Genomic DNA, 144,179 nt, shown 5'->3' on the forward strand with positions numbered 1-144,179 from the left:
GAACACAGCCCAGTCGCTAGCCCTATAGGTAGCGCAACGTCTGGTCGGGCTACGTATTACTATTATCATATCTTATCACATCACACTCACTCCGTACTCCCGTTCACAGCTCATCAGCATTCTATCCAGCTAGGTACCCTCACAAATTCACTGCACGATTCATTCATTACTTCACCGAGTCCATCAAAGTTTTATCACTATCGATGAAAATCGCAGTGCTCTGTATCATTTATTTTATCACCAGATAGGCCGGCCGGCCTAGTCAAGACTTCGACTTAGCCGATGCCCGCGCATTGCGTGGTATCTAGTATCAGCGATCCACGTACGCCGAATGTTTCGCGAGGTTTTTTTTTTAAATTATTTTCGCGAACCTGGTGTTTTTTGCGAATTTAAAAACACGAGAAAATATTAACTCTCTTTCCGTATATATTTCCTCCTTCCGTAGTGTACTCCCAGTACTCCACAACCACGAATTTAAGCACTCGCGAAATTATTGGCAAGTCCCGATTCGCGAAAAAAAAGACTCGCTAAATATATGGCGTACACAGCTGTAGTACTACAGAGGAACTGCTGATATAGTACATTGTACGTACCAAAGAGGTACGAAGCCCAGACTTCTCCGCTCTTTGATACACGGAGACTACTGCACTGCGACATAGGCCTACGCGGCCGGTGATGGGCGCATGCATGTGACTGATCGACTACGAAGCACCACTACAGGCACTAGGCCTGACAACTTCTGTATTCGTAGCCTAAATAACACGTAACAGACTCTATTTAAACGAAGAAATGTGTGATTTCACAGGAGACTTTCGCAGAAAACAATTTTATTTCATTTTTTATGACATTCTGATAAAAAAATGTCTTGGGATTTCGGGGTACGAGCCTCGACATCTCGCTCTCATCGAGAGCATACATAGGTAAGCTTAGGCTGTTGTGTGATACTTCCGGGTTTGCCCTTCAACCCATGACGTCATGGACGCGCCCCCAAAATAACCACGGATCTTCCAATTGACCATGATTCAGGGAACAATTTTTTCTAATCAGCCGTTCTCCAAAACGCAATCCTATTTTCTAAATGGATGAATTAAAGGCCGCTGTGTTTAACATGCTCTTGTAAGCTTGAATGGGGGAATAATCCAACAAAATATGCGTTTCCTTTAGGATTCTGCTTTAAGCAATGGTGATTCATTACAACCGAGATTTACACATTACAGACGCATCATACACACATGCACACAAAGTATAAACATGCACACATGCACACACAAGCTCATGCACAAACACGCATACTATAATGGTCATTATGTTCATACACGTACATTACGCACTACATAGCGTTCTGTTGAGAAATGAGAAATGAATTAAATTGAATTGAAAAAAAGTATTATAATATCTCAGTTCGGTGAATGTGTTTATATGCATAATGGCATTTACACATAATTGTATATACATTTATACATTTACACATTATGCACATATATTTATACATTTTCTCATCTATGTAACCTAATCTTTTGTTTGATCTTCTCCTATGCATCTTTTCCCCTGAAAAGGTATAGGAATATACATTAAGTTAGCACATGACAAGTTTTCATGGTAAATTGCCTATTTCTGCGAATGCTTTTCGTTGATTTATTTTTGCTGAGGCTGTCATCACTATCAAGCTCCTGTTTAAGATGGCAGACTCTTGCATTTTTTTTTCTTTCTCAAATTGGAATTTATTATTGACTTCTCTTTCATTCCAAGTATTTGTTCAAATACTTTAAAGGTCATCGTGATCATTACATTGTGAATTTATTGTGTAGATTTTTGCTCAAATAATATAAATACCATTAATTCGTGTGTGAGTTTCATGAAAAAAATGCAGAAATAAAATCGGACTACTTATCAGACATCTATGTGCCTACTTGACATCCCCTTTCTCCCTCTTTTGCTAAGATAATAACATAAGGTCACTTTTGTTTTTTATTCTCTCTCTCTCTTCATTTCTTCTCTCTTCCTTTTTCAATTTATTCTATTTCCTTTCTCACCCTCGCTTTTCTAGATTCCTCCAGCGGCACCATTCCCTCGTGTTTAAACACTCAATGGCGGCGTATAGAGGTATGCCCTGACGAGTAATAATAACGCCATGTTTTCGCAAAGATGAGCCGGGTCTAAACAATGTCAGTTTGCGGCGAATATTATTTTCTTTCAGTGCCAATTGATTTGCCTCCATCAACACCACTAATCTCTCACACCCCCCCCCCTTCCTCTCTCCCTCCATCTCCTCTCTTTGTGTGCCCAAGCAATCCCCCCCCCCCTCTCTCTCTAGTTCTTTACCCTCCTCCTCTCTCGATGGACTGCCGAATTTTTAGGAGATTTTAATGATTGATTCGTCGTGCGTCTCAGAATACCTGGCTCGAGCACACTCATCACGTAGAGTCAATATTAAATGATGTTGTTGTTTTCATTTCTGTAGAATGTCAGCCCCGGTTCTCTCAATCTAGTCATCTTTGAAGTGTGAGGTGCGCAGATGCATTTATACGAAGCAGTGCCGCCGCCTTAACGAGTACTATGACATCTTTGTCAAAGATAACTTAAATGGAAAGAGTAGAGCGGGTCGATTTTGCAGACCGCCGGCGGTTTATTCTTTTTTGCTTTTATGTTTCTCGTTGTGTTTGTCTCTGTTATACGATGAAATAATTCCACAACATTACCATCTTATATATCACCTTTCGGCATGCTGGACATGTGAGGTTACCATGAGATTTTGATGTCAGCTCTTCCCGATAGCACTTTGGGCATAAAGTTGGGTTGGGGAGTGGAACGTTAATTTGTTACAGCACCTAAGCTAGTGGGACATACTGTTAACAGAAAACTATTTTGCTGGATCGTAAAGGTTTTTTTTTTTTTTTTTAAATCAAACTTGTTCTCTTTGGAAGGGATACGATGTGGTATAACCTTTTTGGGCTTCTGTTCAGGGTTTGACAATTCTGCATATTATAGTCCATCAATGTACACACACACACACACACACACACACACACATATATATATATATATATATATATATATATATATATATACATATATATATATATATATGTGTGTGTGTGTGTGTGTGTGTGTGTGTGTGATCTAGAACAAGACTCTTTCACGCAAACATCCAACATAGCTTATGTCTTTAGACATAACTTATAGGTTAGAGCACTGATGGGTCCGTTGATAAGTCTTTTCAGTTTGAGTTGTATAAAAAGCAATGACCTTCATTGCTGAGACCTAAATTTCTTCACTAAGTCTTGCTGCCAAAAAAAGAAATGAATATAGACACTTAACCAATGATGTGTGTATACAGCCTGAGATTACTATATTGTAAACATATGGATGGATACGCACATCAAGAAAGGTAGAGAGGGAAGGAGACACACACACACACACACACACACACACACACACACACACACGTGCACACAGGCTAATGATTTCACATCTTCAGATGACAGGGCCTCCCGCTGCGATACTTCATTTGTCCTTGGCATCAAACTGTATCATAGGCTTCGCCATAATATGTATTATGACAATCATGTACCACGTGCAGCGTTCATCTCAATACTTAATAAGGCGACAACACTATACTAGACGGCAGTTGATCGATTGTACTTGCAATGGGGAATTTTGAAATAGAAACCTGAAATTCTCCAGTGTTGGTTTGACACTTCATAAAAAGTCATCAGTAACCTCCTCCCCCCCCCCCCCCCACATCTATGAATTTTTAAAAGTCGCTTAGAGCATTGCACCTGGTCGGTATGCTTATGATGAAGAGACATCGTCGAAACATGATGAATGTCTCTAGCAATATGACAGGAACACCGAATATCGAATGCACAGCGGCAACTTATGAGAACAGCTTAAATCAATTTGGCTGCGTCTATATCAAACTCTTTGTTGGACTTAATATCTGCCAAAACGAAATAAAGTACATGTACTTCTCATATTCCAAGAATATTTTCTAATAACCTCAAGGTATAGCCGACGACAATATTCTTAATCAAGTTATATGAGATGAATCTGTTGTACATTACGTGTATGATTTAATGGGAGGGGTGCGGGTCAAAGAAAGGGAGGCTGGCTTATGGACCGAGTATATATTTTTTCGTCCCCGCCACACACTGTGTTGATCGCAGGTACCCCTGCACTTTATCCTGTCTATTCAAGTCACGTGTCTCAAATTTCTGCCTGCGCCCGGAGTTGAAGAGATCCGGGGTATGCCTAATGTGAAGCTTATAAGATTACCCACCTTATATCACTTCTCATCTTCCGCGAAAAAAGAGGTTAATGTGGATTAAAACATCGCTTTGGGATCGCGCTCCTCAATGGGAAATCTATCTTAGACATCCACGTCGAGAGCATGGTATTGTAAGATGACCCTCTGTTGTGACCACCAATACGTTATCATCTTACACTTACCACAATATCTTACCAACCGGAAACACAAAATTTTGTCATAGAAATCCATCCATTAGAATTACACAAATCAGAAAATCGAAAAAAAAAACGGATGTAAAAAGATAAATAAAAAGACGTCTTTAATGTCCAACGATTCCTTAACAGCAGTTTTATTTCTCTATACCAGGAAATGAAATGTAGATTTGAATAAAACGCTCTTTGACATAAATATGTTATATATGTAAATATGTGTATCTTTCACTGTCCCTCTCTATCTACCTATACTGTATAATCTTCTCCCCCCCCCCCTCTCTCTCTCTATGTATGTATATATATCACAGGGCGTATAAAAAAAAGTTACATTTTTGAAAAAATTGTCTAAATTACATTTCAAAATATTTGGAAGATTTTTTCATATGCTTCAGAATAGTTCTAAAATGTGAGTTAGGGATAGAAACAACCAAAATAAACGTTTGAAACTGTATAATCGATGTTAAGTATTGTTAAATATACAAAATGTGAACAATAGTTATAATAAAAATGTTTCCAGACTAAACCGTCTACAGTTACGGTTTAATGAGAAAAATGGTGATATCTCCTTATATTTTAGGCTTTATTGCAACAAAAAAAAAAATATGGTAGGATGTCTTGTGATACAACTTACCCACACATATGCATCAAAAGTGATATCTTGAACATTTTTTTAATCACTGCTCCCGAAGGTAAACAGGACTTTTAAACTTCGAGCTATCAAACAGAAATCTTTTAACCCTCTTAATGACTAACGTATGCTGTGAAGCTGTAATAACTTTTTTGTTTGCAGAAGAAAGTGGACACCGACATACACACAGACACATGCACACACACGCACGCACACACATACACGCACACTTATCATATTTATATACAAAAACAGGAAAATAATTACATACCATGCTATATACGATTTCGATATAACAAAGTAATCACTCACAATGCAGAGACAAACCAATAAACTTATACATAAGGAATAAAGCTTTCCAGAAGACATCTTCAAATGAAGGAAAAATTTAACGTGAACTTGTTAGTGTATACCTGTGTGTGTTTACGAGTGATCTACTCCACTATCCTATCTGAAAGAACTAGATTTCCTTGTATACGTTGCTTTTCGAAGAAAGTATCAAAAGAGAGTATCCTTTCCTGCAAAATTAAAAAAAAAAGTCAACCTGAAACCTCCCGCGATACTGTCACAAACCAAATATGAATAAAGACTCTATTTGAAGATCGATTTCAAAATCGCTCGAAGCAACTTTCGCGAAATCTTTAGATTAAAGATAAAAAATGAAAACGTCTTTATAAGCAATTTCAAGTGACGCCAACCGGGATGAAACTTGAACGTGTTAGAAGAGTATACGTATCAGTACAATGAGCTGATCAGCGACGAGAAACGAAAAGAGAAATGGGAAAAGTCAAAATTAGAAAGTTGTATCAATGCAATCGTCACAAATATGCGTTCGAAATGTTTGCGCTTCATGCTGTATACGCTGAATGCTGATGGATTTGCAAAGAAATCGAGCTCGAAGGCAAGCATCTTCCCGGAAATTAAAGGCAACGTGATATCGATGTATGAGGATCGCGAGTCCAGTCTGAAGAAGTGGGTTGCATTATAAAAGCATCCGAGTAGCGTCCCATGCAAGGGATGAGAGATACTTGAATTTGAAAAAAAAAAAAAAAAAGATCACGCAAAGCATGAAAACATCTTTCTTTCTCTCGATATGAAACTTTTTTCACTGATCATGATGACTCCCTGTACTTTGTCATCAAGAAGATTTCTTATTCAATTCCTTGAATTTTTTTAATGCTTTAATCATTATATTGAACCCAAAAGGCACTGAATGTTACTCTTTCTCATAATAGCATTCCTGGTTAACATGGATAAAAAAAGAAACAACAATGATTGGACTTCGCCGCAGCTGTTATCTCCCCTGTCATCCGAGTTTCTCGTCTGTGGATAAAACAAGGAGATGACATGTTGACGTAATGGCTCCGTGCTCCCACTGTGCTTCGGTTTTTAGCTCTCCATAGCGCGCTAATGCACGAGAAGTAATCGTCAGTCCCATCATGCCTAACTGCATCGCACATCTTACGGACCGTTTGAGCAGAAACCCCAGCGTGTAATTGAATACCTGGGACTGTTACGCCCAGGGTGAACGCGAGAAGAACTAATGAAGACCTCCTACTCCAGGGTTCTTGGGCGCCTTTGAGTCTCCGCGGAGAGATTGGAAAGATTTTGGCAGACAATGTAGCAGTGTGTAAGATCTTCCGATTGCATCCTCTTCTGTTGTCGATGCACCCTTATGAATATCCATATTAAAGACCTTTTCACTCGATGGGTTAAACGCATTCATGGTACTTTGAAAAGATGAAATGCATTCTATTTTGCTTGTTATATCAACAATCTGAGGGCATGATATAAATTGTCTAGGTTATGGTAATATCATCACTCAGTACGATTACTTCATATCAGCCCAAGATGTCTATACACAAACTATATACATTAGAAACCTTCCTTCCGATATGGGATTGTGGTGGTGCGTTGGTTTTTCATTTTCAAGTATCCCTTCACATACTCAATACCAACACTAACTTGTACACTCGTGCCTTCAACCGTACAAATTGTTTTGATTCTTTCTCATAAGAAGATGGACATGGTGATGATTTGAATTTAAAAAAAGCAATAACTTCTTTTTCCTCTATTACAGTTCTTTAAAAAACAACAACAGACAAAGAAAAGAACTCCTACCAAAGCAGTCATCTTGATATAGTCAATGTTACTGATAGTTAATTGATTGTAAATGATATGTTAAAATGTCCTCATAATATTACATAAGTATATCCAATGGAAGAAAAAGTCGTAGAATTCTGACATAATGCCATGACCCCGAGTCACTATTTGTTTCGAGGCCGCCACCCTGATGAAGTTTTGCTTAAAATGGCGGTCTCCTCTATTTCTCTTTCCTCTGCTTTCATTTTGGCAAGATATAATAATTCTGTCATGGTGTTGTATAAAATACAAAGTGTATCTTACCTTTACGTCAATGAAGCTACATCTGTAAAGCGTAATTTCAGATATTCATTGTTTTTTGATTGTGTTTATAAGCATCTGTTTGTATTTTTTCATCGTTATACATGATTGGGTTAGAGTTTTTTCGAGGCAAAATGCAGAAGTACCGAAAGAAAGCAAGCAAGCAAACACACAAGCAAACAAACAGTCAATAGGTTGATTTATTTTATATGATATCATTAATGTAGCAATCAAGCAATTAAACAGAATGAAGTTCCATCGGCGGGGTCGCATATCTCAGTTGGAAATCGTAGTAGAAATATTTCATCAAGTCACCTGGAATTTTAATGATCTTTATTTCTGGCTTATAACGCTACATCATTCGTGCGTATACTGACAAGAAATTTCGTTTGACATTTACGCTACGATACTTCAGAAATGACTGAATAGATGTGATGATTTGTCATTTTTTTCCTTCTTTTATTTTTCCCTCCTTCTCATCATTTATCTCATTCTTCTTCCCATCATCCAGCTATAGCTCTTGACGGTATGGAGAAGGCGTTAATGCCCTCACACAAGAAGATGTATGACCTGTCAACCAGCCTGCCTTGTTACCCCGTTGGGGTACTCCATCTGTATCATCCTATGACAGGACATGAGCTAGAAATAAAAGTCAAGGCAGAATGCGATATAGTGCGATGCGGAAACCATCAGTAAATGGAAGGTGGTTTTTGCATTTCTCTTTTCTTCTCGTCTTTTTTCACCCTCCATCTTCATTTTTTGTTCTTCTCTCTTGCCCCCCCCCCCCCTCCTTAACCGGACGTGTGTGCCACTTGAGAATGTACTGTCAGAGCTGGGGGTAAACACTATGCAGTATACTGATGTCTTTAGGCATAGCTGTGGCATGCTTTTTCTCCTTCTTTTTTCTCCTTCTTTTTTTTTTCTTCTTCTTCTTAGAAGCATGTTCTCTTGTGGCGCCAAAGGTATAGAATAGGACGAAGCAAAGTTTGAGTTTTGCGAGCGATGGAAGTCCGCTTGATCGCTTACAGTCGTATATCAATGTTTTTGTGAGAATAAAATTGATTATGCTTGTATGTAAGGATAAACACATATTGTAATTGATTTTCTTTCCTCTAAAATTAGAAACCGAATCGCTCATCCATAGCAAGAAATCTGATGCACGCGTCTTTTTTTAGGTTCTTTATAATGCTGAAGGAACAGACTTTCTCAATACCAACGAATACTGTTGTAATGCAATCAAATCGTCACGAAATACATTGTCAGCATGCAAGGTTGGCGGCATTACGAGTTACGATTTGCATTGTTTTGGAGTATTAGGTGAAGCGGATTTGATAATACTCTCTTTAAGGATTGAACATTAAAACGACAACACCAACAATCACGAGCTACCCCAGGCATACAAAAGCTTACAATGACGTGCTGCATGCAATGGCAACTGAATTCCACGAAAATTAAAAAATATCCACAAAGCATTTGAACGTGCATGTCGATAGATGTCAGCGTTGTCAATGAAGTTTCAAATTTCTCTAAGATTTATATTTCAACCTGACGTTGTAGGTTCTTTTTCCATCTTATTTTTTTTTTCCACAGACAACGGATGGATGCAACCTGCTTTTGTTTGCTTTTCCCCCGCCAATCTTGTGAAATCTTTTCTCTGTCGCCCTGGGAACCACGAGTTTCGAGTTACCAACGTCCACTGTCCTATATTGCCGCTACCAAGATTCGGGGTACGTCACACGATCTATTTGCACATGGCATCTCCTCCCTTCATACCAAGTGTCGTGGGACAGAGATTCACACAAGGCTGCTGATTTGCCCTTTTCGATCATGTTGTGTACATACATTTACACAAGCATTAAAATAACATACATATATTGTGTATGCACATTACCGCGGTAGAGAGGAAAGGGTGTATGGAAACATGCATGGTCGAAAAGAGATCGACATTTTCTAAGTCTAAGCTTTGCGGTCCTCCAAGCGCTGGATGAGCCGATAAGTTAAAGGTCCAGTTTACCTTTGGGAGCAGTGATTAAAAAAAAATAAAGATATCACATTTGATGCATATGTGTAGGTATGTTGTATCACAAAACATCCTACCATATAAAATTTTCACAGTAAAGTCTAGAATATAAGGAAATATCAGTATTTTTCTTAATGAACCATAACTGTAGACGGTTTAGTCTGGAATTTTTTTTTATTATAACTATAGTTCACATTTTGTGTATTTAACAATACTTAACATCGATAATACGGATTCAAATTTTTACAGTGGTTGTTTCTATCCGTAACTCACATTTTAGAACTATTTTATAGCACTAATGCTCGATTTTTGTTTCATCTGCAAATGGTAAATTATGCCTTTAAGAAACATATCAGATGCAAACGATAGAATGAGAAGGGCGAGTGCCTCGAAGACTGTGGCTTTAACTTAACGCCCTTATCATTCTCAGCCGACTGTATGAGAAAAACACTTAACCTATACAGAAAGAACACAGCCTTTGAAATTCATAATTCATAATTTGGGGGTTTATGTGTTAGATAACTAGATCACGTAATATAAGGGCGCATAACACACACACTAACACACACACACACACAAGGTGGGGGGGGGGGGGGGAGAGAAGAGACGGCGAGCGAGCTGATATTAATGACCTCAGGAGGGGCCAGGTGGCCCGCTGTCTATCTGCACGCAACGCCGAACCCAGTACCACCTGTCAAAGTGAACATTCTCGCTTCACGTGATGTCTTCTCGGACCCCTCTCTTCCTTCGAATTCTCACGTCACTGCAGATCACTCACTGCCATCAAATTATGAGCAAATTGTAGAGGACATTATCATAATATATCCCCCATCAATCCATCAATGCGACATAAGAGAAAAAAAATATTTCGGTAACGAATTCGTCAACGCCAAAATTAGGCTGTTATGACTGCTCTAATTGTCACGACACCCATCTAAATCGATATACCAGTCTCAGGCGCCATTTTCTAGACAGTATCTCCACAAGGAATTCTTACACTTCATCGCGCTAAGCAGTATCAAATCGACAGAATATTGGCTTCTTTGCTTTGCGTTCATAACCCAACTCTGCCATCTCATCCTCCGCTTGCCGCTAGAACATCATCGATTGAGTTTTATTCCTTGGTGATTTTGCCCCAGTTTCGCACCATGAAGGGGGGGGGGGATGCGGTTTGTTTTAGTGTGAGAAGTGTTTTGGTGGGTAGAATACTGCTTAAGTTTGGTGGGTGTTTCAGTGCTCTATTTTTGAAAGATTAAAACATATTTTTGTGTCGCATATCTACATAATCCTGTAAAATTTCATGAGAGTATTGAGGATGTTGTCATACATGCTCTTTTTCTTTTTCGGAAATGTGAAGAAAAGAAAAAATCTAGCCTTGAATAACCCCTCGGAAGGAAACATTGGCGTGTCCAAGCCATCGCGCTTTTCACTGATGGTCTGGTGCATCTTCGTGGCGTCCGAAAAATCAATTTCCTGCGAATTACCCACGCTCTGGTTGATGCTGAGATATACTTCGAGGAGGTGCGAACGAGTTAGATTGAGGAGAAAATAAATCAAGGCATTGAAGCATAATCATTTTGATAAATCCTGCTTTTTAGCGTCTTGGTCATGCAGTAGTCATCCTCTTTCAAAAAAAAAAATCGATATCAAGTTTTTTTATTTTTTATTATTGTCTTCTGTAGGTAATGCACACGTATCTGAATGATGTGTATCAAACTTTTGAAAGAAACCGCTCCTTAGTTGAGCAACGCACAATCATGGAGCTACAACATCGTGGCTCCATGGTAAACTTTCATCAAAGACTTTTGTTTTAACCAAACTCTTCAGGCGTCCGAAAAAGACTCCATAAGGTAAAGTTCTAGTGGTCATACTGATGGACTGGGAACAGGTCAGGACTATTTCAGCATGGAGAAACTGTTCTCCTACAAACGTTTACAGGAATATCTGTATTCCTTATGTCATGAAGCTTACAGGTTATATAGAAGTGTAGACAAAAAAAGAGTAAGTGAAAGAAAAAAGCAGTAGGCCCCTACATAGTAGTAGACTTTCAAACAGAAGTGTTATAGGTTAACGTCTCGTGTATACAGAAAGGAAGCGAATGAAGCTGATTAAAGACAAGCTAGAAACTATTTACCGGTTAGAAAGGAATCCACTGTGACCAAATTCTATGGTTTGACGAAAAGAATCTAGTACACTTAGCAGGGGCGGATCCAGGGAGAACCGCAACCGGCGCACGCCCCCCTTTTATTTTTTTTGTCGAAACAAAAGAAATAAAAAGAAAAAAATGGGGGGGGGGGAGGGGTGCGTGCACCCCCCCTTTAATTTTGTAAACGCGCCCCCTTTTTACGGAATTCCTGGATCCGCCCCTGCTTACATTCTCTGATTGAGGTCATACATATCAGGGCAAGGAGAACAGATTTTCATATGAAAAAGGCATATGTATTATTGTTTTCATCATTTATATTATTTCATCAGTGTATTCAAATCTGGCTCGGTAACCACGAGCGACAATGGCCAGAGAATACATTAAAGTAAATGCTTCTCTTTCCGCGTGTTACTGATCGAAACAAGGCATCCTTACACTGCTTACACTTCCATCACACGCTTTTCAGTTGGAAAATCACTTTAAATAGTCTGACGCGTTTCTACAGCAACTGCCGTTTGTGCGTGAGTGCTTCCTCCTAACTTCATTGAATTTCTCTCAGCAATGCTTGGATGGTAAAGGATTTTTAGCTATACTGCTACAATACATGTTAAGACAGTTGCAGTCCCGCCTACGTCAAGCTCTGGATGCACATTCACGAAAGGTATAATCACCACGAGTCCTTTTAGGGTGATATCATAATCGCCCCTCTTTCCTTCTCCCTCTACCATCTTTGCAGGTGACTCCATTATTCTTTTTTTTTTCTTCTTTACTTCGTTATGTAACTTCTCATACACTCTCCTCTCGTATAACTCACTTCGACTCTAATACTGCTGTCTATGTGTGTGGTGTGTCTTTCATTGCGTTATCAACCAGCAAATCCACATCAATCTAAACAAAATATCTCAATAGCATTTCTAGAGCTCTTGTGCAGTCTTCGTCACTTGGCGCCTCCCCTCCCCTTCCCCTCCCCCACCCCCACCCCACTTTATACTGTCGCATCAGGCTTCTCTCGTGACATTTCCACGTCCTAATCTCCCAATAATACTCCTGCAGGCCCAGACTGCAGAAGGGCCGGTCCGTCTGCTCATACCACGCCGAATGCACTGGCGGAGATGAAGACATGATGATAGTTGGTGCGTTCATTCCTGTCATTCGCGACTCGCGGGTCTCGAGTCGAAAAAAAAAATCAAAATGTAAACAGTGAACCACAGCTTGTTGTGTACGTCATACACGCAGCATTCTGTCTTCCGTCTTCATGAGAAATAAGCGTTTTTCACTTAGATCTTGCGGTAATCTGACTCGATGATAACAGGATGCTGTTACGACTGCAAACATAAACCATGTACTTCCTAAACAGTGTTTAATAATATCTCACAAAATCGCTCTCCTAATTTTATTTCAGAATCTCGGATCAATGAGGGCAATTTTTATTCAATGCAGCGCAGAGAGATGATATTATGAGTAAACAGAGTAATAAGGTTCATCTTCTAAGAAGAAGTAGACATCGGTACTTGAATAACCAGAACATAATCGTGTATTCGAAACATGATCAGAATGATAGTTGCAAAGATGTACGGTATACCCCAAACTCATCGGTTATTATGCGAGCAACCAATACATCGTACAGTGCTTTTCTTTTTCCCCCTCTCTCTTTACCCCTCTCTTTCCATCTCTCTTTCTCTTTCTCTCTGTCTTTTCATTTGAAACTTTATTTGAGACAGAGACAGGACCAGAGAATGAAACAGCTGAAATAGTAACATGCCAGCAACTTTGGTGTCTGTACGTATGAATTTCTACTTAAGTATCACATTAATGCGGATTTGTCTGAGATTGGTGATGCGGACTCAATATCAAAGGTAGAATAGAAAAGGGGTGGAACCTAAAAAGGGATCTCATTTCAGCAAGAATGAATAGTCATTATTGGAGAGAGAATGTGTTGTATAAAGGTACAAAAATATGCTTCTCTGTATAGATAAATCCGAAAGATATCGAACGTTAACAAGACACCAATAAGGCATTTAGTTCAGTTCAGTTCCGTTTATTTCTGCATTCCGTTTTCACTGCAATGTATACGAAAAATGACGATATGTTATAAATCATATGAATTGTTCCCACTCATTAATTCGGATCGTGGGGTATGATTGTATAAAAAAAAAGTATTGGAATTCATGCAACAATGTCAAATTGAATGTAAATTGTACGATAAGGAACAGTTCAAATTGGGTGTAAAGAATGTAGGCCCTATATACGTGCAGTTGGAAATGCAGGCTACCATCTTCATAAGGAGAGCTTGACTAGGAAGATGACCCCAGATAAAATAAATGAAACTATCTTAAAATACAATTCTATATCGCAGTTCACGATATAGTGAATAGTAGTGCAGAAGGTGCATAGTGTTGTGAGGTGTGCGTTGCGCTGTGATGATGTTGGTCTGTAAAAATAATATGTTCTGTACTCTACACAATACTGTATAATATAGCTCATATGATGTGTAAGACATTATGATATTACCACCTTAAACCCGTTATTTAAAATGAATAAAAACAAAACTTATGACATGAATTTATGGAAATTTAGGGAGAACATTGACATATAAGGATATCTCTTAATTCTCTTTTGAAATATTCAGTCATAAACACTGTTTTAAATCTAGAGGCAGCACATTCCACATATCTATAGTCCATGATGTTTTAATGATTTTTGTATAAATCAAAGTAAGAGAGTAACATTGTGAAATAGGAGAAGTGAGGCAGTGTATAACTTAAACGTACTTGTGCACACATAAACATGATATAAAAATAATCATTGGCTTTGTTTAACTTTTGGATAAAAAAAAAGATGCTGAAATGAATTCCTTTTTGTATAATCTATATTTTTTTCTCACTTTATAAACAGAAATGTAAACCATTTGACATAACAACTACGTGAATAATATAATTGCAAGTTGCCCATGCTTGAAGAGGAAGAAGAAGAACAAAATTGAAGAACTGTTTTATAGGATGATTAGACAGACAAATCGCAATGTGTATTTATCCATTTCAATCATATATTCTTGTCTCGGTCTTCTCCATTTTAACCAAGTTTAAATTTCTCCCAAGACGCATCATCCATAAACGGGCCGATTTTTGCTGCGACCTCTCAACCATTCCTTGCGGATGATGATTATAGCTATACTTCGAGTACCCCTCACGCACAAACAGAAGGTGGTAGGTAGCCATGGTAACTGGAACGTGCTGTACATTTTCTCTTCAAGGATGACCACCGCTATCTTGTTACAACCATCAATTACTTGGCTGCATAGTTCTTAGTATCATTATTTGTAGAACGTAGACCTCGATCGCATGGGTCATGAATTTCGTCAGATTAGAAGCTTTTGAAAATCAAACATCTCTCTTCTTACTGGCAGTAACGACCAATTAGATATTTTACCTAGGAAAATTAGGAATTATATTATTGATATCAAGTATTGACTCATGTAACTAAACCCATCAATTTTTCTATAGCTTAAGCGCCTTCTCTATATCTTAAGGGACATTTTTGACCAGAAATAATGAAAGAAAGAAAAAAAATAAGAGCACAAGAATGAGACTATTGATAAAATCGTTTTGAAAGTAAAGAAGTTATGAAATGTTAAAGATTAGTTAGTTTTTGCAAAAGAGTTCTCGAACAGATGATATGAATACGCAAATGAATGAGCTCAGTTGATGATGTCATCGCCTCACAAGTTTCCATTGATGGTGTGTAAAAAGTTGACGAAAATTCTATTCTGCTGAAGTGTAAAAAAGTGTAATGTCATTCATATCAGGATTTGAGCCTGTGCATGACTGCGTTCAACCTAGAGCCCCCCCCCCCTACACACACAGACAAAACAACATAAAAACAAACAAACAAACAAACAAAAGCAAACAAAAACTGGAATTTTCAAGATTTTGTATTTAAACTAAATGGTTAGGTTTTGAGGCGATGACATCATGAACTCACTGATTTGCACGTCCATTATGACTATTGAGGAGTTGTTTCGTACAAAGTAAGCTACACGTTCTTTACAATATCATGTAACTTCTCTTACTTTTGTCCGATTTTCATCAAATTCTCACTGTTTTGTATTTAAAAAACTTAACTCTTCCTTTTCCAGACTGATCGAGTTTTAACTGTCCCGGAGTTGTCCTTTAATGCAAGTAAATTAGTGCCATAAGTACCCAGTGCTTAAGGAGCCATTAAGTTCCCTACTAAGTGTCTCTTCAAAGTTAGGGCAAAAACATCAGGACACTCATCCTATCATGCGCGCCTCCTCCACCCCGGCACCCCCCCCCCTTCTTCTCTCTCTCTCTCTTCCCATCACAGCTCCAGTAACCCATGACTCCGTTATTAATTTGGCCATGGCCATCCACTCCGAGGGCTTATTAGCGGCATCTAACCGCCAATTAACTGTCATTAATATGGCAATGTTGCTACAGAGGAAATCCATCATGCACATGCGGTTGTAGACAAACAAGTGAGATATGGGTTACCCATTGGGCACTTACATTGCGTGTAAAGTGTGTGTGTGTGTGTGTGTGTGTGTGTGTGTGTGTGTGCGCGCGCGAATAAGTTCAAATCCAGGGCAACTTGCATGACTGATCTGATATCGAGCTACTCTTGAATCATCTTCGATGCAAAAACTACGAGTCATAATTATTATACTGCAACATCATCTATATATGAATGTCAATAACAACATCGCGCACGGAGTCCACGCATGCATCTCGAAGTAAGTGTGATACTCTACTGTACATACAATATTAATGACACGTAATCATCATCTGTAATAATGTGCGGTGTGAGCACATGAGAGTTAAAACACACATGCTCTTAAAGTCATATCCCACACACATTACTTATGGGTGCCAAAGTCAGATATTGGGTCTAACCTTGTTATACCGTCCTCCCAATGTTTTCGGATGGTGTTATCCTATTATGAAGGTGCTAAATCCGAATCTGGATGATGCAACTCTTGCATCCTTAAGGGTTTTGAGATATTCAAGATGGCCGCCTGTACGGCAGCCACTTAAATTCCTTTGTGGTACTGTTTCCGTACAAAAGGTGAAAAGTTGAAGAAAAAGAAATGTTTAAGACCTATTCCGAGGATGCTAAATTTGAATCTGGATGATGCAACTCTTGACTCCTTGAGAATTTTTAAATATCAAAGATCGCCTCTAAAAAAAGAAAAGAAAAATAGTGAAGTTCCAATATAAGTATATCCTTATCTATATATGGTGAAAATATGAAGATAAATTGATACTCTTATCCTATTTCATAGGTGCTGAATCTAGATTCGGTTGGTGCAACTCATTCAGGCTACCATCGTAAATATTTCAAACCCTCAAAGATGTAAGAGTTGCATCATCCAGATTTAGATTTTGCACCCTCGAAATCAGGTGAGTCCTTACTTTGTTTTCAATTTTTTCTATTTAAAAGGAGACTATATAGTAATTTCCTAATTGGCGGCCATTTTGGCGGCCATCTTGAATATCTCAAAACACTCAAGGATGCAAGAGTTGCATCATCCATTTGGATTCGGCACCGTCGAAATAGTTACTACTCTCCCCAAAAGTACACCTTTTATGACATGTCGTATGATTATCATAATTATTCTTAGCTGAGAAAAAAAAATGTGCTAAAATGTTGACTTGTATAATAAAAAGATATAGCGCAGGAAATTTGTATACAATCTTGCAGCTAATACGCTCACGCTTACGAAAAAAGATATTGCAGCGGTATTCTTCCATGAGGCCGGGGCAAGGGGATAGTAAAGAAATTTAAATAAATAACCTATTAATGCTTTAGGTGCATTGAATTTCAGTGCAATTTTAGTTCAGGTCATCATAACCGATCTTCCGGTAAACGGAAAAATCTCAAACAAACGGATCAAAAACAAATCTGTCATAACTATGCCGCTACGAAGAGAAGTTGTTGACAAATTATTGTGCTTTGGTATGCGGGGTGCGAAGATTCAGGGATGACGCTTGTTTACATGTTAAGGACCATTGTGCCCTTATTTCGGAGAGCAAAGCAAATGCATGAAACACAGTGCATGCCAGCGTGTACTAGTATAATGTGTTGACTAGCCGCGATCGCTATACATTGAACGTAGCTCATATACCCTTGGAAAAAAAGAAGAAGATTTTTTAGGAGTTTCAAAAAGGCGGCACTCACGATGTAACAAAGAATGAAACTCGGTGTTTCCTCCAAAAGCGAGTGTCAAACCCTTCAAAGAAAGTACAGGGATGTGAATGGGGAAGGGCATACCATCATGAAAAGCAGACAGATAACAGGGAGAAGGAAGAAAAGGTAGGAGAGAGAGAAGGAAGGAAAGTTGCAGAGGACAAAGCGGATGGAGAGGCCAGAGAATGTAGTAGCAAATCATCGATAATGGCCTATTCTTTTCTCTCTTTTTTTTTTTCATTTCACTCCTTGAACTTCATTTCCAACGATTGCAATAGACATTTGAATGCACGGAATTACACAAAACTTTACAACATTGTAATTGCGGAAAGTTTTCATTGTTCCATTCTATTACTTACTTTCATTTCGTGTGTGTGTAATGATTTTTGTAATTCATGATTCGTTCTTTCTCATTGCGCCTTGAGCACATGAGTCATGTGGAATTAGCGCATTTAGCGTGGAATTATACCCTGTATAATCATTAAAACATTTTTATAAATAAAATGCAGTGAACTGAAATACAATAAATATTGGGACTTTTATGATAAACACCGAGTGAAAATTGTTGAAAATGGAGGGGACTAGGCTAAGAAGCAGGACTTATAGTTTGCAGTATCCTCAAAAACAATGGCAAACTGCTGAATGAACAGAAGTAGGCAGTTTGCCTATGAAATAAAATAAAAGAAAGACAAAAAGACACATAAACACAAACACAAACACAATCACAAACACAAGGCAGCTCTCTTGCAAAAAAAAAGGATAAACAATAAAGGAATAACAGGAAAAGAGTGAAGACGACAAGGAGAAAGGGGCTAAGAAGATTGTAATATACTGTACTTTAAATTTTTGTTTAAAATCTCATTTTTTTTCTTTGATTCATGAACAATGATCGTCCTTGAGCGCCTAAGAACATGAGTAGAATAGAATCTGAGCACTCTCTTCCTTTCCACATAGAATGATTTAAAAAACGGAAGCATTCATGTCTAATCATGAAAGGCGTCATATTTTAGGAAGAAAAGTATTTGTGAGAAAATCATAGTGACTGAATGTCAGAAAGAATTACCTCGTTTTATCAACTTCCGGCCAGTAAATGGTGAACGCTGAAATTAATGACGGACCATAATGTATAATGTATTCGATTGTAACACAAACTTTTACCTATTTTAGACTTACCCAATGATGTTTTTTTTTTTTACAGCCGCGACAATAACAAAAATAATTAGAAGTCGCTGAAAACAAAATGCAATCATAGAAATCACTTCACACTATGCTGCCAAATCTTTCTACATTAATTGAGTTTGAAGGTTCCTAAACAACAGAATACGAAACGAAATGGCATATCGAGATTTTTTGTTCAGAGTCTCTATCAGAAGAAATTTTAAAATACAACTTGTAGTTTAAAGGGGCATTCCGGACGATTTTCATAATTTCACATCACGTAGTACATAAATCGACAACTCCATGTACAGATTTGTGGATATTGTGGTTCTTGAGCAGATAAGCAGTACTTTTAAAAACCTTAAACAAATCACACTGAACAAGGATGATGACATAGGAGGCTCACATATTTCAAAAATGTAGCAGTGTACATTACAATACCGCTTGCTTGCGAGCTCACCTGGGTACAATCTATGCATGCCTTCTTCTTTTGTTCTGCTGCCTTGAGCCCCAACTCATGCATTCTTATGGTGACTCTGCCATGTCATCATCCTTGTTCATTGCAATTTGTTCTAAATTTTGAAAATATTCTTATTCTTCATCCCAATTATCATAAATTCTGAAACTCTGTCTTCAGTATCACTAATTTATCATTGTTCAAATGTAAAAATCTGAAAATCATCCGGAGGTCTCCTTTAACTCATATTACACGTTCAAAGGTTTTACCGTCGCAGCTATAGCAGATAGACACTCCCCCACACCCCCCCCCCCCCAAAAAAAAAGTGCAATCCAATTGAGCATAACATGTACACCATTGTACGCCAGTTCGGTATTTTGTGATGTGTACTTTGCACTGTGTAGGCGATATGTCTGCAACGGACTTGTATCTTTGAACTATACGTTGAGTGTGTGTGCGTGTGTGTATATATATATGTGTGTGTGTGTGTGTGTGTGTGTAGGTGTGATTTTCACGCACTTGATCGAGTAAATCGTTTTTCAGAGCAAAGATTTCATTTCAATCCGAGCATAAAATCCAGGCTTTGACAAAGAAGCTTATGAATGATACACACAAGTAGAATCTATTATTAATGTTCATCTAGTTTAGACATCTCGGATTTCCCATCAAATTTTTAGGCACAGATGCTACGTCCTTGTCATAGACTAATTTGCAAAAAGAGAGAAAGAATCAAGTTCAGCATCCTAACACACATGGGTGCCCTTTACATGAAAGTACTTGCCTTCGGAGTTGGTATTTTAGGAAGTAAAAATGTGACTGCACTCAGCTGCAATCAGTCATTGTCATAAGCCAAAATTAATGAAGACGTGACGTTGCCTTTTCCCTTTTTCGTATACTACCAGGAACGACCTCCTCGTTCCTTTTGAATACGTTCCCGCCTCTCATCAGCGCGGGACGATATCCGTACAATTCGGCCGGCATATCCTTCCTCGCGGATTATTACCGTGTGAGAAGGCGTCGGGTCTCAAACCATGCATGCATTCCTCACTGTCATTAACACACGCTTGACATTGGATAAGACAGTGCACCGGCAGTCACGCATGCTCACTTCCGCACTGCCTAAAAGACACACACACACACACACCCACACACACACACACACACACACACACGCACACACGCACACACACACACAACCGAAGGAAAGAAAATAAAGCTTGAATAACATCTGGCTAACGCCATCGTGACAAACATGTATCATGTTGGAGACATTTCCTCAGAACAAGGATGTCGGATCTCATATTTTCTTACATCACATTATAGTCCTGGAAAAACGTGGTTGGAGAGTTTCGTTACGCATTCAGATTTCATGCACATCCTAAGAACAGAACATGTATTATCACTGGACAACCAGAAAACTTGTCCAGCCCTTTTTCTACGTATCAACAACTAATGATTGCAAATTATTTCAAAATTTTCATACAAGCTGCAAAGTTGTTAAAGGAATTACACAAATTACTCAGATCAATTGAAAGAAACACAAGTTTCTTAATAGCTGAGAAGCCAATCGAAATAACAATCCTCAGAAATTCTAGCATAAAGATGAAGTGATATTTCAAATAAACACATACAAAACACACCCTCATACGCACACACTTTTATATCAGAAATATTTCCTACCTGTATCTGATCACAGCAACCTCATTTTCATAAAAGTCCATAGAATTTCAAATGAAGATGGATTGTGTTCATTCAAGTTCTGTTAAATTTAACCTGAATTTTGCATTATAATGAAAAAGTACAGTGGTTTGAAAGCTCACAAAGTGTCGGCAATATGCAAAATTCACCTACATTATTATAGCGCATAAATATTATGAGAAAACGTTGAAAGCTAAGATATAAGACAATGTTATGTTGAATATACATTAAAAAGTGGTCCCAATAAAAGTTAAAACCTGAATCCCCATCTCAACTGAAACTATACCATTCCTTTAACTAGTAACCACAGAAGTCAATCCCTAAAAATTCACAATCAGTTTACATGGTTCGTGTCCCATTAGTACAGAAATATTTTGTTTTCATCCTTCGCATAACGTGGTATAGTGCTAATCATCATGAAGGGAGAATACAATAAAGACTATTTAACGCTGGCAAGATAAAGGTCTTAAAGGCATAATTCACCATTTGCAGATGAAGCAAAAACCCAGCATTAGTGCTTTAAAATAGTTTTTAAATATGAGTTAGGAATAGAAACAACCACTGTACAAATTTGAATCGTTAAAATCGATGTTAAGTATTGTTAAATATACAAAATGTGAACGATAGTTATAATAAAAATGCTTCCAGACTAAATCGTCTACAGTTACGGTTTATTGAGGAAAATACAGAATCTCCTTGTATTTTACGCTTTATCGCGAACAGACCTACACATATGCATTAAATATCATATCTTGAATTTTTTTAAATCACTGCTCCCAATGGTAAACAGAACTTCTAAGCTGTTTTTGTAAAAACGGCAAAAAAAGAAAAACAACATGAGAAGATGCGTTACACTATCATCATTTTTGTCAATAAATAAATTTGCAGCTCGAAGGCGCAAAGGATATTGGAGACAGCGAGTGCAAAAGAAGTATATACTCTCGATTCGAATAATGATGCACAGTTTTTCACATCAGATTGTGTTTGCCGTAACCCTAACCGCATTACCCTCCATAACGAGGAAAGTGATATTACTACAGCTATCACAAAAAGGAGACTGCCTTTTATATCCAAATAGCAGTGAGGGTAACAGTGCATGAGACTTTATAGTATTGATATGTTGGTATACTGTGAGTTAATGTGAAATATATATATATGTATATATATATATATATATATATATATACACATGTATATATATATATATATATATATATATATATATATATATATATATATTTGTGTGTGTGTGTGTGTGTGTGTGTGTGTGTGTGTGTGCATACATATCTATTCATGTTTTTGTTCCTTTCTATATCATATCTTCCAATTACGGAATAACACATGCTGGTCAAATTTTGGCAACCTGCCTCCCATTTAAGTTTCGTTTTAGACCGTCTGAAAAGGAAAAGAAAATAAATAAAGAAAAGCTAGGACATTTTCAGGAAAAAAAATATCTGCGTGTGAAATTCTTAGGCCATAAGATGACGATGCTTTAGTCCGCACTAGGAAATGCCACACATACACACACGCACACACACACACATACAGAGATGGACAGGCAGACATACTCATACCAACGCTGAAGAAGAAACCTCCATCCTCCCTGGATGCGAAAACATAAATTGAACGCAAAAAGGGTTGAGTGCCATCTTTTTCTGTTTTATAATACTATACGATATAATGTAATATAATATAATATAATATATTTTAATATAACATAATATAATATAGTATAATATAATATAGTATAATATAATATAATATAGTATAATGTGATATGATATAATATGATATGATATAATATAATACGATATAATATAACATAATATAATATAATATAATATAATATAATATAATGTAATATAACATAATATGATATAACATAATATATTATCAATAAATATGCAGATATAAATTCCTTTTTCCTTTCTCTCCTTTCTTTCCATTTTTCTGATGTGCCTTATTCCTTTCAATGGTATACCCTTCAGTCAAGTTATGTCATGTTGTTGTGTTTTTCCTGTCTTGTTCTGTCCTGTCTTGTTCCATCCTGTCTTTGTAAACAAATAGTTTCATAAGAATCCTTTGAGTGGTCCACAGTATACAAGCATGCTTTTCAGTGGACCTCTCAATTCCTTTTGTCTCTCTCACTTTGTATTTTACTGAATGCACGTATAATTTTATTTGTTAACCATTATCTATCATGTAAAGTTGAATACATGCCCATGTTATAATTCCTGATTTATTCTGTGTTATATGTTTTGCTGGAAAAAATGAATAATAAATGGATTGAATTGAATTGAATTGAATAAGTCTATCATCAGATATAGAGCAAAATAACACCTTTTTAAAGATAGGTTGCTAACAATGATTATTCACACAGTTATGATTTAACATGTACGAAATGTTCTTAATATTTTTTTTGTTTCTAGCAGGTTTAATCGTAAGTATCTCAAATTGAAAAAAATGGAGTTAATTCGTTCTGCGATTAAACTCTTCATGCCGTATGAGTATTGTTATTTCACGAAAGAAAATTGTGTCCAAAGATGTAAAAATGTATCGATACTGCCTTGTTATCATGAGGGTCATGTCGGGAGAAGTTTCACAAACGTACACTGATCTGCCCTGCTGTGTGATTCCAGTTCAACTTTAATCCCGGCCCCACCCCACTCCACCCCCCCCCCCCCCCCCAAAAAAAAAAAGCACCCGACAACAACACGAACTACAACATACAACTTTCTTCGTATTCATTATAGCATTTTACAACCCGAGGAGCCAATGTCAAACCCACCCCAACTCGTCGGTGGTGGCGTTCTATTTTCCGCCCTCAGTATTATCGCAAGGCAAAATAGAGAGCAGCGTCGCCCATCTCAACGCCGCTCATATTTAATTTCACACACTGCCTGTTCTGTACCATACTCGCTACAACTAGCTGAACTTCCCGCGCTGTTTGAGCGCGTGCTCCGTGTACGAAGTCATCTCATCCGCCATAATACTGGTTGCTCTGCTGAAGTTCGATTCGTTACATCTCAACCGGATTTTTGTCTTGGAAGGGACCCTCTTGTACATCAACTTCATAATATCTGGTCTCTGCAGCTGCATTTGCCAAGGTAAGTTCATAGATGCCGTTTACAACCACACAACCGAACCGCGGCCTTCGTTCTATTCACTGCGTTGGCCGGGTGCACAGGGAACAACGCATGTTTTCATCGCTAGACACCGGAGAATAGAACAATCTGGCGGGAGGTTGAAATATTATCTTGACTCGATCGCGATCATAACCACGTGTGTTTACCACAGCCGTTCCGCGCAGAGGTTATGCGATTATTATACCATGTTATATCGATACCACATGCAACATTGTTGGAATCGGCTGATGGTTAATGATCATGATGGGATACTGAAGATGAGAGAGGGAGGGTGAGAGAGAGAAACAAAATGCTCCCTTGGTGTACGCTCCGAGTAATGTCCTCCCGGTCCCAGCGTACGTACGTGAAGCGCTATGAATATTATGCCCAACATGTTGAGCGCGTTGGTAAGGAAATAGGGCCTACTTTAAACGTGCCATATTATAATGTAGGGAGAGTCTAGTGTTTGTAGGATTTTGCTCTTATAAATGCTTGGTGACAATCAAGATCCGAATGTAGCAGGAGTTATTTCTAGGAGTTCACTTGCCACGAGATCATATCGGTCAGGCGGGCGGGTTGTAGAAGGCATGGCTTTTAAAAATGGACCCCGGTTCCTTGACTTTTGTCGCTAGTGAACGCAATCATAATTCAGAGTGATGAAGCCCTGGTGGTATCCGGTATTGTAGCATCTTGACTGAATGTCACATCTTCGCCGGAAATATTCCACGCAGCTGTACAATGTTAACTTGTGCGTTATGGTGTTTATGTAATGTGTTGATGCTGATGACATGATGATTGATAATGTTTGACCTCTTATATTATTTTGTAGAGCTTTTTCTTTTTCCGCCACCGAGATAATTATGAATTCTTACAAAGGAAACGGTGGCAAAAGAGGCGCCTTCTAAGATGTATTGGTATAATATTGGGAACTCATTTATCACGGGTTCGAAAGAAATGCAATTCTTATACAATTAGCGATGGTGAGAAACAACATAGTAATGATCATGATTAGACGTAGGCCTTAAACAAAGCAGATGTGCTTGTGCCTATTGCAGCTGAAAAAAAAAAATGGTTTTGATTTTTCAGATTCTTGTAATGATCAAAATATTATGCGCATTTTGGTGCCATATCGCGGCTCATCTCACACTATAAAGAAGACGCTCCGATACGCTGGACTGGGTCCGCCGGAAAGAGTTCTGCTTTCCTGTGTACTCATGGATCACTCGTTGGCAAATGGCATAGACATTGACACCCCGCGTGGCGCGAAAAAAACAATCTTTCCAGCAGATGCTATTCCCGTTAAAGCCTTTTTTGTGGGGAGGTGGGGGGGGGGGGTCTCGAGAACATCACCACTGTCTGACAGAAGAGAGAGAGAGGGAGAGAGAGAGAGAGGGGGGGGGGGGGGACAGAGAAAGAGGAAGAGAAAGAAATGAAAGCTATCGACTCGTAACAACGGTTCACGAATAAGAACAAGGTAAAAATGCTGTATGTAGCTGTTTGGAGAGGAGAATCAAGGCTCTGACAATGAAGTGCAGTGTGACAAATCCGCCGCTGAATAGCCGTCGCTACGGGCCGTTGCGAAAAAGAAGAAAGGAGAAGTGAACAAAAAAATCAATCGTGTATGATACAATAATAATGACGCTCGATAGTACACATTGTTCGCCAGTACATCGCATATCATATTCAAGTATGGAGATACAACTACAAACAGTGTACCTCCATGATTCAAGACAGGTATTTTTGTAGATGTTGAAAAGGCTGGTGTATGAAAACATCGTGGAAATGGTCGGCCAGTAGATAGAGAAAAGAGGGAAGAGGAATCTATTTGCTGATTCCAGCTGACTTCTTTTGAAGTTGATAGTTAGTTGTAGCATGGAGCTACGTTGTAGCTTGACATCTCAAAGCTTTGAATTTCTGCCAACAATCTCGAGACAAAATCATTTTGAATTCGAGACGAACACACGGCATAGTAGAATAATGATGGTCTGTTCACATTGTATATGTTATTCGAATTGATTGGTATCCATGGTGTTTATAAGGAAGACAGGGCATGATGTATTGTTGGCCAGTGTAAACGCAAAGATTTGTCTGAAAAATGGCTGTATTCGGTGACTTTCTGACTCTGGACTTCCCAGTGAATATACAGAACACTTCGACGCCTGTTTCTGTGAGTCAATAGTCATTAGTGTAGATATATAGGATAAGCAGGCCTACTTCACACATCCGCGTACGTGGTGCATTGGTTGTATCTTTACGTACCGTTGTAAGCCTACATAAAAGACATTTCTTAGAGCCGAATAATTCTATGTGTGTGTTTTCATGTGTGTATCATGGTGTCTTTGTTTACCGATCGATCTGCACTGAAAGAAAGAGACTTCACATCGCTTCCAATCTACTATTGTTGGTAAACGAAGGTCATATGATGAATGTTATATTATGCCCCTCGCATAGGGACGATTCAAGTAATGGAAGGCGTACTAGTAGCAGACAACTCCATCATTCTCTTTCCTTATACAACCCTTCACTTAAATTAGTACTGACTACTATTTTCTATCCCGGGCTGGCTTTATACGCTCTAGTTACAGCACTCTTCAGAATAGGACACATTATCTCCATGAATATTCTTTCCCTACCAACAACAACCGATGTGAAATGATTTCAGAACAAAACCGACGGCGATGGTAAATTCTCAATCAATAAATCCTACTAGGACACTATTATTCTGTCGTGTTGCTGTATTTGCTGAAACAGCGCTCAAGTCGTATGCCGACGCTCATTCATTCCGAGTCGCCAGTGCCCCACCCCATACATTTTCCCCCATAGCAACGCCGTGCTGTACTATTGGCGAGGTTCGGGTCGTTGCACATGGGCGCTGGCGCACTTAGTGCCTGCCATGCGTCTCTGGCGTGAAGGGAGCCAGTGCGTGATCAGATATAGTACGAACCACGCATGCCTTGTTTTCAGAAACCATTGCCAATGTAGAATTCCTGAGCACTTGCGAGTAGTCTAACCTATTTGTGCATGCTTTTCGGTTGTATTATGTGGGAATGTAGGCCTACAACTCAACTACTATGCAGAACTGCAAAACCACACTTTCGCCACTCCCCCGAAAAGGGGGATGGATTTAATGCGAAGTTCAATGTGATTGTGCAGAATTTCTTCCATGAAATGCAAAGAAAACGTGCTTACCGAGTTCATACATCAGTTATGCTGGATACTTGAACACCTCATAGTAATGATCGTTGGACGCGTATCACATCCGATGCAATGCCTGGGATATCAATGTTTTTCAGCTTTCTGCACTCGAAAGTAAAAACAGAATATCGGATGCCTCAAAGCGTGCTTGTTTCGATATTTGAATGTGACACGAAATTTCCTCTCTCGTGGTATTTATACTCGCGAAATCTTTTGCAAGTTGGCGTATTAAATGTACTCATCAACCATATAAAGCATAAAACCATATATATATTTCTCAAGCATTTGAATTCTCGGTAATCTTAAAATCTTAATACAAATATAAAAATAATAAAGAAATTAGAAAGTCTCAACAGAATAAGCGCACTCACAGAAAAAATTCAATTCTCTTTCAAATGAAAATGTTATCGATGCAAAGAACCGCCAAGAACAGTTTTTTTTTTTCAAACAAGTATGGCCGTGTAACAAAGCAGACGTGAAAGGATAGTCAATGTCTAACACCCCCCAAAACACAAACAAACGAACGAACAAAAAAAAAAACAAGTATTGATAGATTGATTGATCGATCGATCTGGTTTTTTGATAACAACGTCGTCGCAGCCAACAGCCGAATTGTGACAGACTGACGTCAGATGAATAAAAAGCAAAATACATCCAAATTGCTCAAAATGAAAAAAAAAATCAAAGTGCACTTAAATATTCATGAAACAAAAATACTTCATGAAATATGAGAGGTCATTTTGGAGGGGATTCTGAAAAGAAATTTGCAGGAGGTATGTGTTTTGCATTGAAGGGATGATACATAGTTTTGGTTGAGATGGGATTTCAGGTTTCCGACTATTTGTGAGATACTGGTAATGGAAAAACCTCTTATGGAATCTGACAGAGCCTGCAACTCTAAGAGGAATTCAAAGTTTATTTGATGAAAATTAGGTTTGAAACAAATATCCACAAACAAAGAGGTCCTGATAAAACTTGGGACCCACCCTTTTTCTTGATATCTCGGCCATTTCAAACTAATTTTTCATCAAATGAACTGTGAATTCCTTTCAGAATTGTATGCGTTTTAATATTTCATAACTGGCTTCTAATCATTTCGTGAAAAGTTAGAATCTGAATCCCCCATAACTCATCCAAAATTATACGATCCATTACAAAAGTGAGAAAGAGACAAACAGACAGACAGACAGACAGAGAGGACAAGGAAAGAAAAGAAGGCGGAAGAGAGAAAGTGAGAGAGCCATAGAGAGATAGATGGAGATAATAGAGACTGGGGAAAAAAAAAACAACCCCTGAAGAGAAATATGAAAACGTGCATGGCGCGAGCCACGCAATATGAGTCACCATTCTTAGGCATGAATTGAATCGAAGCAGGGAGGTGAGACAACTCACCTCCCTGATCGAAGCATGCACCCAATTGAATTCAGCATTCAGATCCCGAAAACAAATTTGTCTCTTCATGTCTGAATGTCCACGACACTTCTGACCACTTTCGTGGGATGTATTCTTTTGTGCAATTTATGCAGTGTACGTTTTATACCAAGGAGGTGTCACGCTTCTTTTTCTTACCATGGGGCTACAGTAGCTTTTACCCAGCAGGGAAGGAATGATGTGATGAGGGAGAGTGGAGAAAAATTCGTGGCTGATATGATTTGTTACCAAAATTGCGCTCGTTGAACGGGACGTTAACGAGCTCGTAATGAAAATCCGCGGCAGGTGAAGTGCGGGCGGCCTCTCAGCTCCCGAGTAGAGAGAAATGTGTGAGTGTGTATAATAATTATGTGTGCGTGAGAGAATGATGTATGAGCATAAATAGTGTTGAGGGGGAATTATAGGAACCGGCTGGAAATAGTACGGGGAATAATTGCATGTTTGTGATAGATATACAGGGGAAATGATGTTGATGTGCTATCTTCATGAGACAAAGAAGAATGAAGGCATATAAGTCTGATATGATAATATCTCTGTTTTTTTCAATATGCTGGATCTATACGTCTCATCGCATTATAAGCCCGGTACAGAAACACCAGGGTTTGAAAGATTCCGCTGAAGTCCAAGATAATGAAGGGATAATTCTTAAAAAGGTTGATGCAATGTCATCAAACTGGGTATATGGATGAAATGTGACGAAATACTGAATGTAGGCCTATAGGATGACAAGCAAAACCCGATGAGGGACTGAGGGTCAGTGCATCTAGGCCGAGAGGAAAGGTCGAATTTTGGCATTCTCGTATGAATAAGATATATATATATATATTTATGCATTTGACGTAATTTTACGAAAGTTGTTGCTGATATCGCATTATATGAGCAATCGCAAGATCATATTTGCGCTGGATATGAGTACATTGACAGTTAGCGTGATGGCATAGACTTCAAGATTCCCGGATCAAATGTAGCATGACATGCAGAATGTGTAGGCCCTGCATCGCGTACCATCGTTATTGCGATTCTGGCGACACGTCTGTATGGGTCTATTACTGTCTTTTTTTATAAATCTTCCTTTTTCCCACTATCTCTGCACTGCCTACCAATAAAAGATCGTACCGTTTTTATAATTTTGTTGCTTTTATATCGCATTCGAGGTTCAACTCCTCGATATAGATATCTTAAGTGAGTCCTAAATGCACCTGCTTGAAAATTACGGCCATCAAGTTCTTCCTCCTTTGCCATTCCAAAATCGAAGCAAACATGCACGGGGAAGAAACAGCCTTCGCCCATGCCGGATCTTTCCTATCGAACAACATAAAATATGAAAAAAAGTAAATCATCTAATTCCTTGAAGAATTACCGTAAAAGTATTTGTTTCCTTATTAAGAATGTTTTTCTATTATGAATATTCCATGAGAAATTTTTATATATTTTTATATGTATAAATTATGCAGAATTTAATACAATTTCGTTTCTGTCCAGTATTATGCAGTGAATGTGCCTTGAATCATGAAATGGAACCGGAACAATTTATACTTTTAGTAGAAGTAATATAAAAGTGAAGTTTCTTGCGTTCTCTTGTAATAGCGTTGGTTGTCACGATCGCTTTAAGATGAAATACAGATTACGTGATTTCCGTTTATTTGAAGTCGCTCTTTTTTAAAAGGAGAGTTAATTAAAATCGTGAAGGCGGAATGAAGCTTCAACCTCTCAATGTCAAACGCAGTATTCAGTAGCAATGAAATGAAAATCGAAATCAATCCTAATTTTGTTAAATCCACAATCTACCTTAGATCACACACGGATGTGCTTATGACTGTCAAACATTACCTCGAAGAGATAATATTGACTGTCAACAACGCAGCACATTCACATGCGTAGATTTGGACGTTAATTGGAGTTTATTATTTTTAGGCATGTCTTTCTTTTTTCATGGCATCCCTACGATGTTTTAGAGACGAACTGTAAAATGACATAAAGGTTATTATGAAAAGAAGGTCCTCAATCTCACAGCATGATGATATATTGGATTATTTTGGGCCGCTTTACCCTTTACTGAAAATTAGTTAGCCAACCTTGATAAAGAATTAAAAAATTCTCTGATATTGCAAATAGATTTAACACAGTTCGCCTCTCTTGGACCTGATTTAGCTTCTAAGATGTATTTTGATAATACATTTTTCTGAAGTTTTATTCTAACCGAAACAATTTTGTTTTAATGCTACAACACAAGTGAAATTATCAATATGATTGATTAATTTCAGCCAATAAACCTTTAATGGAATATGATGGATTTAGTACGAAATTACTAAAACAGATAGTTCATTTAATTCAGAATGTGTATTCAACATCTCTTTTTTTGTATGGCATATGCCCGAACTTGCTAAGGGTTGCAAAAGTTATATCAATATTTATCAAAAGAAAACAGATGAAAAGTCACCGCAGATAACTAATTTTCACCCAATATCATTATTACACTCTATTTCAAACGTTTTAGAAAAGACTTTTATGTATTAAAAAAAATACATTTCTATTTTTGACAACACCTTTAATCAATTCCAGTTTGGCTTTAGAAAAAAAAAATCAAATGATTTTGCCTTGTGCAGCTAATAGATAAAGTTACAGCAACTTTCACAAAAGAGCTTTTTTGCCATAAGGCCTTTGATGCCTTCGATCATGCAACTCTTTATGAATTCAATAATTATGGTATAAGAGGCCCAGCTTATATTCTTGGTTCAAAAGTAAGTTATCTGATAGGCAAAAATCTGTGTACACAGGTCACGATTCATCCATGACAAATTTTCAATGTGGAGCCCCAAGGCTCCTTGTTTGGTCTCTATGTTCTGATATGAATGATATAATGAAATTGTCATTTTTTAGTTTTATTATGTTCGCGGATGACACCATTGCTTTAGCTTCTCATAAGAAACATCATAATGTTCAGAAAATATCATCTTAGTTTGAATTATCTCTGAATATTCGTAAAACAAATTTCATTCAGTTTCAAACTGCACACTCCAATGTGAATACGGAAGTTTATTATGATACAAAGATTGATGCTTTATTTTCAGACAAAAAGGATTATATTACATATTAGGATCAGCGAATGATAATAATTTTATCTGAAATAATCATATAGTTCATGATTATATCTTTACAGTTAACCAAAGGAATAGGAATAAAACCTCTCTTGCCTTAAAAACCCCTCTCAGTGCTTTATAACACTCTACTCTTACCTGTGCCTACCATACTGCAATGTCATACGGGGAAATGCTGGCAAGTCCAAATTGAATAGTATTTTCAGTTTACTAAAAAAAAAGGGCTGCTAGAATTGTTTTCTTAAGTTAGATGATATCAATGCTTTTTAAACAGCAACGTGTATGTAATATGTTTAAGTATAATGAAAATGTGTTTACCTCAAGTTTTTAATAATTATTTTTCATACAAGAAAGACATTTATTCAATGATTGTCCAACACGTACCTGCCGTAGCATTCCTTTAATAACCCAAGAATCCTCTTGGTTTAACAAAAAATCAAATCCTTAACACTATGGATCTGATGTATGGAATGGTTTCCCTAAGCATCTTAAGCAATACACATCCTTCCTAAAACCCTTTTAAAGTAGATTTAAGTTAATGATATAGACAAATAGTTTTTCTGAATGAATAACCATATTCATTAAAATAAATTGAAATATAGTCTAGCATTAACAACTACAACAGAAATGCATATTTTTCTTTTCATTTATGGTCGCCTTAAGCATAATTATATTTTTGTAGGTAAAATCAAACCAGGTCATTCGTTACTCATTCCTTCCCCACCCCCGCACGTGCACCTTTCTCTCTCTCTCCCTCTCTCTTTGTGAGTAAATCCTTGAGACATTGTTTGTTTGTTTGTTTGTTTGTTTAGTCGTTTAGTCATTTTGTCACGAGGAAAGGACTACCATCTCATCAAGCGCCATTACATATGTTTATGGTGACGGCCTCTGCAACATATGGAAGAGAAAATGCAACAATTTGTTATAAATGCATTTAAGTGAATCATTGAAATTGTTTCTAAAACTTTTATTCTTAGAAAATCCCATTTACCAATATCAAAATACCAATATCATTGATGTGTTTTCATTTGTACATTGTATTCTTTAAAAAGAAGTTGCAGAACAGAAATATATAGAATGAAATTGAAATTAACATTGGAATGTCACGGTTTTAGGCATACCTTTAGATAACAAAAGTTTTTTATGTTAACCAAACGATTGCTAGAGACTGTCCTGACATAAGAATTGATGAGATCAAATTGGATTTCAGGTATTGAAGTGTTTGGAGAAAAAAGACAAAATAAATCGCTCGATACTCTTTCGACAAGGAAAATTATGAATAAATTCAATAATTTAAGATTATAAACCGTTACATTGCATTTTTACCTTCTTAAAAACTAAAACGAACACAAAAGGAAACAAACGATGTATGTGTGAAGCATGCCTATACATGTCTATCTATTATCATTACAACTACTTATTTCATTTTGTTAGTGCAAATACTTCTCAATACACTTTTAAGCGTCCAGTTACATCAGCATCTAGGGTCTGCATGCAACGACATTTTTAATGTATGCCACGTTTAGATACACGTGGGTGTATATGTATGTGTGTATGTGATTGCAATTGTGTGTCTATACAGCACACATCGTGTTACATACTAGCCATGAGTCAGAGGGTTTAAAGCTGTTAAGGAAAAAAAATAAAGCGCAATGGAAGAAAATTGTGAGCTTCTGGAAGATCCTTAGTGACGAAAAGAGATATGCCAACAAGATAAAGCAAGCTAGCGCGTTGAGGGACGCCACGGCTACTCGCCTCAGCCGCTGAGCTCCTAGCGGGGCATCGATTAGATTACTTGCAATCAGATTCGCTTTAATTCTATTACCGGGGAAGCTTCTTTCACCCGTGCGAGGCATTCAGACACCGCCTAAATAGATACCCATCGCTCTGAAAGCCCTTTGTTAATTGACGTTAGCTAGCGAGGGAATCGGAGGAGAGAGGAGAGGCTAGGTTTCGGGAAGCGTCTGGGAGGAGTAGAACGAAAGTGTGGTTAAACACCGCTAAAAAGCATCGAGAGGGCTGCCAGATAGCACCATTTTCTCCCTTATCGCTGGTCGTTTCCAATGACAGCATGTTTGATTTTAGTCGGGGTGTTAAGTACACTGCTAACTGACACGGTGCCATCAAACAGCAATCAATCTGACCGTCGTAGTGGTGCCGAGCCGGGAGAACTCACAGTTCAGTTTGTCTGTCTGTCTGTAGCGAGGACGATGTGCCCACGGCGCTACACACACGCCCATGGACCTGATGTCCTCGTCGAATCGTATGTTTTAAAAGATGTGGCTCGTATTTTAAGTAGGTCAAGAAAAGCACCTGGAATAGAAAGTAGGAAGCTTTGAATTGTGGAACGGTAAACTCGGCTCTTTTGAAGCTGAGTATACTTAAGTTTTACGTTAAAGGTGAAAGTAAACTATCCAAGTTAAACACCAGGGAACCAATGGATACGTATAACTGTTTTTAACGCCCTTTATTTTATATCTATCAATGAATAAACTTCTACCATTCATTCTTACTTCTTTTAATTAAAAACAAACAGCAACACCTTTCATTTTCATTTTATTTATGTCCACACCCAAATGATACAAAATTATTGCGAAGTACATTGACGATTCGCACAAGAAGGTGAAACGGCATGAAGCAATAGAAATACAGAGTACAATAATAGCATAATATATATACACACCTGCACATATTATACATGCACATAAAATTATTATGGATACACATATCGTACAAATATTATGATTTCCATGAAATCACTGTGAGTTGAAATGGTACTAGCACCTTGAACATGGTTTGGAATAGTACTGTAGCTTATAAGATGTCACGTGCTGTCCTCAGCAGGTCGTCTGATAGACCTCCTGCATACAAACTGTGCGGACATCACTCTTGTCTCCACGTGTTTCGGGGCACCCCATGTGGCGTTTCGATCAAGATCCCGAACAAGTCGTAAGTACTATCTCATGTGTGGATATGTTGCAACCACGCAGTGGAGTGAGTCAAGTACAAAACCACGCACATGCAACTTTATACAGGAGAGAATCCGTGACGCAAAGAGAAGTGAGTGAATGAGTATAACTTCCATGCAGACTTCCTCCGTCTTGCCTGCTTTAATGTGAATTTTCACATCACGTCCAAAAAAAAAAAAAAAATGTAAACCCAGACATTCTGAATCGCACCCAGGGATTCATCAAAATCGAACACACCGGTGAGATAGGAAAGCTATGTAATTCAAACGTTTCATATGCAAGTTTTCGTCAGTTCTTCATTTTGGTTGCAACCAACTGTGACAAGAAATAGCTAGAGGAGTAATACTACCAACTGACAACTTAAAAAAAACCCTGAAAAACAAACAAACAAACAGACAAACATGTTTTTCTACCATTACTTTAGGTTTCACATGTTTTGTGGTCACAACTGGAGTTAGAAGAGGTGACGGTGTGATCATGGTGTGACCATCTTACCTTTTTGTTATTCTGTATACGAATTTCGTTCAATTTCATATCACAAAATTCACATTCACAGAACAAAAACAAAACATAGAAAGACAAAATGCAGTATACACAAACATTGTGCAAAATAATGTCAATCTTACATTGTGACTCTTTTTTTATTAACCAAAGACACGAAATCCGTTTTTTTCCTTTTTTTAGCACACATAGTTCTCGCAAAATGCCCGCCAAACGCCGACATGATAGTTTGCTCAAGGCAACTGGGCATATTCCATTGCTTGTTTCTCGAAAGAAAAAAAAAATCGACCCCATTTGCGAGAACACACACGCACACGCACACACCACCCACACACGCCAACATGCACCCCCACCCGCCCCTATGCCTTCAGCACTCAGGTTTTATTCACTTACAACTCTCCCATCGAATTGCACACACACACACACGCGCGCGCGCGCGCGCGCACACACACAAAATATCATAAAAGATAATGTTTCGGGGCAATGATACAACAAGTACATCCTCATTACCTCTGAAAGTCCATTTCAACTGTTTTACAAGATTACAATGATACGAATCTCAGTGAGTTCATGTCAAAAAGGGACATCGATTTTTATTTTAGTAAAAGAAATCAAGTACTAAGTATGCAAATTTCAATGAGAAAGGAAATGATGACGATATCTCATCCAATTTGGATTTACAGTTTTGCTTGATGATACTAAAAGAAAAAAAAAACACACTCCATAAAATTTAAACTTTGAATATCTGTAACCTTTTTCTCTACGAAGGATTTTGATAAAACCACTGCCATTAAATCCTACCGAGTCATATTTATTAAAACCGGTTCGAGCGTGCATGGTGTGGATTAAACATCCCTTGGTAGTATCCCTCAATTTTGCAAATACGACAGAAATCTCACATTGCATTCGATTCTTTGTGGATCCTATGTGTGTTTCATGCTGACGAACCCGATCCTGTCATGATGGCGGGGGGGGGGGGGGGGATGGGGTCTAGAAAACATATCCTACGCATTAAAGATTAACGTAGGATGTCAGGGAATGTTGTCGACCTCATAACTCTGCGGCAGCTTGTAGGGAAATGTTATGTAGGGCATGTTCATTATTTTGGTACCAAAATATGCCATCAGTAAATGAGGCTGAATTTTAAAAGAGCTGTCGGAACAGCGAAACAACCCTGCATAACCCTAACGAGTGTGTGGGTGTGAGTGTGTGTGTTTGTTTGTGTGTGTGTGTGTGTGTGTGTGTGTGTGTGTGTGTGTGTGCGTGCATGTATTTGTATTGTTGATGAGGATCTTTACACTTGGATAGAGGGGATTGCTCCCCGAATACAGTCTAACCCTATGATGTTTGTATGTGTGTGTGTGTGTATGCATAGATTGAGTGACTGCAGCAATATAAGTATAACACGTCAGTGAAGTTTTACAGTTTTTTTTTTCTGTAGCCATCGCCGAATGAAGAGACTGCAATAACAGTTCATGACGTCACAACAGGGCAACGATTTAAAGAAAAAAACATGTATAGAGAGGGTTCTACAAAATTTCATAGTTTATTAAAAGCACACATTCCCTCGACATGTTGCCGGCGTATGTTTGTATGGTAATGATGTAGGCCTATTAATATCTCCTGCTTTCTGAAAGGGGTGAGTGTTCTTTCATTTTTTAATGATAAAATAAACTAAATTAAACAATTGTTGCATTCGCTCAATGCACTTGTATATTTGGGTATCATTCCGCTTTAAATACAGCCACATATACACAGCCTTGCTGATATACGACGAATTAGTATGTATGGAGGCTTTAAAGGCGTTGAGGAAACCAAAACGTTTCGACAAAATTTGTCCCCTATATCTTATTTCGCAAATTACACTTTCTATAGTGACTTATATAGACTTTCTGTATACTTTCTAAATTTTTATATTTGCAGTTTGTAAGACAGATGCCATTTTACTTGTAAATGAACTTTCCTCCTTCCACGTATTATCGTTTCTAATGAGACTTGGTGGCTCAAACGGCAACGTTGTGACTTGTTTGTGTCAAGCTAGCTGAAATTCATTTAGCACCGTCACGAATCAATGCTCAGCCCATAGACACTTTGGATCGTTATGATATATGTATATATAGGCCGACTTCCTGTATAGCATTACTTTATTAACATGTGTTTACCCCGTATGGGTTGTATAGCAGAAGATTCCATGGTCTCCGAGAATCAATGGAATTTTTTTTTTTTTTTTTGGCAGAGTGACAATTTGTGTTTGAAATAATTTCTGTAAAGGAGTTGGCCTTCGGCGCTTGGAGGCAATAAAAGGAAATATTGTGTCCATGAGAACAAAAAACGCACCTCTATTTGCTCGATGTCTGCTCCGAACGCGATCATGTCAACATTAATGACAATATAATCATCGACTCGTAACTCCATCAGTGTGGGACTGTCAGTAACTAAAACCATTACGCAGCAAGTCACGAAAGAAATTCAGTGGAATAAGGATGCACGGTGACATCAAACACTTAAAAAGTGGTGCCCTTCATTGATCGAACTATTGAACGATCGAACTCAACTGAAGGTCACTTTCAAAATACGATGGAAACATAAAAATAAGTTCTACACATAGATTCAATTCAATTCATTTATTTTTATTCTTCTAGTTTTCAACAAAACGTAACATAGAAATCAAATCTGGAATTATTATCATAGGCATACATTCGACTGTGTGAAAAATAGATGATAGTCAACACATAAAGATAATACATGCGTACTGGCATAATACAAAGGTACTGTACGTTTTCGAATAGAGAGAGGAAAAAAAGAACTGAGAGGTCCACGAAAATGCATGCTTGTATCAGACGATGTCACCTCACCTTTAAAAAAGAAAAAGTTTTCCAGTGTTTCCAGTCCTTAGATACGATGTAATATGATTTATTGCCCTGTTGACATACGGATGCTGCAGATTTGATAGTTTTCAAAAATGTGATATAAGTTTTTTTTAACAAAGCTTGATAGGCGGCAACAAACAGTTTTGTTTGTATGATGGGTTCAAATACCTCTTGTTTGTAGGTTATAGACTGCCGTAATTTTGGACTTTGCGGCTGTGATGAGGGTGGGGTAAGGGATGCAGCAATAGGGGTGGGAGGGATACCCCTGTACATCCTACCACGAGCAGTTATCAAACGGGTCACGAGGATAATCACGTTTGGTAGGAGCAGGTAGGAATATTGATGTTATGAGGCCACACAAATTTGAACAGCAATTTTAAATGGTTTATGGACACAGATCGTGATGCAGCCATCATTATCTACACTGCGGAAATGTTCCCGTCTTTCAACTCTGGAGTCGGAGAAAAGTTAAGGACAAGGTCATGTGAAGCAGTTGTCGTTTGTGCCAGGCAAACGTTGCCGCGTACTTTTGCATATCGGGGATCACAACGTTTCGATGTCAAGACTGGAAAAGTATACGCCTACATTAAAAAGGAGTCGCTAAGATGGCATTTGTCCTATGGTCACATCAGGTTCAGAGGGGAAGTAAGCCTATGGGTTTAACTTTATGTCACGCTAAAAATCAATCGCGCACAACAGTTCACATTCTCTAAAAGAAATGTTAAGTTATATCCTCGATGACAGCTACACTGACTGTTTTTCACAGGAAGCAAAGGGCTACAAGTCAAAACGCGAAGAGGCGGTGCCTACCCATGTTGTCGCCATTTTGACCCGAGTCGACTCCACGCGTGACGTCAGGGAGAGAGTGGTTTTTCTCTCAAATGCCTCACGCCAAGCACTGTTCATGTTTCGCCTTTCCTCGTGCGTTAGATGTTTCCTTCGTTGCTAATGGAGAGACCCAGCAGTGAATGGCGGGATAACACAGCAGTAGATGAAACGCGCGTTTGTTTGTTTGTTTTTTCTATTCTTCGTCATCTCATAGTATTATATTGAATTTCTGAGTATGAAACTTTTGAAATCGTCGGCTCTCTATATCGAATATTGTTTTCTGCCCATTAGATGATGAGATGGGCAATGGACATCGCACCACACTCCTTGCTTTGCATGCGGTTGTACATCGTGCGTTAATGCATAAATCCATTCTTGACGTGCGGATAGAAGAAATGGCGGCAGTGAGGGTAGAAAGTGAGGGGGAGGTAGATTGAGAGAGGAGGCTTCCATCCCTCCTCCACCCCCCCCCCCCAACCTTCCTCATCTCACATGTAAATCGCCGGTCCCGTCTGAAATTCTTTGTCAAGAAGGGAGAGGCACGCGCACTATTGTGAACTTAGCGATGACTGGCTTTGAGGAGAGATGGCGGGAAAGGATGTGATTGAAAGAGGGGATGCAGTGAGAGAGAGAGAGAGGGAGGGATTGGGGGAGGAGAGATGGGATGAGATTTGGCATACAATAATACATCAGGTTTTCCCTAACAATCCTCATCCTATCCCTCCCCCCTCCATCGTCATCCTCGTTAGCAATCATCGAAGATGCAGAGGCCCTTTGTGTGTAGTAGTAGTAGTAGAAGGTCATCTAACGGTCATCTGGCGAGGACCACGGTTTTTATGAATGAAAATATGCTCCGATGAGTAACGCCCGGCAGCTGCACGCGCCGAGGCCTCCGCGACATGATTATCATATTCCATCTCTGCCCGTTTTTAAGTGGTGCAGCGGACTGTCGGAAGAGGGAAAATCCACGTGGCTGTATTATTCATAGCATTTTGTCCTGTCAGCTATTACCTCCCCATCTTACCAACATTCAACTACTGTACGTTAATTTTGTAAATGTTGTCGTTTGTTCGTCCTAAAAAGAACGGCTGGCTCAGCAATGTCATGATTATTGTGTATGGTAGGCTAGGGTCTTGTGGGCTATGACGGAGTGAAAGTGGAAATGAAAAATTTAATGTGTGAATAGAACGACGACGGTTTTTACTAGCGCGGGGTATGGCATGACATGACATGAAATAAAATGAATTGGAATGAAAAACAAATAAACAAACAAACAAAAGACACATCCATCTCACATCCTTCTCTCTGGAGATATATTTGCTGCTCAACAATGGTGTAACGTTTCTCCTTTGTGAGACTTTAATTGCCAAGCATACGGACAAGGCTGACATAGAATGAGCTGATTGGGTCTCGACAATAGAGCGACGGGTTACAGGAAGAAAAGAAAGATGACGTCTGTCCCTTTTTAATACTTTAGTGGCCCATCGGTCGTGTCAGAAAATAGAATACAATTGCTCTCTCGCCAATTATGAAAGAGTGGAAATTGCCATATCCCGTGGAATTGATGGAACATTATTGATGTCGTAACCAGGTCGCAACTGACTCCCCACTGCTCATAATACAGAAGGATTGTCAATGTCATATAATTTCTTTCTATCCCCTATATAAACGGTATTATTATGGGAACATGACGTGAAGTCATAACTGCCATCTTTTGTTATGAAAGACATGAACTGACAAGCGACGTAAACATGTGACATCCTGAGTTCTATGAAGAGTTTAATACATATTGACATTGCCATGACATTTAAAAAGGCCCAATTTCATACCAGTTGCCTGATCATTGTCTTAAAACCATGTGACGTCTTTATATCCATCGCAATCAATAATACACGCATCCGCCATGACGTTATAGATTGCCCCCCGAAAAAACCCCAAACAAGAAAGCAATCAAATTCCCTCAAATTTTGATAGTCTTCCTTAATTTTCTTGGAAGATTTACTCTTCTTGATTAAAGAACATTGACAGTATTTTTTTATATTCAAATGTCAAATGGAAATGAAATAATGAAATGAAATTGAATGAAAATAAAATCACCATTTCAGTTCAAATTTATTTTCATTTCCATGAAATAAACAGAAAATTATGTAAAACATATAAGCAGAACATATTTCTAATAATTGCAAAAATTTAAATAAACAAAATACATGTTATGATGAGTAAAAAAAATGAAGAAAACATAATTGTATTTTTTTTAATATATACATATGCATAGTACAAATTAAATAAGGATGGGACTGATCACACTCGATACCGTGTAGGTGTACCATGTTACATTCCTTGATAGATGAGAAATGTTTTTTTTTTTTTTAATCGGAGTGTTTAAAAATATGTTTTAAAATTTTGACGAAATGTTTCTGGCACATTTTGTGTATTTAGCGCAGCTGGCAATGAGCTGCCTACAGGCTGGTATATACTACTCGATCATTTCCCTTCTAGGCATCATGAATTACGGGATTGGGTATAATATTCGGGATGATGGTTCGTTTGATATGCTGCCATTTGCCATGTTTGATTACACCCGTCTATCGTATATCACCCCGGGCAAAGTAGTATATCATTTATACTTTTTGCACCGTTTCTGAGACATCATTGATATTGATACTATTTTTTTTTTCGGACTGAAGTAGCACACTGCTTGGCTTTACTATAATTATACGTGATACCTGGCTTTAGATTTGTACAGGTATACGCCGCAATATAGACCTAGTGAGGACGGGATATGTGATCGAATATCTGATGGAGTAGTAGTGTCGATATTTCATGGAATATCCGTCACGTGTACGGTGTGTGTATCCCACGTTAAATCCTATCCTTAATTAATGTTATAGATAGCATACTATAGTCATGGTGATGAACGAGGCGTGTCGGTGTGACGACAACAGAGCTATATACACCCTGCCTGGTCTATGCTCCAGGAGAACATAATCTTCCAGTGCAGCAGTATTGTTATTACACGCTCATCATGTCACTCCATATTCGCTGTAAACGTTAGAAACGCTTACGTGACATAATAGGAAAAAAAAACCCCTCTCGACTTAAATATGTTATAGTTTTGTAATAAATTTGATTAGTTTAAGACAATTACAGCAATTAAAACATTACCGAGATAGGATTCCCTGTCTTTGACGAAAACGGTCTTTTGCCTCCCGGAGATGAAATAACAATAATTCAGTTCTGTATACAATTACGAGTTTTGTTTTGTTTTGTTTTATTTTTCGTTCAGAGCCTGATAATGGCAAAATGATCATGTGTCTATTACAATTTAACAACGTTTCAGCGAATTCGTAAGATATGCTTTTGTGAGCAAACAGCCCGACAGTCACTCACGAAGGAAGTATTGACGACCCACAGCCTTTTAGAAAGTTCATCTCTACCTCTCGCTTTCAAGCTTTCTCTTGGAGGTGTAGAAAATCTCGAAGTTTCAAGAAAACGGGTGATGGGGACTTTGGCCCTTTTCGTGTCCCTAATGCCGATGATTTGGCCCGTCGAGTCTTTTTATTTAATGGAATCAAGGTGGTAATACTCCTTTGTTTCGATGACTAAATTTGTATTCAAATTGATGAAATTCTTTCGTCGAGTCGCTTTTATTGCAACTGGTTGACAAATTGTCCTATATATATCGCCGTAAATAAGCACTGGATTGATCAGTGTTTTAGTAGTTTTAGTTTTAGTAGACCAAATTCTTTTTCTGAATTAATGAAAGAATAGAAGAGAGAAAGAGAAGAATAGTGATAGGAGAAAAACTGTTCGCTAGATTTCTGGATACCCCCAGAAACTAACTTTGGAATGGCGTACGCAGAATAATCCCCCAAAGAAATTCGTGTAATCTAGTTCGGCTATGGCTGCGGGAGCAAGATCTTACCTGGCGATGTGAGCTCAAAAATGGCACATACCTGATAAACGATTCATAGGGTGCTTATCAAGGCGACTTCTCATAAATACCTGACACTCGCAAGATTTGACCCAGGGGGAAAAAACCTGATAGTGCATATCACCAAAGTTCGGACCCAGATGGTGCGTTGTAAGATTTTGATGAAGCACAGATGAAGCCCAGCGTCTTCAGGGCGTTGTTGTGATGCATGATCGAATTTTGCTCAAGTTCACTGCCATTTGTCTCCCGAGGTTTTCCAGGCGCGATGCTGGTCTAATGTAGTGATTAAAAAATTACGAACTACATTAAAAGAGAGAGAGAGAAAAGATAGAGAGAGTGATTGAGAACAGAATTTATATCTCCCTTTGTGTGTTAATATGACTCGAGTGAGAACTGCTCGATGCCACGTTTGAATGAAATCTGGTAAGTTGTCTGATCTCGAGATATTCCTCTACCCAAGCCTTCTACACTTTTCCTAGACAGAAAAATCCGTCTGTCCTGAATGTATCCCCGACGACAAGATACAGACCGATCTTTCGGTCTACACATGACTTTTCCCTGCTTTGACCATAATTCCAAAAGACCATTAAACTTGATTATCGCTTATACTCCGTTCGGTTTTTTTTTTTTTTTAATGCGAGCTTAAATCAAGACAACAAATTGAATGTCCCGGAAATGAATAATAATTACAACAGCCAACAGCCAACAACAACAACAACAACAACAACAAGAACAACAACAACAACAACAACAACAACAACAACAACAACAACAACAACAACAACAACAACAACAACAACAACAACAACATGCATTTATTGATACTGAAGTTTCGCCCTCATTTTCGAGAGCACCACGTGACCAGAGACACGCGACAGCCGTAAATCAAGTCCTACATGAGTCGACCTTGTCGGTAACCCGAGCACCCACGAAACCTCTCTACCGTACCCCCATCGACCCATATACCGTATCAGCAGCCAGAGCAAATCGTATCGAGGGCCCGTGAAGCAGGCATCGGCTGATGACCCCGCGGTATCTTCTTGTCGGTCGGTCATAGGGTTTTCGGCGATCGAGTTTCCAATGCGATCTGTGTTATCAGAATTTTCCGATATCATCCCTCCCCCCCCCCCCCCCCAACCCCCACCCCCATCTTTGAGCGAAAGGTTGCGGCGACTTCATGAAGCTGCATGTGGTCTGTCTAGATCGTAGATGCTCCAAAACCACCGGAATATCTTTTTTTTTTCATGTTCTTTGCTTTGTCTTTTTGATTTCTTTAAACGTACTATGTTTGCTCTCAAAATGAACTTGTCCATATTGATTTTCGACCAGTCCTGGTGATGTATATACCCAGGAGATTGGGAAAATATCAACCAACCTCTTATGAGAGCCGACCTGTGCCAGAAAAGTGTTCCTGTATATCATCTGTGTGTGAGTGTGTGTGTGTGTGTGTGTGTGTGTGTGTGTACGTTTGTGGATATGTTTGTGAGAGAAGAAGAAGGGGGAGGGGGTAGGAAAAACCATAGGAACTTAAGTATGCAATGGATGATTTGAACCCGTCGTCATTTGCACAACCCATATCTCTAGTCTGCCCGGAGTACCCTAAGTGCAGCATTTCGGCATTTAAGGGCACGCTTTTATTTTCTTCTTCAATTTTCAGATAAACTTACATTTTTTTTTTGCAACCAAAGGGGAAGAATACCTTGTTTGATATATACGAATAAAACATGAATATAAAATGGTTGTAGAAATATGTAAATATGCATTATGTATTACACTCATATATCTCTATATTCTTGTACTATGTAGGCCTACAAATGTAGGCCTGCAATAGAGAAAGAGAGAGTATGCAGTTGAATGCCTTCAAATGTGAATATGCCATCTTAATCGAAAATACCCATGCACAGCAAACAGATGTAAAGGACAAAATTAAACAGTTAGATTCGATGTATACAAACTTTCCGCGGATTATAAACCGTACGAAGGCAACGTATATCCTTCCTTACTGCTCCCACACATTATAACTGTTTTATATGTAGGCTAAGTGTTTAAACCAGCAATTTGTTTTTACCTGAAACGATGGACCTTGTTTTTAGTATGTTCCGTTCACATTGTCTTGAACTTGAATAAAGTCATGATCAAACAAACAAAGTAATACGTTATGAAATGTGCCAAAACTTTCGTTAAAGGGACGGTATAGTTTTGGCTGCGATGGGACTTCAGATTTAAAACCTTTTTGTGAGATGATGAGAAACCTCTTATGAAATATGAAAAAAACATATAATTATGAGAAGAATTCAGTTTATTTGATGAAAATTGGCTTTGGAATGGCTGATGTCCATAACATAGCAATCCTGATAAAAGGTGGGACACACCTTTTATTAGGATTGCTTTGTTTTACTTTGTTTTTGGATATCTCAGCCATTTTAACACTAATTTTCATCAAATAAACGTAGAATTGTTAGCTCTTTAACATTTCATAAAGTGGTTTCTAAATATCGCGCAAAATGTTAAAAGCTGAAATCCCATCTCAGCCAAAACTATACCATCCCATTAAGGTGCGGTTATAAAGATAATACATTTTTGTAGTAACATGATGGGATGTTCGCTGTTCCATTACCTCCTGTCTCCTTCTCCCCTATTCATCTCCTCCCCCCCCCCCCCCCTCCCCCATCATTTTGAACTTCTTTTCCTCACCTTCGGCTTCCATCTGCACTCCGCTAAGAATCGACCTTGGCGTTGGCTTATATTTCCTATTATTCCGAGCCACTACATTTCGTTTTCGGACCACCAAAATTTCACATTCAAAGATTTTAGACGCCCGAACGGGCCACCAGAGAGAGAGAGAGAAAAAAAAAAGAAAGGAAGAAAGAGATAGCATCGAGCCCTGAGGTCTTCAGAATGTGTCTGTCTGTCTGTCTGTCTGTCTTCTCACTTTCATGTCTCCCTCGCTTTCGTAAGTTTCTTTCTGTGCACATAAAAGGGCTCCACGTGATACGATTTTTACTAACGTCACCTTCGGACACAATTCGACCAATTTCGGTTGGTCACATGACTTGGCTGGCCCTATCAGGCTCAGCCGTTATCGCCTATCGCCTGCTATAGGCTTAAAGACGCGTTGATTAATCTCCGCATTCTCAATTCCAGATCACACAGCTACCAACCATGATGACTGACACCAACGAGGTTCCCCAAGTCGAGACTCTGGCGACCCCGCCGCCCGTGGTCGTCGAAAACGGATGCAAGACGGAGAACAAGGAACTCCTGGCCAAGAAGCTGGAGAGCGAGAAGGAGGACGGGAAGCCCAAGCGTGGGACCTGGACTAGTCAGCTGGACTTCCTCCTGGCCCTGATCGGAGCGTCCGTTGGCCTCGGGAACGTGTGGAGGTTCCCCTATCTCTGCTACAAGAACGGCGGAGGTGAGTCCAAGTCCCAGTCCAAGGCACATTTTAGTCCAGTCTGGAGTGACTACCTCTCCCGTGATTACTTATATCATTTCATCTCTTCCCCGTCTCTGATACTTCTCTTTCCTGTTCTGCTCCACAATATTCCCGCTGTTGCTTTTTTTAAAAATTCCATCAGATTTACAGCTACAGATATAGTCCAACCTGCTGTGTTACAATGTCCCACTATTTTATTTTTTGGAACATCTACATTAGTAACTGAATGAAAGACAGATATATTTCATATATTTGAGTTTGAATGTGTAGTGGATTTGATATGCTTGTTGGAAATATTATGTCTATCACATTTTTCACGATATTATGTGTTAGTGTGTGTATTTTTGTGAATGTATGCAACTTTTGTGTTTGTTTGTTTTTACAATGATTATTTTCAGAGCTTTTGAATCAATATGAAATGTTTCACATGAGTCCTGCTAAATTTAGTGATTTTTTTAAATAATTTGGTTACTTTTTAAAACTTTCGAAACTCAGGCATGTTATTTATAGGGCCTACGTAGATGTGCCGCGATGTCAAGTTTTATATTGTTGTCCTTTACGTAATTTGTGCAGCGTCCATGACTTACAATATTCAAAGATTTTTGTCTCACAATAGCCTTGAAACGACCAAGATGGGCCAAGCTCCATGGTGAAGCTTGCTAAAGATACGAATCTAATTCAGCTTTACGCCCCTTACTGGATCGTGTATTTTGATCACGCTATTTGCAGATTAGCAGTAAAGTACAATGTTTAGTGTCTCTATTCCAGTCAAACATAATCATGCACCATCAAAAGGTTATTTTAGGGCCACGTATATATAGATTGCGGGAGGTTATTGTCGGTCTTATTTACGTGTAAATATCAGATCATTATTCCGCCGAGTTATCAAATTGGTTTTATGAATCAAAACGATATATAATGTACATGAAAGTTTCTCTTGCTCATACCGTGACCTCTTCGACGACGAAACAGAATTTTTGATGAAAATGCGATCACCATGATATGCCAGACCTTCCCAGCCACGAATGCATAACAAGCAAGCTGTGTTGCAAAAATGTTTCAGTAATGATTATACCATTGAATTTATTAGTGCGTCGTTCGCGTCGACGCCGAAGAGCTCATGTCGATTGTATGCGACAGTTCGCACTCTCGCCTTCCTTTCCCGTGCCCTGTATGTTGATTAAGGCAATTATATAAGCGAATTTTTGATATGAGAATCACCGGTAAATGCTAGTGTAACAACACTTAAAGGGAAATTCCATCCTCATATTATGTTGCTTTGTATGAAAACATAAAAATTTGGGAAGTAGATCAATGAAAACGTGGGGAAAAATCAGACACACACAAAAAATTTATGAAATGTTAAAGCTTAGACAGCAAAACAAATCACATGTATCAACTTTGTGTGACGTAGGTATTGAGCGGCTCTCCATTCACAAGTGTTCATTTTTCTCCCGAGAATAATTTTATCTTGACCAGTTCTTGGTATATGATAAGAGTAATACGTTTGTCCATGTCCTTCTTTGTAGATACGTTTTGTCTGTGCCAAAAAATTTGAGAACAACAAGAAAAAAAAAATGACCGTTAAGTCGCTCAACACCGAGATCACACAAAAGTGCCAACTCGTAATAACTCTCCAAACTTTAAAAATTTTCCCCAAATATTCACTGATTTACATCTGATTTTTATAATGTCATACGAAGGAACATTATGTGTTACATTTATGTATGAAAAAGAAATGCCGAAATAAAATCAGTTAATCGATCAATCAGTCTATCAATCAATCAATCAATCAATCAATCAACCAATCAATCAATCAAACAATCAATCAATCAAACAATCAATCAATCAAACAAACAAACAAACAATCAATCAATCAATCAATCAATCGATCAATCAAAGCCAGGATTTTCCTTCAAATTTCAGCCCAGTGCAGGAATTTGGGAGGCGGCACAGATCTCCATGCCTAGAATTTAGAAACACGCTTCTACTGTACAGATTCGAACTTTTAAAGCCATTATAAATATGCAGTAAATATGTACCTTACTTTATTTATAACGCCATATACCATAAAAAACAAGAAATAAAGCAATTGCATTCCGATAAACAAACCGTTTGTCTTGTGAGGTTATCGGTCAAATTCCATTCATAAAAGTTCTGTTTGAATATTTTACTTTTTTTTTCTTCTTAGTCCCGGAGCAGCATTGCTTTTTCAAGCAGAATGCTGCATTGACGGGGTATGAATACGATGTGTGTGTGTGTTTTTTTTTTCTTCTGTTAAATCACATGCATTATACTCTGTTTCGAATAATTATTTGTATTCAAAGGAAATTCATAGTCATTTACATAGTTGTTTTGATGGTATTTCAACCAAATCAATGATTTTGTTACAGCTGAAAAAGCAGTCCTTCGATACGAAAACGTGCTGGCTGGTGCTAATATCTGTGGTTATCCTTAAATAGATTTTTTAGGTGCAGTATTTCGTTGCCCGAGATATTCTACCAATAATCAAGGTTCAATCTAATTTTGCACAATGAATGCCTTACAATAGTTGAATAACAACAAAGTAACCTATGAAATTGTTGCCATCGCGTAAAAAGACATTCGAAAAATGAAGCAAGAATGGCTCAGCTGTCACAAATTTGTCAAAAATGTCACACAGAAAACGTTTAATTGAAGTAACTTCAACTCAGCGGCAATCGCCCCACATGTTATAGTAGGCTGTGTTTTATGGTCGATCTGATTGATTAAACTGCAATTACACCTACCTCGTTTAAGTGGATTTTTATTTCTTAACCGAACAATCAACTTCTGTAACAAATAGAGGACTACTTAGCGCAGTATCGTTGACAAACAAAAGGTTTTCAAGGGGTGCGTATTTAGCGATTACACCGAAGGTTTACACGCTGATAATGTACCATTAACAAGGCCGGTGGGGGGGGGGGGGGGGGGGGGGGGGGGGGGGGGGGGGGGGGGGCGATTATATAATCGTGTATCTTTTCGACGTGACGGAGGTAAATAGTGGGCTAACATGGCGCATTCTTATATGATAATTTCTAACACTCCAGTTAATTTAATCGCTATCTTTCGCAAGCTCGTTCGTCATAATTTCAAATGTTCTTCCTTTTTTTAAATCTCTCGAAGATTTTTGATTGCAAAAAAACACGTTATTGGAAGGAGGTACACTGCTGTACCATTACCTCCTTGGTTTACAGTGGCTCCTCGCTTTACGGTCAGATCATTTCCTGAATAAACTTTGACAAGAGTTCCCTACAGTTTCACCTCTTTTGAGTGATAAAAGGGAGTATAATGACCTTGATACAAACTCTCTGAGTTATTTACGAAACCAGTAAAGTCGGAATCGAAGATTAAAGGAAGTTATAGGAACCCACCACATGTTATCGTAAAAGAAGACTATAATTAACAAAACTTCGACCTGCTAAGAGCACTTACTTTTGCATCCGCAACAAAATGGTATAAACTACATCAGTTCAGAGCTCCACATTAGGAGATGGCCCTGTGGCCCGGGGCAACTAAATATTGATGGCCACCAAACTTCCAGAAAGGTCATCTGTTAGTGGCCCGATCGGACAGCTAAGATTCAAATTGATTTTTAAGTTTCCTTTTACTTCGGGCTACTACATTTTTTTTTTCCGGGCCGCCAACATTTCAAATGTAACTTTTTTTTAGGAGCCGCGGACGGGCCACCAGAGCAAAAGCCCTGCAGTATCTAGTTACTCTGTAGTTATCCTATTATAAACAAGAGAGAGAGAGAAAGAGAGAGAGAGAGAGAGAGAGAGAGGGAGAGAGATTGTTAGCTTCAAACATTGCGTAACTAGCAGGAATATTGAAAATCGAAGTGTGTTTCTTCGGATATGTCTTCTTTTGAAATCGATATCAAGACGAAAGACATGCAAATAAATTTTACTTTCAGTGTATGCAACCTTTTTACTGAATTATAAATGTCCATATGCTATTGAAAATGAGAATCATATATATTACAGCCTGAAGAAAGATCTAACTTTGGTTTTTGAAGAGAGAGAGAGAGAGAGACAAAGAAAGCGCGAAAAAAAACACGCATATTATAGTAATTATAATTATTGGTATTTAGGACGGATCGTGTTTGTTATTCCTGCAATTTTGTGAAAAATCCTTGAGAACCGATGGCATGTTGACTCCCTTTACAAGGGCTTCTAAAACCTAAGAAATGCCCAAGCTCTATCCGTGCACTGATCGGGCTGTCATAACGCTCTTAACCCGCTAGGGACGCCAAGACTCTGTTTCATTAACGTCTCAATTATATCGGAAACAACACTGGGAGCTGGGAGAGCCCTTCACAGTCATGATGTTGGAAATTTTATGTCACCTACACCTGACTCACATTACGCTTTAAAGGAACTATATGCAATGCAAATATAAGAAATTGTATTAATTGGTTCATGATATCCCGATCATTTCATTTTCATTTCATTTATTAAGCTTCCACACAAATTACATTTGTAACATACATCCAGATATCACTGAATAGAAGCAAATATTGGTAAGTAATTATTCATATACAGACTTAAGATGATATTTCACGATGCAAAATGGATTTATGTCAGTCCAGAGCACGTGATATATATATATATATATATATATATATATATATATATATATATATATATATAATGGTATTATTATCCGCGTGTTGCAATAAGAGCATGAAGACGATGAAGACAAACAAGTTGACATAATGCATTAGATTCCAACTTCATTTATTTGTAAACCAAATTTTCGACCCTTGCACGGATCTTCCTCAGGGTAACAGTGATATTTGTATTTGAAGCTCAGCACAGAAAAATAATAATAATTATTATTATTATTATTTTTATTTTTCTGTGCTGAGCTTCAAATACAAATATCACTGTTACCCTGAGGAAGATCCTTGCAAGGGTCGAAAATTTGGTTTACAAATAAATGAAGTTGGAATCTAATGCATTATGTCAACTTGTTTGTCTTAATCGTCTTTATATATATATATATATATATATATATATATATATATATATATATGTGTGAATATATATAATATATAATATATACATACAGTACATACATTGGGTAGTTAAGATTATGTACGGTCATCATCACTTACATGTGTATGTGGCAAAAATTATGCTAATATATAAGTCATACATTTTGTCATAATATTTCTATTTTTTCCAGAGATTACTTGAAATACGCCACAAAAAAGCTTCGAAACTAAAATTCTGCCAGTTACGTAACCCGGTGAAGCGGTCCCAGCTCACATCCAACTGGACCCCATGGAATACCAACTTAGTGTTGCTGAATATGGGCTATCCAGCCATCTTCTCAGATGGAAAATGAACAAACAAATTTGTCAATCATTGCTGAAGTACTGTTATGATTTACAAAAAGACATTGGAATGCACCTTACCCTAAACTGAGCATATAACTTGCATGATTCCCTGTAATGTCTTTTGTTAATTATATTAGTAACACGGAAACGGACAAGTTATGCTCAATCTAATCTATAGGGAAAGATGCATTTCAATGTCTTTTGCTAATCATATTAGTACACTATAGCAATGATTGACAGATTATGCCACTTGCAGAATCCTGCGTGGCTTGGAAGATATATATATATTTGTGAGCGTATCGAAGTAAACTGAAGACAAATAGTAGAAACTTTATTATTAGATATATGGCAAGTATTTTAGATATTCATTTGACCATATACGGGATATTGAAGATATCATTAATCAATATACGAGCCAACATGCATTTGCACTGCATAGTCCCTTTAAATGACAGTCAGTGAGTCAAAGGCCTCTTTCGGAAGGTTGTTGCCTCCTTCATGCCCCAATTTGATGTAGGAAAGGGGAATTACAGCATTCTCTGTTGTCGTTGCGGTTTTTTAACAGTCTAAACTGAAGTCTCTCAATTAGCATGCGTATATTCCCTAATCGACATTTCATGGATCTTTATAATATGCCGTGTGAGGGTGGAATATTCATCGGTATACGCATCTTGATTTAATGGAGTTCGCGTGCAGAAGGTGGCCGATGAGCGTCGAGTCGCCGAACATCTGTAATGATTCTTTCCTGCCGTGAGACGGCCTTATGATGTCAGTCTCCGCTTTAAAAAACTTGCTTTCCTGTTTTCTTGACCCTGTTTAACCGCCATTAATGAAGTTTAAAAGAGAATCTCCAACGGCCATTGCGAGTTATTTCTACTTTCGTTCATTTTACGGCTGCTTGTCAGGTTGAAAAGATGGAGCTATATATGTCAATCAAATGTTTATTGACAGCAGGAGGGATTAATGCGGCATTAATACCATATTAATAAACAAGAAATTTTCGCGTACTCGTGAATTTTGCTAGAAGCAAAGATTCCCCGTGAAGTAAAATGCACGTGAAAGCGTTTGCCTATAGAATGCATTATATGCCAGTGGTAATTCGGGAAAGTTTCATGCCGCTAAAAAGACCGTACAATTCCCGAAAGTTTCACACCATTTTACATCACGTCATTCATCACCCCCCCCCCCCTTTTTTTCACTGCGAAAAACAGTCGAAGTTGTGTGGGCCTATTGAATCATTTAATTCTATGAGAGCCCTTTCTGAATACGTGCCATGTTAATGTTCAACCCGGACCTATACAGTACCATACTTATAGTTTTCAGAATAAGTACTGATGGTGCGCTTGACGCTAATCTGGATTTTTTTTTTTGTACCGGTAAATCAAGTCATGCAGTATCAAGTGCAATGAGACCTCTACTTTAGTACGCTTTCACGTCGCTAACTGTGCTTATTTCTTGCTTACGTTTGATTTGTTTTGCTAGGGTCATGTTGTATGCTCGGAGCAGGTATACCGTATGGAATAGCATTTTGCATTCTGGCTGCTGTTTTGTATTTTGTCCATGAAAACACTCAAACGCTGACTTTACTCTGGATGATGGTTATAAATCAAACAAGTGATGAAAACAAAATACAACAGCGCTCGCCCCTTCCCCGTCTCCCTTCCTCTCTCTATAGCTCTTTTATCGATTGTTTCTTTTTTCCTCACTCCGAGAGTTAGAGAGCATCCAAGACACACTTCTTTATCTGTAATGCCGAAACAGAAAGGCGTGACACTCAATAAAACAACAGCAGAACAAATCATTAGAAGCTAGGCTTGAAATGGATGGCATTAGAATGCGCTATAACATTACAGTTCGACTGAACAGAGAAAGCAATGCTCACGCATGCACAATGAATATATTGTATATTACGCCAACATTGATATAAAACAACAAAAAGGAAAGAAATATGATAGCTAGTCTTTTACGTTCTTGTATAGGATTGTTCGTTTCGCGGACTCTGCTCACGACGTGATGCAGTTCGATGAGACCATTTACTTTCCTTCAAGATAGGTCATTAGTATTTTGTTTGTGCGGAAGCTCTTTCTTTGGTAATGGCACAAAATATAAAATTGGAGTTCTGGTCGATCATTAACCATCCACAACCCTTCCCATAAAGGCCAACATATCACAGGCTATTGCAACCAACAGAAGTTAGATGCCAAAGACGTACGTTTTTTTTCGATTTGCTTTAAAAATGGGAGTAATATTTAGTAAAAGTTTGTGTAGAAGAGACTTGTTAGACATTGACTATATCCTCTCCAAGTTTCACAGGCGTAAAATTGTAAAAACTTAGAAATTGCATCACTTTCTTAGAGTATATAAGGGTTCGAGGCTGATGAAATAATCTCTGTCATTCTGTTTGCTCGGTTTTGTTCTGTTTAAGAATGTGTGGAACGACACATTGAGGTTTGGTCTTTTTTTATTCCCCAGGGTCCTCCAGCTGCTGATCGGATCGAAACTGTGCTTTTTGTATGCGTATTTTCATGACCATGTTCTTTTTTCTTTGAATCTTTTGAGAGACGAATCGACGAGTACTCCATCGTCAGTCTTCACGTGCATCGGTTCATCAGCCATGAGAAAAGTCTGTGGCTTATTATTGGCCAAGTGCTGCAATAGTAATTAACCGCACTGCGAATAACAGGGCCGCTTCTATATAGAGAGAAAAACAAACAAACAAACGAACAAACAAACACACACACACAACAAAAAGAGCAACAGCTGAACCCAAAGTTCACAACGTCATTCCCAAAGACCATTCCACTTCCGGAGTTAATTTCCGTCAAGGGGTTCTTGATCGAATGTACACTCATTCGAACCCCAGCGAACCATGTCTCCTATTAAATCGATCAAGTTGTGTTCTTCATGTATTGAATGACTATATATTGTTTCGATTCGTTTTGTGCATGGCTTTACGTTGTTAACAATGTCAACCCCGTAGGTGAATGTTCATGTCTTTTGAAGCTCTTTCCCCTTTTTGAAACAGGCTAGATTGTTATTCGATCATCAAATGTTGCTCAATTATCAAAACGTTTGAGATAGGTCAAACTTCGATATGTGTGAAAATTTATGCAATGTTTTTACTTCATGACTGCTTTTTTTTTTTATTCTCGTGGCTTTTTTTCAGTGTCTTCTGCACCATCCGGTACTACACTTAAAATGGCAATGACTTTTCAGTCAAATTTCCGATCTCGAAACGATTTTCCAAGTTGTCATCACCATCTAAAAAGACGAACATTAAACCTTAAAAAAAATGAAGAGACCTAGCCCGAGCTATTGAGAGACGAACTCTGAACTTATTAAGATAAGGTGTACGCTTATCTTCTGCTTACGACATCGTGTGACGTTTTATTCGTGACCCTTGGTGTTTTCATGATCCCAACCTGTGATGTGCTGGAGATCTTTGAATGTTAAAAGAATGATGTTCTTATATCAGCGTTTTTATTTGTGCTATCTCTCTTGTTTTTTCTTGAATATCATCTGTAGGTGCTTTCCTGATTCCATACTTCATCTGTCTGTTCCTTGGCGGGATACCGCAGCTGATTCTGGAGATAGGCCTGGGCCAGTGGGCCAACCAGGCGGCCGTCACAGCATGGGACATTTGCCCCATCTTCAAAGGTGAGTTGCAGTTTTCTCTCCCTCCCCCCCCCCCCTCTCTCTCTCTCCCACAAAACAAAAAAACATCCAAGAAAACAGTTAAACAGACATGAAACGACAGAAAGTGAATGCATTTGCGGGTTCATTTCCAGCGCTTTCCACTCACGTATTACCAGACTCATTTTTATCGGTATGACATGATCACCGAGTGATTCTCAGTAGCATGTAAGATGGGAGCAGATGTGATGGCATCAACTTTCTGCAAGTTTGTCTCTCTTTGACTCAAGCTAATGTTCGATGAAAGTCTTCGATGAAAGCCTTTGGTAATGCGCGTTATGCATTGTAAGCTGCTACACCTACCTGTGAAAAATTCTTATAGGACAAACACCAGCCTCGGCACCAGCCTCGGCACCAGGCTGCCACGTACACGTATATAATGAGGCAGAACAGCAAGATGATATTATGTACACGGTGTAGCACTGCCAAAAGACGATACCTTATCATCCTGTTTGAGAGATGCATAAGTACCATAAATAAGTGTAGCTGTAATGAGTGAGAGGAACTTGGGTCGAGTCCATGGAAATACTCCGGAATCAGAAGAAGGAGAAGGGTTCCTCTTTCGCTAGAACGCTAGGACGCTAGTACCGCTCTTCTATTGCGGCTTGCACTCCCAAAACCGATATTACTATCACTTCCTCGGTTTACCAGCAAGTTGACCAAATGCGGAAATGTGAGTTTAAATGTGAAAACTCTTGACGTTGGTGTCCACATGCAGGACTCGGCGGTGCGGGTCTCTTCATCCAGTTCTTCCTGGATACCTACTACATCGTCATCATGGCGTGGTCGCTCTACTATCTCTTCATGTCCTTCACATCCCATCTTCCCTACTCCCACTGCAACAACGAGTGGAACACGCCCTGCTGCGTGGCCACCGGCGAGAAGACCCCGGACATCGCCAACGCCACCACTGCCGCCGTGCCGACGCTGATGACGTACGGTCCCGGAAACGGAACCAACGCGTCCATCATCGAGACCTGTGTGAACACCACGTCGTCGACCGTTGAATTTTGGGAGTAAGTGTATGATTAATGTTCGCCCACCGCCCCCTTTGACAACCAACAGAAGAGAGCATGGCACGAGTATGTGCGTGTGTCAGTTCTTGCTTGTATGTATGTGTGTGGACGCGTGTATATGTGTGTGCGCACTTGTGCTTAATACACAGCGTGAAGTTTGTAGGGTATAATTACTTCACTCGGATTTTGTAACAAAAAACCAAACAAAAACCAACCCTTGTGATTGAGGGGTCCATCCTAGTAGTCAGGTGACTAGGGTTTACCAGGAAGAAGCAAGCAGTGAGAAGACACTTGGTCACCCGGATGCAGCCCATGTGGAGAAGACTTGGCGACTTGAAAGATGGCCGGCAGTTTTGATTCTTGTAGCAAAACCGAGAAGGTCTAATAACACGTGAACCGGCCGGTGAGTCCTGTCACGTGGTTTGATGAAGTAGGTTAGTTATCCAGACTTAGGACTGACTGAGCTTACTATTCATCTCTTGTAGGAGACTGTAACCTGGCGTTACTAGTCAGTAATCATTTTATCCCTCACCTCTCCCGTTTTTGTTTTTTTTAACCTTTTTTATGGGTTGCGAAACACACCCTATCTTTATCACCGATTAAAAATCCTAGTTTTTGTGTTAAACTACCCCATAACACAGGTTGAACAATGCGTTCCTAGCCTTTTCGTCAGATAGTCTTATACGACAGGCATTTTTTTTATTTTTTACTTTTCTTTGTGTGTGTGTTCATGTGTGTCCGTGTGTGTGTGTTTGAAAAACAAGAGCTGTAGCGTGATTGATTGCTTTATCCCCCCTTCCCCCGTTTAAAAGAAAAAAGAAAAGAAAGAAAGAAAAAAGAAGAAAGTAGCTATAAGTGAACTTGTTGATTTTAGCACGTTGGAAAACAACCGTCTCGATTGAAATTAACCCCACATCTAGCCGCAAGATTCTCCAGATCCATTTATCGGATGGTATTGAGCACCTCGGCGGCATCAACTGGCAGCTATTGCTCTGCATGTTCCTCGCCTGGTTTCTCTGCTATCTCTGCATTTGTAAGGGCGTCAAGACGTCGGGAAAGGTAAAAGTGGCGTTGTGCAAGCTTGGTGGATGAAGGAAAAAAATGCAAGCCGAATCACGGACGATACCAAGATGGATAGATGCCAAACAAACCAAATCATTTTTTATTTATTCATTTTATTTTTTTAATTCCCGCCTTTTTTTAAATGAATAAGTGATAACTATATAGGATGAGGGCCCGAAATTGTTAGAAAATTCCTTTTTTTTTTTCTCCCAGATATACTGTACATAGGTTGGGATGGATGGGTGGTTGGGTGGGACAAATGTGGTGGAATCTGGGATAGGTTAGATTGGTATGCACTCCTTGAATTTTTGATACAATTGGTTAACAGATTATTCACCCGTTAACTTTCATGTTTTTGGTGTTTGACTACGAACAAGTCGATAGAAGTAGGGATATATTTGGAGGCTGGGCACCAAAAAAATACATATGATATAAGTATATATTAAACAAAGATGTAGAACATTTTGTCAGTGGGTAGTGCAGGCTTGCTTGCATGGCTTTGAGAACAGTGTAGAGAATAAGATTGTGTGAGGTGTGCTGCCTTAACCCGAACAATCACGTATGGAATATCATTTCACAAACTCAGGGATTGTTTGGGTTAAGGGGTATGACTGGTCCTGTTTTTTTCATGTTTTGGAGGGTGCTGATTGAACTTGAATTCTATCTCTGATCGAAATCATTATCATTATTATTGATATACGAGCATTTGTGTTCCAACTGTCCCCTTCCTGTATATTTACTCCAGAGCTAGTGCAAGCTGAGAACTTGCTTGAGTTTTGAATTTCTCACTGTACTCTGTCAAAACGAGCAGTGTTTGACCCAAACAATCACGTTGATCATCTCACACATTATAGGGATTGTATGGGTGAAGCCTGTATACTTTTCGGAACAATGCAATCTTGCATACCATGGTAAAGCGGTCAGCAATTGAGACTGCAACCTCATTGAATACCAAAAAGTTTGAAACAAAAAATTGTTAAATCTATTTCAGATATACCAAAAGCATAAGGTGAAATCGCTTGCACTGGTAGAAATTGCCCCCCTTTTTTCTTCTCCTTGTGTGGTTTGAATCAGACTAACACCGGACGTCGGGTGTCTGTTGAACCTTAAGCCATCTTATCCCGAAATAAACTCAGTAGTCATCATCGCCACATACAATAAGGGATCTGATGGTTTGGGGCGAAATGGGCATCCACTGTGGTTCGGATATTATCATCGCCGAGAATTTCGTCGCGATTTTTTTTTCTCCAAGGAAAGCGAGTCGCTAACGGCGGAGGTGATGTATTTTCGACGTCTTGATTCCTCGCAAACGTCGATTCTGCCCCGCGACGAAGATCTACATATTCGAGGATAGAGGAAGGAAGGAAGCCGACTTCGATTTCATGAGCGAACCGCGAAACATCACATGTTAACACCTGCCATACGTTTGCAGTGCTGCTTCTTTTTTTTTTTCCTTTTTTTAATCCGCGTCACTTTTTTTTTCTTCATAGCTTTTTCGCCATATTTCTACTCACACTCTATCAAACGTCATTTTCATTCGGTAGACCTAACGCTGCTGTTGCACTGTTACAATCAATCCATCTCTCAATTCTTTTTTTTAAGTCTCTGATTCTGAGGCACCACACAGATCGTTCACACCTTTTACCCCATCTCGCAATTTCTTCCACATTCCTCTGACAAACTATGTGACATATAATTGTTTTCTCCGATGTCAACCCATGACTGTTGTGTGTATGACAAGTGCGGGGTGAGTGTGTGTACGCAGGACGCATTCGAGAATGAATTCCAATGCATAATTTGCATTACTGTCGAGAAACGAGTGCCGTGCGTGTGGAGGTGTGTGCGCACCTCAGAGGATGCTATTCGGGAGGCCTCCCGTATATGTTGTCATCCTCAGTGGCTGGTGGATGATGTTTGTTGCGGTGTGACCCTGATGGTCTGTTCGTCTCCCCCACTACCAAGGAAGTGCGATCGATCGATCGATCGGTCGCGGAGTGATCGAACTCAGTTTACTTTTACTTTTACTTTTACTAACATATGCTTTGTGATTAACACAACTGGGAGCTCCTGACAAATCACGAAATAGCCCGAAGGGCATGTCCTTCTTGAAATCATTTCGATAAAACACTCTCTTTAGGAGAAAAAAGGTTGTTAAAATCACCTTCACTATCAGGTTTTGGTGGTATCACCACATTTCCAAAATATCTCTAACTTGCGAACTGATAGAGGTGTTCCAATATTATGGCCAAAACGGAAGAATCTCCATGATAAATAGCCCTGCTCTTTGGCGAGGGCAAATGCGAAATACGGAGGTCTAAAATGGTCGAGAGTAGATTTCTTGATTTGAAGGACATTCCCGTTCGAACACACGTATCCGATCAGTCCAATGATGACTGTTCGAGTTGGCGAAGACTCGATCTCGATCGCCTTCAATACGAAAACAGGTAGATTGAAATTTTGTTTCGTTCTAGGTCTTGCGAAGGAAGGCGGAAGGGTGAGTAGCGTGATCACACATACTCATTTTTTGTTTGCAATCAGTCAATCAGTCAATCAATCAATCAATCAACCATGCAAAGCAAGCATGCACTGTGTTATCCTTCCATGCCCACCGAGTGATATCAAGCGGAAGATAACACACTAACTCTTGAGGGGATGGGGGTGTGCGCTTTATTCCTCTTCTCCGAACAGGTGGTGTACTTCACGGCTCCGTTCCCCTACATCCTCCTGACCATCCTGCTGGTGCGGGCCGTCACGCTGCCCAACGCCACCGAAGGCATCATCTACTACCTGAAGCCGGACATCGCGCGCCTGGGCGACAGTCAGGTGAGTGACGTCACATATCGTCCCCTTTTGAAGCCCTCATTTGCATACCTGCCAAACTTGTGCCCTTAATGTGATAGGAACGATTCTGTTAATTTTGATTTCAAAACAAGACTTGATTCTTTCACCTTGTGCCCAATTTTCTTGCGCATTTTATTTCAGAGGGAAGTATGTGGGGTTGATGAAAACTGCTTTTGCGAAGTGTACTTCCATTTTGTTCCGTTTAGCTTCAGGGTTGGAAGGTATGCAATTGCACATGCTTAAAACTTCTATTGCGTGATAGTGGTGCAGTATCCGTGTAAATACTATATTATAAATAAAAATGGTAGACCACTTACTTGAAAAAAAGAACAACAAACGAAATACTAATTAATGAACATTTAAGTACGTCGTCCAGTTGTCTTCAATTTTAGTTCAAGCGTCATATACATCGTGTTATGTTACTGTGATAATGAATCTTTTAATATCATCCCAAAATGTAGTATCCTTGTTATTGAAGTCCTCACAGTTTCTTCCATGGCTATGCATCTTGAGTGATAGTAGAGTAGATTCTATGATCGAAAAACCAAACCGCCGCCCAGTCTGCCCCTGTTTGGAAGAACATTTCTTGCGATATGATTGTGGCAGCCTATAGAGTAACCCTTTTCACACCGCTGCCCTAAATCTCAATCGATATTTCACAAGCCAAGGCAAGCTTTGTTTTCAATGAAGGGTTCACCGAAATCCAGTCGTCCTTTTCTATATGCACAAGTTCAATTCTTGAAGTATGATTGTCATTCTGGTATATAGTCTTGTCTTCAGCGTAATTAAACATCATTCATGAATCTCATGACAATGAATCATAATAAAGACCAAATCGGACGTTAGATCCCCACATTGATATTAGCATTATACATTAAAGCATACCTTCACAATTAAGGAACATCTATACTGCAGGCAGCAGGCTTTCCTTTCACCGCAGTCAGGACCCTAGCAGTGCAACATGCATCAGCTAGAGGCTAGGGGAAAAAAAAACTCGTCAAAAGCAAAAACGAAACATTGAACTCTTCCAGCTTACCGCGCATGCGCGCATCGGATTTTTAACGCGCTGAATTCCACCGAGAGCAGTTGATGTCTTTGAAGGCGTTTGATGTCTAGGAAGGCGTAACTGCATGTATAACCATTTCTGGTGACGAATCAGGGCATGTGTAGAAACTTCTCTCCTTATTATTTTTTTTTCTGACTCCGGCTTGAGGTAATTCTATACCTCATTCGTCTGGTCAATGCGATTCCCGAGACACTTTTTGGAAATCCGAGAGGATCGGGGGTGAAAAGTGTGTTGAACAATCATCTAGGTCATCCCTTGACGCTAAAATGGGGTTACAGATTCGATTATGTCTTTCAAACTGTACAGAGAGTATAGGGTTCCTGTGATGTAGTGGAAAGAAATATGTGTAGTCCGAGAATTGACCCCCGCCGTGGTGTAGAATCTGATATGTAGTTTCCGTGGCTATTATTGTTGAGTTCCAGTTTTCATGCATTCGCGAGCGAAGAAAAAAAAAAGGGGGTAAATGTGTATGGCATGCCTTACTCAAAGGATTTTTTAAACAACGTGTCGAAGTGCATAGTGTAGACATTCATACCAATCTAGTTAAATTCATAGATACATGTAGGGCCCTTTGGGTGAGTAGTTTCTCTTCGAACTGAATGAGGTAACACATGGTGCTTTTTAATCTATATAAGAAGACATTAATAAATAGTTAAAAGAATGATTAAAATCAAAATTTTAACAAGTATGTGTCCGCCATTTGATGGTAAATGCTATATACTTAAATTCCCCACCCCTGTCGAAGATGCTTAAGAGAGAGAGAGAGAGAGAGAGAGAGAAACCCAAACAACTCACAGATGCATGGAAGCGATACACTTGTATACAAACTCCACATCTTTGTTAGATCAATGTACATATTCTTTTCCTTTTATATGTTTATACAGTAGGTATCGCGAAGGTAGTAGCAGACTCGATCTCAAGATAAATCATATATATATATGTGTATATATATATATATATATATATAGAGAGAGAGAGAGAGAGAGAGAGAAAGAGAGAGAGAGGGAGAGGGAGAGATATATAAAATGGCCCAATGTGTTTGCTGCAAATGAAAATGCGCCAAATGCGATCCGAGGTGAAAGTAAGCAATCTCATATAATGTGATGTAGCTCATATTTTCTTTTTTTTTCTTTCTCTCTGTTCGCCGTCTCTCTAGTTCCTTGTCGTTATGCATATTTATACCAATTTATTTATAGATTTATATCCCCTCGCATCGTGGATTTGCTCGGGGACTCGGTGGCTTAGAATGAGGAAAGATTTGTGCCCAAGTCTTCGTCATATTGACAGGGTAAAATGTCTCCGTATGGGATGAAAGTCAGACGTCATTTTAGAGTGCACTGGGATTTGTTGATCAGAGGCCGCATCTTGCACAATCGCAAAGTCGCCGGTTATGGGAATGTGGTTAAAGCGCTTTTAACTCTCGGACGTATACTGCTTGTGCGACAACACTGCTTGTGTACCGAGTACATGTAATGTATACGCGCATTACAAGTGGTAGTAAATATAGTTGTTCAGTGTTTTCTGAGTAGACAGACGCGAAACTGTCAGATCCACTTTTTCTTATACATTAAGTGGCGAATTGAGATGCTAAGATATTAACCAGTAGAGATGACCTTGCCTGAATGCGTAATGATTGAGATTAGATGGTCTGGTGTTGTTTTACGCATATTTTACGTGGAATATGTTTCTTTGCTAAGTATACGTTGATGTTGGAGAGCATAACTGATTCAATGGAGTGAGAAAACTGACACACTTACCACTTCAGACAGTCATAATGGCGGGAAAACTTATTAAACACTGCGAATGTTTGAGACTTTTATTTTGAAAGAAACCATCCTCTGAATGTTTTCGCAGGATTTAGAGAAAAAAAATCCCATTTGGATATCTGCGCCTCTAGCATTTTTAAGATATAACTTTTTAGCAATATTCTACTTCTACTTTGTAATAGTATCAGAAGACAAGAATCATTCAAATCCCTGATTTACTCTTGATATCACATTTTCTGATCATTACTGGACACTCTACTCGACACGTCTGACGTTCATTTATTCATGTAGCAGGAAACCTCCCTTTATATCTGGTTGAGAATTGTGGCTCTTCTACCACTTTCAATTTTGACACGCGAGGTTAATTCGAGTTAGCAAACATGGGCATGTTTCAAGAGGCATTGACTACCCCATTATAGCAACACACTGAACAAAAATGCGAGCTACTTTGAAATCACCATAGCAACGATAGAAAACTTGAGAATATTAACTCTCAGTTCTAATAGTAAGTACAGTCTTCTCCGCTGATAATGTCTGCAAAGTCGGATATTGTTTTTATTATTTTTCTGAATTGTATGCCGATTTTAGAAATATTACAAAAATATCAGTCGCTACACAGAGATCTCTTCCACACCTATGTCACACACACAGATACAGGTACACAAACAGACACACACACACACACACACACACACACACACACACACACATATATATATATATATATATATATATATATATAAATGTATATATATATATATATATATAAATGTATATATATATATATATATATATATATATATATATATATATATATAATGAATTGTAGATATATAGCTTTACAAGTTTGAATGATGGTATGATTAAAATAGGCCTTCTCTGAATGACCCTTACGATAGCTCGTCGGTATTGCTGGCCTATCAACACTGCGTGGAAGAAAAAAAAGTCCTTAGCATGTATTCCATTTCCATAACGTTCTTATTAGGATTCAGGGACAAATGTATGGCTTCACTGGCGGAATAATTACTCGTATTATGCGATCGTTCATGTACCATATGACGGCAAGTCAGAATTATGTTGATTGTTTATCATAATCTGGCTCTATACCGAAATCTATCCATACGCCTCGCTCGTCTCGTCTTGGCCACTCCCAGCCAATCACTCTCTGCGTAATGAATTCGTAAGTAGGGTCGGTCGGTTTGGTCGAGCGCGGAAAATGATGACCTCGCTGTAACCTTTTCCGAACAAAATCGCCATTTACATCATATAACGACAGCCACATACGGCCCCTTTTCAGCATGCATTATGTATCACATAGCAGCTATTGTTTTTGTTTTACTCCTGCTTCTGTTGAGACAATGGCACCATTCTTTTTTAAATTTGTTCAAATGATTCTAGTATTCAATTGGTTTTTTTTTCTCGAACACATGAGAATGTATTAAATATTATGTTATAAAAGGAGGTTCCCTGGACAAACCATAGAGTCGTTTAAGCCTTTCTGTACCAATGGATGAAATGTGCCCAAATCTCACACACACATCTATGGGCAGGTAATGTAATATGGCACGTAGAGGGTTAAAAGAATTGTTTTAGGAAGGTGTGACTCCTTTTCATCATTTCGTGATTTGCCTTAAACGTATTGTTTAACATTGGGAGCAGTGATTTAAAAAAAATGTTCGAGTCATCACATTTGATGCAAATGTGTAGGTCAGTTGCATCACAAAACATCCTACCATATAGAAATTTCGCAATAAAGCCTAAGATATAAGGAAATATCAAATTTTTTTTCTCAATAAACCATAACAGTAAACGGTTTATTCTAGAAACAATTTTACTACATTGTTCACATTTTGTATAGGCTCTACAACAATTGATTGTACTGATTAACATTTTTACATTGGTTGTTTCTATTCCTAACTCAAATTTTTAGAACTATCTTGAAGCCCTAACATCTGGAAATGGTAAATGATATGCCTCAAAGGTTGGGTGAACGCGAACTGTGCTTACGCCAGCAGTGGTCCAGTCATAACCACAATAATAATATTAGTAGCCAGCATTACCATTTTTCAATGGAACAGAAGTTCGTTTTGCTTTTCACACGTACGCCCAACACACGGAAACACACATAGACACACACACGCACACAAAGACACACAGACAGACGTACACATACAGAAATACAGTGTTACAATGTTATTCTGGTTCGTACTCATTGGCCATATAGAATGTATCTGTTGCTCATGCATAAGCCCACTCACATCACGCTGCGCTGTACTTCTATAATCATATGAAACCTTGCTGTTCTCTTCAATGTTCAATTCGGTGTCGTTTGCCATGGACAGCCATTCTCACTCGCGCGTGCAGTAAAAGAGAAGAATAAGCTATGCTGGTGTGATATTTGTTATTTCTTCTACAAAAATGACGCCTGAGGAAGGATAAAGAAATCACATCACATCCAAATACGGTAAATTAATGAAAATACGACAGCTCAATGTATACAATGCCCGCCTGAAAGCGTGATGCGCGCGGTTTACGCCGGGGAAAAAATGATGTTGTTTAGTATGCCTTATGTCAAATCGGATCACGGCTGCCTTCATATTATGTTACTAAATGATTAAATCTTGGGCATATTAGCATGGAATGAGACTGGCTACTAATCCAATCCAGTTCTATCGCGACGGAGCCGAGCGTTTGCCCTGGGCCGAATGGCTGGGCTCGAGAAGCCTGTAATTGTTTTTGTAGTTCAGCCATCCGTGTCTCGAAGATAGGCGGGGCGTGGACGAGAAAGATGGAAGGGTCGAAGGAATAGATGCGAATGATATTTCAACGTTCACTGGCAAATATAGGATACCCTTCTCTCTCGGAAAACAGCATCACGTTGATAATTTAGGCCGATATCGGAGCGGGAGCGTGTCATCAAGCGTAAATTGTACACAGATTATCGCGATTGAGGCGTGCGCTATCAAGGTTTTGGAGATGCCTCTGCCTAGAGAATGTTGCTTTCATTCATTAATGTCATCCACGCGGATCTGTCGCTTTCATACGTAGAGAGGCTCTGTTATACTCCACCGCAAGTAGAAGGGGTTGGAGCCAAGATAGCGACGAACACAAATATTCCTCTCTTATTGACCCAGGGCGATCAGCGAGTGAACTCGAGCTGGGGCCTATATGACGATTGTGTGAAACAGAGATTATGATATTAACTATACTGCGAAGGTCTGATCGCAGAATCTTAGGGCCCATGCTGCGCAATGCCATTTGAAGGTATATGATCGCATTAGCTGGGACGTTGTCCTTACGTGTTTTCTCTAGTCTAAGTTTGCAGGTATCTATTAAGTGAGCTCCATGCTCACTGCCAGTGAAGATGACAGAGTGGGGTGCCGGAATTTTGACGCCACACATAATTTATTATACTGCGATACCCATGTTTCCTCTCTTCCTGCCATAGAATTTCATTGATGAACTTTAAAATAGACGCTCGGACTTTTATTTTTATACCAATCCTTTAAAAAAGAAAGGTGGGGGAGAAAGAAAGGCCTCTGGCGTTGACAAGTCCTTGTGATCTCTATTCTGATTAACTTTCCTCACTTCTCACCATGTACTTGAAGTCTCCCAACCATCCCCGTCAATCCCATCTTCTGTTTGCCTTTCTACGAATCATAGTCCCAGCCTCCCCCTTCACTGCCTCTAACCACCCCTTCTCCCCCTCCCTTCTTCTTTTTTTTTATCCCACGTGATCACATCGTGATCACGGAGTTGTCGACGGTACATAAAGCCCGCAGAATAAATAGACGATTCCTCCGAGCCGACGTTATTTCTTCAAACAGACCGTGGTGTAGAATCACACGCACGTCTCATCCTGCCCCCTGGAGGACATGATATTGGCGTACAGGTGTACTCCCTGCTGCGATGGCTGGCTAAGTGCCACTCGCACGACTCTGATTACTCTGTACTCTTACAAGTGGCCGTCGGGCAGCCCCCTAGACCCCCTCTCCGGCCGCCTTCTCAACACCCACCCAATAACGGGCAAGCGCTATGTGTAGTTGAGGGCTAGGAAGAGATCTCCGCCTCAAGAGGTGGTGTGGGGAAAAAAGATATAGTGCATAGATCGTTTTCAAAGCAACTTGGTGCGCTTTACAAGCAGCTTGTGCCAGTGAAGGAAAGGTAAACGTTTAGAAGGGATCAATAACATGATACTTTAGTTAGAGGGAAAGAATTGAGGAACATTGACAGTATTGCGAGATGCTTCTGTCGCTACACAACAAGACACACTAATTGCAACGAGATGAAGTGTATGTACAAAGAGAGAGGCAGGGGGGGGGGGGGGGGGAGGCATGTCCACGTATCCCGTAGATATCAGGTTATGTACTTCATAAGATAGCAACTTCGGCTGTAGCTAACCACGCATTCTAAATACTAAACCTATTGCGTGCAGCGTACGTACGTACCATGACATGCAGTTCGGTTTCCCCTGTCGCCAACGTGTGAAAAGGTGGTGTTGGCCCACACTCTTGCAGTGCAGATACCTTTTTAGTAGAAGAGGTAACATGCATCCTATACTCTAGTGGTGTATACAGATGATGATAATGATGTGAAACTTGTAGTCCGTCACTGGAACCTAGACTTCAACTTGAAAACAAAAAATCACTCTGTTACCTGGATAAAACCGCGAGCAACATGTCTTATTTTTTGGTTTGACATAACGTGTGTTTTTCATAAATCTCTCAGTTTGCCACTCTGACAGATAAACTCCATCCCCGGTGAGTGGTGAGTGCGCCAGATCAAATCCTCGCCCACAATCTGTTCTTGGTTTTCCATATCCTTTAAGAGTTTGGGTTGTATCATATTTCGTGTTGGCATATTGCCCGGTTCATTGCACCCATCAGCAGTTGCAGGGGGTGCCGTACACATGATTCTTGCATTTCAACCCCCCTCCGGGCCACTCCATCGTGTTTGATGAGAACCACTAAACGTCCAGTCCTGCGGGACTTTGCACGTCATTTCCAGTGCTTAACAACATGGCGGGCGGCGCGTACTTAACACTGAAACAGGAGTCTAACTATAGTACCTCCTTGCTATAACCTGCAGTATGCGTCCAAGTGCTGTAGAATACTCTCGAACACAGCCTTAACATGACGCTGAAATAGTAGTATTGATAAGGCCCTTGAAGATTTAAACTCATGAATTCGCCCGCAGGCCTTGCAAAAGAGGTTATATCCATTTCTCCCCGAGCCGTATGAGTTAACTTAGCTTACGTGTCGGAAGATAGCCCATAGATTTGCTCAAATTCTCACTTGCCGCAGCATAGGTTTAAACTATGATATAATTCACAATGACACAATTTCATTTTGTTGCATCGTGTGCTGAAGGTATATATTCATAGTACCTTGTTTACCAGACAGCACTCCGAATCATCAAGGGGTTTATAGCAGTTCTTCTAATGATATGGTTCATTCACCTTGTTATTTATCTTCTTTTTTCTTCTTCTTTTTTTTTTTGGGGGGGGGGGGTAGGGGTCTTTTAAAATACATACGCTCAGGAAGTTCACTTTGGAGGCCCTTTCAGTGTGGATTGCAATTTTTAGGATACCTTGGAGATTAGTCATCAATAATCTCTTAGTGAAAGTATAGCAGCATTACGAAATGATAATACTTTTATAGTTGCGTGAAATACTGGTGGATGGCCTTATTCAGCAATGACGACATGGCAAAGCTGTTTTCCATAGGGGTCAACTTAACAGGCAGGAGTAATTGCTGCGTTACGAAGCATACATTTAAACAATGTGAGAAATAATGAAAATTTAAGAACAATCACAAGAGGGTGTATGCTTCACACATTAACATTTTGTGCGAAGTAAAAAGAAAATTAAAGTAGTCGTAAAAAATAACTACATTACAATGGTAATTAGATATTAAAAATCAACAAATTTCAAACCAGCTTACTCTTAAGTATAAAAGAACAATATGTCATAATATTTATGATTGAAATATCCAAACGTTGATAGTGCTCTTCTCTTTTCTGGAACGCAGAATATTCGAAAAGCGATCAAAAGTCTCGGTCATAAAACGTCATAATAGGAAAGAGAAGAGGAAAAAGAACACAGTTGATCTTTTGACCAATGATGTAACGACTTAGATTTATGAGCCGTGCGTAAAAATAGCGGATAATGATGAATGGCAGAAGATATAGATAGAGGAAAAAAACAAGGATGCGAACGGAGAAAAAAGCATGGGATGATACATCTGTCGAACCCAACTCTGCGCTCAAGTCCAAGTTTAATCTCAACCATGTGTAAGTGTGTGTGTGTTCGAGAGGGAGAGGGAGGGAGTGTGTGTGTGTGTGTGTGTGTGTGTGTGTGTGTGTGTGTGTATGTATGTGTGAGTGTGAGTTATTGTACTTCCGCCGCGGAAGCGTGTGAACGATGCGTGGAGCTGATTTTGTAATTATCGTTAATCATGACTACCATACGAAGCTCCCCCAGCGTCGCTCGAACATTGATGTCATCGGTTAGCGGCTGATGATGATAACTTTGTAGAACCTGCTCTTCACGCTGTCGATGATTGTAACACATGGTCCCCTTCCCCCTCCCCCCCCCCCCCCCCCAAACGTAATGTGCGCCGCGGAAGGGAGATCATGTGGGCCTGGCTTGACGCAATGCGAGCGATCCGTAATAAATATAACGCTCTCTCTCTCCCCTCGCAAAACTGTAACATAGATATTATATGAAACGTGATTTATCTAAACCGAGTTTTCTTGATGAGCAAAAGTATAAAAGCAGAGAGAAAGAGATCAAGTTACGACCTTCTTGCATCGCATCCGCTGCCCCTCACATTCTGCCAATTGCTAAAGGTTGCCAAAGTGACACAAGCAATATGAAATTTTCATCCGATGCTTCGTTCTCTTTCCTCCCGCGCTATTTCACCGGCCGGCGGGATGGTCATTTGTTAGCCTTTTCTTGTCTGTCAATACCTGTATCCGTTATTAGAAACACGAAGGTCGAGTTGGCATTATATCCACACAAAAAGAGGGTCGACCTGAAATAATGTCGCGGTACCGTCGGTTTATCCCTCTTCTTTGTTTCTAGTCCACCACAGTTGATATTGGGCGACGGGAAAGGAAATGTAACTACGTATTGTATTTTTCATGGCGGCAACATAATCTTATAGTGAGGCTGACGTATTCAGCAATACCAATGTGTTTTTGTTCTTCGGTACCAATACTCATGTTTGGCCATATAGCTTGAAAGTAATGGCTAGTTTTCATTCTCGTACATCATACGTATTGTATTTTTCATGGCGGCAACATAATCTTATAGTGAGGCTGACGTATTCAGCAATACCAATGTGTTTTTGTTCTTCGGTACCAATACTCATGTTTGGCCATATAGCTTGAAAGTAATGGCTAGTTTTCATTCTCGTACATCATCTGTACATTTCCAAATCTCCGCGAAATTTCAAGGGCGGGGAGGATGTCATTGTAATCCCTATAGCATTTATATATATATATATATATATATATATATATATATATATATATATATATATATTGAGTGGAAACACTTATTGGTTTGCGAGTTGGCATTTTCAAATTAAAGAATTTTCTTTTTAAGTAAAAGCGGCGGTATTCTAGTTTCAGTTGCCTTGGAATGGAAAAGTAGAAATTGTCTTGAAATTACGGCATGATGACCATGACATCGATGCCACGAGTCTTCTATCACAAACGACCCTTTTGTTGCTCCGAACCTCCTTAATTACTTGAAGGGTAGTTGGTAGGCTGGGACATAATATATATTCAAAAGTTCCTCCACGTTTTGCTAAATAATATCACCATTTTATACATATTAAAAACAATCCATATTAGCAGTGATGGTATTATCTTAAAAACTCCTGCTAATGTCTCTTCGACAAAGCGAGGACTCTTGAGTGATCAAAGCAGATAACGAATGAGGTTTTAGATAAGGACGGTATGAAACATATGCTTACGGGATAGTGTTGTGTCGGAGTCAGCGGGTTAATCTAACCAAGGTAGATTGAAGTAAGGCGCCATTGGTCATGTTGGTCCCGTATCTCTTTGCGCGTGTGTGTATGTTGATAATAGTATCGTTGTGCAAGCGTCTTTCTTTATCTAGTTTATGTTTAACCTATCTTTTTGTCTATCCGCGCATTATTACATTTTCTTCGCTAATGATGATTGTGTCTGCAATTATTCTGATCACATTTTAATGTTCTACCACGTGTACGTGCATGACAAATTGTTAGGAGTTCGCACGCACCATCAAACGGCGTCATTAGCTAACGACGCGCTTAAAGGCGACCGTGGCGGGCTATAAAGTTCGACAGTTATTATCAAGGTATGGGTTGGGCTTGGACGCTATGACGTCACAAACGAGACTCTTTGAATTGCTTCGATTGTGTTCCGGCTTATAAGCTACAAATGCATCAGTGTGTTTCCTTTGCCTTCTATGCTTCGGGTGTCGTCTAAAGATGGGAGGTTTTTTTGTTGATTTTTATGCTCTTTTTATTATCATTATTAGATTTTCTTTTATGACTCAAGCTGTTTCGTGATGACATTCATCCCTGTCACCCGTCGCGAGATGATGGAGAATTTTTATCAAGAGCACTCTGACAAAATCCTACAGCCCTATATTTTTTTTTCGCCTGTCGCGCGTCATGCAAAGTTTTTGACGTCGCCGGGAAGACGTTGGACTATCGGAGTGACCAAGTGTGTACTCTAGGACATTAATGTCTCAATTTCAATGACGGCCGCAGCTTTTGAACTCAGCATGCTTTTTGCATGGATAACATTTTCGGGCTATGTATGGAAGATGGAAAATGGATATTAATTGTTTATGTTGTCATGTAACTCTACGAGCGCCTTGCGACCTACCTATGTTAGATAACGTGAAACTCAATAGGCCTGTAATGGTGTCTTTGATAAAGTGGACATGAGGAGGGTTACGCAAATGCCAGAAACACAGCGTTATGACGTCAATTTTGTCGCCTCTAAGTATAAAAGGTGAATTCGTATTATGTGATATCAACACCATGCTCTATGAAATTAGATTTTTGTTGTTGTTATTGTTTTCTTCTTCCCGTGGGCTTGCAAATTATTTAATGATCGGCAACAAAAGTTATGAAGAAAGCAGTAACATATGCTAGTATTGTCAGACATATCGAATACAAACTCGTATTATATCGAAAACAATCGCAAAAGATATCTTATGATCTATTTTAAATTGGAGATTTTGTATTGCAGAGGGTTGCCAACGTGAAAATAGTGAACTACTGGACGCCATTTGATATACACTAAAATAGGCACCTGAAACTACCTCATCGGAAATGTTGGTTTAAAATAAAACCACAAGCAACACTGAAATCAAAATTGAATTTCATACCTTTTTAAAGAGAAAGAAATGCCCTGTATTACATTTGTATAAAATTATACTACGATAACGTCGCAAGCTAATAAATCTATACCCGCAAATCTAAGCCGCGCCAGATCCGGGATATTCCAGGTGTCCTTTCTTCATGCGTTGGCGGAGCGTGCTCCTTTGGGGCCCACTTAGCGTTTATAAAAGGGCGTCATTGAAAGGTGACACTTCCGTTGTTTTCCTTAATCAATCTCTATCACTGAAACTTGTCCGTCATGTGTGAAGTTGATAGAGCAGGAGACATCTCCGTGGGCATTGATTGCCACGTGTAATAGACTAATCTATCAATAGATGTACTATATTGATATGCTTAAAGCTTTGCATGGTCTCGATATCGTGGTCTAGACGCGGTAAATAATGGGTCATGGCAACTCGATGTGATGTGACGTGCATAATTCTATATCAGCTGTCGTCGAATTATGATATTGTTATTACTTGGAACAGAAGTTGATCAAATGCTGATATTTTAGACATACAGTGCTAATAACAGTCGCATCGGACTGATGTTTATGTTTACATTTCGACAAGTGTCGATATGCTTGAGAGCGAAATAGGAAGGGCATTGGAATTTCAGGGAGATTATTGCAGCCGTATAGGTCATGATATATGCGCCGAACTCAACAACTTCAAAGAATACCATTCAGCTTCGCACAATACATATATTGATGAGAGATAGCTCGTTTGAAGGGGGGGGGGGGGGGTTAAGTACAGGTGAAATATGATATATGAGGTTGTCACGACTGACAGCGCCAGTTCTCGTGGGATATTCATCTTGTTTCCTTTCGAACTGACAACTGTACAAATAAATGACTTATTGGGACTGCAGAGTTGAACGGACCGCTACGCTGGCGTCATCGATATACATTAGCTCAGCCTTTCCTTGACACAGCTATAGCGCGTCGCGATACATCCCTCCCTTCCGTTATTGCCGATGTATCTTTCATCTTCACAGCGACCTCCGATGCATTCGAATTACCCATCTCCGCTCTGTTTTGGAATTTTTTTCCCCTGTTCAATAAATCTACCAAATATTGGGGTTGAAACAGAAGCAGGACATGTCACAGCAGCGCTGCGCTGGTACGACGTGCTGATCCTCCATGTAGTTGTCCCTGCTAATAAAGATTCTGAATTTTAGCGGCCAAATTTATTAGCTCGGATGATGGATGTAGTCGGAAAGCTCCCAGTTCCTCTCGAAAGTGTTACAGATCACGTGCCTACGCGATTTTAGAGGGAGAAAATAAACCGACAAGCATTTGTCGTCGTGCATACTATCCGTTGGGATAACTGGACCGGCGTCTATCCGAGCATGATGAGAACCTGCAAAGTACACGACCTTTCGAGCGATTTAATTGCTAGTTGATAATAAAGTCTAGCCGGCTGCTGTGACCGAATCGTGCGCCACACTAGTATTCCGAGAGCGTAGAGCTCTCTCTCCCTCACTTTCTCTTTTTCTTGGTACTGTTCGATTAAAAAACAAAGCTTCAGACACCGTTCTGTTATTTCTCGCGTACCTAGAATGTCTTGGGCCAGTTGCATCGAACAGTCATTTACGATCTATCGCAAATCGATTTGAAATGCACTGTGGGTGTTAAACAATCGGAAACGCGCTTTTCAAGCCTTGTCTCTGTGTGTGTGCAAAGCCACGAGTCGCCATTTTTCCTCCGTGTGAGCAAGGACTATTTTTATCTGCTGAAATGCAGCTCTTGAATGTACCGATATTCTTGTCCGTGAACATGGGGGGGGGGGGGATAGGAAGGGGAAGGGGGACTTTACCGACTGAACATGCAGTCTCCCGCCCAATCGATTGAGGACAGAAGTTCTAGCTACTGTTTTATGATAGATTTAAATGTCATTTATTGTTTACACTATCACAGTCAACACAAACTCACACACAAACTCACAAGTAATGTCTTCGGATATATGTAGAACAAAACATTTTATCGCACTTTTAAACCCGTCAGCCTGTTAGACCAGGCTCCGTTTCAATGGTGTTGAACGAAAAATTAAGGCAATTGAAACGCATTTCACCTAGAATGTGTAATTATCGGGAATTACCACTTAACAACAACCAATAAATGAACAAACAACCAAAAATTGTTATAATAATTACGAAGATGATGACAACGACAACATTACAAATGTCGTAATTAATTACAAATTACAAAGATGATAACAACGACAACATGGATTATCCAGAATCCCTTGACTTGGAGGCTTGGAGGGAAGGAAATGGATGTCAAAAGATGATAATCAATAATTCAGGTTTTAGCTCACTCTGTCCTTTTATATTATCGAGTGCTAAAATATCATCAGGTCGGCCATTGTCATCATCAAGCCATACCCATGATTGGGGGGGGGGGCCTTCGGAAAAATCAGTTACCCGCTTTTACTTCTCACACATGCACGTGACTTACGAAGGGGACGGTCCATCTTGGTCTTCGCCTTGGCATGCACCTGCAATGTCGGCAGCTTATTGGCATGCCTGGTGAATTCATATCGGGGGTTGTCCCATCCAATATCGACGCGCTCATCCGGATCTCGAGTGACCACGTGGGCGACCACGTGACTTAACGTCGTTGCGGCATGTGACCTATACTCGGCCAGCTCCGCAAATTCCTGCATGCGTGATTACGGTAACCCAAGGTCCTCACACGAGGTTTCCACCAGAACGACGGATGCTGCGGCACAGCATTTTATAGGGCCAACGAGCCTCTCTGTCGGCCCGGCTTGGAGGAAGAGAGAGACGCTGACCGATCGAACCATGTCGGTGCCCGGATAGCAATGCGTTCACTGGCACACTTCAGCCTTTGACCCCATTTCCCCCCTTAATAAATAGAAACATGTAACGTTGCACTGGCCCGATTTCAAGTTCAACGTAGCCTTTTGCAAAGGCAGCTCCCAATGGACTCGCACACAGCGAACGGTAGACTCGCACACAGCCACACTTGCTTGGACTGTGCACGTCCACAAACTATTGGGAGCTGCCTTTGCAAAAGGCTAACTTCATCCAGGTATAAACGTTGTACAGCTCATGAGAGGAGAGGGTAGCAACTTGTACTTGACTCTTCACGGCTGTAGGCCTATATAGATCTGTTCATCTGCTAAGACGGACTGATCCTGGCCTATTTGGTCGGCAAGAAGCGATTGATTATGTGTTCTGTGGTGATATTACGAACATAGTGGGATGCATAGTCTCTGTGGTAGGGTTATAGTAAGTTACTCAAAATGTCAGGTAGTTTCCTTATGATATTCAATTGTAGTAAGAATTGTATCACAGTTCTTGGTGTAAGTATGGCCTGATTCCTCTTGGAGGAGTCTCTTGGAGGAATCTTGCCTCCCCTTTGACAGAAGTGTCTATAATTCATAAAGAATTCGATAAAAGAGCTTCCCATGTACGGTGTATTGTTTTATTGCGCATCCACAAGATTTTTTAGAAGTTCTCGTGATTTATAAAGTCACTTCTCCAACCGATCATATATAGTGGACGCTTGTATCAGGAACTTCTGACTTCGCCAGTCACAAAACATCTTCTCCAATATTGAATTAACTGGAATTGATCAAAAAAATTGTCAAAATTATCGTATTGCCATTTATAGTTTGTTGATATAAATGAGAAAGACAAACAAAACAGGACAAATCAAGATTTCCTCAATCGCTGATCGAAGTGGCTTTTTAGTCCATCATTCTGGCGTCATTTTACGAGATTCACTCCTCAACGCACGGTCACCTATATTGTCAGTGGCAGCTAATAATCATGTATGCAATAGTTGGCTGGGATATATGCAAAGCATTCGGAGGAAAAAAAAAACATCTTTATGCATACACGCTGTATACATGTCCCCTACTTCTGCAGCGACAAACGACGAACATTTGAAGAAGCAGTTGGTGTTCTGCCGAGAGAGCAAAGCAAACACCCCGCTGGTGATTGCCTTTCCGTCTCGTCTCGATACGTCGGGTATAGTGTAACATTCGCGCGTAATGTTTGCGTTTCTCTGTCAGCATTAATTCCCACCGTCAGAATAGTGATGGTTAAGTTTAAGCATGCATGCATGGAGCTACATGGTTTAAGGCACAGTTTAAAAGCGTTTCCACTTTGGCTTTAAAATCTAAGCTGTTTGGTTGTTCATGCTGCCAGAGCCACTTATGTTGTGTCGATATAAAGCTGTAATAAATGGGGTCGAAAACCAACGCTAAAAATGTTTACAATGACAAAGTATAACTCCATTTATGACCACATCTACCGTAGATGAGTTTTCGCGTACGGAAAGCGCTGCTGGAATGAACCATTTGTTCAACCGTTGTTTTGTTTTGTTTTGTTTTGTTTTAGCGTGGTGGCATTTATTCGTGGATCCCTTAATAGAGACCGCATAGTTCTCAAAGCTTGCGTATGCTTACACTAGGTGCATTTTTTTTTTCTTCATGCATTTGCACTTCATCAAACAGCTCAATCGGCAAAGCTCGACATAAATTTTTAGTATGTTTTCTGAAATTCAGCCACTGCAGTGTTATAAAGTGTCTTTAGTGTGCGATATGTTGTACGAAGACCCTTGCACGTTTTCCGACATACATGAATTTCAGGCTCGACAATAAATCGCAACAATACCATCTACTATAATAGTTTTGAATCAAGTTGAATTCAGTTGAATTCAGATTTTATTTCGAGTATCATACATCCTTTCACACTCAATGCTTACAAGAATTGAATGTACTACAAAATGTATAAACATACAATTGGAAGCGGAAAAGAAAAAAATACGCTAATACATGACATAATATATCATTATCGAAATTATTGTGTTATTGGAAAAGAGAGACCCGTGCACGTAAAAGACAAGTCTGTATAAGAGATAGAGTATTTTCATTACTCAGTAGCACTGGTAATTCATTCTCATTGACTCACTAATAGAGTATTTCCTTCCCTTACATGCCACGCAAATGACATAGAATGGTGTCTATGACTATTTATGACACCATTTTGCAATTATTACTGTGATCCTTTGTTCATTTCTGTTTGATAAGGATCATAATTATGACCCGATTTGTAACTTCAGAGGGTTCCTGTCTTGTTTAAGAGTCGTTTTAAATGGCGCGTGTCAATGGAATTGTTCTGATCCCACAATATTATTGCACAGATGACAAAGCAAACGTTTAAAACCACTCACAGGGACAGAAAGAAATATAAAGCGTTTCGGATACAGGTTTCTTTCCGATGCAGGTCCGAGTTGCATCGTGAGCCATAATATATTATACAGTTAGTCCGTAGGGAAAGAAACCCCGCATATAGGCCTATACATTCTCCTTATACATTAACGCTTACAGGACCGAAATCCCAAACCACCAATAAAATTGTATATAAACAGGTCGTCCTTGATGATGACAGGACTAATTGGTATATGTCCCATCTGGCCTTATTGTACAAGTAGGATGAGGGATGTTGTGGTTTTGAGTTTGGACTATGATAGACGTGATGTATGGAATAAACTCAATAGGATGCAGGCATTTAAATTTGGATGAAGTGCACGTTTGATGCCATGGAGGATTAAGCCCACATTATTTTTTTCTGAGTGGACCAAACTGAGTTTTCAGTACACCAAACTGTGGCAATTTATCTACTCATGAAATGAACTCGCCTTGATGTTATTCTTGGGTCTGCACGTAACATGCACCTTTTCCCGCGGTGCAAGACATTTCAATAAATGGAACTCGGTTTGTGAAAGCAGCGTTTGCTGCTAGTCGGGCAAACCTCTATAATGTCCTCTGGTTGTCAGGTGCAACCTTCCACTGTATAGAGATGTGCATAGATTTCTGTGAAAAAAAGGAAAATGAAATCAAATTGAAATTGAAATTTGATTATGTAAATGAACTGGTTAATGGTCGTGCAAATCTTACAACTGCACTCACGAATTATCTCAACTTGATAGGATGGAACTTGGCTCCTCCTCATCCGTATTTCCAACATCTATACACCATAGGTATGGATGGATCCCATGCACCTCTTATACTATATAGAGATGCGCATGGATTTCTCTGGCAAAAAGAAAAGATGAAATCAAATTGAAATCCAAATTTGATTCTATGTAAATAAACTGGGTGATGTTTGAGAACTTAACTCATATCCATCCGTATTTTCAACATCTATACACCACAGGTATGGATGGATGCAGCCACTCAGATCTTCTTCTCCTACTCGCTCGGCCAAGGCGTTCTCATCGCTCTGGGGAGCTACAACACCCACAGGCACAACTTCGTCAGGTGAGCCAAACTTTACGTTTTCCTTCTATCCACCTTGTGGTATACGGTACAGTGGACTCCCGTTACAACGAAGTCCTACGGACCTGCAGTTTTCTTTCGTTACATCGAAATTTCGTCATAACCAAAATAAGAAACAAAAAAAAAAAAAACTTCGTTGTAACCGTTGTAACGGGAGTGCACCGTATATGTTGTCTGTGGTGGCCTTTCTTTTTTTTTTCCCAGTTGGTTAGGCACTTTCACTCGTTGTCAAAGCGATAATGCATAACCTTGTCCGACATAACAATTTATGAAATATACCTTCAAACAAAGAATATAATCTGCCTGGACCAGGTGATTAGAATGGCCCATCAGCGTACACTTTGGGAAGCATCCATTTCATTGTTTTGCACTGAATGCATTAACATTTTCCCCATTAATAGTAATAAATACAAAGCTTGATGTCAGATGGATGTGCTGGCAAGCAACATTTATACGGATTAACATGAATAATCAGTATATCGCAGATGTTTATCTCAGCGAACTTAAAAAAACCAACAGGCCTATTATCTCAAAAGACCTTTTTCTGCTCATGCGCGAAGTGGCACTACGAACTTCGTTATCAATCCTTTCTATCGTTCAAGGCTCTCGTGCGAAAAATGTTGATCTTTCACCATCCAAATAATTCCAAAGAGGCTCATTTAATAATGAGTTGCGAGGTTTTTTTTGATGGAAAATACATGTCAAAAGAGTAGAAAACACACACACACACACACACACACAAATTAAAGTGGCATAAAAACGATCCATTTTGCCGGCAGGAAAGTAAACAGCAAACAGGTTAGAATTCATATCAAGAATATGAAATTAATGTTATCCTTTAAAATCCGTTTCTGAAACATATACATACAAGGTTCTATACATATACATATAATTTATATTCATATCAATATTTAAATACTTAGTAGGTAGATAGACAGATGGGTGTGTGTGTGTTTGTGTCTCTCTGTGTTCTATGTGTAGATAGAGAGAACGTTATCCATAAAAGACGAATGTGTAATGATATGTCTTCGTCCTTCACAAATCTCATTTCCATAGGCGTATTCTAGCTGTTGCGAGCACGGATGACTGTTGACGTCATTCGCGCAAGCTACAACATAAATTTCACTTTTATTTCCCCATGCACGGTGCAAAATCTTGCTGTCATTCCTGATCTATCCCAAAGATATATACCTTTTTCACTGTTAGTTTAAGAAGAAGGGGGAAAATGCTGGCAGCGAATAATACTGTAATCATTTCGTCAGATGGAGGGGAGAAAATAACACCCATGATTATTGTGCCGTAAATGCAAGGGGGAGGGGGGATAGCGGGAGACAGACCAGGCGTGGAGCGATTGACTTCAACTTATCTCCTCATCCATATTCAGCTACATTAGATCGTGCAAAAGCAATCCATCATTTACTTCTGTCAAAGGCTTTGCGCCCAAAGGTGAACTATCACCCATCACTTTCCCATTCGCGTCTGCGCCTGCGCATTGTTGTAGATAGAACATGAACATTCCATCCAGTGACGTCCACTTCTGCTTCCGGTAGAGCCGATAGAAATTTTGCGACATGCGCCCCTACCACCACTACCATTACCACTACACACCAAAACCAACCACTACCACTACCACTACCACTACCACTACCACTACCATTACCTTTACCACTGCCACTATCACCAACAATATCAATACCACAACCACTGTTGCCACCACCGTCAATACCATTACCACCACCACCACCACCAAGGCCAAAAAGAACAACCTTCTCGAAATACAGATTTTACTAATTTCATTGAAACCAATTCAGTTTTGTTTTTGTTTGTTTGCTTTTTTTTTTTTTAGCCAGGAAAATTCACTTATCTTTCGATGTTGGTTTTCTGCGTTGCTTTACTGCAAGCGTTTATAGTTACTGGTCACCCACCATGGTACTTTTTTTAATAGCCACAATTTATTAAGACTGGTGGTAAATGACGACAATACGTATAAAGACAGCTGTTCTCGGGTTTTCTCCAGACAACTACTCTTGAGTTAATTAGACGGTGTAGATTTTGGCTCTATTTAATAATGTGAAACCAGTGCCCGTAAATGCTATGTACAAGACGATATTTTCTTTTTGAACTAATAGTAAATATCACTGTACTCTCTGTGTTGTGACGTATCCATTAAGATGAGAGAGAGAGAGAGAGAGAGAGAGAGAGAGAGAGAGAAGCACTCAAACACAATTCGATTTAGAGTTTTAGGACATGCGTTAAGGTTACACCCTGGACTCAATCGTCTTGACGCGTCTATAGGTGTTCACCGTTTCAGTTCCACGCGGATTCACATCACTTGCTGATCTCATGATATCAATTGTACGTACACACTCCCAAAGAAACACACACACAAAAAGATGTACTCAGCGGCAATCAAATAAAGGCGATGAATGTATACCCTTGTGATGATGAAAGACGAATTGATGTAAGCCGACCAATAAAACGTGTTCCGTTCTGTTGTCAACTGACCCGCGACGCGAAATGTCCTACATTTTGAGGGTTTGGCAAAGTTAAACTAAGAAAGATGTAGTAGGAATGATGCCGCACGAGTACGAGTGACGCAACAGTCGATCTGATCATTAGTTGACGTTAGGCGGCATGAGTGATGATAAAAAAGAGCACTTATTGTCGCTGTGATTATAATTTTCATTAGACAGTAATAACATTTCGATTAGGAGAAGTGGTCGTATTATACCCTCACGATTATAGTTCTTAAGATCTTAATCATCTTGCTGCTAGAGAATAGGTTCTCAACTTTCCAACCGGAGCCTTTCATTTAGGGGTTCAGAATCCGCGAGGTCAATGCAAGTAAAGTTTTCTAGTAGATTTTAGCTTCTTTTTTTTTTCGTCACCCACCACTGTGGTACAATCTTTTTTTCGATATCTTTTTCTCATATCGACTTTCCAACAGAAAAATCGCTCTGTTACCCCAGAATGTCGAAAAAAGAAATCAATGGAAACACAAACCCTTGACGAACTTTTCTAATACTGTATTTCTAGGTATGTGAGAGAGGTTGTGGGGAGGAGGAGGGGATGAAAGATCGCTTTCAATGGCGTTTAATATATGATATTTTGTTCCTTTTATGTCCAACTTGCTCTCCCGGACAATTTGACAAAGAAATCTGCGTGGAAAGGAGCAAAGTGCAGAGTTCATTGTTAGACATTGACTGGACGAATTCAACTATAAAACCTCCCTCGATGTGAAACGTCTTTGTTACGCCTATCCCCCCCCCCCCCCTCCATTATTTCCGGGTACATAAGGGTTATGATCACTTACCTCCCAAATGTACTGTATTGCCGTTCCGCTCGACAGGCGTGGGATTACATTATGATTGGGGTGACTCTGGCTTCATTATATCTCGTGTCTCGTCTTTCACGATTTTCCCGCGTTTTTAGGCTTCGCGTGTGTCTGACGCTTTGACCCATCAGGAATGTTTGCTCGGTTCGTCACCAAGGTAACGTGCTCAAACAGTCGGTCACTAAGGCGACGTAGCATCGTCGAGCGCATTGTTTTTGTTTTACAGGCGCACACAAATGCACACACACGAAGTACGTCACACGTTCACAACATGATACACACACAGACATATTCTCTGTGCAAGTTTCACATCACAAGTGTTTTACATGTCGTCCCCGTGATTTGTTAGTTTCCGTTTTACACGTACGCACGCACATCGACTCTCAGCCCAGCAGATACTACATGTATATACACAAGCTCACGACACACAATCGTACACACGAAAGTAACTCATACACACAAACTTATTCAGAATGTAAGATTCATGAATATCGATTTTTTTTTTCTTATGCGTTTTTCCCCTTTTTGAAAACCGGACTTTTCACGACAATCAAAACACGTGAAGAAAATGTTAGCAAGAGCAGCAAATGACGTCACAACTATGTCATAAATCATCGGCTAAACAGCTAAAAGAGAATTCGTCGTAATTCTACTTTGAAGACGAACTCCTCTAGAGACTAGACTGCCGAGTGTGAATCTATTTTGTTGATGTTTTTAAGGCTGTGTCCTCCTACTCTTAATGCTGATGAGTAAATAGGAAATTACCGGTCTTCAAGAAGCAATAATGATAAAGACATTAGACACCACCAAGTGTGCGAGTGTCACATCAGCTAACGACGAGGTTAAGTGACGCGAACGTTATAATAATGTAAGGAGCAATTACTTCGCTAATTATTACACATTAAGCTTTCTGCTCATTTTGCCGTCGACGCAATAAGAGCACACGACGAACTCCCTAACGTGTTCTTAAGTGTTCTCCCAAGTTCTGTGATGATGCGCAAAACTTTGCTGTACTCTCTATCTCTTCTTCATTATCTCTACCCTTCTCTCTCTCTTTTCCTTCTCCCATCCGTTTTCTCCTCTCTCTCTCTCACTCTCCCTCTCTTCCTCTCTCTCTGCATGTCTGTCTCTCCCTTTCTCTCTCTCTCTCTCTCTCTTTTCATCTCTCTCCTTAGTTCCTCACTCATATTCAAAGTGCTAGATTAGAAGCTTATAGCGCGTGCTGCTATCAATAAAGCGGCTCATTTCATTACTACCAACGCGTACATAACAAATAATATGCATTATTACTTAAGAGACTCTAGCCTTTCTACCATGTGTTTAATCAATTGCTTTTTCGGCGCGGTTTTTTTTTTATTGGGCTGACATTGGATGGCAATGGCGCGTGTGCAGCCTTCATACTGTCGTCACACATTTTACGGCCCGCATTCAGCCCGAGGAATAATTATTCTTTAAGTTTGTTTTTTCGGCTGCTTCCTATATTTTGCTCCTCATTTTCCTTCGCATCTCAATCTCCGGTCTCCCCTCCTTTTTTTTTCTCCTTTATTGCTGCTTTAGCTTCCTCATCTCGTCCCCCCGTCATGTCTTTTGATATTCAGCGTGCCAGCTCAGACGCAGTCCGTTAACCTTGAAGTGCATTAAGGTGAAGATGAGATATTGATTGGTTTATGAGTGATTCACCATTGACATGCTACAGATCAAATTTGGAGGGGATGTTAGCCCCGCGCCACACGGTGAAAAGATGAACTGAGCCGCTGCACTTGTACCTGACCAGCCCCCAGAGTAGATGGGAATAGCCGGTCGTTGGTCTGGTTGGGGTGGAGGGGGGGGGGGGGATGGGGGAGGAGGAAGAGAAGGGGGGTATAGAGCGTTGCTACCTGGAAGGTGCCGCCTATCATACCCAGCTCCCTATGATGCTGAAAATCCTCGCGGCACATCGTGGCCTCGTACTCTGCTTGAACGTGACCTTTTGCGGAGCACTTTTTGGTCTAGCATTATATGTTTCCTTTTCTCTCCCTCTCTTCTCTCTTTCCACCTCGTTCTCTCTCCTTCCCTCCCCCCTCTCTCTCTCCCAATGTCTCCCTCTCCCTCTCTATCTCTTTCTCTCTTCTAATTCTCTCTCAGTTTACCAGATTCCCGCCATCTATCCCTGATCCCTATCTCTCGCTTTTCGTGCCTTTCAAAGCCCATCTCTCGAATGCGATCAATCGATGCCTCGTTCATATGAGAGCATGTTGTTCCAGAGCCCAGTCTCTGTCACCAGCCGGCGATCCAAGAGCGTCGCGTGGTGCCCCGCATGCTAAACCGGGGGGCAAAAGGAAACTACAGATGAGAGGAAAAGGGGGAATTTTCGTGCGTCCGCGTCAAACGTTTGCTTGATGATCGCTATGTTTGTCAGCTATGTAATATTGCCAATTTAACAATTTACCCCTAATGGGGTTGATTTGCAAAACATCGTCTCCTCGATCGTAGGCTGAAAAAAAAAACCGTCCTCTTTGGCGAGACTAAAACGTTGTCGGCGGGAAACTGGTATAGAGCCTGGGATTGGAGCTGAAAGCAATATCGCTGTAAGGGGCATAAGGTTACCAATATAAATGCTATCACGAAGACAGAAAAGGGGGGAGATTGTTAGAGAGAAAGAGGGGGGCTTAGGATTTGGACGCTGATCCTATAACGCATCTAATTGCTTTTCAGCGTATTGAAAGCTGGCCGATGTAATTCAAATATTGCGTCTCGTTCCGGCGTGCACTTTGATATTTCGGACACGATGTACGTTGGCGAGGAGTAGCGGGGCAGAGACGGGCTCCATGCTCTTCGTTGTCTGGACCTTCATCCGAAACAATCAGGCAGATGGTCAGGCAGCCCCCCCCCCCCCCCCCCCCGTCTCCCTCACGCACCAAAATGTCTTTGCTGACTCTTGGTAGCGAAGAATCATACTTCAGATTAAGATAAACATCTTGAAATAACGGAGATTTAGCTATAGGTTTCCCCATAATATTATTCAAAAAAAAGCTTCAAAATTTACGAGATAAAACGCAAGGATAATCTGCGAGAGTTTCAGCGAAGAAAACGAAAAAAAAACGAAGAATGATTATGATAATGAGGATGAAGTTGTCCAATGTTTCATGGGTTTCATTTCCACGAGTGATGGAATGACTGTGACGTTTTAGAGAAAGGGGGGGGGGGGTGGGGAGGAGGGGATGGGGAACCTCGACCATGTGAATGTGACAGCATCACTCAATGACATTTGCATCACAGGATCCTCACGACCCAGAATAAACATGAAATTTCATTGCTGAAGTGACCTTACTCCACATAGGAGAACACGTAGGAAGAAAGTACATCGACTCTTACATAGCAGGGACGAATGAGAGACTTCTACAACAAAACTACAGCTCTGGCCAATTTCTCTTCATAATTCCTCGTAGCCTTCCGCAAACTTGTTGTTTGCATACCTTCACTTACTTCAAAGATAAGTGTTGACAACAATCATATAATATAAATGACAAAGTAATCAGCTGATACCCAAACAAATGTACATTGTACATAGGTATATTCCATACTATACTCTGTTTGAGAGAATGTAAGATACAATTTTGAATAATCTATAGTGATAGTCAAGAGTATAAAAAGCAAATACCCAATGCGATATAGTAGCCAACGATAAAATGATAACTGTACGTTGCCTATATAAACGGTGAGCGATGGTTGAAGTAATGACTTGATAAAATAGAGATTCATTGTTAATGCCAAGTTCCGTGTGTCGCAGTTAGATTATTTATTTTTTAGTGATTTTGATATTCTATTATCTTATCAATCTGATGTAACAGACAATCAAACGCTCCAAACTTGTACCTGAATTTGTGCTGTTTGTGTTTTAATTTTATTATTATTACTACTTTTAGGAGCACTGACCTAATAATTTCAGTGCATTCTTATTAAGAATCTGCACCTTATGCATTGGAAGAAAAAAAAAAGGCGAGGATTCCTGTCGCTTTAAGAATTCTTTGGTCTTTGAGCTTATCGTGGGATATGCTTGATCGCGCATGTCGAGATCGCGCATGTCGACCGCATCCGTCTCCAAAATAAGATTGGTATAGCAGAATTGAATTATTAAAAGTCCTTTTTCCACTTAAGGTCGCATGTGCCAACCCCAGCGTTGTCACTAGATGGCGGTTTTCAAATGCACGTCATTTGCATGATAATCCACTTTTTTTACGTCATCCGCCTCCCTCGTTTTCAATGCCTGCTGTCAATTGTCTTAAACCACTTCGACAGCGACGCCCTGAATTGATAATGAATGACATTAGGATGTGCCCCGTGGAAATACAACTTGTCTCGGATTCGCACCAAATCGACTAGCTTATGAATATCCTTAAGTAAAATGATTTTCCTGTTGCGCTTTCTTCTGTAAGGCCACGAATCGTAGTGAGGCATTTTTATTGCATCCTTTGCCTTACATTTTGTTTCTGTGATTCGAATTTATAACGGTTTCTCGCCATGTCCATGCGAGGTTAAGCCAGCATTTGGCAAAAACTCCAGGGCTCCAAAGACTAACCCTCATGAATAAATGAAGTAATAGTCTCCATATCAATGGCAAGCCAGTGTTTCGATATGGAGAAAAAAAAAAGAAAATGATACATCGTGCAATCCATTGTAATTTGAATTTAGATATAAGATGAAGAGACAAAAGAAAACTTTATAGAATAGATATGTATGCATTTTAGTATTTATTTCAATCATTTATGTGATTTTCTCTCTGTATCCAGTTTGACAATTGTCTTTGACTTACAGTAGCTTGTTACTTGCGTTTTTTTCCATACATTTTCAACTTCTTCTGGGAAATCAAGCTAAATTCAGCTCGATATTTTTGTTACTTTTGATTGTGCCTAATTCTTTTGAAAAGACTGCATACATGAGAAGCGGAAATGAAATATGTAAAACAAACAGGAGAAAAGCATCTCCTCCAGTTATACAGTGCTGTTTCAAGGACAACGACATTTGGACCCCGCGGCTTAAAACATGTATATATTTATTTCTGGATTGGTAGTTTTGTTTGTTTGTTTGTTTGTTTGTTTTTTTTTTTTTGTGGTTGTTGATAAATTTGCTACTATGTCTACAGACGACATCTCTGCTTAGCTCTCACACGCGAGGAGGCGCCGAGACATCGAGGCGCACGTCCAAACGACATTAGGTTCGCACTGAGATAAGCACATTGATTACAAAATGATTCAACTCTGATTAGCTTCAAAAGTGAGGCCCATGTTTAGAAAGGAGTATAGCCAAAACTCTCGCAATTTTCCTGCCCTAATATTTCAGTATATATATTTTAAGGCAGATGGAAGCGCTCGTGGCTAAGATAATTCAATTTTTCTCTGAAAGTGATCGCCCGAGCAAGTCTGATGATGATATCATAAGAACCAGGGGCTTTGTTTGTGCATTGCACTGGATGAACTCGCATCACGAATGATCAGGAAAGTGTACTGGAGAAAGTGAGTTGATAAAGCGCCGAGAATTTACGTGCACCTTCTGAGAATTTATGGTGCAACTAAATACGATGATGTTATTTTTTCAAGCTCATAGATGAAGACATTGCCCTGTATTTGATCCCCGTAACCTTAGTGATGATCTCTCTTCTGTCTATCATTATACAATGATGCACAGGACAGAGTGGATCGGTGAGAATTGGATGCGCGAGTTTAACTGCGGATCTGTTTAAACCCTCGAGCCCATGCAGCGAGTGGGTTTTAGACTGCTTCCAAATTTAAACGAGAGCATCCACTGATCCATGAAATAGGCCTGTGCATCATTCGTTTTATAAAACGGGCCCATAGATTCATGAAATGTAACCATTTCCCCATCATGCGTCGAGTACACCTACAATACTATACAAGGCTTGAGCCATGCGTTCAGATTTTACCGGACGCATGGCACAGTGTGGATTAGTAAAAATCAATGCATGATAATTGACCAATCAGATTGCAGAGATTCTAGAGCCCATTTTATAATAGAAATAGAAAAGTTGTGATTAATGGCCAGTAGTCAAATCATATTCTTTCTCGGCACTTGTTGATGATAATCCGAAAGGATACGATCATACATTTTGAAGGAAACGTGGACTTCAGCTCGATTGATATTCTAATAACAATCGAGCTGAAGTGAAGGACCAATAGTCTCGCTTCGCCTAACGTCACACAGTAGACCTCTAAGTACGTTTTGCTTACAATTTCTTTAAAGGATAACATAGTTCTCATACGCCTGCAGAACCGTCCACTTTTGATCTAAAATGTACACATAATAGTTATGCATAAGAAATGTGTGAAAGAAGGCAGAAATAACACGATTTCAGTTGGGTGATGATGAAAATGCGAAATATTAAACAAAAAGATTAGCCGGAAGTACTACACTCTCAGAGCATGCCCGATTGTGGTTGCTAACGGTTTTTTTTTTTCATAATCGAGTATCGATGATCGGCAAAGTGAATCACATGCAGCTTGTTGGAAAATACGATTGCTATGGCACAATCGATCATTTACGTAAAGTTCCACCTACCCACTACTAAATGGGGAGGACGCTACAGGGATAAAAGTCCTAGATGCCCATGCGAAATTATTTTTACACTCTTGATCTAAAAAATGCTCCAAAACAACTTACTATCCTGACAAATCGCATTAGCCAGACCCTTTCGATGTGTATTGCAAGCAAATTCCAAATGGTAGGAGATGAATTTTGAACCCTCCTGAGAACAATGTTTTGGCTTTAGTTTATGAAAGGGGTTGTTTTCCTCTCCTTGACACAGCATTGTGTCCGAGCGAGGAGGAGGAATCACGCACCTCCTTAAGATGCCGTAGGGAAGTTTTACCGTGATCCATGTGTGTTCCATTTAAGCAAGACTGTTTCGTATAGCCCTGAAATACAAGTGTAATGTGAAAGTGGCTTCTGTGGTGGATGTGTGTGTGTGTGAGGGTGTGTGTGTGTGTGTGTGCTTGTATTCCATAGCACGATGTCTGTCCCGAAAACACGTATTCATCACATCCAACGATAACTGTATAACCATAACAATAAAACAAAAACTACAAGGACCTAAACTAGGTTCTCAATACTACGTCAAAGGGCAATCGCTTTGAGGGTCATTCTATTTAACTTCAATCCATTTCAATACTGTAGGCCTCCATTAAAAAAAAAAAAGATGTTACTCCTCTGTCTTTTGTTTTCATCATTATATACTTTAAAGGTTAAAAGATTACTCTTTATTGTTTCAAGAAACATAAGGAGGGAGGAGAAGAATGGTGGTGAAAGGGAATATACTAATTTTAAATGTCATTGATGACTCTTCTGGAACTCAACATTCGCCTCCAAGTGTTAGTGTAATCTGTTTGATAATATTGTCGCTGAGCATTTAGAATATCAAAGAGCACCTTGAAAGTTCAAAGGGAACAAAGTTGAAAGAAAGAACAGGATCATACCTTTTTTTTGCTTCGCGATAAGGAAGATTGATAGAGAGGAAAGAGAAGAAAATGAACACTCTCTGTTTTGTTGCCCTCGGCTTTCTGTGGATGGAATTATGTCGTGAGGATTTGGGGTGCCCGCAAAAAGAGGGCTGCACACTCTAAAACAGGTAGTCGGCCTTCTTTACTCTTCTGATCAGAAGCAATGCTCCGGCGATGTTTTGCTGCCGGTTGCTTAGGGCTGTTTCTGTCGCTGATGTGGAGAAAAGACTCCGAAAGGGACCGTCTAGTAAGAATAAGACGAAGAGAGAACGATAGAGATACATAGAGATAGAGGGGATGGGGGGGGGGGGGGGGGGGTAAGGGAACACCGAGCACAGGTAATCTCAACAACTTCCTATTGCTCCAGAACAGAACATCCATGGGCGTCTTCTTTAAGTGCAGCCCAGAATTTTCGCAGGTCGTCGTGAAACATGTAGGGCGCTGCTGTAACAGGCCCTGGGCGTTAAGTATAAAGTGGGAGGGATTTGATATCTGGCATTACGGAGAGGGAAAAAGAGAGGGAGGGGAAGAGAGAGGGAGAGATGGGTCGGACCTCTTGATTCTGGGGCTCTGTCGCGACGCGATCAATACTGAATTAAAAGAAAACAGCATTTCATATCTAATCGCAGATGGAGTCGTGTCTTCATCTTTACCTCTGGGCGGTGCGATATTGATTCGATCCGACGGCTACTTCTTTTTCTGTAGCGGCGCTCCCTTTCCCGCTCCCCCCTCTTCTCTCCCTATCTCCCTCTTTATGAAGACTTGGGTTTCCTTCGCAGCCATCGATTCCCTAACGCGATGTTTAGACAATGTAGAACTTCATGATGGATTGGGTATGACAGGTTCGTGGTCTAGTATAACATCCGTGATCAAGATGGTATTATTGGCAGTTACAACAACGGCACATATCGCAATAATGTGCCTAAAAGGTGAAGAGAGAAATATTATTGCATCGTGTATGTATCACATGGTAACGACATCGTTATTAACATATTGATTTTTTTTAATATAATAAAATATATCGGCACATATCTTACACCGTTGAAACAAAACAGAAAACTAGTAGTTCGACTCGAAACGAAATCATTCGTGTTAATGTGACTATTGGTAAAGGGAAGTTGTTTTACAAAGTGTCATACTATTGATGGCTTGCACGACCGCGTTTGTCTCTCATTTTGAAATTACTTTTTTTCCTTTATGAGTTCATCATTAATCCACCTGCCTGCCTTTGGGAGAAATGGATGCCTAGTTGAATTTTAAAAAGTAATTCACTCATAAACGGACGCTCAAATTGGACCTGTGTGAATGGCATCTTTTAATCGATTTTTCTTCCTTTTTTTAATTGTTAGAAACGTCTGTAGTCAGTAAAACCTATTGCCGTTTCTTCTCATTCAGGGAGGGAAATACTACGCTCGTTTTGCAGGAGAAGTAGAGACGCGCGCAAATTGTCATATTTTGACAGTTGGCAAATTGTCAATATTTCACTCAAGATATGAAAACTCTTCTCGCGTGAACTGTAGGAATGTTTTCATGGATTCAAAATTTGAGCTAGAGACAAATAAATTGCAGTTTTATGTTATTATTATCATTATTATTTTCATCATCACTATCACTACGATTATTAAGAAGCAGTATTAGTATCATTGTTATGATTATTGTTATTACTCTTGTATTAACGTATTATTTTTATTCACAAAATTACGTAGCATGTGAATCAAACCTTTACGTACAAAAGAAGACAAGTGTGAATTTTGGCTTCGGTCCATAACGGCATAAAGCATCTCAAAAGCCTATGAATGTGGCTAAATTGTCCCCAGCTACTGCAATGTCAAGATCGCTGAACATGATACTGTAGACACACATGATTATAGTAATGACAATCAAATTTCCTTGTTACAAAATTATTATCTAACAAGAAAGTTTAATTGTCATTATTATCATCATGTGTGTCATCTTGTCCCAGTGCTTTACTTGCACTTCTTCCTCTTATATCTCTTCTGAATAGGAAAGCCCATTCGTTTATTTGGATATACGCACGTATGCAAAGACGATTTTGTTTTGTTTTTTGCTTAGGGAACTTGCTAATTGTACAAGCTCTGCTTTTTTTTGCAAGTTCCCTCCATATCCCTTACTAGCTAATACAATTTCAACACAGTGATTTCATAACGATCAAATTATTTGTAATTTACGTGTATATTGTGCTTGTAGGTGCAGGTGTGTATGCTTTTGTTATACTATTGTTTGTATTTGTATTTGCATCATGGCATTTCACCTTTTTGTACAAATCGCATAATGCTACTTTGCAATAATTTTGTTTATGACAGTATTATAATTTGGATATGGAAATAAATAACTGAAATGAAATGAAAATGAAAAATATCGCAAAAAGACAAAAAGGAATAAGGAAGCACCAGGTGTCAGTGCAGTGAAGATGGCGCTTTTTCACCTTGGATGACAGAAGAAAGAGAAAGAGGAAATGCAGATATCCTGAACAAACGTCAGATGATGGAAATGTTGTCAGAAACTTTTCTTTTATATATACATATGATATAGGTGATACTGAACCCAAACGCTGCTCGTATGAGTGTCAACGTCATTGCAATCCCAAACTATAAAGCAGCGGAATATGATAACCCGATAGCGGGAATCAAGAATGTCATTTGCGTGCTTATTTTTATCGTCATGTTTTTTGTTGTTGTTTAGAGAGGGGTTGAGCGGACAATTCGCACGAAGCATTTTTTTAGTGATTAATTTGTTTTTCAACCCGGAGCGATGTCTCTTCACTCTAGACCACGAGGGGTAATCCATCACACCCTGAGAGCAATATTCTCTGGCCTTTCTCCAGCTACGGGACGGTATGCCTCTTTCTCGAGAGACCCGCTCCCAACCTGCCTCTTCCTATTTTCCCCGTGCTCCGTTTTCAGTTTCTCATTTTCTCAGTTTTCCCCATCTTCATAACTGCACTCAATATTCGCCATGAAAACAACAACAACAACAACCATGACAATCACACCAACAATAACAATAACCACAACATTTCTGCATAATATTGTCATTTTACCCTATTCCGTCATACCTCTAAATGTTAAGTTGTAGTGCACATAACCAGTGACATTTTTATGCCCAGAAGACATGTCTATGTCTGGTATTTGCCATATTGTGTGTTATCAAACTATGAATCTATTGAGTCATTTTTACCAACACATTGATCAATCCATCTAGCCAGCCAACTGTACACAAATCTGCCCCTTGATCCCTCATTCTATCTTTGGTGATGATGATGATGATAATAATACTACTAATAATAATGATGATAATAATAATAATAATAATAATAATAATAATAATAATAATAATAATGACAATAATAATAATAATGATAATAATAACAGTAATAATGACTTCTTTATCCAGGGTAGCCTCTCCAATGTTGACACTGTTCTACCAGAGGACCCTGCATGTCTTCATTATTACCCTAGCATTACCAAGTACCAATTTATACACCTGGGTCGAGAGGCACATGGTGGACAAAAACATCTTGCCCAAAGCACTGACCTAGATTCGAACTCGAGTCCCCTGATTGGGAGTCAGGAGTCTTATCCACTTTGTCACAGCGCCCCCATCCATCCATCCATCTTTCTATCCATCTGTCGCTCGCTCCTCCTGTCTTTACCCAACCTCAATCTTTACTCGAAACAGACAGACAGACAGACACACACACAATCACACAATCACAATCACACGTAGTACGCACATACACATACACCTAGCAGCACCAACACTTGAGGTGTGAAAAAGCACTGAATAAATATGTCAGGAGGTTTCCAATGACTTTGGTCTCGAGGATGACGAGCTTCACGCATTTTCTTCCCCAGTCGGCTCCGTGAGGGCTTTTTTTTTTCTTTCTCAGATCGCTTGCGTCATGGGGACACCGTTTAAGTGCTTTGGACAGGGATAATGAGTCCACCCAGTGCTTAAGTGGCTTACTAGATTACAAGTGACGCTAAAAGGGTGTGCTAAGGGGACATTTTAGCCGACAGGTTTTTCACCGACGTGTCGCTTAATTCTACCACTTTACCCCTGTACCCCTCTTTAACTTTCACATCGGCACATGACACCAACCCAACACCAGATCTCATAAGGACACTGGTTATCTCTTTAATTGTCTGTCCTCCGGATCCCGGTCGAGCACAGAGTGTGGATTTTTTATGCCTCCACCACGAAGTGGTGCCGGAGGCATTATGTTTTCGGGTTGTCCGTCCTTCCGTCCGTCCGTCCTTCCGTCCGTCCGTAATGAATTTTGTGGACAGCGTAACTAGAAAACCTTTTGAGGTATCCTAATGGAACTTGGCATATGTGTGTATTAGGGGGTGATGTTGTGCCTATCAACTTTTGGGTGCACATGCTCAAGGTCAAATGTTCAAAATTTCACTATTTCCCCCATATCTATGCAATGCCTGAAGATACCTGAAACTTAGTGTATACATGTATTACCCAATTAAGATTCTCTGGTGAAAGTTTGGGGTCATGAGGTCAAAGGTCAAAAGGTCGAGTAAAAAATAATGTTAAAATATTACTTTTTTCTCCATATCTTGGAAATGGTTCAAGGTATCTTCATGGAACATAGTATATATGCATGTACTGACTGGCAGTGATTATCTAGGAAATTTTGGGTTCATGGGATCAAAGGTCAGGGGTTAAAAGCCAAGGGCAACACTTCAAAATTTTACCATTTCCCTCATTATTTATGCCATGCCTGCAGGATTATTATTTTTTTTTAAACTTGGTATATGCATGTATAACCCAATAGAGATTGCCTGGGAAGTTTTTTTTTTTTGGCCAAAAAGGTCAAAGGTCAAAAGGTTTAAAAATCAAATGAAAGTGCTGAACTTTACCTCTTCCTCCATACCTCGGAAGTGGCTCAAGTTATCTTGAAACTTAGTACATATTTATGCATGTTCTGCCTGACAGTGATTCTCTTAAATGAATTTTAGGGTCAAAGGTCAAGGGTCAAAGGCCAGATGAAAATGGTAACAATTTACTATTCAATACAGAAATTGCACTTTTCTCCGTACCTTGAAAATTACTCAATGCATAAACTTATGAAAGGTTCAAAGTCAAGTGAAAGTCCTAAAATCCCCAAATACATGCTCTCCCATTCATCCAATTGAACCTAGGTCAAGGAAGGCGAAATTCAACACATTTGTGACAAACATGTTGTTTTAATATTTTGCCAATTTTGTGAAAATGTAATCACACATTGTCCACATGTACTATAGACCTATTAGGAGAATCATGCATTATGGCGGAGGCATACTAGTCGCCATAGCGACATTTCTAGTTACAGCTTGTTTAAAAATCCTCAAGGTGGTTTAGCTTGGCTTTAGATTATTGTGCGAATTATAAGATTTTTTTCATTGTTTTTTGTCGGAATCATCATTCGGGGATCGGAATTTTCACTAAGGAAAGGCTAGCTTTAAATCACCGCCTTAACCTGTGGCTTGAATTGTTCTACCAGCAAGCGTGTGTACGTATGAACATGTGGTTCAAGTTCAGATGTATTTTAATTTGCAGTATTCAATACTGCAATACACGAGAGCACGAGATTGTTTTCACTGGTTGTACTGAATTGTACACTTGTGTCAAAATTGTGTTTGTTAGCTTTTTAATCTACTTCAGACATTAATGGTAGGAGACATAGCTTGTGATAAGTAGGATGATCGACCCAAAGCGATAAAATTTATTCAGCTCAATATGGATATGTTAGCTATCATTCGGTGTTTTCTCATTTCATTTTATTCATTTCATGTTGATCTTATATCAAGACGAGGATAAATGAAACTTGCTCAGCCAGTGGCTGTTATTCTACAAGTCAGTCCGTGCATGCGCAAATCTTCCAACATGAATTCTCTCTTAAGATTCACACAGTCCATGTAACTGTCCGAAAGTCGGCGATGGCAATCTAACATTCAAAACCAGTCGCGTCTCCGAGAGATACTTGCCCAACACTAGATGCCACACACAGAGGCCAATGATGAACATACTAGTAATAGGAAGACGGTATAATGACATGGTATTTTGGCGGGCAAGCACATTCCATATCAAACAATCTTCACCTCCTGACCGCAAAGTCTGCTTATTGCTAGGCGGCAGCTACACATGATTAAGACAAGAGAGGCTATATAGTTGCAGCTCATGAAGTACAGACAAGGTCTTGTGCATGGCCGGCGCATTTCCTCCCCCGTATCATATCATCGTCCCCTCATCAACGGGAAACATCTCTTACTCTACTTTTCTCCATCGCCTTCCCTCTCCCACTTTACAACTCTATTTTCGAGGCAGCAAGAGACTTACAAGTGGCCATTGGAGAGGGAAACGCGATATTTGTTCGCGTTACAGATGGGCGCGCTTTTAGGAGTCCCGTAACAGTCTTCACACAGCGTTCCCTGCTCTCCGCCCCTTGCGCGGCCGTCGCTTAGATGGCATGCTTTGTAATTGAGGAGCGCGTCGCACTATCTTCCACCCTCAACCGCCCCACCCCACCCTATACCTCACCCTAATCCCTCCTCCTCCTCTTCTCTCCCATTTACGCCCTTCTCCCTTTCATCTCCCCTCGGCTGGTCTGTCGCCATTTGAACCCTGGGTAGACACTTCTGCTTCCGCCGATGCATAATTCGACGATCACGGACACAGCCTACTCATCCATCGCGCATCAATTGACCGCGTATTTGCGATGTCTCGAGACAGCCAGAAACTATTAAGATGTATTACTTTCGCCAAAGTCAAGCATCGTATGTTGCTTTCTGTGAAAAAAGAGATAATTGTATAATAGATTGAATAGAAAAGCCAATGAATGTGCATCAGCGTGTGTGTGTGTGTGTGTGTGCGTGTATGTGTATGTGCTCTGGTATGCACAGGCCATTCTTGTCCTATCAAGAGAGCCAAATAAAGAGCATGCTATGGACACGTGATGGAGAAAAAGTTGGTGTTAAAAGAACTAAGAAGCGGCAAAGTACGCAACTCTTATATTAACACCCAATATCACAAGATCTCGTGGAAAGGTTAATTGGCAATCTGAAAGTAATAGCGTTGCGTTGAATAATCTTGTTAATTAATTTTCCAAATAAAAATGCACTCTCAGACGATATAATATGCTGAAATAGACTGACTATATTTATTGATAAAGGCGTGAATCACTACAGTGGGGGTCATATTGACTGTTGATCGCTGACTCGGTAATTGATTCAGCCTTATCCATCGCTAGATTAGCAAACATATAGATGAGCAGCGGTTGTGACTCTTTAGCCGGAATAAAAGAAATAAATGGTGTATTCCTGAAAAAATCAAGGGAAAAAATAAAAATCGCAACTCAAGTGGAAAATCAATCGTAAGCTTGTTAGTACTTACGTCTGATTGGATCAGTTTAAGGGAGCTGAGCATTTTAGTGATTTCGTGTGTTGTATGTGGCCTTGAAACTGCCCTTGATAGAAGTACAGTAGTATATAATATGGGACGAGCCAGATATTCATGTCTGTGTAATGTGTGAGACTGTTTTCACGTGCGATGGTGTAGGGTCTATACATACTGATTAAAACGTCACACTAAATCACACACCGGACTTACCATAATTTCCCAAAAGTGCGACAGTCTAATACACTGTCTGCGTTTGGACAAGAAGAGTATTTGTCTACAGTCACATACAATACCTCTCGAATTCAGACCTGTGATGTTCGAGATGCGTGATTCAATCAAGCCATGTTTTAGTCGAGATTACATTGTGTTGAGTAATCGTGATTACACATGTACGTCGGATTCCATTTCACAGTGACTGTTACTATAGTTACTGAAAGAACCTGTATAATTTTTTTTTTCATGAATCAGGTCCATCGATATGTTGAAACGTGTGTGAAACTTGATAGAATAATGAAATAATACAATGCATTTGCCCCGCGTGACAGCAGGTATTTTTATGTCTGTTTCTCATTAGAAAGATGGTATCTTTGTTAAAGAGGAGATTGGGGTATATGGATGTTGCTCTTGCCTGTGTATTTCATTTCTGCTATCTTCGTTGGTCTTTATTATTAAGAAAATACCATGTCGACATAAAGGAGGAACCTAAAAAGGAACGCTGATGAGAAGTTAAACGATGCACATTATTGACGTGGTTTTAGAGAAGTAAGCCATAAACAACGTGATATACATGCATAATCTCGTTGTGAAAGCACATCAAAAGTCAATGAGAAACCTCCCCCTTTCGTTGGCATTGTTTTGTGATATTTTAGATTAACGGCAGACGCTGGATAATTTTTGTGCAGACATAGGCATTAACCTTTCGTAGAGCCTGATTATCAAAATCGCCCAGAACATAGCGGCAGCCGTCGTAACTGTTGGAATCAGTCATTTGGCAAGTTCGTTTGGGAAAAAAAAAAGCTTTTGCCCTTATGGGGTGCATAAAGCAAATGCCATGATCGGAGGAAAAAATAAACACGTACGTGGGAGGCTGATCAATATTTTGTATTAGACACGGCTGAAATCATGATTTGTAAACATTTACTCCCATAAATTCTGAAATCTTTGATTCATTTGCGACTGACAGTTGGCATCAATGTAAACATGGTAAATAACGAAACCAAAATTCGAGACTATACCCCAGGTGATGGTAGTCCCCGCTCTTTCTTTTGGTCTTGCAGGGATGCCCTGATCTTCTCCGTGGCAAACTGCGGGACGAGTCTCTACTCCGGCTTCGTCATCTTCGCCGTCCTGGGCTTCATGGCGGGCGAGCAGGGAGTCGAAGTCGGCGACGTTGCCAAGTCAGGTGGGAGTTCGTCGGCGTTATCTAGCAAAGTCTAAATGCAACGCAAGACTCATGTTTCATGTTCTCATACTGCAACCCCCCGCTCCATTTCCAACATCTTTTCCTTACCCCTTCTCTTTTTTTTTTCAATTCAATTTACTTCAATTTATTATGTGATTTATACTTTATTTCCCTCAAACAAAACCGGACGTAATACATAATGCAATGCATACATTTATCAGTTTATCAAATAATATTGTTGAATGGTTTGAATGAAGTACGAGTCAAGTATGATAAGTATCATACAAAATATTTACTGGTATACGTTTTTACTAGTATACGGATTATTATATATTCATGTGTATAATTTGATGATTAGATAGATTATTTGTATATGCCAATGTCATGTTCTTTATACTTTTATTGGAAACGAAATAGTTCAAAGTTCAAAGTTCAAATTTATTTTAATTTTCATCAAATAAACAGAGAAAATTATATGCAGTGTATAAGCAGAATACTTGTATTAAAAAAAATTGCAAAAACGAAAGTGATGAGTAACAAAATGAAAAAAAAATTGTATTTTTTAAATATATACATAATATGCATAGCACAGATAAAATGAAATAAAATGAAATGAAAATGAAATATAACAAGAAAACAAAACAGACTTTGCAATGGTATCAAAGAATGAATAAAGCGATGGAAAAAGTGATGTACCAAAAAGTGGAACTTTTTGCCATCACCCCCTTCTCTCTCCCTGTCATACCCAATTCATGTTGTGTAGTGTGTCTGTATGTCTAGTAATTATATATTATAGCTATCTCCCCTTCTCACCCCTTGCGTCCCTCGCCGTCCCTCTCTCCCTCTCTTCTTCCCACTTGTTTTTCTATTAAACTGTGCGTGTCGTATATCGTGTTTGTCTAGTCATATAGCCTTGTCGCTCCTTCTCTCTCTTTGCGTCTCTTCCCGTCTCTGTCACTGTTTTCTCACACGTATGTGGCGTATTGCTGTTGGCATCGTGTTCTGGTTTCGCCCTTCTCTTTGCGATATAAGTTGCTCGGTCCTTAACTCCGATCTATCTATCACTCTGTTAACCTATATTTGGCTCTCAGCATCACTTCACGGGGGGTCTCTTTTCTCTTTTCCCATCCATGTACATTAAACTCCAGATAATTATCTTAACATACCTGTTTGTCGTTCCATGTATAGTTGAACCGCACATCGACTTTAATATCGTTCCACAGCCTGGGTTTTCTTTCATCCGTGTTCTCACGGATTCTTTTCTTCTCTTCCCCACTTTTTTGTCTTCATGTCTCTTTTGTTTTCTCCATCCACATACCCCCCCCCCCCAAAAAAAAAAAAAAAGAAAGAAATGAAACACATTGCATATACTAAGCAAATGTGTGGTGGCAAGTTTTCCTTTTCTTAAAAATATCTAAGACTTGGTAAAATGTATCAACTTCTGCATGTATTCCATTTACTGCCTAATATTCGTCAAATAATCTGCGATTCCTTTTAGAGAGAATTCAAAGTTCAATCGTGGGTTTCCTTATGCATAGTTCTAAAACTTTTTCGAGAAAGCGACAGAAGTTAACCGAAGATGCTTTTCACAAATTGGTATTTGAAAGATAGCAATTTTGGCATCGGGCCAATTTTTTTCTTCTTATATGCCTCCGTCCCACCTCCTTGGTATAGCCCTGCGTAATCTATACCTAAGGACATGGTCTGGTCGTCCACACCTTGCAATTGATGTGAACACGGTCATCCTCGATTCACGAACGGAGAACGTTCGCTGGTGTGTTTGCTCATTGTCTGGGAGAATACGGTGATGCAATGTTGGCATTTTGAAAGTCAACCCGTGCACGTGTGTGCCAACATTTTATTCTCTCTCCTTTCCGAGATGACAAAATGCCATACGCAGATTTTTCCGAGGAGTTTGATCATAATCGCTCCAATCTCGAGTGTTTAATCATATCGGTAAGAAGAAGAAGAAGAAAAATTCAGCCTCCGGCATTTACCGAGCACTTTCGCTCTCTTATTGCAGCCGGACATGCATAGACTCATTTTATACTCGAATATTAAACTGTCCAATCAAAGCGATTGCCAATTATCTTCATCCGTTTGAACAAGGAGGGATTGTATTCATTCGTGTCTCGGACGCCCATGTCCTCCAAGAGGTAATTGCGTTAGAACTCACTCACTAAAGAGTGCCCACCGTCCGTCATCGTTCGTGTGATTGTGATTGGAAGTAAGGGAGAAGAGCGGGCAAACACGAAGCCGGCATTTTCCTCGTGATTTCGGAATTAGTTGGGCAAACTGCAGCACTTTTTTTGAATTCTTTCTCTGTATTCATTGATCTCCCTCCTCCCTCCCCACCCCCCCACACTTTACACCTCTCTACCAAGCACGGAAAACACGAGCACCAATAAACGGAATGGTGCGAGGGGGGATTCCCCCACCCACGAGAAAACCGCTCCCCCCCCCCCCCACCACCATCACCACCACACATACACTCACAGCCGTTCATTCCACCAGCATTCAGCTTCTCTCTTTCCTTACTGTTTTGGGGCAATCAAGAAGTATTTAAAAGTGGCTTTGAAGAAAGTAACTCTGCTTTTTTGGATCCCTTCGTACTCTAGTCTTAAGCCGATGAAAATAAGTCACCTTGCATTGCGTAATTATATGCAGTCACGCCGCCTCTGCAGCGACCAAATCGATAGGTTTTGTTCTTATATAGAATGTCCCTCTCTCCGTGATTTGATTACTGCACGAATGTTGCATCATGACCAAGAGATGAATGTGGACTTGTCATTTTACGAGATAAATGGTATAAAGAAGCCGATGTTCTTTTGACCCGCCCCGCCCCCTCCCGACCTCCACGCACACCCACCCATAACATTTTGATGCTTAACGCGCGAGGAATGCCGCCTTTAAGGTCTGACTGTAATTGCAAGGTTTGACACAAAGCCATGGAAACGAAATATAACCCTCCGTCATGCATTTCCGTGCCTCGTCCATCTCCCCTCCCTTCAAAGAAAAGAAAAAAAAGGAGGAAGATGGAAAGAGGAAAAATCGTCTGGGAAAGAATCCGAGAGGGTGTGTATCATGCACACTTTGCTCTAATTACAAGCGCCCTCTTTCCAATTTCACCCGCGGCTTTTCGCGGATCGGCTGTACAAATATGACGAGGGCAGTGAAAGCGCGCCTCTCCCTGTCGTTTTACCTGCAACCTCCATGAGGGCGTAGAACATCCGCGCTCTCTCTCGAGACACCAAGCAGCTATTCCAATAATGCGCTACCGAGTTTAAGTTAGTTGCTCCAGTTTGTTGAACATGAGCGCTCATTTTTCCCCGGCTTGTTTCCCCTTTATCCTGGGGTTGTTAGCATATCGACAGATGTTTTGTTCTGACTGGACACTGCAGAACATACAGTTTCTGGATTGAGGACATAAAGACTTATATAGAAAAAGTGTACAGGTAACAGGGAGATTAAACAACATACGAGGTAACCAGATAAAAGTCTGATCGACATTAACCCATTGGTGGCGGGAGCAATTGTGCCATTTATCAATCCCACGGCTCATCACAACATCTTGGAGTGAAATGGTTCAGATTTTAGAGGTATATAGTGGAGGTGTCTGTTCTTTTAGATAAGTCCCTGACTTATAAAAACGGGAGAACCTGGCTTTTAGATCTGCCCAGCGCGTTTATTCCCTACAGAGGTATTTTGCTCATGATGTCCTCCTTGGTTCTCTTGGAAAGTGTGAGGTGGTCTCAAACTCTGATCAGTGAAACCCGAGAAGATCAGTGTCGAACTCTGAGGAGGCCTTCATGTTAGACTTACGAATTCCCATCCAATCCACCCCTTAGCGCTCCATCCCTGTTACCCATCCCTCCCTCGTTTTTCCCCTACCCCCCCCCCCCCCGCACCCCGCACCTCCTCGTTTACCCTCTTCTCTCTCCCACCCCTCCCATTTTCCTCCTCTTTTCCTCCCATCTCCCCTTTCCTCCTCCTTTTCTTCCTCCTCTCCTCCCATCCCTACCTCCTCTCCCAATCTCTTATTATCCAACGTTTGATGACCGAAGCCCCGACGATCGTCATACGTGCGTGCCGACGATTGAGTGTCGGTGATCGATCTACTGAGGCGTGTTTCGCGCACGCGCGTGCCCGCTCACCAGCGAAGAAACTTCCATCGCTGTACGCGCCGGCCAATATCGCAAATCAAACACGGGCCGAAATGGACCGTCACGATTTGCCGTTTTTCTTTTTCCACCTTATTTTCAACCGCGGTATCTAGTTACAAATCCATGGATTATGTACAACGTCTGGAGATGAGTCGAATACAGCGTGGAGAAAAAAAAAAAGAAATAGATATATTAAAGAAAATGACATATATAGAGAGGGAAAGAGATTGGGAAAATGATTTATTTGTAAGTACTGATCACGTCTTCTCGGTCGACGCAACATTGCATCAGACGATGTAACCTTCTCCGAGCAAACGAAAGTGGGATGACTGAAAGACGGGAATATCTATTTCTGTTTGCTCTGCGAGTTGGAATTGCACGATGCTCGTCCGGAGAAGTGCTTTCCAATATTGAAATGAAGGACTCGACTACAGATATCAGACAACCCAAAGAATATAGGAGCCGGAGATTTCGCTGGAGGAGCAAATGGAATTTATATATAAAAAGCGAAACGGCAGATGAGAGGGAAAAAAATGAGCGAGGGGGGAGGTTTGAAGTTGTTGGAAAGATTGGACAATATGTACACATCTACCTAAATCGGATATCGACGTAAGGTGAAGGTGTGTGCATGTCTGCGCTCGTGGGTAAATGTGTGTGTGTGTGTGTGTGTGTGTGTGTGTGCGTGTGTGTGTGTGTGTGTGTGTGTGTGTTTGTATTATGTTGTGTGTATGTGAGTTAGAGCATGCCTCGTAAATGCGACACGATCTAAGAATGTAGAAAATTGGTTCCGTACGTCACTTTTTAGAAACCTTTTTGACTGAAACTTCTTTTCAGATAAGATCTCGCGAAAGTGTAAGGTGTCATTAAACCACTTGCCTGTAAAGAGAAAACCATAAAGTATAAAGTATTTCAACATGAAGGTCACAATTTCAGCATATGGAGCAAAGATAGGTGGAAGTGTATGTGTTTCAAAAGGAAAGAATCATCCCAACAAAATACAACAATTTGATAATAATTATTACCCCGGTTTATAGACGTAGTGATGTTCAGTCAAAACGCTGCAGACAGCACAGTTATACACCAACACACGAATGCCCACATTATTCTGGTCATGCCATAGAAGATATCGCGTAGACTCGCATAATATCGTATATGTCCATTTCCACAAACCGCGGTTCGTTTCCGCATACCTTCCGGATAATTTTTCACAAGTAATGTGCAAACTGATATTCCGATATACCGAAGGGTATATAGAAAAATGACAAATAACTCACTGTGCTTGATATTTGATTCGTCATTATTATATGATACGAGTAAACAAAGTGGTTGGTAATGGTATGTTATCGATGACTTAATAGGCGTAAATCTGTTTGGATGCTTCATTAATTTCTTCAATCATAAAACTGTCATAAATTTAAAGGTCAGAATAATGCATTTCCAAACGAATCACATTTGTGTGGAAACGTTTATCATAATAGATTGTAAGGAGCAATATATATCTTTGTGATACTTATCTCGACTGTTTTCTAGACAGAACTTTACATATTGATAAAGTTGTAGAATATCCTCATGCTGAAAGCAGAAAAAGAGGCAAGAACTGAGTTGAGAAGCTAGTGCTTTGTAGCGGCTATCTTTTGTTTTGTTTTGTTTGTTTGTTTGTTTTTTGCTTCCTTTTCTTTCCAGCTGTGGAAATGATACTGCATGTTACTTGAAGACTCTGATGTCAAGGTGTAGTATAGTACCTGTATGGCATATAGATAGTCAGTTTCCGTATTCATGATCCATTTGCTTTTCAACATCACAAGATTGGGGGGGGGGGGGCGGTATTCTATGAAGCGTTTGGGTCGGATATTTTTTCTGACATACTGTTACAAACTACTGAAATCCCTGCATCTGATTGGCTGAGAATAAATTTGTCCAACAACTTTGTCGGACAAAATGCTTCATGAATGCCCCCCCCCCCTCCCCCAGATTTGAAAGGTTGAGACTTGTAATAGAAAAGTGACTTTTGTCTTTGTCTTGTCTGGTCTGGTCTTGGTCTATACCCAGGTCCTGGACTGGCTTTCATCGCCTACCCAGAAGCCATCACCCAGATGCCGCTGTCCACTCTTTGGGCCGTCCTCTTCTTCGTCTGTCTCCTCATCCTTGGAATAGACAGTCAGGTCAGTGGTTATCATCGAACGCTTTAAACGCTCCCCCACCTTTCCACCGCCCCGCCCCCAAACCCGTCCTGTTCTCCTAGGGTTCTAGGACAATGAAGATTACCCCCTGGACAATTACCCCAAACCCTTTTCCCTACTTTAACCCTAATCCTAATCCTGACCTAATCTTAACCCTAACCCAAATTCTATAAACCTAAACCCAACCCTAGACCTAATCTTTACTCTAACCCTATCACCAACCGGTGTTTGTATTTCGCCGGAGGGTAATTGTCTCCTCTACCCCTTCACACCTCTCCTCTCCCTCTCCTCTCCCTTTCCCTCCCCCCCCCCCTCTTCTCTTCCTCTCCCCTCCTGCCAACCACCCTCGAATTACCCTCCTCTCCTCCCCTCTTCATTTTTCTTGCCCCTTTCCCTCTTTGTCTTCTCATTTTCACTCCCCCGACACCTCCGCTCCCTTCCCTCCTCCCTCTCATACCCATCCCCTACATCCCCTCCCTTCACAATCTCTCCCTCTTCCCTCCCCTCACATTTCCTCCCATCACAAACCCTCCCTCCATCGCCCCTTTCCCTGCCCTCCTGTACCCCATCCCTCGTCCCTTCTACCGCCCTGCCTTGCCGTGCCGTGCGCTTCCCCTTCCCTACATATCGGGCTATGTGCAGAGCCTCTGGCTTACTAAATTTGTGAAGTCATTTATTCAATCCGACTATCAAAGTTTGAGTTCTATTCTCTCTGAGGTGTCTCGCAAGAATTTGTTGACAGACGCGGTTAAGAAAAGTATCAATGCCAATATTGATAATTGATAAAAGGAACTTTAAATGGATATGTCATTACTAATGTTGTTTTTTGTTTGTTTGTTTGTTTTTTAACGACGGAAATGAAACCAAGAGACGCATTTACCTATTGCTGCTGTGGCTTTGAAAACTGACCGCAGTTTGCACGCCAAGATTAAACAGACGCAAAACCAATACAAAACAGAACAAAACACACACACACAAAACATACTACAATCCCAACAGTAGCACACACAATCTCACGCGCGCCAACAAGAACGCAGGCTATACGATGATAGAAACTGGTAATTAATTTCAGTAGGTTTCTGTAATCGAATGTAGTATATTTCTCACATTCCCAATTGCTTCACTCTTGGGAAAGAAAAAAAAAAAGGCTGATTAGTTTGCGGTGTTCCTTTCCACATCCCCAACATCTAGTCAGCCATTTTGCCCCCGAGGGTTACTCACAGTCAAATCGCTTTCGGATCAAACAAATACAAGAAGGAGTATAGATTTCACGGGCCGCGCTTGAATTTCGCATTCATTTCAGGCGCCGGCTATCAGCATGACTAATGAACACGAACGAGATACGAAGTCGAGAGTGCTACAGTCGGCCAATGGAATACATTTCGCGAACTGGATAGAACACCGCAACAGTTTAGGCAAAACAGGTCCAGAGAAAATACCGCGTGGCTAATGCATTAGATCACAGAAATTCAAATGCCTTGGACTTTAAACCCGTTTCAGTGGTCGACAATAATTAGGTGGCCTAATTCTATGGAATATAAACCTATGTATTGTTTAATCGCGAACTCTCATTTCGCAATCTTTTTTTTTTGTATTTCAATGTATTTGTTTTTTGTTTTGAAATTTTATTTCAAATTATTTGTAGCTAAATTGCCCCATGATATCTGATATTGAAGTCATTCAAGAAACAAACAGACACAAACAGACACGCCTCCAACACACTCACACTCACGCACTTACAACCTTTCCAACTGATCCCCCCCCCCCACTTTTTTTTTCATTCGATTTTATTATGTATACTCTGTCACCTCATGTTCAAAGACAGGCAGTTTACTAAATGCCGCATGCAAACTTTAATTTGGAAATTGAAGAGAATGTCCGTAAATCATCATCAGTGGAACTCTAAGAAGCTTGTTCTGATGTTAACTCAGGGCAACGCTTTCATACAGAGGCTCACAGTTCATGACAGGTGATACCATAGCAACAATGAAAACCCTCGCATCTCATTGGTGTCGTTACAGTCATGTTGCCATGGCGACCGCGAGATTGAAACTTTGATTTGATTTGATTTTAATTTGATTTTTATTTATTTCAACACGGTAAAAAGCCTGCTATCAGCTTTGAAGCTGCTTTCCAGCAAGGCCGTGCATAAGAACTCGCAGTGGTTGTAAGCGCCCAGTTGAAGTGTTCGCAAGAAAGGAATGGGCAGACCGTCGGAATTGAGCTGATGGAGCATTGTAAGAATACAATCATGTACATCTCTGTGCGTTAAGATCAATGTTGTGAAAGGGTAAGGAGCACATGGCATCACGTTCGAAATGCATCCATGCCATGCCAGTTAAAAGTCGTATTGCAGAGCAATGTGATGATTTATGATCTATTTGATTGGCATGGCTGTCTTTACGATCGGCTGAATCCAACGCACTGTCGCCACTCTCCGTACATGATCTGGAGTCACTGCCAGCCAGAAACCTAAAAACTCCCCCGTGCTCACCCGTTAAGTTATCCAGATTTCAGGGCGCGTTGCGGCCTCATGGATTTTGTCTGAATAGCTACGTCAATACATTTATAACTTGGGCATGTGGAGATATTACTATAGCAGAGTAATGTTCTTGTGCAGGATGTTTAAACCACTCACTCAACCAGTCAGTACTCATTACTCATCATTAGATTTTTATTCATTCATGGTTGACAACCTAACGTTTGTAAAAGATGGAAGCAGGTTTATAAGACATATCGTACATAGATTTAAAAAATAATAATAAATGAAAACAGCTACACTAAAAACATCTCATAATATACTAACACAAAACACCCAACATTGATATTGTTGTGCAATTTGAGGGAATAAGGGAATAATCGCGATCGCAACATTCTCAACAAAGTTACAATTTTCACAGAGCTAATAAGTCGCTGGCTGTCTCGAGCGGTGTCACCATGACGATGTTAACCTTCGCAAATGTTGTTACTGTTGTTGTTGGTTGTTTTCTTTTTTAATATAGTTCGTCGGTGTGGAGGGATTTGTCGCCACCATCGTTGACCTGTTTCCCAACACACTCCTCAAAGATAACAGGCGAGAGATCTTCTGCTTCTTCGTGTGCTTCGGGTTTTGCCTCGCCGGTATACCAATGTGTACCTATGTAAGTATGACGATTAGCCTTTGAATGGGATATTTTATACTTAAGTCATTGTCAAACTACCCTCATCATGCAGCTGAATATATCATCATCATAGTTTTCCCCAAATTCAAACTCGTCTCCTTCGATCACCCATCTCAGCTCACTTAGGCCTAAGTTGGACAGGGAGTGTTTTGTATTGCCGTACCGATCCATAGGGACACATATCGCTGTTGTTTACTGCACTCGCTGCAATTTTAGTCCAATCATTATCAGTGGAGAGAAAGTTAAAAAAAACCCAAATAATGTCCAATCTTTCAGAGATCGCTGTCTAGCTCGCTGCACAGCTGTCAATACCGAGCCGATGGAATGGAAATTTTGTGCGACTGTGCCAATTGCATGGCGCGCATTAATATTTTGGGTGGGAAGAGCACGCCACCAGTAGAATCTTGATCAGGTATCGATACCTTCACGAGGCGGACGGGGAAAAGTCTGGGCTTGATATTAATACGTATCGCTGGAGGGGATGAAAATCTGCCACTTTGCCCCAGCGAAACTGAAGATAGCGATGATATTGCAAGTTGCCTCTCTTCTTTTTTTCCCCAGCTTTTTTTTATATTCTCCTTCTGGGACAAAAGCCGCAATAGCCCTATTTCCCCTTGCTATATAACACGTGGAAATGAAAGAGGGTGGATCAATTTTCTCAAAGCGTTGTCGGAAATTATGTGCCAATTTTTTTTGCCAGCATCAATTTGTGCCCAACGATAGGGAGTGCATGCGAGAATAAAGTGGCTCGCTATCGTCTTATACACGCGGCGAAATTTGAGTTTTATTGCCATTCCTTCAAATTGATATGGCGGGATGCTCTTAAAAACATGGCCATACCATAAATGTAGCCGGGATATCACGTGTTTGTGCCGTGCAAGATATTCTAATGGACGCTGATAGATTATCGCTGATGTTTGTTCCATCTCTCTCAGCATAGGTATACAGTTTTCATATGATCATTGTGATCGACGCTTTTCCTTTGCGTTTTGGTGAATTATTTTCTTTTTCCTTTCTTTTTTTTTTCAAAAGGGCGAACACTTTACAAAAGATAATTCTATAAATTGAGCGTTGTAGCCATCGAAATTATTGAGCGACTGCGCCAGACGGTAAAATTGTGATAATACAATGCATGGGGTAAATGGAACAAGCCATCATTATTGCACACATTGATTTCTGTGATTTACTCTTTGTACTGTGCGGCTGTTTTAGATATTTCTGTGCCATCCCAGTTGTTGATAGTTCTATTTCAGTGCTGCAGAAATCGCACATAATTTGTTGACTCCAACACAATAAACGAAAGGCCAATTACAAGTTTTACGATGTGAAAATTGTTATACTGAACTTTCATATCCGTCACCCTTTCTGCCTCATCTGGTAAAACCGTACCCAGCTGATCAAAACTGGTTTGAATTCGTTTTTGTTTCTTGTTTTTGTGATAGCTGGGTATGTACAGAGATATCACCATATTATTTGAGTTAAAAGAAAAATGAAAGGAAGAAACGAGCATGACAAGCTGTCTTCTGGGTGCTGATATGACGAACTATCTGATGAAATAATCACATTTTCCTAATGTGGAATGGATGTTTAAGAAGGGTCAACCAGTGCCTCGTGTTTCCCCAGTTCTGACATTGGCTACCTCGCTGCACTCATTCTGTATTCATTAAAATTTTGACAAAATTCATCACTTAAAAGGGGTAATCGCGGCAAAAGTAATGGCCTTTCCAAATGAACAAATGATTTTGTTTATCAAACGTTGAAAGAATGCCTGATTTCCATTTAATTTTCAAACCTCAGTACATAATATTTACTGCTTCTAAAGTTCACGATCAGTACCAGCACCTGCTGCAGGTTGATTTCTGACGTCACGCTTTGATTTGTTTTGGGGATTTCCCCCGTAATCGACAGGGAGGTATGTACATCTTCCAGCTCTTCGATTACTACGCCGCCAGTGGTTTCGTTCTCCTCTGGGTTTCCATGTTTGAGAGCTTCACCATCGGCTGGGCCTACGGTAAGTATCGATTTCATTGATCGCCAATCAATAGATGCTGTCATCTCCATGGCAACGATCATGTGAAAAATCATCATGTGTGTTTACATAGCGAGCACATTTGCCAAAAAGGCGCTCCCGCCGCATAATAGATCAAAAAAAAAAAAGTGAGATATTTAAGGGAATGTAATTATGAACAGAGTGTTTAAACGAACGATACATTATATTGGTACTGTTTTTAGCATCATTAGTTCTGACATAAAGTGTTCAGCGATGCTAATGAGAAAGTCATCAACGAGAGAAGCTTGTACCAAAGGGAACCAGATAGGATGTTGATTTGCATGAATGAAAACTACAAGGACATAACATAGCACTGTAAAGTTATGAAACAGCTGCATTCCTAGTCCTTGATATCATGGTCATAATGCCGTGCATTTTTTTTTAAATAATGGTTATATTCCTATCTTAAGATGATAACAATACTTATCGATGGTGTGGGCAACGTACAGTGTCAACCAGATATATGTACACAAAATTATTGGCTCTAGCTCTTGAAATGCCTGCCGCCAATAAGGCACATACCTATCTAAAAGTACAAGTTATTTCAAGCCTTATTTCAATATAATTCTAATACAACATTCCTTACTTGCCTAGAATATGATATAAGGCGACGATCTTAATGGCTTGCTGTGTAAACTGAATAAAATTTAATGACTGAGAACAAACGGTACAATCGATAGTCCTTATCAGCCTGAAGTTGGCATAACATCATTTGCCAATTGCATTCCTTGTGCGCTACCCCAATTGGGCATATTTGTCATGTTACATCGTATAACGGTGGTTTAGAATTCGGCCGGGAGCAGTAGTTTTGGCATCGACTGTCCCGGGCTTGGGTTAGAAATGCATTCATTTGATTATTTCTAGTTTACTGAGGTACCGTTCACCTTGAAACCACTTCCCTGTCCCTTGTTATAGCCCCTGCAAGAAAGCCACATATAAACAAACCAATCCACAACAGAATGTGGCTACCAAGTTAGGTGATATCGGCCAATTAACTCGAGGCGAAGCTGTTGCTGTTGTTTTTATTCACCCTTCTTTTACTAGCTCACTTTTTTTTCTTTGTCGCATTCATTATCGAGTGGCACGCATATCGATTGGCAAGGCCGATACTTTCGATCGAGCTTAACGCCTCACGTCTTGTGTGCTTCCAGGCACATTGTTTTGATTGTGATCATGTGTAAATACTGAACGTGAAAGCGGTGTTAGCTATACATGGACATGTGTGTGCTACGTGGGCGAAAATGAAAAGATCAATGTTCTGGCAAATGCCATGGTTGGTACAACGCAGGAAGCCTATGTAAATATCTACTTTTAACCCTTTGGAAACTGAGGTGTATAGTGCATAGGCCTAAATGGATAGAAAACCGTCTCTTTATTTATATATGTAGGTGGGGGAGGAAGTAAAGGAAAAAAAATCCAGTCTCTTCTCGATTCGGGTTATTATTTCTATCCTATAAAGACAGGTGTTTGCTTGTATGTTTGTTTTCTTAAAAACAATACATTTTTCGGTATTGTTACATCACCTTTATTTTCCCTTGCAATTTCCATGGGTAGGAGCGCCATCGTGCGGAAGGTTTAAATCGTGTTCTAAGAGTCCATTCTATTAATACGCACCTACTACAATAATGAAAATAGTTTAAAGAATCAGATGATGGTGGTAGAAATATTTTAGTATAAATTTCGCTGTCGAAATATTCGAAAGTTCCATTGACGAGGATAGTCATGACGCTGAAAACGTTTGTTATGAACGTGTTGTGGTTCCTAGTAAAGCTAGGTAGGTAACATAGTAGCCAGATTCCCCGATAAGCTAAGGTTTAATGTCATGTCCGCATTCCTTAACAGGTGGCGTGCGTTTCATGAGGAATGTGACCGAGATGTCTGGTGTCAAGTGGATATCTCCCTACATGATCGTCTCTTGGATCGTCCTCTCGCCCCTCTTCACTTCTGTAAGTATCGTTTTCCACCCCCACCCCCATCCCCATCCCCATCCCCGCCCCGCCTCACCCCCGCCTTCGAATTGACTACCATTCGTGTGGGCGTGTGGGAGCGATGTGGTGTGGCGGTCAATTAGGCTATGAGTACAGTTACATCTTAGCGTGTGTGTGTGTGTGTGTGTGTGTGTGTGTGTGTGTGTGTGTGTGTGTGTGTACAAAATAAACATTTCTGACACAATGTCATGTGCCACATCCATGTTTCAAAGTCATAGTTGTATACTTGGGCATTATGGAAGATAAAATCATTTTTGATCACGTTAAATTGACTATAATATTAAAAGAATCGCCATGTTTGGTATACACTATGTTTTGACCCTAATGATTTCTAAACTAATTAGATTTTTCAAATACTAGTAGCATCAGCAACAATCACAAAAAATAGGCACTACACTTAGGCCCTACTACAATTTCTCTCAACGAAAGATGATGGTATATATACCATAATGAAGAAAATGTGCTTCAGTGACGATTGATTCAAGTAGTGATAGTGAAACATACTTTTAGTAAACGTGATAATCACTGTTGCTTAAACCTCTATTAAAGCAGTAAAATTGTCAGACAATTATAAGAGTTTGGACGGAGCACCATTATAGCGCAGATTGTTTGAGATCGAGAGTGGCTATAGTCCACCTCGTATTTCTAAATCTTGTAGAGAATCAGACGTTTAGAGTGGAGAGACTTTATCTTCTTTTTTTTTGGGGGGGGGGGAGGGTTGGGTACCTTTCAATATTTGGATAAGCAATTCCATTTTGCCGATTAGAAATGTTTCCGCCCAGACATAGAGTTATCTTTCTTATTTTTATTTTTGACATATGCAGTTGTCAGATTCCGTGTACTTCAACAATGGTCTCCTTTCTGCAGAGGATAATTACCTTTATTTTATGTGGGTCAATATGTTGACGGCTGACGCGTCATTTCCGGCGAGTATCTCGTGGGCACGCGAAAGCTCACGTGCTGTGATAAAATCAAAATGTCAGGCCAAAAAAAAAAAATCGGATTTCGCCTTAATTCAATTTCCCCCAGATTCAGCAATAAGCTGATTAAAATTTTGTTGACTTTTAAGCTTTGGTAATTCCCTTAGTCCTAAATCCCATCTTTCAATGAAAATAAATAAAAAAGATTATAGGCAAGGGAGGAAAGTAGTTTTGGCTGTAGATGATGCTCACCATAATTCGTAGGATATCGTCAAAAAAGTTGATTAAATCCTATAGACGGAAGAGGGAAGTGTCCTTCCTTATCACTTTTGGAGCCAATTCTGTAAATGACGAGACATATTGATGAATTTAGGGCAAGCATTCTCCAATGTCAAACACCATATCATCCGTCGATGGCAAAAGTACACATGGTGGAAAATGATTAAACACTTAAGATATTCCCCGTTTGCGATGGACTATTGGTAAAAGATGCGTTCCTAACAAATGTGACATTTTCAAACACTCTCTCCCTCTTCAAATTGCCCGAATGAAGATAAAATGCGACAGCTCTGGTGCAATGAAGTGTGTTTATGTAGCCGTGCATGAAGTGAAGCGAGATACTTACTTCATCAATATTCCACATCTTTGAGCTTCCATGAACTCGTAAATAGAAGTTGTATATGTTTTAGGTTTGGAAAGCATTGTGCGGGTCTCGCTGCCGTTATGCTCTGTAAATTAATCAACCCAGGTTTCGAGTGTGTTTCTCTCAGTGTATTAAACCGCGGAGAAGAGAAGAAAAGCAAACAAAAATAATGGAGGATAAGAAATGCATATCATTGTTTACCATTGTCTCCTTTCTCCCGTCAGTGGTTAAAATATCTATCACGATGATATTTATAGTTATGATTAACAATCCCCTTCCCCCCTCCCACATAGGCCTATACACAAGCACATTTACTCACCTTTATCCTTCGTCATTGTTAGACCAACGAGGTGAGATTATTCTCTCCCTTTTCTTCTTCAGTGTTCAAAAACATAGGAACAACAACAACAAGAAATTCGTCATGCATTCTTGTCTCACAAGACGTAACAAAGTTGTACCTTGAGAGTAAAGTTTGAAAGTTCTCTCGGAATGTGTAGTTGCTAATTGAGTCGACATAGGCCCTGTTATTTGACATCGTAATATTATCAAACCCTCCAGACTGCGACGCGCTAGGCATTATGATAGCTGCTGTCACTCTTTGTCAGAGCAGAACTTCCTTGTCGTCTGTGCGTTTCACGAACCGTAGCCTGTTTATAGAAAACAGGCACTGTCGAGAGATGGAAAACAATATTGCCCTCTCTCTACAGCTTGTGCAGACATTACATATTGTGATGACCGAATTTGGACCCCCTTCTATTTCGTCATGGAATCAAAAACGCAAAGGACATGCCGACGCGAGTCTGCAAAACTGGATGTGACTCTAATGAAAAAATAAGTCATTGCCAATTTGATACCAGGCAGAGTTTTAATGACTTTGTCAGCCACGCGCGGGAAAATAGAAACTGGGCCAAGTGCTAGTATTCTAATCATCATTAACGATACCTTGCCTACCCCCCACCCCCCCCCCCCCCCTCTTTGGCTTTTAGAAATAATATTAAGCTCTCGGAGTCTGATATTGCTCACGCAATCTGGTTTTACACGTCATTCTTTGCTGTTGACCTTAGATGTACAGAAAATTACGAAGGATATTATGTGTGTATGTGTGTGTTTGTATGTTGGTTCATTCATGCGTGGAGCGACAATCCTGTTCAGTGGGTTCCGCCACTTGTACGTAAAGGGTCTTATCACATAAAAAAATCGGAAAAAAATAATCGAAGAACTTAAATTTACCGTTTTTACTACGTTATTGTGACAATTAGAGTCAATGCTATGATTATCATTAAACTTTACTATCAGTGGTGGTTTTGATACTGGTAGTAGTAGTAGTAGTAGTAGTTTTGATATTAGCAGTAGTAGTAGGAGTACAAGTAGCAGTAGTGGTAGTACCTTTATTGTCATTGTAATTTCCTCCTTTTTCCCTGTGTATACGAGCAATTTCAAATAACATACCGAAATTCAAAATACAAAGGGTATTATTTTCTTCCAATTGTTGTGAGCCGTTGATACTACTACTACCACTCTTACTACTGCTGCTACTACTATTAATACAACTAGAACTACTACTGCTGCTGCTTCTACTTCTACAACTACTACTACTACTACTACTACTACTACTACTAATAATAATAATAATAATAATGATAATAGTAGTAGTAGCAGTAGTAGTAATAATAATAATAATGATAGTAATAATAATAATAATGATAATGATAATAATAGTAATGATAATAATGATAATAGTATACATACGCATATCTTTCTGACTATGTCTTTCTTCCGTATATGCTTATTCCCCTCTACAGTCCATCTTCATCTTCAGCTTGGTAAAGTACACCCCGCTGACGTATAACAACACCTACGTGTACCCCTGGTGGGGCTACATGATCGGTTGGATCCTCTCCCTTTGCACCATGGTCAACATTCCTTTCTTCTTCTTCTACCAGCTCATCTTCAACGCCCAGGGCTCCCTGCAAGAGGTCAGCTCAAGATCCAGGAGTGGTGGCTTTACGCCCCCTCTCTGTACTATCATACGGGTGTCTAGTTTTTGTAATGGCGCCCTCTTTTGGCAATGCTTTTTCATTTTTACTTCTGTTTTTATTTTGAGTTTATTTAAATTCATTCATCAAAATTTTCAGTATAATACATATCATTGGTCAAAATGATATCAAAATCATCAAAACACAATTCGAAACATAAAAACTAGCTACACTACAACTACAGAAGTAAAATATGCAGTGATACAATGATATTATGACCAAATCCAAAACACAAGGCTACTTTAGATAGATAACGGAACAAAAGCTTGGGTCCATAACAAATAGAAGGATAAAATATGACGGAACCAACTAAGAACAATGCTTGTAAGTAAAGTTTATGTTTTTGGTCTGGAAGCAGCAATGTCTGTCTGATGTAAATGTCTCCTTTTGTATGAAATGTGTAAATGTATATTGAGGGCGATATCAGTGTAGTAATCGAGTGATCGAAAACGTCTGTGAGTAAATAACTAAAACGAAAGTAGTGCCTACTTGCGTAAGTATGACAAATCAAGTCAATAAGTTTACCTTTATTGCAATAGGTGTGCCGATTTGTCTCAAACCCCATTTTGATGTGACCCGACAAAAGCTGAATCGATGATAATAAATCAAAATGTTGCGACAGAAAGATAAGATCAAAATCTTACTCCTAGACTTATTCAGTATCGTAAGTGTTTTATCAAAATCCTAAACCTTCTTTTCTCCATTTTTTTTCTTTTTTGCCCGGCAGCGCTGGACTCTGCTGACCACTCCATACCTACCGCACTGCCGGAGCAAGACGGTCAATCCGCCGCCCACCATGCAGGAGGTGGACCCCTGCTTCCCCAACATCGAGCTGGGTCTCAACGGCGGGGACGGCATGATCAAGAATGGCGCCGGCATGCCGCCGCCGCCCTACGCCGAGTCGGTCGCTATACAAACGTACAACGCCGTCGACTCCGTCTAACGCATCACATGCGAGCGAGGGAAAAGCCACTAGGAAGAAATAAAAAAAAAAAAAAATCAACCAGACACAAGCCTGCCCTCTGCGTTCCCGTTCTGTTCAACCCATCGCAACTTTTGACCCCCCTGAAACCCGTAACATTAACAGTGAAGGAAAAATACACAAAGTGGCTCTGTTGGAGGAACCCTCGCGATGAACTTTATGTCCTGGTCAAGAGTCACTGAACTTTATTCCAGTCGCATGTCAAAGCAGCAAAAAATCGAAGGTGTTCTGGTGACCAGTAATGGCCGAAATAACGAATGAATCTTGCAGAGAGAAAGGCACAGACATTTCCAGCCTTGATTTCAAATTGGTTGCCTACCCTACGCCATTTTGCCATGTTATTGAAAAATTATCAAAAATCAATCAATATACGGTAATTATTCAAGTCTTGTACATAATCGACCCGTCAAGGATTATTTCAACCGCCTTATCGTATAACTGATGTACTCTACTTCTTGATCATAATTACACTATAATTATCATGGAACTGGTTATAATTATATAGAGCAATATATGACAAACTGCTTATCATGAGATTGTGTAGTAATTCATTACTAAGGGAAACATTACTGCAAATCTATTAGTCAACTGCAGCTGCATGGTTGGCATCAACCAAATCATGTCGTTGGTGGCGGTATGTCCATGATCGATGTGTTTGTTTGTATTATAGTCTTTCCTCGGATAATTGCAATCATGTAAAGATGAGCCACGTAGGAGTGAAGGTCTTACCACAAACAAACAAGTAGATAAGTTGACTCCCAATTTACCCCCGCATTCTCCAAACATATTAGCCACTCACATGGCCGTAAATAATGGGCTTTGATGAAATTGAAATTACTATTGATATAACCCTGACACGGGAAGATACGAGCCAATATCAAACTTAATTTAATGTAAATTTTGAATTTTGACCTAACAATTTTTTTATTTTGTTAATTCAGTGTTCTGCATGTTTGGTTTAGCCTGGCTAACAGACGTAAATCCTTGGTGATTTCTAATGCCGAAAAGAATGTGGAGCCACTTTCCCAATTTGTAGCTGGTCAAGGTTAGAAAAAAAAAATCAAGGCAATTTCAAGCCATAGCTCATAACTTCCTTACCTCAGCCAGAGTATTTTTAGATCTATAGGTATGACGCGAGGACTTTTCACAATGACTTTAAAGTTGAACAGAGGTGTGGGTGGAGTGGCTGAACATACGGTAGGTGGACATGTAGTGTAAATATCTAGGGATGTGTTTTTACAAGAAACAAACATGATGAATGGATTGCTATGCATTGTAAGTATATCGTCCGGATGCCAGTACGTGCTAGCAATAATTAATTGATCATCACTTTTAATCGTCGTAGGTGGCGTTTTTTTTAAAGTAAAGCTTCTAGAGACAGTTTGTTTTCAGACCAAACGTAGAAACTACCTTCCAAAAGTAGGGCAAGGTGAGAATGCAATTATATGACAAAACAAAACAAAAACCGACTGTACAGTTATGAGAAATGTAAATGATGATTATTACTACCGTTTCGGCTGTTGTGCATAAAATCTATTGTACGGTGATCTGCACCAATATTATGATCATTGGGTCACAGCAATTCACCCGGCGTTCTACTTTTCCCTTACAATTTCGACGGATTCTACAATAGGATGACAGGGCCATTGGCTGAACTAGGATTGTGATATTCGACAGAAATCTTAAATGATGATCGATTCTGTTCCATGAGACTTCCAGGCACTTTTCATGGAGCGTTAAGATTAGGAATTGACGCAGCAACATTAATTAACGACCGGTTAATTCTGTACGAGTGCTGAAACACTCGCGTTCAGCATGACTCCGTGTCTTCCACAGTGTAACAGAGCTTATGCAATGTTTTGCGTTGGTCATGCAATATGCATACGTGTTTCATGTAGTTGCTGCTCAGTGCAGAACGTCATTGTCCGTCAGAATTTTAGTTGTGCTTACGTATTTAAAAGCCCAAGGCCATGTAACATACCTGAGGGAGTAACACTACCCAGGGTAGAATGGTGTATCCGTCCCCGCGTTGCAACGGTAGCATACATAATCTAGCGCACACGTGCGGTGGACTCTTCCATTGCTGAAAAAAGAGAAGTTAAAAGGGGGTGGTCGGCATGTATGCATTTACCTTCCCCAACGTAGCACTTAGAACGGCTTTCCTTTTGATTTGATGGCCTGGACTAGGAGATGTTTCCTTCGGCCAAATTTTAGAAAACGAATGTGTAATTTCAATATAGGATCGATCCATAGCAAGTGAATCGACAATTACTGCTAGACGGCACTGTAAATATCGTGGCATCATTGTTGCGAATGCGGGTTTAGTGTGCTTGGTGTTGATGTTTTATGCTGCAATGCAGAGGTCGATATAACATTGTGATGTAGGAATTTGTCATGAATTTTGATGCTGCGCCCGGGCGAATCTGAGGGCAGTTATAATGCGAAAAGATATGACCTTTGACCTTTCGCCTCTTGTATATTATGAATGATTGCAACAGTGTAAATATTCTCGAAGGATGGTGATGTAGCATTTTGATCGACAGAAGTGAACGTAATGGGGAAGAAGTCGGACATTTTAGTCATACACCTATCCGTATAATACCAGCAAACGAAGTGTATACCTTGTCCACTCAATGTACCTTACGAGATAGAATTGTAAGTAATTACGGTCTATTATGTCACTTGATGTTGGGGTTTTTTTAAGGGGACATACGAAAAGAAAAAATCAGATGTCTGACGCGGGAGGGCATTGAATGGGGAAATAGTGTGATATGGAGTGAATATTCCGAAGCATACATTTCATAAAATCCTTGCTCAATTACCAACTTTTGTTAGAAAAGTAATTACTTTCACTACTTTGAGAATTTTTCTGGAGTGATGTCGCTCGAAATGTTATTTTGCCAAGGTATATTTGAGGGTTGTGGTTCAGATGTTTTAATGTCGCCTCCCAAAATCGTTGTTTTTCCGCTGTATTAATTATTTGTATATATAACACGTGTGTGTGTATGTGTATCTATTACTGTCTGGTCCAGCCCAAAATCATTGTCTACCTCATGCTTCGATCTGTGTGATGATGGCTTTGCTATGAATGGATTTGGGACAGAAGTGATCATCCTTTTTGTGTGCGCTCATTAAGAGCAAAATAATTGTTCTTGGGAAAAAAAATGCTTCCCTCGTCTAATAGTCATGATAGTGTAGTGCAGATTTCTAATATGGGAGTAATACTTATAGTCGAAGTAGGATAACAGAATCACAATACTCAAGTTTTCTCGGGCGAGAGAGATAGCGCACGCGCGTGCGTGTTTGTGTTTACATATTATGTACTTGGTTTCTGGCCGTGTAATGCCTCCTGGAAGACGGTTTTGGGGGCGGGGGAAATCATCGCACTCATCAGTAGGCGACTAATAGGCGAGTGTGTATTTGAATTCAATATACTGAGGAGACAATAAGAGTTAAATCATATTCCATCCGCACGGAAAGTTCTTCCATGTCTATTGAGTACAAGGTATTCGTCATTGCACATTAGTGGAAGTCTTTTTGAAGGACTTTTGACAGACGTCACAGCGCAGAAATGCTAATGCAGTTTGTGTCGTAGCTCAAGACTAGTGAAGGCCATCTAGTCGTTCATGTATGTATCCATGTAGACAAATTGTATACAATGTATTGTGTTTATGTAACTTCGTGCAGCTTGAGTGGCCCTTTTTCCACGGCAGTGTATCGAATAGAAAAGTTATGTTCAAGGCGATTGTGCGATTTTATTGCCGTCACGTGTGCAATTGTTTTGGCGTATCCGGGCACTACATCCACATAGTACCAGACAAACTGATAAAATTTAACGAGCTGTATACGGTTGTGTCTTCTTCCCCTCTCTTCATACGAAGTGCACGGTGAAATTTTGAGATACATTTTTTGCGAATTGTTTATCAGTATATTTTGTCTTTGCTACTGTGAATACACGCGAATGATATTTCTAACTACTATATCAACTTGCCTGAGGAAAAAAAAAAAAAAAACTAAAATGATGAATGTTCTAATTTGCTTATTCCAGTTGACTCTTATCCAGACAATTCCGTGTCAGTGCCGTCATGTGACCGCATAGCGCCCTCTATAGAGTGAAGAGAGAGTCGATTTCTTGCAGATTTGGAGTAATAATTAATAGGGCTGTGAAGAACGTGTGTGCAGTGTCCGAGGTTGTTCTAGCGTAATGAATGCTTCATGCTTGTAAATTTCTTCATCGGTAGGGTAACACTGGAAAGATAATCCCAATTAATGTGCAAGGAAAATCGTTTTGTTATGGATCTTTTCATGGCTCAGTTTCAGTAAATGCAAGTACCAATGAAGTCACAGATGGCGACAGTTGAATTCCATGAGTATTGTAACATATTCATCTTGCGCTCTGAAAGTTTTTTAATACTCCCGATTTCCTAACAAACCATTCTGTTTTAAGTCTTAGCCATAATTATTTCATAGTATCCAGACATTTAGCAGACACTAGTGTTTTCCTTTAATGGAAGAGTAAAAACATAGTGCATTAAGGGTGTATGTTCGGCATCATAAGGTTTGTCATGTATTTTTGAAACTGCTTATGAATACTTATTTTCAAGAATATTGGTGGCATCTAAGTAATTTTTAAACCTTGACGCTTAGCTCCGACTGACATTCATTATGTCATAACAAGTTTTCTGAAAATCGAATAAAATGACTGGGAAAAAAGCAAAAACCAATAAAACAAATGTGATGTTGACATTTTCATTCAAATTTTGCATTTTCGCTCTCTCCTATTTGAACCCCTTTAACTCTTTTACGTCTCAAACACGTTCCTAAGTTACTATTTCTTTTTTTTTTCTCTCTTGCTGCATCTCTCTCCTATTTCCTGTCTTCTCTCACTTTCCTTCTCTGTCACTTTCTCTCCCCCATCTCTCTTTTCCTCTCTTTTTGTATTAGCCTCTGGAGGTTGTCCTCCTGAATTTCTGTCAAATTTTGTTTTGATGTTGACATGCCGTTGCCAAAACCTGGCCGTATGGTTTTCAATGACCTATGATGAGTACAGTTGCATTTTTCGATTCCAGTATTGAATGTTCTAGATGTAGTTTTAATTATTATTTCGTTTCGTTGAGTTTTTTTTTTTCGTTTGCTTTGGTTTGTTTATAGTTTTTCTCTAAAAAAATGTGTTTTTGCGTTTGCACTGTGGTTTATCAGAACATAATCTGTTTGCCGTCAAAAGTGTGTAACCATGATATACAATTCAGTTGGTGTTTTTTTTTTTTTGGAATAAATTACACCGTACAGTAATCAATTTACCCATGCGGACATAATGGCGGTATTAAATTGGTAAGCGAGCATTCAAGCTGAACGTTTGTGGATGACGGCCCTTTCGAAAGACTTTCGGAAGGCACTGTTGGTTTACAGACATAACATACTACACTTTGCATAGCTATCACGGGTGACTTCTTCTTTTTTTTCGATCGATGTGTCCGTTTGGTAGCGAAGGTTTTCGACGTTCTGGTTCCAACGTTTGTCCAGAAATGAGAACAAGTGATTTGTGCTAGATGGAAAATACAGAGACATCACAGATTGAAATATACGGAGAATCTCGTGCAGTGGGCTTTCATTTTGCTGTCCAGTGTTGCTGTCCCACCCCCTTTCTCTCTATCCTTTTTCTCTGTTTAAACAGTAAACATACATATAAGTGTACATGTGTGTTTCGTTTGTGTGTATGTAAAAGGAAACGTGTTTTGTAAGATGTATGTGATTTGTACTGTGTACGTGCATTATACGTTTAGCCGTCATTTACAGCTGCAGAGCTTACTAGTACATGTACATGTATGTCCCTACCGCTGCTTCGTATTTCTCTCTCACCTCCCTACCCTGTACACGTACAGATGTACACTCTTCCATCCGAACTTTAGTCATTTTTTTTCCGCCAACGAGCCGTTCTTAGCTCAACACACGCCCTCAACGAGTATGTGTACGCGAGTGGTGTTTTCCAAAAGCAAACACTGATGAACACGACACGTCAACAAAAGTACTTTGGAACACCAATAAGTTTTTTGAATCGTCTATTCCAGTGCAAATCAATTTCCAACATTTACAGTTACGATTCATCTTCTACGTCAGTATGGCACAAAGAAAAGAGAAATCACTGTCACAAACAAAGGCACTGAAATAAATAACTATGACCAGTATAGTTACATAATATTTACATGTACAATATAGTTAAAGGTTTCCCGTTAAGGAACAAGTTTTACAGGTACATCGATCTACATGGCAAGTCTATAAATTCTACAATATTTCATACTAACTAGACTTGCTTCATTGCACCGATAACAAAGTTTTTACCTTACGAAGATAAGCATACTATGAATATCTTTCGGACTTGAATACAATGGAATAAATGGGGAGTACCTTCACGTAGGCCTACCGCTGCTCAGGGAGTGTGTCAGATGGGGTCATCCCACGAGACCGACACCCACGAGTCATACAGTCCACGAGTTTGACATTGACCTAGAGGTCCACGAGTCATACAGCCCATGATTTCGACTACATGTATAAGTAAAAATAGTACACGAGTTCGACATTGAAAAAAGGTCCACGAGTCATACAACCCACGAGTTCGACATTACAACACGTGGCTTAAGTCGCTCTCGTGGGCCTTGATTGCTTTAGTGTTGAACTCATGGGCTGTATAACTCGTGGGCTGTATGACTCGTAGGTGTCGGTCTCATGACGTGCACCCCGTCAGATAAAGGCGGCACCATCATCTCACGACCCCTTTGTTACATTATGTAGATCTTGAATGTTAAAAACATTAGTAGTGCCGCTCTCCAGTGAATTAAACTCACACAAAAGTGATTTGTCTATTACACACAGATGTCTGCCGTTACGATTTAAAATCTGAGGACCAGTTATGTTCATTTTGTACTTGTAGGTACTTCTTGAATAGAGTTTGTACTTTTAAATACAATGACTTGCGACTCTGCGAATACCAGAGAAAATTGATAGACACATTATTATACACGATCTTCTCCAGAAATCACATGATTTCTTTTCTTTTACACTAATTGCAGGGCAAGATAATTCAGACATTTAATATTGAATTGAATGACATCGTGTCTGGTTATATGCATATACCTGACTGTACGGACATTATCCATCGGAAAGCGTAAGTCGATGGTTTCTCAAGGAATTTATATTCTATAAAGATGTGTACGAGCTTCTGCGCTGATGATCCACTTACGTACTGGTTAAGTACAGTGCAGGAGGGGACGTAAGGTAAAATGTCTTGTGTTTGGGGTGACGATTTATTTTTGGCTTTCTCTCTCAGATTTTCTCCTTGTAAACAAACTGCATTGTCAACTTGCCAAATGAAAGAAACAGTTTTCACGGGCCTGACATTTTGAGACTGACTCCACGCTAAAACGACTACTTTCTGACTAGGGGTGACATAATGATAACAGTCCACACGATAATAATCATATTTGCCCGGGTCACGACACTCTATACCCCTTCTGCTCCCTATAGGGTTTCATTGCCGACGCTAAAACCTGTTTCATCCCTTACCCTACTCTGGGTAGCAGGTTGCAAACCAGATAGGCCTCGCTCCCTATGACAAGAGCGATTGCATGTGTAACTTCGATATCCGTGCGGATCGTCGGGATCTAATGAGCTAAATCATGCACTTCCGCCCTCTCGAATTCCAAGAGCGAACCAAAAATTAACTGTTAAAGGAGTTATTGGGTTCGATAATACACTGCATGCATGTACACACGAAGAATATCATGTGTTATAACAAATTGCACAAGAAATTACTTCATGCATTGTAAGGGACATGCGCATTCAATACAGAGCATGACCGATGGTGTTAAATGCACGTACAATTTGTAAGGACATTATGTAAAAACAACAACAACAAAACAAACGAATAAACTCTTCGTCAACCATTCGCCACAGTAGACAATATTTGGAGAGCTGTGATCTCTCTCTCTCTGCATTATTATCTGTTTTTGCTCAGATCTGGGAATGTCAAATCACATCCATATTTATATTATACTTGCGTATAAGAATTTGACATCATACGTAAATGTTCTTAATATTTATCTTTGTTCTAAGTAGGGGCCTCCACTGTGCTGGAGAGTGACATTTGAGTCGGTGACGTTCAGGTACATGGGATTGTTGCCAATAGGATTTGGGGATCGTTTTCTAATTTGACAAGGTACTAGTGTACACCGCATATAGACAGATGGCATACACACTGTAAAGTGCATTGTATTTACAACATGACTACAAGACACACATACTGTATATGACTACAAAATGCTCTGCACAATGTCAAATCTAAGAATTCCGGTATATAAGTGAGAGTTTGAGAGAAAGAGGGAGAGAGGGGAAGAGATACATGTATACGCAAACGAGTTTAAAATGCTTGATTACGCGTATTCGATAGTCTACATGCACACCTGCGTATGGCTTACAGAGAATGATATAAAACATGACGTTGCCGAAATGGCGAATAAAATATGGATAATGTCAAAACTGTATGGAACATGCTAAATGCTATACCTAGACCGAAGAGAGACCATGTTTATCCATGTAACTTTTGTTCGTGCTCATGACCGATGTTTGTCCATGTAGGACAAAGCCTTATGTACATGTATTGTTGGTAAAATATGAAAAAAATCTAGTTCAGTTTCAATAGAAATACAGTAATTTTAAATACTGAGAAATAAAAAGCAACTGAACTGAAAGAAACATTACAACCTTTGAAACATGACGTGAAAAAAGCCCTAACTTTTATAATACGTATGAGAAAAAAAAAATGAATTATGTACACTTGTATATGTAAAATTGCAGTTCGTGTAGTATAGAATGAAGATAGGTAAAAATGATAAAGTAAAACTACTGACTACTGCCTCCTTCTAGGAGAGTAAGGAAACATGAATATAACATAATATATTCGTCTGGACACTTCGAATGACCGTTATCATTTACTGATTCTATGTACAGAATATCGGCAAGATTATGTATACATGTCAACCCACCCATTTGCGGTACAGATTTCTGCACTACCGGTAGAAGCTGACATTTCATAAAGTTTAGTGTACACAATTACAATCTACAAATGTACAGTGTATACACTGCATTGCACACATGTGTACATGTAATACTACTGTACATGTAACAAATCATGAATACAAGCTAGATTTGATATGCTACATTAAAAACTATTGTAGTCATACCCTCAAACACACAAACACAATCGCCTTTTCATCTGCCTGTTTTGATGAAAATTGATGTTTCGAGAGTTTACAAGGTCTTCGTGATAATTTCAAAACACGATGTTATGTTCAGTGAATACACAGAATTATACGTATTTCCATTATGTTCCTTGCAAAAGGAGTCATACGAAAATATGAAAACATCACGCAATTTGCTCATTAGGTATACTTTTCTAGCTCTTCACCATCACGAGATCATTTGGCTATGTACAAGAGAAACTCTGAAACCTTACAGAATCAATCGGTGAACGAGACGAGATCGTAGAAGAAGCCCCCTTGTTTTGGGGAGACACTCCTTTCAAGTAGCGCGTTATTTCCGTCTCGTTGCCATGGAGACGACCATCGTCTGCTGCCAAATTTGAGAACAACGCTGGGTGATTAGCGCGGAGTTCTCGTGGTACAGTGTACAGTAGTGCATGCGTGACTTGTTCTTTCGCAAAGTTGCCAGACTGTCTTTTCTCCTTGTTCTGCTCCGTTCCTCAAGGAAAAGCCTCTTTCATGGTCACATTATTTAAGCGTCCATCTTTCCTTGTCTGTGAATTGACGTCAATCAGCTCTGAGGTGCGACGGTTTTCCAATTTCCTTGTTGGATCTGAAATTGTGTCTGAAAGAAAATGACGAGGAATATACAGTTGTACTTGCTTTACATACAGATCGTAATACATTAATTTACCATCAACGTGGTCACCTGTGGGACTTTTCAAAGATGAGACTAAGGCTATGTACACTGTATGTAAACAAGATGTAAGTGTAGATATCTAATGTGAATTGCAAGATGATAAGAAGAAGGAACCTGCATATAAATTGCATTGAAATTTTGATACTTTGTTATTAAAAGTACAATTTGTAGACATCAAAGTTAGTAAAATTTGGTCTTAAACTGCATCACAATAAACGTTGATAAGAAGTTTTATGAATAGAATGCACAGTGTGCATGCAACAATACTTATCTACAATGTAGATGTGAACATATTATTTTGTACAACCATCACAATGAAAGACAAAAAAAAATGTTTACGTTGCATTCTTTTTTCTGAATTCCTTGACAAACACGATTGCTGTCTTCAAGGTCATGTACTGCGTGTACATATTGTGTATCAAAATGTTTGTATACGATGTTCAAGATGTACAATTAACATAATGGATACGCATGAATTACTTTTGTCTTCAATATGCAAAATAATTAGCCCCAAAATAATATTTTTCTAAGAAAACACAGAATTACTGAGGCCTGAATTGCATCAGCTATTTGAGACGTCGTTGTATGACAGATGTCCATCTTTATTGATGACAAGTTCGCATAATAGGTTGAATGTAGGCCTACACTGTACTTGAAAATATCGAGTGATTTGTGAAGTGACATGAGTGACCTTTGTTTGGCGGAAACATAAGCAGTAGGATGTAAAGAAATACTTACAACAGATGGTGTCAATCAGTTGGAAATCTTGACAGATCTGCTCCTCCTCAGATAGTTACTGGCCCTGATGGAAGCCTTGCGGATCAGGCTGGTCTTTCCCGCGGTCGGCGATGGCGGCTTGATGACGGACGCCGAACACATCCTCGGCATCTGCGGGGGTGATGCACATGGGTTGAACATGGCCGGAGCTGCAGCCCTCTTTCTCGAACTCGCCCTCCGGAGCAGCGTCGACTTATGGTTGTTCGATGACGAGGACGATGATGCTTGCTCTTCCCCAACGTGTCGAATCGTCTCGCACGCAGACAGCATGTGGATTACCCCGTTGGCTGGTGGTCGCGCCTCCGGGTCGATGAGAGTCATCCGACGGACAAGGCTGCGTAGCTCCGGGCTCAGCTTGCGGTGGATCTGCCGGTCTAGGCACATGCTGGGGTTGGTCTTGATGAACCTGCCGATGGGAACGGCTCCATACCCAGGAAAAGAGACATGTGCAGCTATTATGGCTGGTTCGTTCTTGTCCTTACCCTCCAGAACCGAGTGCTCTCCCATGGCGCTGATTATGAGTCCAAGCATGAAAATGTCGGCCATGGTGTTAGCCTGGCCTGGATGTCCCCAGCCATCGTCATAAGCCTCAGGAGGGAGGTGAAACTCGAGACTCTTCGGGAGCTGCCCATCGGGCTGGTAGTCGTCGTCGGCGGCTGGCCCGCACACCTGGGTAAGACCATAGTCCCCTACCTTTACAACAGCCTGGCCCTTGGTACCTTCCACGACTAGAACGCTGAAAGGAGTAAGGGCGTTGTGCGCCGTACCATTCGAGTGAAGATGTTCGACGGCATTCGCGAGTTGGATCATCAACGACTTGTAGGCCTGATCGTCCAGTCGCTCGTTTCGACTGAGGAGGTACTCGTTCAGGTTGAGAGTATTCTCCCCGTACAGCTTCCACACGGTACACAGGTACATGCTCTCCTCTTTTTCGTTCAGCTGATGCAAAAAGGCAGCCTTGATCTTCATCAGGTTGTTGTGCTGGGGTAGTTTGAGTACCATTTTGCGGTAATACTGCTCCAGGACCCATTTGGCTTTTCCTCTTTTCGATACGGGAACCATTTTCCCCATTCTCTCCTTCCCGTTTATCTTCCTCTCTCGGAGGTGATGTTCCGTGCCGAAGTAGCCGGCACGAATTTTCTCTCCCTCGATGTACCTAAACATGATGCGACTTAATCGTAATACGTAATCCAGAGAAGATATGCCACGAAAAACAAAATGTCTCACACTAGCAAACAGGTGAAATTTCAGTTGAGAAACAGCAGTGTGATGATCGACTGCAACGAACGGCGTGTTGTTTACAAACTCGAGCGAGAGAACGATTTAAAACCGAGAACGAATCGCACGGGCAGATTCGCTAAACTGTCTGGCGTACGTGTCACTCTCCCTCCGTAAGCGGAAATCTGCCAAAGTGACGCATGAAACTGTGCGGAAGTAGTTCTCTTTGCTCTTCCTGAAATCGTCAATAAACACGGAATATGACTTAATTCCCCTGATTTGTCCAATTATCTACGACGTAAATTCAGCATCATGTATCGAACACAACGAACGTGCCAGAGCATGACAAGTCCGTGTCGTACACTAAATATGGATCCAAGCTTCTTTTTTTACTACTCCGCAAACGGCTAAACGAAAGCGTGTAGTAAAAGCACGAGGGCTTAGCGACAGTGTGTATAGATGTAGATTCAAATACAGCGCCTCGGCGGAGGTCGCATGAATTGACACCACACAGGGTCTATTGTGCGGCCAACGGAAGTCGCTCATTGGTCGCTTGGGGATCGGGCAAACGACGCGGAGGTCGAAGTGCAGTCTATTGTTCGGCAAATCACCTAGACACGGGAATACAATACCTTTACCAGGTGCTCGTCTGTTCCAACTTCCATTCATTGCTTTAGACTCGATTATCATCAAGAGGCCACTAGAAGAAATTGCACGTTGACTTTTTCGAGCAAACTAGTTTTCTACCCAAAGACCTTGAATTTCTGATTATTTGAAAGCAAATCAATACAACCAGTAGAGCAGTGCAAACGGTGCTGATGTTACCACAATCAACACACTTACGACATTGTTAATTCCATTATCATACATAATTTCTGACGATGTGTCACGCTGTTTCATGGAAATCTACGCACTTGGCCTACACGTATGTTGTAGGCCTACTAATAGGGCCTAACCTACTTTGTATTTCCCAATAAAATAACTTGATGAGCAACTGCAAAGGAAAGTTTGTGCCAGTCACAAGCGCTAAATCATCATATCCTCCCGGTTCCTGATTCATCGAAGTGCTACAAGCGAGCTACTAAACACAGTACATAAAGGGGATCTATGACATCTATTCTTTTTCCTGATGTCAAAGTCATGTTTAACATGAGACTATAACAGAAATTACCTCCGAGGAAAACATTCAATTTTCTGCCAAGATGGGGCACTGATTTATATTCTCCTTTGATTTCTCCGACTCTTTCACGAGAAATTAAAGCAAGAAAACTATATAAATCGTAACAGAGCGCAACATACACATTCATACATCAACAACCATTGCTCTCCTTATATTCCAATGCTCTATACTGCATGATACAATCATAATTTGGTGATGGGGTAAACTGAATGTTTTTGATGCCCCTACTTTACCACCTTGCAACAGCTCATTGAAATAAAACACGGTAAAAGTAGACCTAATTCTGCCATCCATCATAATAATGAATAGTTTCCTGTATCAAATCGCGTCTTGATGACTGATTTCACAATGACCACTGTACATTATAGGTCGATGCCCTTATTAATCATTACATCCAGTCACAATGTTGCACACCACTATGAAAGGATCATAACATGTGATACGGTTATTGGTCACCTGATTGTATCATTTCTTCAGTGTTTGAACGTCCCTGTTCAGCGTTTTACAGACTTTAAAACAAAATATTTCATTTCAAGTTCATATGGGACAACAACCTCTGCTCATTTCCCCCGAATACCAAAGACGAACCCTCTGTACAGTACACAAAACAAACGAAACAACCTTTGCTATGATTGGCATCGCTGAGTAAAGATATTATTCCGTTTATACACTTATTTTCTATCATTGATCATAATATAGTGTGAACTGTTATAACTTTTTTTTTCTGGAATGTTAAATTTTCATGGACTTTATCAAAAATTTTCGCATCGAAAACAAATGCGTTCAGCGTTTGCAGACTTAAAGAAATCTTTACCCCTTTCACCCCATAACAAAAACAAAGTCTTTTAGGACCCCTCTGTAACTTATACCAAGTAGACAAGAAAACTTTATCATGATTGACACCGTTGAGTGAAGCTTTCTTCCATTTATAGTTATTTTCTATATATTTACAGTGTCATATAACATACTGTTTTCTGTTAATTTTCATTTACTTATGTCAAGACCGTTCGTATCGAGAGAAAAAAAAATGCATTCAGCGTTTGCAAGCTTAAAATATCGTATGTTTCAAGTTCATATGGGACGACAGTGTATACCTTTCCCACAAATACCAAAGACGAAGGTTTTGTTTTAGAACCAACGAGACAACTTTTGCTATGATTGACACCACTGAGTAGAGCTTTTCTTCCCTGTATATATAGGGCCTACTTATTTTTCAAAATACGGTGAGAGACTTTTTTTTCTGCAATGTTAAAAGGGCATTGTACCGGTTTTTTATCTTTTTATATGTTGTTCTTTTAATTCTAAAAGACCCAGCGGTGAAAATAGAATCAAAATTTCATTACGATTTAGCCCGTAATTTCATGTTAAAAATTGAATTTTTTTGGCGAGAATTATGCTAATGAGCTGACGAGCCCGGATGTCGTGATGTCACAGGTGCCAAACCTTATGTGTGCTCGCTTGAGAAAATACGGGTGCGTTTTGGGTTTTCCTTCAAGCTGACATCATACATGTCAAAGCAGACAGATATATCGATCGATGAAATCGGCGGCTTGATATGTACGTCTACTACACCATGGACCTACATGCTCTGCTGGCGGCGCGGGTGGCCGCGCCGCATCTGCCAAACCGCAGCCATTTGTGTGGTGCGATCGATAATCGCGCTTGTGATGTAGATTTGTAACGCATGCAACGTTACATAGCGATATCACCGCACACACGGTACCTAACTCGTCCATGGTCGTCGGCAATCTACAATCATGCCGTTGTGCCAGGCAGTATTTTGCCGAAATAGACGTAAAGGATCCTCACCTAAGTCTTTTTTTGCCATACCGGATCCACTGAAAGAGAGGGAAAGGTGCTCAATATGGCTACGAAACATCGGTAATCCAAAATTTAACATCAAGTCGTATCAGTATTCAAAATATCGCGTAGTGTGTGAGGACCACTTTGAGCCCACCGCATTTGAAGAAAATCGCACAGCCACTTACCTCGGCTACAAACCCCCCAAGAAAACCCTCAAATCTGATGCAGTCCCTACCATATTCGAGCACAAACAATATGGAGGCTCGGCACCCCGACCCTCGACTTCCAGAAGGGAGATCAAGAAGGAGCGTAATGAGGTAGGCCTAGGCCTATGTCTAACTGTTATTAAGGACCAGGAAAAATCCTTTCTTGCAATTGTATGAAAGAAACTTATGGCAAACCACTAAAGCCAGAGGCCCTAGTCTAGGCTAGGGCTAGCACGTTGGGGCTGGTTGCAAGGGCTATGCCTATCGTTGCACCGTATCATTTTAGTATCAAATAGAACTAGTCTATAGCCTGAATTTTTAGTTTCACGTCAGAAGGTAAGACCTAGCAGTTAGCAGAGACTCCAACCCAAAGCACCTTCTGATCTGGAGATTCTCCCGCCTGAAACCCCCAGCAAACGGGAGACTCCAAGTCGATGTGTGCGAATCGCCAAGTTCCTAGGCAGGGTTCTAAATGCTCTCTGGTGCTATCTAGCTAAGGCTTGTTTTTTCAACATACAATAGCAATAAGTAAGAAATCCTTTCCAACGGGAGACACAGAGCCAGGGCGGGAGAAATTAAATCTCAAGCGGGAGAACGGGAGAATTTTGCAAAAATGGGTTTTCGGCGGGAGATCTCCCGTCGAAAACGGGAGAGTTGGAGTCTCTGAGTTAGCCTGTTAAATTTCTAACTGTTAGTAGTGTTACTGGTACAATGATTCTTAACGTTAGATCTAACAAATCAATTGTTACTAGACTCTAGACTCTAGGCCTAACTGCTAGCTAACCGTTAGAACTAAGATTTAATAGAATCTACATCTAACAGTTACCTAACAGATCTAGGCCTAGATTCTAGTAGGTCTATAGAACTAGTAAACGTTGTGGTGTTGCCGAGACGGCGTAAGGAAAGCACGTCTGTTCTAACAATTACCCCGGTAACGTCAGGCTACAACTTGTGAAGTTGTTTTTGTTAACGGTTACAAAACTCAAAGACTCTAGCGTTATAACGCTATTTACCGGTAGATCTAAACGTTAACTTGTTAATGTTACGGCCCTAACTCAGTGTTAGATTCTAACTGAGAGTCTGAGTGTTGAATGTTAGATTCTAACATGGATGTAAATTTAACAAACAGCTAGACGGTCTAGACTACTATTATTACCGTTAGACAGTCTAATCTAACGCTAACACTCATACAGTTAGCTGTGAGAATTTTACAACGATAAGTCGACTAACGTTAGAAAGCGTCTGATCTAAAAACAGTACACGTAATAGTACCGGTTAACGTTAGCCATTTAGTTACGGTATTAGTTAGAATCTAGGCCCTATATAACGTAACAGATCTAACGTTATACTGTGCTAGATTCTCATCGTAGGTAGGCCTAGATCTAAGTAACGCTCAGTTTAATTCAGGTACAAAATAGGGCCTAGGCCCTAATTAACGTTAGTATTGACATAGGCTCTGTCTAGCTCTAACAAACCTAGATGTTTAACGTTAACTCTAACCTGCAGCTCTAACCTAACCGTTACTGTACAATACACTGTAACAATAGGCCTACCATGATAGTGTTAAAATAGACCTAATGTTAACTGTTAGACCCAACTTCTAACGTGTTAATGTTACCGTTTAGGCATAGATAACGGGTTTGGGTTAGGCCCTCACGTTAACTTAATCGTTGCTGTTACACTCTAAGTGTAACGCCACGGTTAGAGAACACATGAACTATCATCCCTATAATGACATGTTAACAGTTAGGGCGGTCTAGTTAGACTTCCAGAGTCTCTAACGTTAGAACTAACGTTAACCTAGATTCTTTGTAGACTCTATCTACATAGACCCTACTTGCCAACATTTTCATTTGAGAAAGCGGTAGAATCCAGGATGCCTATGCGAGCAGCGCTAGCTTGAATGCTAAAGAAATCATTCAAAAGCGGTAGTCTACCGCCAAATAAGGTAGAGTTGGCAAGTATGTATCTAAATTCACATTGACAATAAGTTTCTACTATCTAGAAGAACCTGTAAAATGTTAAGGAGGTTAGCTGTATTGTGTACGTGAGGCATACGCCGCCTGCTACATGTATTTGTACTGTAGGCCCTGGCCTAGCGGTTAGCATTATTATTTGTTTATTGTTATTTTCTGTGATAGGCCTACACTGTCGAAACGTGACACAATATGTAATGTTAGGCCTATTCTGTTAAAATGTTCAGTATCTTTTTATGTCACTAGTTAGAAATGAGCGCTTGGGTTTATTATTATTAGAAGTGGAACTAGAATACGTAGGCTAGATCTATCTATTAACGGTCGGTAGGATTCCTATACTATAGGCCCTTAATATAAATAGGCCTAACTGTGGTCAGTGTTACTACAATACTAGATATAGATAGGTTCTAGACCATCTACATCTGGTAGTAGATTTCTATTCAGTAGTAGTACTAGTAGTACATTAGTACGTAAGAGACGTCTAGTGTACTGACTAGTTGTAACAACGGTACCTACAGGTAGGCCTAGTAGTAACATTTACAATAGTAGTAACGTTAGGCCCTAAGTTAGGTAATGTTAGAATCTAATGTTTGCGGCAGAACCTAGGCCTAATTAGGGCCTACCGCGAACCATGATATTCGTTTAGTTGATAGGGTGTCACGGCAAGTCCGTAACACCCAAAAATAGCAGTGGTTTAAATTCGCCCATCTTGAGTCTCAAATCTAGATTTCTAGGTCTGGAGTCTAACCTTAAACTAAGGTTGTAAGCTAGCACTGTAACAGTTAACAGTAGATCTAGAAACTTTATTCTAACACAGTTAGACACTTAGATTCCAGAGTAGGCCTAACGTGTTGGTCGTTACATCTAACAATAATATGTTGTTAGGCCCTAGTTAGCTCGTAAGTAAGGTCTCAACTCTAAATTTAGTTCTAGTAGTATTTACTAGTAGTAGTAGTAGAACTCTACTACTAGTACTACTAGTAGAAAAAGTAGTAGATCTATCCTGGATCTAATCTAACTGAGAACTCTAATGTTAGACCTTATCTAAGATTAGATTCTACTCTTGTTCTGGTCTCTAGAAAAATTTAAAACATCTACGGGTAGATGTTGCTGTTAGAAGACTATCTAGACATAGAGAGGTGTAACTCTAATGTTAACATTAACTGTAACAACTGTTATAAGTGGCCCTGTTAATAAAACCTAGGGTCTAACACTAATCACAGTACACGTTACATGTTAGGTGTGCAATTTACATGTACCTAACTGCGACCAGCCCGAACGAGAAGCGTTAATATTACTGCATACTGTGTACAAGGTGGGTTTCTGTCTACCCGATAGTTACGTCAGAACATAGAGCCTGTAACTATGGTTGACAGGATCTAACGTCAGATTTCTAGGCTACTAAGCAGCTAGTTCATATTAGATTTGAACTTGATGTACCTATAAGTAAATGTGTGGTCAGACCCTCGGACAATCTAACGGTTACAGCTTTTGAGAAAATGGGATTGAGAATCTGAGGTTTCACATCTAATGAAGCTATGAAAAGTAGTACTAACGTGCTACTAGTAACATTGTTAATTGCGATGAAGCCCACTGTTAACAGTGAAATGACTGGTGGAGTAGGCTAGACAAATTTAACATTTAACTGATGTAACAACATTACTAACAATGTTTTTGTGGGTCTAAGACTATCTACACACAAACACACACAAAAAAAGCAAAAACAATAAAAAAAAAACCAAATCTGATTGAACTGCTAATAACATTTGCCGGAACATTTATCACAATGATTTAACTGAAGTCAATGAGACAATTTGTTTGCACCTGATTCTAAATTAGAGTTTTCGCTGAATTTCGATATTTATTAGTTTTTGTTTTTGTGTTTTTTTGTAAACGATATTTTATGTCGATAATGTTACTAACCGACTCTAAATGTAGCCATGACAACTGTAACAGTTATTTAATTCTACTAAATCTTTTTCTACATTATAAAACTTGATAGGACTCCTGACTGCCAGCTGGATGACCCTAGTTTGATCTCCATCCAGTGCTCCATCCTATAGGCCATGATGTTTGTACACTACAACATCCCTCTTGACCTACATATATAAATGCGCAGACAATGTAAATGTAATGATAATGGCAGGACCTTGTACTACAACATGGAGGGTACCCTGGATGTAGAAGACAATTATTAGTATTATACAACGTAATCCTTGCACATACTAAACAAACTAGGAGAATAACTGAAACTTGTGCTGAATGCAGGTTGTGTAACGTCTCAGCATGGTGATGATTTCCTCTCACTTCCCATATTTCAGCTAGGACTTCAATTTACCTTTTAGCGTCCATACTGAATGTGACACTTGTTCACAGTAAATAGTAGTTTCCCAATAAGGCTTTTGCAGAAGATTGCATACAGAACTACACCTTAGCATAACTGCACCCTGAACTCCAACAGTTATTGTTGTTAGTGGTTATACAGCACAAAGTGGTTAGCCCTACCAATATAGGAGATACAGTTTGTATAGATGATGAAGAAAAAAAGAAATACCTAGAGTACTATGTGTTGTTTATATAGGCTCTACTAAATATTATAACGAACTTTCAGTAAATCTTGAAATCCAAGTACAAAGATTCATCCTTTCCTGAGGGAAATTACATAGTCTAGACTATGACCTACAAATTATACTCTACACAATTTTAAAGTTATGTCTATTTCCTAACGATGTTCTGTGAAGTAAGTATCATTTAAAATGGGGTATTCTTGTTTTGGATGAAAATAATATTCTTGAATTTAGAATTTGTATATGTCTGGTTTGTGATATTAAACTGCTAAAAAGACAATTTTCCTTTAGGCCTATGAATTTTCAATTGCAAACTAAGGAGTTCAAATGAAAACTTCATTCGTCATCTTGTGTACATTACCTTTCTGCATATAATTTTGCTGGACCCCAAATTTTCTGATTTTTCTCAAATCAGCCTCTTTTGATCCTATTTTTTCTATATTCATCAGATTCTGTCTGAATGCCATACAAAACCTGTTGCTGCGGATGTGCAAGATCGAAGCTCTAAGGTATGTATCTACTAGATCTGTCGTACTGACCTAGATTAGTGAAACCATTTAGAAGTCACATAACTTTCTATTTTGGGTATAGTTTTGCATGGATGCAAGCTAATGCGTGAAAATGATATTCTTGAATTTGCAATTGATATACAAGTACGTCTGGTAATTGCTAACATGCCAATACTCATTAGTGCTTATTCTTGACCACAACCTTGCACCTCATTACTGTGTATCAAACATGTTGTAATTGAGAAACAGAGATTACGTGGTTACTGCGTGCACACATATGGTTCTGCTGAGACCTTGGCAGTTTTTCTCTCTAAAAAATTCATGAAAGTGGCAAGTCAGGCATTATTTAGTGAAAATATGCTAAAATGTCTTTTTATATTCCTATTTTCCTTAATATTGTACTACAAATGTGACATCACAAACTATAGAAGCCTTCATTGTCATCTGGCAATGACTGAGCAGAAACTTAAAAAGAAAAACCAAAATTTTTCACGTAGGGACGGTGATTTTTCATGATTGCTGAAAACAAAATGAAAAAGCTGAAATTAGAAAAAAATAATAATCCAAATGGAAAATTATGGAAAACCATTATACACAAGAAAGCACATAATATATGGTCAAATCACTCTGGAGTCTCTGCATGACTACGGTCTTTCCCCATCATGGGCCGATTCCATCTATGATGAAGAAACAAAAAAAAAAACAAAACAAAACAAAACAGAAAAAAGCCACGAAACCACTTGCTAGCTGGCAGGCAGACGTCTCTTTCAAAATTTGTTGGTGTAAACAAAGAAAAACAATGATAGTACTTTGTGTAGATCTAGACAGATACATGTACTTGACAATCAACCACGGCAGCAAGGCCTGACTTGAGGGGGGGGGGGGGGGGGGGGGGGGTGATGATTAGACACCAGTTCATCCTGTAGCTGGAGCCAGTACAATCGTGACAATCTCAAAGCTAAGGTTTCTTGTACACGGTCTCAGTCATGCTCAGCAAAACTGCGTGTTTACTTCTCAAAATTCGACACTAAAAATATGGGCCGTATGCAATGATAAACATGAGTTTCTTTGGTGATTTGTTTTATTTCCATTCATTTTTCCAATGTCATACAAATATATTTAGATCGATCTAAAAGGAATGTGTGTTTTTTTCTATAGATCTACATATGAAGAGTTTGTTTGCAGTAACAGATACATCCATAGTTGCCAAATGGAGATATTTGTAATTAAATGTGAAGAAAAAATAGAATCATATAAGAAAATTTTTGCTTCTTGCGACCTTAACTTTAAAAATGTACCTTCATATTTCATGACCAATACAGGGCAAAGTCCATGAAGATGTCCCATCAGATGCTCAAAATTCATTTTGATTTAATTAAAAGAATATTGTTATCATGTTGTAATTAACGAGTTAAATTTCATATTTTCAACATAGAAAATATTGAATTATGCAAATTTATGAACGAAACACTGCCTTAATTTGCATAAATCAAAAACAGTTCTTCGTTTGGAACAAATGAAAAATTATCATCTAAAATGAGCTGAAATTGATCTTCACGTAGTTCCTTTATTGACGAGACCCCTGTATGACTACTTATAAAATAGTATAATATCTATTTGGTAAGACAAGATCATCAGCTTCATTATGCAAATTACAGTGCACTCCCGATATAACGAACACGGTTATAACGAAATTTTGTTATAACGAAGTAAATCTTCTGGTCCCAAAATTATCACCGTTAAAGTCTATGGTAAGAAATTCGCTTATAACGAACACGGTTATAGCGAAATTTCCATTATAAAGAAGTCTTTTCCGAGCGCACAGACAAAGAAAAACAAAAGAAATGTGCTCCGTTATAACGAAATGCGAATTGCTTTCGAAATTTCGTAGCGGAACAAGCATTTATAGCGTCTCTGCATGGGTGAACGCTTCACGCCACTGTGTGTTCGCTCTTTGTGTCACGCACAGTTTATTATTACGTTTATTATTGTGATACAGCTATTCCATCACATTTCACATAGCTTTCCAGTGTATGATGAGTAATCAGCAAACAGAATATGATACATATGCATGGTTTTCTTGTTTTCGTTATATATTGTATTTGTTCGGTTATAACGAAATTTCGTTATAACGAAAGAAAATTGCCGGTCCCGAGCATTTCGTTATAACGGGAGTGCACTGTATATGAATTACCCGGAGCGAAGCGTCCAATGCATATGGATTTGTGTATGTTCTTCAAAAGTTTTTTATGAAGATTTCTAGCATTGACAAATCTTAATGCATGAAAGAAACCAAACTAAGAAAATTAATTGCAAATTGGTGATTTCTTTTATTTGTCTTGATTGAAGATTAATTTTCAGGTACCTTGTTCGGGGAAAGTACCCACTTGCAAGTCTATCATTTTCTACATGTTGTAGTACAATCTGTGGAACTGAACATGACACTGTAGAGACATTTAAAATCATTTCCATAAATACTCTTCTGCATTAAAGACAAATTAGCCTGCATTATCATTTATTTCACATCTGGTTTTTCCCCCTATTCATCAGATTCTGAGTGCATGTCATGACAACCCAGATGCTGGGGATGTGCAAGATCGAAGCTCCAAGGTAAGTATCACTATAGATCTGTTGTATTATCTTGGAGCCATGTCATTTACAATTTCTCATAACTTTAATTACCTCCGCCAAGGAAGGAGGTTATGTATTCGTTAACCGTTGGTTTGTGTGTTCGTTTGTTACTTAGTTTGTCCGTGTGCAAAATAACTCAAAAAGTAGTGAACGGATTGGGATGAAACTTGCAGGAAGAGTTGAGAATGACACAAGTAACAAACGATTAACTCTCGGTAATGATCCGAGAACTTTGGGGGAATTTATGAAGGATTTTTGATGTTTTGGCAGTTAGGGTCAATGAACTTCGGAGTTCGCCAGGCTGCGCATATTTGAGGTTTGCCTGCGCGCACTAAAGTGCATGCTCTAGTTTATGCTGGGGCGAGGTGCGCCATGCAGCTGAAGGCTTATGACGTAACAAAGGCTTCTATATTTGGAAATCTGGCTACTATTAGCACCGATGTGGTGTGTACCTATGACATCTCTATGGAAGAACAAGATCAGTGAAGTGGTGGAAATAAGCTTCATGCTTGGCGGAGATCTGCGCTCTCAGAGTGCTTTTCTAGATGCTATCTGCATAATTCCTGCTTTTGTGGGAATGAAAGCTAATGTATGAAAATAATATTTATGAATTTCAATGTTGTATATATATATATGTGTGGGGTTTGAAATATCAAGCCTATATTGCTAACATGCCAATCCTTGTTAGTTTGTGTCTCATATGTGTTTTGACCACAACCATGTACTTCATTACTGTTTACTGTATGGTGGTGTATTTGAGAAAAAGAGAGTGTGATAAATGCATGCCCGCATACATGTGATTCTGCAGAGACATTGACAGTTTAGCCGTGTACAAAGCTTCTGAAAGAACAATGAAGTTATCCAGTAATTCTTGTTTTAATGCAAGAACATTGAAAATAGTCAATTTTTAAAATATTTTCCTTAGTATCGTTTCATGCATGTGACATCACAAGCTGTAGTAGTCTTGATATCCGGTATCAGTCTGAGTAGATACTTCCAAAATTTTAACTATTGCTCATGTCCTATTTTCCTCCATCTTTCAGTGATGTGTTATACTAATATTGCTGCTTGTATGTATTTATATGAATTAAGGCCGCCTTGTCATTTAACGTCTTGGAATGAATGATATTAATTTCCCAAACAAACCAATCCAAGAAATATGGTACAGATTAAAATTCACTTGTTCAACAATAATCACATTACATACAATGCTACGTATAATGTGAACCTCATGTTGAAAGTGCTACACACAGTTTGAAGAAAAAAATCAATTGAATTATATGATTGAATTCCATTCATGGTTAAACTTGATTTCAACAACATGGTGATTCTTTTACAGTAGGCTACAGTGCGCTGTACATCGTCTGGATTGTATGTGATCTACGTGGTACTCTAGTTGACATTCAGTGCAGATCATAAGATCGGTGGATTTGAATTTACAATATATCATTCAGAAAAAATGCTGATCTTGCCTATGGCTGTCTGTCAATCACTTGATCACAAACCTACATAGGATATAATATTAACAGTCATGTATTCTTTCCTTATTCCTGTGCCCCAGAAATAGGCAAAGGAAACCAATTAGAAACTTTGAATTTTAAGGATTTAACATTTAATTTTGTACTTCATGCTTACAACTTTTTGATATATTTTTCAATGTAAGGATATTAAATATGTCAAAATACATCGTTTATCGTTGAAAAAACAAGGATAAATGTGGAATAAAGTTTTTGAAAATTACACCTTTTTCATGAATTTTATTCTTATGAATCACCTGCCATCTGTCAAAACATGTAAAAAATTAAATGGCACTTGCAGATTTTTCATTTCACAAAATATGTTTTGGTATGTACCTGTCTGGGTTTGGACTGAGATTAATTCCAAACTTTATTTGTCCTCGCTGGTGTACATTATCATACTTCATACATTCTTGTAGGACCCAAAACTTCCAGATTTTTTCTCACATCCACCTCTTCTGCTCTTATTTTTCTCTATTCAGCATATTCTTTCTGCATGCCATGCAAACCCTGATGCTCAGGATGTGCAAGATCGAAGCTATAAGGTATGTATTTACCAACTAGCTCTGTCGCCGGCTTAGTTAAGTGTAACCATTTTAAATTTCACAAAATTTTCATCTTTAGGTCTGGTTTTGCATGGATTCAAGCTAATGTTGGATATGATATTATTGAATTTTCATTTGGTAATGGTTTATGTCGTGTTTAGAATATCAATTTGGTAATGATGCCAATGTTATTTAGTGCCTATACATGTTACGTATATTGCACACAACCAGACACTTCATATACATTATGGTATATCGTTAATGTTTTAAGAAACAGATAGAAAGTTACTGCCTACATACATGTGGTTATGCAGAGACATTGGCATTTGTTTTTTCCTCTACAAAGCGTGTCATGACAGAGTTGGGGTTATGACAGTATTGATTATGTACTGCCTTTTATCAAAAAAAACATCTAGTAGCATTCCTTTGTCACAGCCAAAAAGTTGCATATTAACTGATTTTCCAAAAAGAGGTAATGTGGAAACCGTTGACTGTAGGATGGCAGTATGTGTCTTCCTTGCGATTTACATACATACTGATGTATATTGTACACATAAGAAAAACCTGAAAACAATATGTGGATTGTCAGAATCATGGCTAGTCCATGTAAAGCAAACAATCATAAAATCACTAGGCCTACTCATCACGGGCACAGCTGAATCCAGTTCACAAACAACAACTACTGTCTTCGAATGTGGGACACAGATGCCAGTTTAGGATCGAACTCTCATCAGCAGCATCGGTCATTCAGGATCATCAATACAGCTACCGATTTCCTTTTAAGGCATTGAATAGTTGTCTGATAATTACTTCAAAGTAGAAAGTCTGTTATTATTTTCCCTGTTTAAACTATTTCTTTAGAATATAAGAAGGTCACATTTTTTGTTGTTGATATAACGGCTTTTCAAATCAACACCAATGATATTTTTTGTGCATATCAGTTCATGATTAAAAGCAACATTTTTGCATAATTCTCACTCTTGAGTACCAACAGGTAATCAAAAGATTTGCCAAACTTTTATTCTCACAAAATAATCCAGATTTAGCATGAGTTCAGCTTTCCAGAGATTATTTCACATCTGAAAGAGATAATGAAATGATTGACATGTCAGAGGTATTCATTTGAATTTTCATTTTGATAATTTCTATTTCCAAGTCCTGTTTTATCAACATTATAGTGCAGTATCTCTACAGATAATCACACTTAGTTGTTTCAATGAATCTGTATTGCAGGCCAGCAGAAATCCTGGTGACTGGTGTGGTATTCCTGATCCAATACAGGTATCTGCCTCATTTATGGTTATTGACTACTGTGTGTGTGTGATTGTTTGGATTGCAAAGGCTTTTACATAATTTAGAATTTACACAAAGAATTACCCAGTAAATATTAAGTTTAAGGACGTTCCTCAGTTAAAGTGAAGCCCATGTAATTTTCTTCAAATTTTCCATACCCTGACTCTGACCCATCCAAAGCCCAAATATGTAAATGAAACCATAGGTTCATGTGCTTGTTTTTCTTCTACGGGACTTTGAAAAATATGACTAATCTGCCATCCTGTAACAAAATGATAGTGTTACAGGATCAAGACCATGATTGACAACAAAATCTGCAATAACAAACTTAAATCCCCATAATTATTTCAAAATGCACTTTATTTTCTCACAATTTGCAAGAATTTCAGAAAAGAGTATCCAGAACGAGGAAAAGGTTTTAAAGTTAGGGTTTAAACGATCATTCTTGAGAAAGCAGCGCCCTCATGTGGCAGAAAACACCAACATCTCTCAAATCCTTCTCATCAACGTTTTCTGTTGGGGGTGAGCAAAAGGACAAGGTTCATAAAACATGCACTGTACATTCAAAACCCATGTCAATTTCACGAAACTTGACCAAATTGTACATTATAGGAAAAGGCTTATTATTTCCAGAAAAACAATTAAAAGTGGGGGTTCATGTGCTCGTTTTTGTGCTAGCAGCGCCCCCATGCGACATATATCATCGTAAGTCCCCAAAATCTAGTTAGGAACCTATACAATGATACCCTGGCAGGATTCGTTCATATAAAATCTCACACTGTACGTTCAAAACCCATGTCATTTTCATGAAATGTGACCAAGTTCTAGAAGAAGGCTTACTTACTCCATGCAGAAAAACAATCAAAAGTGGGGTTTCATGTGCTAGCTTTTGTGCTGGGAGCACCCCCATATGATAGAAATCACCCTAGGACCCCCAAATCTGGTTATAAACATGACATGGTTGCCCTGATTAGGTGGGGTTTATTATACCCCCGCCAAACGAAGTTTGAAGGGGTATAATGGAATCAGCGGACGGTCGGGCGGTCGGGCGGTTGGTCGGGCGGTCGGTCGGTCCGTTGCAAATCTTGCGTCGCGAACTACTTCCTCAGTTTTCAACCGATTCCCATAAAACTTGGCACAGATGTGTGCCTTGGGTTGTAGATGTGCAAGATG

At 39.6% G+C, this 144,179-nt stretch overlaps 2 protein-coding genes across 2 annotated transcripts; one reads left to right on the forward strand and one right to left on the reverse strand.

The window, feature by feature from the left end:
• The first annotated feature begins 24,145 nt into the window (after positions 1 to 24,145).
• On the forward strand, positions 24,146 to 116,821 carry LOC139745315 (sodium- and chloride-dependent GABA transporter 2-like). The gene is made up of 14 exons (XM_071655714.1): positions 24,146 to 24,282; positions 46,271 to 46,541; positions 55,450 to 55,581; positions 56,336 to 56,633; positions 57,554 to 57,692; positions 60,384 to 60,518; positions 78,947 to 79,050; positions 98,583 to 98,707; positions 104,920 to 105,032; positions 108,053 to 108,190; positions 110,120 to 110,222; positions 112,104 to 112,207; positions 115,615 to 115,788; positions 116,576 to 116,821. Exons 2-14 carry the CDS (start codon positions 46,289 to 46,291, stop codon positions 116,789 to 116,791), a joined length of 2,034 nt encoding a protein of 677 aa, XP_071511815.1. The 5' UTR covers positions 24,146 to 24,282; positions 46,271 to 46,288; the 3' UTR covers positions 116,792 to 116,821.
• A 9,455-nt stretch (positions 116,822 to 126,276) lies between these two features.
• On the reverse strand, positions 126,277 to 128,725 carry LOC139745305 (serine/threonine-protein kinase 35-like). Its single transcript, XM_071655702.1, has 2 exons — positions 127,523 to 128,725; positions 126,277 to 126,709 (listed from the first exon to the last, which is right to left on the reverse strand). Exon 1 carries the CDS (start codon positions 128,723 to 128,725, stop codon positions 127,538 to 127,540), a length of 1,188 nt encoding a protein of 395 aa, XP_071511803.1. The 3' UTR covers positions 126,277 to 126,709; positions 127,523 to 127,537.
• Positions 128,726 to 144,179: the final 15,454 nt, after the last annotated feature.

Source organism: Diadema antillarum, unplaced genomic scaffold (assembly GCF_040938485.1).
Source record: "Diadema antillarum isolate AM-2024a unplaced genomic scaffold, OU_Dant_1.0 seq00001251_RagTag, whole genome shotgun sequence".
NCBI lineage: Eukaryota > Metazoa > Echinodermata > Echinoidea > Diadematoida > Diadematidae > Diadema > Diadema antillarum.

Coding starts and splice junctions, on each gene's coding strand:
- LOC139745315 (XM_071655714.1), top strand. CDS start 46,289: ATGATGACTGACACCAACGAGGTTCCCCAAGTCGAGACTCTGGCGACC. Junction 55,582..56,335: donor CATTTGCCCCATCTTCAAAG/GTGAGTTGCAGT, acceptor GTCCACATGCAG/GACTCGGCGGTGCGGGTCTC. Junction 79,051..98,582: donor CACAGGCACAACTTCGTCAG/GTGAGCCAAACT, acceptor TTGGTCTTGCAG/GGATGCCCTGATCTTCTCCG.
- LOC139745305 (XM_071655702.1), bottom strand. CDS start 128,725: ATGTTTAGGTACATCGAGGGAGAGAAAATTCGTGCCGGCTACTTCGGC.